General features: G+C 42.4%; 3 protein-coding genes across 3 annotated transcripts; all 3 read left to right on the top strand.

The window, feature by feature from the left end:
• Positions 1-14,250: 14,250 nt before the first annotated feature.
• On the top strand, positions 14,251-86,606 carry tspan7b (tetraspanin 7b). Its single transcript, XM_060911183.1, has 8 exons — positions 14,251-14,377; positions 67,581-67,769; positions 69,168-69,242; positions 69,420-69,515; positions 79,701-79,856; positions 79,992-80,075; positions 80,674-80,756; positions 81,844-86,606. The coding sequence occupies exons 1-7, from the start codon at positions 14,297-14,299 to the stop codon at positions 80,740-80,742; spliced, it is 750 nt and encodes a 249-aa protein (XP_060767166.1). The 5' UTR covers positions 14,251-14,296; the 3' UTR covers positions 80,743-80,756; positions 81,844-86,606.
• A 10,824-nt stretch (positions 86,607-97,430) lies between these two features.
• On the top strand, positions 97,431-108,746 carry LOC132875229 (uncharacterized). The gene is made up of 2 exons (XM_060911928.1): positions 97,431-97,575; positions 106,323-108,746. Exon 2 carries the CDS (start codon positions 106,609-106,611, stop codon positions 107,545-107,547), a length of 939 nt encoding a protein of 312 aa, XP_060767911.1. The 5' UTR covers positions 97,431-97,575; positions 106,323-106,608; the 3' UTR covers positions 107,548-108,746.
• A 4,672-nt stretch (positions 108,747-113,418) lies between these two features.
• On the top strand, positions 113,419-115,020 carry mid1ip1b (MID1 interacting protein 1b). Its single transcript, XM_060911326.1, has 2 exons — positions 113,419-113,573; positions 113,893-115,020. Exon 2 carries the CDS (start codon positions 114,102-114,104, stop codon positions 114,576-114,578), a length of 477 nt encoding a protein of 158 aa, XP_060767309.1. The 5' UTR covers positions 113,419-113,573; positions 113,893-114,101; the 3' UTR covers positions 114,579-115,020.
• Positions 115,021-144,179: the final 29,159 nt, after the last annotated feature.

Consider the following 144,179-nt stretch of genomic DNA (forward strand, 5'->3'; position numbering starts at 1 on the left):
GGCTGGGATGAGAATCAGCACCTCCAAGTCAGAGGCCATGGTTCTTGACCGGAAAAGGGTGGCTTGCCCTCTCCAGGTTGGTGGAGAAGTCCTGCCTCAAGTGGAGGAGTTTAAGTATCTCGGGATCTTGTTCATGAGTAAGGGAAGGATGGAGCGTGAGATCGACAGTCAGATCGGTGCAGCCTCCGCAGTGATGCGGTCGCTTTACTGGTCCGTCGTGGTGAAGAAGGAGCTGAGCCAAAAGGCGAAGCTCTCAATTTACCGGTCGATCTACGTTCCGACTCTCACCTATGGTCATGAGCTTTGGGTAATGACAGAAAGAACAAGATCGCGGATACAAGCGGCTGAAATGAGTTTCCTTCGCAGGGTGGCTGGGCGCTCCCTTAGAGAGAGGGTGAGAAGCACAGTCACTCGGGAGGAGCTCGGAGTAGAGCCGCTGCTCCTCCACATCGAGAGGAACCAGCTGAGGTGGCTCGGGCATCTTTTTCGGATGCCTCCTGGACGCCTCCCTGGGGAGGTGTTCCAGGCATGTCCCCCCGGGAGGAGGCCCCGGGGAAGACCCAGGACACGCTGGAGGGACTATGTCTCTCGGCTGGCCTGGGAACGCCTCGGTGTTCTTCCCGAGGAGCTGGCCGAGGTGTCTGGGGAAAGGGAAGTTTGGGCTTCCATGCTTAGACTGCTGCCTCCGCGACCCGGTCCCGGATAAGCGGAAGAAGACGAGACGAGACGAGAATTCATTGTTCCATCAATGATGGCAAGCCGTCCTGGCCCAGATGCAGCAAAACAGGCCCAAACCATGATACTACCACTACCATGTTTCACAGATGGGATATGGTTCTTATGCTGGAATGCAGTGTTTTCCTTTCTCCAAACATAACATTTCTCATTTAAACCAAAAAGTTCTATTTTGGTCTCATCCGTCCACAAAACATTTTTCCAATAGCCTTCTGGCTTGTCCATGTGATCTTTAGCAAACTGCAGACGAGCAGCAATGTTCTTTTTGGAGAGCAGTGGCTTTCTCCTTGCAACCCTGTCATGCACACCATTGTTGCTCAGTGTTCTCCTGATGGTGGACTCATGAACATTTAGCCAATGTGAGAGAGGCCTTCAGTTGCTTAGAAGTGACCCTGGGGTCCTTTGTGACCTCGCCGACTATTACATGCCTTGCTCTTGGAGTGATCTTTGTTGGTCGACCACTCCTGGGGAGGGTAACAATGGTCTTGAATTTCCTCTATTTGTACACAATCTGTCTGACTGTGGATTGGTGGAGTCCAAACTCTTCAGAGATGGTTTTGTAACCTTTTCCAGCCTGATGAGCATCAACAACGCTTTTTCTGAGGTTCTCAGAAATCTCCTTTGTTCTTGCCATGATCCACTTCCACAAACATGTGTTGTGAAGATCAGACTTTGATAGATCCCTGTTCTTTAAATAAAACAGGGTGCCCACTCACACCTGATTGTCATCCCATTGATTGGAAACACCTGACTCTAATTTCACCTTCAAATTAACTGCTAATCCTAGAGGTTCACATACTTTTGCCACTCACAGCTATGTAATATTGGATCATTTTCCTCAATAAATAAATGGCCAAGTATAATATTTTTGTCTCATTTGTTTAACTGGGTTCTCTTTATCTACTTTTAGGACTTGTGTGAAAATCTGATGATGTTTTAGGTCATATTTATGCAGAAATATAGAAAATTCTAAAGGGTTCACAAACTTTTTCAAGCACCACTGTAAACTGTTCTTAATTTTTGAAGACTTCATGAAAAAGCACTTGACTCTCACATGCGATTTCATGTGAGCAACCTGAGGACCGCTTTTAAAGAAGAACCGCGATGGGGTGTGTTTTAATCTCGCTGTAAGTTAGCTCACGAGTTCTCGTTTCATTCACAACTTTATCTAACTTCACCCATCTAACATCCGAAAGAGATTTTTTTTTTTTTTGCTCATGAAGTCGTTTGTAACTTTTCTGCGCTGGTTTGACTGGATGTTTTGATTGTGATGAAGGAGATGATGGTGTAAACATGGGTACGTTTTGTTCACCTGGTGGATCCGTGAGTGTTTTGTTCTAGAGGAAGACATCGCTGTGCCCACGTGTCCTGCTCAAGGGATAAAACACAGTTAAATCTACCACATGCACATTTCATCACAAGTTCACGCAGTCCTTCAGCTTCTACACATGCTGGACTATCACCTTCAGTTCCTCACATCACTGAAACTCCTCAACTTTTACATTCACTTTTTTTCAAACCTCCTGCTCTCATGAATTAATTTAAAGTGAGCTAAAACATGAGGCCATGGCAAATGTATAAATTTGTTTTGCACCACCTCCTGAAGCTGCACATCAACATCAAGACATCATGCTAGTTTCTGGATTTGCCTGTGTACTAGAGCGGCGGCTACAATTATCGACAGTCCATAATTATCGACACTAGGGCTGCGTACCGGTACTGTACTGTGAAAATCGATTTGGTACAGGTCCAAAATACCGGATCATGAAGTACCGGTACTGTACCGATATAAATTTACACCAAGTATCTGCTTATTTTGTGATTGAAGATGCGTAAATCCTACCATAAAGACGTAAAATGCCGCACTGAAACTTGAAATCAGAGCCATCTTTGATTTGAGATCCTCTCGCCACAGTCCCACGAGACATTGCGAGAGCTTGGCTGATCCAGCGTTCTGATTGGTCAAAAAGACTCAAAATCAGGTCAGCCATTTTTCCTTTGCTGGCATTGGGAGTCTTTGCTGCTTTGTGTAATTTTGACGCGCAAGTTAAAGGCCGCGGACAGTGTTGCCAGATATTGCTAACGTTTTCCACCCCAAAATATGTTCAAAACCAGCCAAAAAGCACCTAAACCCGCCCAATCTGGCAACACTGGCCGCGGACTACGCGTAGTCTGTAGTACTCTAGTGTAGTCACTTCTTGCTGTGAGACAACTTATGACTTTTTGTCCCAAGTTAACTAAGTGTGAGACTGAGAGGGTGACTGAGAAGTGAGGTAGGAAACCTATAGCCGAGGAGTAATAGGGTTATACCCGGAACAAATTAATAACAAGCTGAAAATTTCAGAATATGTTCAGAATACCTTTAGGAATAACATACTAAAAGTCCCCGGAAATCCCCCTTGTGCTCTCTGAGAAATTCAAGATGGCGTCCAAAATGGCCGCCAAATGGAGATCTGCCCATATCTCAGGCCCAAAACAAAATATTAATGCAATTAAAAGGTCAGAATATATGTTTTGTAGGGTAGGAGAGTAAATTCCAACATGTGTGTATTAATTACATTGTGTATTAACATTATATAATAACAATGTACACATTATTATAACAGTATATTTGTGTATAATGCGTTCGCTTGCCATGTCTGGTTAGATTGTCATATTTTTGGCACTTCACCAGTTCACATTTATGAATGTGCACAGTACTATGAATGTGTGTAGGTTTCATCCAGTCCGATCCTTGAATCAAGTATCAATCTTGAAACGCCCTGGCCCATAAATTCACATCCAAGAAGAAATAACAATGACTGTTCTGACAAAATAATCGTTATGGTATCATGAAGATATCTCATATGTTTTTGAAATGGCTTCAGTTCTTAATGTTTAGGACTAATAATTACAGACTTATAATTGTAAATCTATACATGCGCTATTTAATGTACACTACCGATTATAGAGTGTGGATCCATTGGTTACTCGTTCACTCCGTATCATCCTATTCTGTTCACAAAACAACAAACACAATTACTAGGGGTTGGAGCACTTATTTTCATTAATATTAATTAAAGTAAATTGGTGGTGTAAAATGAAAAATGGCATGTTAAAAGGTCATGCTGAGTTCAGTCATTTTTAAAAGGTCATGCTGAGTTTAGTCATTTTTTGTCCGAACACACTGGCGTTGCTAGTAGTAAAGACTGGCACTAGAAACTCAAAGATTAATTTTTTTCCACCCTTAAACAAGCTTGAATAAATTCCCTACTTCATTGATGGTACAACAAAGGTCCAAGCATTACAACTGAGGCACTGAGAAGTGTTTAAGTCTACTCATTGTTTATAAGCAAGAGCTTTTATTGAGGCAGACCTTTTTGTCATGAAAGTCGCCGGAATGTTGAAGAAGTGTACTGAAACAGCTTGCCATTGTAGTTTTAGAAGATAGAGTTCTCAAATTTTCATTTAATATTTAATATTTTTATTTAATATTTAATATTTAATATTTAATAAACTTTAATATTTTATCAAAGCTTAAAGATGCACTAAATATTAAGGAAATTTATGTCTAATTGTTGTCTAACATTATGTTCATGTATGTAGGTAGCCTACTAAGCTAATCTGTCAATCATGTCAACCATCAAATTCCATATAATTTCCACATTAATGACCTTGTAATCTTGGTTAATTTTAACAGTGTGACAATGGTGAATTTGCATTGCTTGTATGAGAGAACATATATAATTTAACATTTTAATTGCATTTATATTATGTTTTATCCCTGAGATATTGAAAAATCTCCAATCGGCGGCCATTTTGGATGCCATCTTGAATTTCTCAGAGAGCACAAGGTGGATTCCCGGGGACTTTTAGTATGTTATTCCTAAGGGTATTCTGAACATATTCTGAAAAATTCAGCTTGTTACTAATTTGTTCCGGGTTGGACTCGATTTTGAGCTAATGCTCTTGGGCTACTAGTTATGTTCGGTTTTCTTTGAATAAAGATACTGACAAGTTGTCAACAGTTTATTAATGTTTCTGTCATTATTAAAGAAGTTCAGAAGAATTTGTCAAATTGTTCAGGTACAGGTACAGGTCCGGACCTGGACCTAAACCTCTGTACCGGTACCTGTACCTGATGTTACATTTAGGTACGCAGCCCTAATCGACACCTTTTCAGATTTACCAATAAAAATTTTTACAAAGGTGAATTTCAGTTCCAGCAGTTATTATTGGTTAATTAATCAACCGGAAGACCCGCCTCACCCTTTGATCTTGTCGTCTGATGACGCAGCTCGTTACCTGAGATGGAATTTTTTCAGCACGATCAGCAATTTTTCGGAAAACCCGGACGTTATCGTCGCAGGTGAGCATGGTGGAAAGGTCATGGACATGTTTTTACTGATCAAATTCACCGATATTTCATGATCTCATCGTCGAAACCTACTTTGTTTCTGAGTCTTTCATTTGACAGTCGCCGGTTTGCATCTAAACGCACGTTTGAGAAGTCACGTGCGTGAGGTGTCGATAACAGTGATCACTTTCACCGGTGTCCACCATTATCGACACCCTGTGGGATTAAGGGACATTTACAACTGTTACGGATCGATCTTTGTGTAACATTGTTGAAATACTGTAGATGAAGTACTTTAAAAAAATTAAATAAAAGTGCTGTGATTTATAATAATTGGGTTTTTTTTCTGATTCATAACAGAATGGAATGTTTTATAGAGTATTTGGAATCCGATTGCAATAAATAGAATTAGAGCAGAATTAAATTCCTAGAATAGTAACAATTACATGCTTGAAATATTCAGATTTTTCAATTCCATTCAGAATTCTTTTTCTGCAGTTTGTTGTAAATCTCTACCACATATTACAATATCAGTAGACATTTTATATTTTGGTTCGAGGAATGACACGCGACCTTTGACCTGGATGTTCACGTGGTTACAATATCAATCGCCTGTTGACGTTTATTGGTAAACTACAAAACTAGAAATTAATACAAACAACAACGAATGATGAACAAAATGCGATCTACGAAAATATTTAGGAAGTGGAACAAACAGATTTTCTGACACAGGTTAAACATTATCAGTTCATTTGTTTGCAAACGTTAGAATTACTTCCTCATTGACGTAAACACCATCTATATATTTATATAAAAGATATTTTGGACTAAATATAAGTTTATGGAAAACACATTTTAAATAAAAACTATGTTTTGTTAACTTAATACCACGTAACGATTTTAAAAAAAAATAATCATCTGGATGTCGATAATTGTGGAACGGTGTCGCGTGATCTGATACGCCAAGTCATCGGGAATCAACTCAGTTTTTTTTCCAGTGGAAGTTTGAGTAATTATTCATGCACAATTTATGTATTGAAAGTCTTTTCTACTTTTGCAACGGCCAAAAGATCGTTAAGGTGTCGATAGTTGTAGCCGCCGCTCTAGTATGTTTTTTGTAATGCTAGCTTGTGTGCTAGTCAGTTTGCCCCACACACACACTGCTCTCCACCACTATAACAGCTATACTGAGCTAAACAAATATACAGTGCTGTGCAAAAGTCTTAGCCCCTCTATTTTTTCCATACAAACTTTGTTATAAACACACAATTGTGCCCTTTATTCCTGTTGTCTGGGAAAAAAACAACTGCTCTGCTGTACTACAGGAATAATTGTCGTAAACTTTAGGAGAATGTTGTTTGACATTGGAAAACTGATATCATCAGCTCACAGTGATACACGCGACCCAAACTAAAGCTAGCTATCCATTACGTTTTGGTCAATTTGGGAAAACTGCTAAAATTGGAAAACATTTGGATGGAAACGTATCCCATGAACATACTGCTGTTTCGACCGTCCTAAACAACAGCTAACTCAGGATCCCCTTCCTCACACCATTCATATTATTTTACATACAAGAATATACAGTTTAGTATAAATACGCAGGTGATTATAGGAAATCACGTGTGCTGATTGGTCGAGAGATTCGGATTATTTATTTCTCGATAATCACCTCAAGTGACTCGGCAAAATGGCGTCCGATCACTTCGTCACCGTAAGTGAGGAAGAATTACACATGCTGAAAGAAAATGCTGCTCCTAAAGGCACTAAAGATGCTCCGAAGTTTGGTCTAAAACTATTCAAAGGGAAGGTGGGGCTGGGGTTTATTTTATCGATTTCAAAACAAAGTATTTTATGTGACCATGATTTTCTCAGAGCTCTGGTGGGCTGGTTAACTTGCGAAATAATTAGCAGTGTAAAGCAAGTCAAGTCATTTTTATTGTTATTCCTGAAACCAGGGGAAAAAAACCCTTCCTCTTTATCTCATCATCTAAAACACAGCTTTTCTATTTTTGGTGCTAACAGAGATGGACAAAATACTCAACTTCAGTCAAAGTGCAGATCCCGCTGGTCAAATGTGACTCCGATACAAGCGAAAGTTGTCCAGTCAAATTTTTACTTAAGTTAAAGTACTTGCTTTTAAAAATACTTAAGTATTAAAAGTACCTTTTCTGTCAACGCATCGTTGTATTATTGCCACGACGCTTACAAAACCTAACGCCTCTGAAGCAACTGACTGGATTCATGAAATCAACACACGCCGTGACATCATGGTGGTTTAACGTTAAGCTAGCTAGTCAGTGAAGCTCCACCTGACATGCTCGCAAACTCTTTTCAAACTCGAAATCATATCGGGTAGCTAACGCTACTAGAAAAGAAAGATTTCTACATTCTGTTTATTTGGCAAGATTATGCTAAAACGCATTTCTGAAAGGACTTCAGATAAGTTAACGGTATTCATGTTAGCGTAACTCCGTTTTTACATGTTAACTAACGGTGTCCAAGTTAACTAGCTGTGTGTTAACGTTAGCCGTGGACAAGGCTACGGCAACTTGGTGGGCAAATCCATAGAAAGTCATTTGACTAACCAGACTGTATAGCTATTGCAATGTTATCGCTAGCTCTAAAAGCACCGACAACTTCATTGCAAGCTTTCTCTTGGAATAAAATGTTTATATCCCTCAATATGCTTCCGCAGGTCGGACGGCGAGTTTTTGTAGGCTGTGATGTGGTTCGTTTTAGGCAAACATTTAAAATGAAACAGATCTTTAATCCTTTCAGAAAACTGAAACATGGGTTCTAGCTATCGCCATGAGTGCGTGCGTTCCCCAGAAGAACTGCCTCCTTCCATTCTGCCATCAACTGATTGTGTTAAATAACGCTGCGGAGAACTCACTGAACTTGATTTTATCCAGTCTATAGATGTGACGTGACCCTAGTGATTACTGATTGGCCGTCTCGGTGTCACCTGCGAAAAACCAATCACGTTTTAGAAAAGAAAAGGAAAAAAACATCCACTTTCAAAGCTGCTTCATAGTAACGAGTAACGAGGACCTTGACAGAAATGTAGTGGAGTGAAAAGTACAATATTTGTCTTTCAAACGTAGTGAAGTTAAAGTCATAAGTTTCCAAACAACAACAAAAAAGACTCAAGTAAAGTACAGATACTCAAAAAGTGTACTTAAGTACAGAACTCAAGTAAATACACTTCATTACTGTCCACCTCTGGCTGTTAATGGCTCTTTTTTCTTTCTCATTAATTATTTTTTATTTTAAAAAATAATCACCTGTGTATTTATACTAAAACAATTATCCACCTCAGGCTCAGTGAATATCGGTGAATAATAACATCGACTTCAGCAAATAATGGTTCAGTAATCTTGAATTATCTTGGGCGAGAGAAAAAGAGTTTAATAAACAATCAAATAAAAACAACTGAACAAGATACAAGATGCTAGCTAACTCTAGATCAGGAGCGTCAAACTTAAATACTGTCATTCGAAGACCTGACAAACAACAACAACTATTAAAGTGTAAGCACTATAGGTATGAACATTTATTACACTTATTATAATAGACTCATAAACAGTTATAGACTTGCAGCTGAAGAAACCAGGAGAACGTTTCGTGATGGTGTCTCGTCATAGTTTGTCATTAGCCGATTAAATTTAACTTAAGCTCTGCCCTTGTTGACCCAGGAACACCTGTCCAGATGTGCTATGAGAGGTCACCACTAAAACTCAGCTTTGTCTTGACTTGAGTGTGGAATGTGTTGAGTTTGTGTTGAACCTGACGAGTGCGTCTTCTCTTCTGACTTTTAGTGTTGGTCGACCACAGATAACCTGCTGAGGTTCTTCCACAGAAAAGATGCTGAAATGTTCCCCAAGGGGGCCGGCACGGTGGTGTAGTGGTTAGCGCTGTCGCCTCACAGCAAGAAGGTCCTGGGTTCGAGCCCCGTGGCCGGCGAGGGCCTTTCTGTGTGGAGTTTGCATGTTCTCCCCGTGTCCGCGTGGGTTTCCTCCGGGTGCTCCGGTTTCCCCCACAGTCCAAAGACATGCAGGTTAGGTTAACTGGTGACTCTAAATTGAGCGTAGGTGTGAATGTGAGTGTGAATGGTTGTCTGTGTCTATGTGTCAGCCCTGTGATGACCTGGCGACTTGTCCAGGGTGAACCCCGCCTTTCGCCCGTAGTCAGCTGGGATAGGCTCCAGCTTGCCTGCGACCCTGTAGAAGGATAAAGCGGCTAGAGATAATGAGATGAGATGAGATGAGATGAGATGAGATGTTCCTCAGGGCAGGATACACACACGTCCATGAACACACACTGCTGTGATGTCACTGTGAACTACTGTAATGATATTTCACGTGGCTGTAATTCATCGATAGTCCACTAGGGGGCACAATATAGCTTGCTTAAAAACTGATATTAACCTTTAAAAAAAAATCAGAATAATAAAGGAAGAGAAAGAAAAAAAGAGACTTGCATTTGGTCATTAACAGCACCAAAAATAGAAAAGCTGCTTTTTAGATGATGAGATAAAAAGGAAAGTGTTTTTCTGGTTTAAGGAATAACAATAAAAATGACTTGACTTGAGTTACACTGCTAATTATTTCACAAGTTAATCAGCCCACCAGAGCTCTGAGCAAATCATGGTGATTAACCAGCAGCTTGTTTGATGTGTCCCATGAACACTTGTTGCTCCAATCATGGAAACAATGGGTTCTGGTTCTGACTTTATTTCCCAATTTCCTTACTGTTTCCTTTTTTCCTTCATTTTTGCACATGTTCTTCAGACAGAATCCCCCCCCAACGTATATACTGCTTTAAAATCTCTTGTTCTGTTCTCTGTGGTCTCTTCAGTGAGGCTGATGCACTCTGTAAATCAACGAATGAATAAAACCAGTTTTCTGGGTCAGTCACTAATTTTGTTAAAACTGAACACCAGTGTCTGGTGGTAGTGTAGCAAACAACACACAGTGTTCGGAGTCGAGTTCAGCTCTCAGTCAGGATTTAATACTGAACTCAGTATTCAGACCTCAGGTTTTATGTTTTGGCAGTAAATTCACTACTATTATGCATAATTATGACACAATCAATCAATCAATCAATCAATCAATCAGTCAATCAATCAATCAATCAATCAATCAATCATTCCATTCCTTAAAGTGCATGAAAAGTTTATCATCAGACAAGACGCATCTTAATCAAGAGACGCCGCTTATAGGAATGATTTGAAGTTTCATAGATAAGATTATTAATGAGTTTAAAGTGAGCTGATAAACTCACTGATAAACCCTGGGCTTGTTTTCTTTCCAAGAAGGCTTCTTACAGGAAGAAGAGGAGGAACAGGAAGAGGAGGAGGAGGAGGACCAGGCTGTACTAGGAGTAAGTGAGGGTGATTCCCAGATCAGATAACCTCTGTAACCCCTTTTATGTTTTATTTTTGAAAGCCTGTAAAAGTATCTAATCATAGCACACTCAGATTATGTGTAATTAATGTCTCATACGCTGGAGGATCCAATAATAATAATAATAAACTATTCAATAAAAAGAAACCATCTCTACAGGGCCGGTTTTTAGTCTTGAATCTTTTCTTTTACACCCACGAGTGCTGAGAGTCACACTAAAACATGACGCCATGTAAAATGTACAGATTTGTTTGGCGCCACCTCTTGAAGCTGCACATCCATCATGCTAGTTTCTGGATCTGGATGTTTTTTGTAATGCTAGCTTGTGTGCTAATCGGTTTACGACACACACTGAAATCCATGATATTTGGTTGGATGTTAATAATTTTGTAAATCAAACTCGCTGTTCTATCCACACTTGGTTATACAGCAATTTCAGTTGTGAGTTTTTCAAAGTTTGTAAAAGAGATCGCTGGACACTCGTCGACTTATCAGCTAGCCCTTAGCATTTTCGCTGAAGCTAATGAACGTTAGTAGTCTATTCGCTCTGGTTATGGTTAGCATTAGCAGAACCCACTGCGTTCGCGATAGGTTGCGAATTTTGGAAGCTGATCGTTCACACCGGTGTGATAATTCTTCAACAAAAGTGTGAACCTATTTCACGCCGTGCTGTTGATCATATGAGCAGATTGAAAAAGAGACAGAATCCATTTTCCTTCTGTTGTCGCATTTGGTCAGTCTGACACATTTGTACAAACTGCGCAATGTCAAGTGTCATGTTTTCATCTCATCTCATTATCTCTAGCCACTTTATCCTGTTCTACAGGGTCGCAGGCAAGCTGGAGCCTATCCCAGCTGACTACGGGCGAAAGGCGGGGTACACCCTGGACAAGTCGCCAGGTCATCACAGGGCTGACACATAGACACAGACAACCATTCACACTCACATTCACACCTACGCTCAATTTAGAGTCACCAGTTAACCTAACCTGCATGTCTTTGGACTGTGGGGGAAACCGGAGCACCCGGAGGAAACCCACGTGGACACGGGGAGAACATGTAAACTCCACACAGAAAGGCCCTCGCCGGCCCCGGGGCTCGAACCCGGACCTTCTTGCTGTGAGGCGACAGCGCTAACCACTACACCACCGTGCCACCCCGTGTCATGTTTTATTTACTATATTTCATATTCTTATACTTCATCAAAGCATATGCAAAAAATGAAAAATTAGCATCATGAACTCGGTTGCTAATTTCCTGTCACAGTTAGCCATGTTAGCATATATGCTGTAAAAAAGGATTTCTTGTTTTAACTTAAAAAAGTTAGTGTCCGGGCTGCCTTAAAATTTTGAGTTCATTGAAATTCATATAGTAAGTTAAATTGTTCGCCTTATTATGTTAACTTACTATATTAATTTCAATGAGCTCAAAATTTTAAGGCAACCCGGACACTAACTTTTTTAAGTTAAAACAAGAAATCATTTTTTGCAGTGTGTGTATATATATATCACAGGCGATTGCTCTAAGACAACGAGGGAGGCTCAGCCTCCTCTAAAAATGACGAACATCGTGTAGGATGAATTGCGCTAGGCTTATGTTATAGCCGACCTTATATCATTGCTATTTCAGATCCAGAATCATAGAAATATATGTGCTCAACCCAACTACAGTGCGAAATCATTCCGTTATAACTTTTCCCAGTTTGCCTAATGTGTGCGTGAGTTTTTCCCCCTCGTGACAGCGCGATGCAGCGCAGCCTCAGTGGACTTCAATGGCATTTGGGAGCTATGCGCTTTTCAATCTCAAAATGCAAGACGGTTATTGGACAAATACTGCGAAAACGCCCGCCCACCGGACTCCCAGCCTCACAGTGGGAGGGACATGGCAAAGCTTTCCGCGAGGAGACTGGTGATTGGTGAAAGCGGCCGGATATTTTCTTTGATTGACAGCTCGTTTCAAATATAGACAGGCAGCGGTGAATTTCAGTTCAGTCCCATGCGGATTCGCAAGTGCTGTGATGTATTGTATGAGATCAGCTCACATTTCGATTTCATTCATTACATATGGTTTCTACCAGCTTTGTATATATTTTCATTGTAAATAAAGTGTAAATATAGTGTTGTCAAGTTTGCTATCTTAGTTCCAGAAATTTTGTTTATTTGAGTGACTGAACTTGAACTTGAGGGGGCTAGTCAGCTAGCAAGAAAGCTGCGCACGGATGCCAAGCATTGCTGATTTAATTTTGGCGAAGCCATTTGCCAGTCTTCCTTTCGAGGAAAAAATTAAAATTAAAGAGCAGGGTAGACCAACACCTCAAATTGACTTGGTGAAAAAGGTAGGGAATAATACTCGTTCCTTTCAGCTCTCCTGGTACGAGAAAATGAATTGGCTAACGGCAAGTGACCCACATCAACAACAGTAAATAGGCTACTTTAGTAATATGTCATGGATGGACCAAAAATATAGAATCTATTTAAAATGTTTATGCTGAGTATATTATATTGGAATATATATTTTTCTGGATATGAATTAAACACAGCTACAATTTGGAAAACATTTTTAAACAAAAACACAGCCGAGAACATTTCACACTACAGACCTGGATTAAAAGTGAAGGGTTATCAAAATTGTCAATAAAACATTTCTCAGTCAAAATAAGTAAAATATAGGGAAAGTGTCATTGAATGAAATGTGTGGCACTCAGCTCTATGTTTGGCTCCCCAAGGTCAGTGCTTGTGCCTATTCCAGAACACTCTGCTGTTACTGCTGAGGTTCCTCACAAAGAGCTGCTTTCAATAATGATCAATTTTTAAACAACATGCCACAATTTTAAAATATAAAATGTTAAAATATACCCCCCCCCAACACCACCATCATGTATATTGGACAGTAGGCTAATGGGCCAAAAGAACCTGTTATTTCACAGTTTGTGACCCTGCCAACAATCAGCCAGATCAGAGGCAAGAGTATGGGCAAAACTGATGTGTTTTTTCTTTTAAAATCTGGAAATATCGTAACCGACCAGCCTCCCCTGTTTGAAAGACTACCAGCCGCCACTGGTATGCTAATGTAGCTAACTGTGACAGGAAATTAGCAACCGCCTAGCATGATCCCGTTTTCATGCTGCTAATTTTTCATTTCTGTTCGCATTAGCAAGTGGCTGTTTCTTTTATTTTCTTTAAAAAAAATCAACAAGTAAGAATATACAATGAAAATATATATATAAACTCGGAATTTGCTGGTCCTTTAATGAAAAGATGGTCCGTGCCGACGCTCAAAATGGCGCACTAGGCATACAGAAGAGCAGAGCAGAGCAGAGAAGAGAAGGGCAGTAGTGAAGTACGGATGTGTGCGGGAATAAAACCGGAGCTGTTTCACATACTAGCGAACTAAAGAGTGCGGAAAAATAGAACGGTTGCTCTGTGGGTTGCCGTGGCAACACCGCAGCACGTCTTCAATTGCATAATGCGAATCTTTTTTATATTATGAAGGTAGTATGGAGGGAGAGAGAGAGAGAATGAAAGAAGAGGAATGAAAGCGGACTGAAAGCGGAATGCGTCAGAGCCGTGTACTGTTCAGTAGAGTAATGTGCGCGTGCTGTGTGTCGCTGATGCTAATGCACCTGCCATCGCCCTTGGCGCACCGTCACGTGATTCCCAACAAGGGGAGGGCGCTGTCGAGCGTCACGGTATGGGCGGGACATGGTAAGGCAGCGCGCTCTCTGATTGGCTGATGCCTTGAGAGCGGCAGCACTGAGAGAGGCCGCGGCTCGCGCCGGGGAGCGAGAGCAGCGCGCGCACCGTCCCGTCACTGTAGTATGGCATCGAGGAGAATGGAGACCAAACCGGTGATAACGTGCCTGAAGAGCCTGCTCATCGTCTACTCCTTCGTGTTCTGGGTGAGTGACGCTGCACCCCGGCGCGGAAAAGAGAGAGATACCGGATCGCCATGTGCTCGCGCGCGTCTGTTTGTTCCGTGTCGATAAATAACCGGACCGTTAGTGGACCGAGATCAAAGGCGGGGCGAGACCCAGACCTTCAGAAAATGGGCTCGAGACCGGACTAATAACCGATGTGTCACGCGACTGCAAGTGCACGGCTCGTGAAACGGGCACGAGCGCGCTACTTAGACAACATTATTGCGTCAGTTTATAATTTAAATAAACAAACAAACAAATAAATAAGCAGTTTTGTGACTGGCTTAGATGCATACTCGATTTACTTATTATTATTATTATAACAATCACCTGCTATATATATCTCTCTCGTGCAATATGATATCAGGAACATGCAGTGCATTACATCCCACTTCTTATCATAAACAAATTATGGCTAATTTTATATATATATGTATATATGTATATTGCACTATAAAGGCCTACATCAAGTGCTGCTTCTACACCCTCTATAGTGAAATATATATATATATATATATATATATATATATATATATATGAAAATATATTGGTGGTGCGGTGTTCTACTCCTTATATGAGAATACACCTTAAGATAAGAAACCACTGCTCCGACACCTTTAGCTTATACCGGTACAGTACACCCTATCTACACTCGTCAGCCACTTTATTAGGAACACCCCTACATCCACCTGCTGTTCGATGCAGTTCTGTCATCACTGATTGAATCATCAAATCATGCAGATAAAAAAAAAAAAAAATCAAGAGCTTCAGAACGTTCAAACATCCGAACGGGGAAAAAATTGCGATCTCGAAGTCTGACTTTCTTTCAGTGTAGCATGGGTGTTGGTTTGAGCCAGATGGACTGCTGGTTTGAGTATTTCAGAACCTGCTGATCTCCTTCCTGGGGTTTGGATGGAAACTCAGACTAATCCATCCTGGTGCCCTGTGTCTGGTTGGAGTCTCATCGCATCGCTCCTGTGGAGGGCGGCCTCATGTGGACAGTTGGGGGTCGCGCCTGGAGGACGCTCTGGACTCTTGCAGTGGTGCTTTTGTGGCTGGGGACTGCAGTTGACTTGCTGACTTTGGGACTGCGGTTGTCGTGAACGGTTTTGCGCTCGGGTTTCCGTCGGCGGGGGGTTTATAGCATCAACGAAGCTGACTTTGTTAGGACTGTTAATGTTATAGTCATGTTGTCTGTTGTTGCCCGGATGGGGATGGGTTCCCTTTTGAGTCTGGTTCCTCTCGAGGTTTCTTCCTCATGTCGTCTGAGGGAGTTTTTCCTTGCCACCATCCCACAGGCTTGCTCACTGGGGATAGATTAGGGATAAAATTAGCTCATGTTTTAAGTCGTTCAAATTCTGTAAAGCTGCTTTGCGACAATGTTTATTGTTAAAAGCGCTGTACAAATAAACTTGACTTGACTTGGAAACAAATGCCTTGTTGATAAGAGAGCTCAGCGGCAAATGGCCACATTGGTTCAAATTTTTTTTATTTTTGCCAGGAAGGATATAGTAACTCATATAATCATTCTTTACAACCGTGGTGAGCAGAAAAGCATCTCAGCATGCAACAGCAGGCAAAAGAACACATTGGGTTCCATTCATACAGCCAAGAACAGGAATCTTAGAATCAACAAGGAGTTCTTATTAAAGTGGCCAGTGTGTGTACATCCCCTACATTAGTGCACTACATAGTGATTGCTCCTAGTCTCTACTCATATTGTATAAAATATATGATCTAGTGCACTATATGTCCAAAACGACTCTATAGGAGAGACCTAGGCGAAGGAACGATGGCTCCTACTCCATATACTGTAATGCACTATGTAGGGTGTAAAATGATAGATCCTATGCTTTGTGTCATGCATTCTTTATACAAACCTAGTGATTCAGCATTAGGCATAGGATCTAATACCCTTCTCTCTGTCCTTCTATCTGTAGGGCACTCCATCGAGTAACCCTATATTTGATCATTTTCTGTGCATATACTATATGTAGTAAGCTAGATTTCAACTGAGACTATTTAACGCTTATCCCGTCATATTCTGTGTCATTAAATGTGCATAGAAACGTTACAAATAAGAATAAAGCTTGGTGTGCAATAGCAGAGATCATTGGTGCTTTCTTCTGGTGAGCGGACGCAGTGAGGAGGACAGTTAGACCGCTTTGCTAACCTCGTCTAAAAATGAAGCTAGTGTCAAGCCAAGCACATAACATGTAAAACAAACGGGCAGTTTTCACAACTGGACAGGCCACGCCCACAAGTAACAAGATACAAATTACACCGAATTACTTGCCACTTGATAGTGTGAACGCAAGGCATGAAATAATGGCTCTGAAGAGTGCGCTAGGTGTCCTTCAGGATGTTAGCTTGGGTTAAGGTGGTGTGTTAAAAGCAGACAGGTGTGTGTGTGTGTGTGTGTGTGTGTGTGTGTGGTTACTGCAGTGACCTTGGAGTACTGAAACAGTGAGTGTACATTATCTGGACACACACACAATATCATAATAACAGTTGAACTGTACGCATTTCATAATCACTACATAAGAACAGCTTATGGCTTACGTAACAGCTCATTATGGTGTAATAACAACTGTATTAGAGGTAATCTAGTGCCCTTCCCGTGGTGCACTCTCTGTAGTGTACTGATATAGTGAGTATCAGGCTGTATCTCAAATGGCAAGATATATATTTTACAACATATAGTACACTACATACTGTAGGGTGTAGGAGCCATAAAACAATCCTTTCCTTTTACAAATGATAAATGTGTCTCAAACGACCTTTTCCCCCGAGTGTGCACTTCATTTTGCAATCATTACCATGAAATAAAAAAAAAAAAATATATATATATATATATATATATATATATTATTGCAAAAAATGTTTGAATACAGACATTTGTTTAACTCCTGAAGTTGAAATTTTATCACAGCTCCACGCTCACAAGTTGCGACGCAGTGTTTGTGTTAGCAGTCGATGCTAAGTGTAACTGTATCCATACGGAGTCTTTTCTTACAGATTTAACATCACATCTGAGGTAAATGTTGATATCCCTGATAAATCTGTCACATTTACATCATCGCTTTGTGTGTATTAATGGCTATGTTGTAGCTAGCTGCATCGTTAGCCTCACTCATTAGCTAGCTTATACTGTAAGAGTTCATCTTTCCCAGTTGCCGAGCAACCATTTATTTTTTATTTATTTATTTTGTTTGTGTTAGCAGTCGATGCTAAGCGTAACTGTATTCATGCAGAGTCTTTTCTTATAGATTTAACATCACATCTGAGGTAAATGTTGATATTTCTGACAAATCTGTGTCATTTACGTCATCACTTTGTGTGTATTAATATTAATGGCTATGTTGTAGCTAGCTGCATCGTTAGCCTCAGTCATTAGCTAGCTTATACTGTAAGAGTTCATCTTTCCCAGTTGCCGAGCAACCATTTATTTTTAATTAATTTATTTTGAGTTAGCAGTCGATGCTAAGCGTAACTGTATCCATGCAGAGTCTTTTCTTATAGATTTAACATCACATCTGAAGTAAATGTTTATATTTCTGATAAATCTCACATCGCTTTGTGTGTATTAATGGCTATGTTGTAGCTAGCTGCATCGTTAGCCTCACTCATTAGCTAGCTTATACTGTAAGAATTCATCTTTCCCAGTTGCCGAGCAACCATTTATTTTTTATTTATTTATTTATTTATTTATTTATTTTGTGTTAGCAGAGTCTTTTCTTATAGATTTAACATCACATCTGAGGTAAATGTTGATATTTCTGACAAATCTGTGTCATTTACGTCATCACTTTGTGTGTATTAATATTAATAGCTATGTTGTAGCTAGCTGCATCGTTAGCCTCAGTCATTAGCTAGCTTATACTGTAAGAGTTCATCTTTCCCAGTTGCCAAGCAACCTTTATTTATTTATTTATTTATTTATTTATTTGCGAGTGTATTGTGTGCTTAGCTTTCCAGTTCAGTTTGTATGTATCATTAAATCCAGTCAGGAATTGATCATGAGTGACGTTTACATCGTATTGTTGCTCAGCGTAGCGTTTCCTGTTTCTGGGTTAAAGATATAAACAGATTCACACCTTATTTATTTATTTATTTATTGGTGGTGATTTGTATTCATGAAGCGCTCTGAAAGCCGCCGCTGGATCGACTCAGGATGTTCAGCACGTACACAGTTCACTCCCTGGTGCTAAACTCACACACACACACATCTCTGTGTGTTAGCACTTAGCTTTTACACAGGTGAACAGGAGTAATGGATGATCTTGTCTCTCTTTTCTGATTTTCGTTGATGGAGTAACGGTGAGCACAGAGCAGATCACGTCCTCAGGCTGTGTGTTTTATATTAAACTACAGTTGGCACCACTTTCTCTGTTCTGTTAGTGATACGGATACGATATTTTTTTTCTCGTTTGGCTTTAAAGTGAGCTTTATTTCACTGAAGCACTTCGCTTGTGTTACAGCAACTGCCCACGGCAGACTGTAGTTCTGCTTTTCTCCTTCTGGACTGTGAAGTCTTTCCACACAGATGACATGATATCAACTTTGCTAAGTAGCTAGCTACTCGCGGTTGTTATGGTAACCGAGGTGGCTGCAGTTACTGTAACGTGATATACTGTACATTACGCCGCTTTATGTTACGTTGTACTGCAAGCGATGTCTGTCTGTCTGTTTATTCTTCTGTCAAACTGTCTGTCTATATATCTGTTCAATAATCTGTCTATCCTTCTTTCTGTTTATGACTGTCTTGTATACATCTATCTCATAGACATATTCCGACTACCTGTTTGTCTCTACCAAGTTTGTCTGTATCTCTAAATGTTTCTCACTACATCAGTTAATCTGTCTGTCTCTCTCTCTATACGTCTCTGTGCATTATACTGTATATCTGTCTATACACTCGTCAGTCTACCCATCATTCTAATGACAGGAATGGCTTGTTTATGACGCGGTTTAATATTATTGTATAATATTTATGTTCTCAGCTTGACCATAAACCAGCGCAGGACCTTTGTGGTGTCCGTGAGCTTCAGTGTGTATCAGTCAGTAACAACGCCCGTGAAATTAAACTCGTATGATGGCCCCTCTAACACTGGCGTTGATTATTATTCCATTCGACTGCCATGCGCTGGACGGCAGTAATATGTAAAACCCTGTGTGTGTGTGTGTGTGTGTGTGTACACTGTCCTACTTCTTCCTGTAATCTGATCTGCTTTGATAGGAATTTAGTGCCTGTGTGATACGTAGCACGCAACAGCTGATTTTAGACGCCTGAAATGTCCAGACGTGTGTGAGAACTGAGAGCTCTGTCTACCGCGCTCCTTATGTTCCTCATGCTCCTCAAGCCTCATCCACTGAACAGAATTACAGGATTCTCTTCCATATAGTTGTGTGCGCGCGCGAAAGTCTTAGGCACATGCAAAGAAATGCCTTCGAGTAACGATGCCTTCAAAACAGTGTTCCCGAAATATCGTCGGACACCGGTCATGACAGACAAAAAATTCAGTTGTCCTACGTAATTAACATAAACGTCAGTCAACTTGACCGATAGCTATTGTAATTACTAATATAAACATCCAAATCTAAAACATGCCTGAATTTAACGTGAGAAAAAAAAAACACTCACAAATATCGTATTTATCGCAACTTAATAAACAAAGTTCTAATACTCCATCGCATACCTTAAATCAGGGCTTTGAACCAGAATTTTTTTCCTATTGGTTCGTTCCGAACAGAAACGAAATTTCAACGTTTCCGGTTTTGGGTTCCACCATTAAATAGACGTTCCCGAACCGGTTAGAACAAAAAAATTTCGTTCCCGGAACGGTTAATTACGTTCCCTGTCAGCTGTTTAACAAATGGCTATAAAATTCTGTCTCTGTCTCATCCAGCTTAAGCCAAATGTAGGCTAATTCTATTACAACCTTCATTAAATAAGACAAGAAATAATTCAAAACAGTTATTATTTCAAATGTTGGCGATTTGGATTCTCAGTATGTCTTCCCATCTACACAAACAGAAAAAGTGCCAAAAATGAAAGATAATTCGTTTAGTGTGTTACCAAAGGCTAGTCAGGCCCTATAGAGGGCTACCGCATGACGTCACCGCGCCGCGAGATTTTGTTAGGCGCCATATTGGAAGACCAAGTACACATCTATGCAAGTACATACATACATAAAACAAACTACACCTGAAATGTAGCCAGGGCCGATTCTGCCCTAATCTGGACCCGGGTGCAACATCGTGCAACCCCCTCCAAAAAAAAACCAAAACACCAGTCTAAATCAGGACAACCATCACATAACTATAACCATAAACATTTTATATCAACTATTTTAACTAAATGGGCTATAACAGGGGTTTTCAAAGTGCGGGAGAGTCAGCCCCCCCTCGGAGAGCAAATAAACAACAGCGCCCCCCCCCCCTTACAATTTTTGTTGTTGCTCTACTTAATGTTCCATTCGTATTTTTAAAAAAATGGTTGTTGTACACATTATTTTTTTCTTTTTCACATTTTAAACATCTGTGCTTTTTAAAACATCTTGTTTTACACACTTTAAACATCCCATAGCATCGTTAGCTAGCATCTCTTGGCAGACAACACACTGTGGCAGTGGAGCATCTTCAGATCCAGTCCATGAAAATCCAAACTTTAAATAATCGTGGTCATACTTCCTTCTTTTTCCAGTCCCCCCAGGATTCCGCGGGCCTTTTTTGTGATTGTTGCGGGCTAAAATGTCTGATGTTGCGGGGGGTTTTCCAAAAAAGTTGCGATGAAAGTTGCGGTGTTTTTTAGGTTTTTGTTGCGATTACATTGCGGGAGGAAGTGAAAGTTGCGAGAAATTGTTGCAATTTTCTCTTTTTGTGATTAAAATTGAGTGATATGTTAAATATTAAGTTATTACTGAAAAACTATTGATTAAAAAAACAAAGAGAAATGGTCCTATAAACAACTTTACCAATATAAAAGATTACCAGGACTACAAAAATGCAGAAAAATAGGCTTTACTTATCCAAATGCACCTGTTGGTTCAAAAGTTAAAGTGCAGAGAACCTCACAGCACAACATGAAGTTACCTTAAATATGATATAAATGCCTCAGCTGTGTGCAGGCAGTCTCTCCTGAAGACTAAATTAAACAATAATTATAAACTAATAAAATAAATGGCTCAGGCTTCATAGAAGAAAAAAACAATTTGAACAGAATCTCACAGTATGATGCTGAAGCTACCTAAACAATGGAAAATAAAATACCATTTTGGCAAAAATGTTGGCATCCATTAACTTCTTGTATTAAGTAAAAAAAAATAAAGTGCACACAGTCCTTCACTGTAAACATAACACACTTTCAGTGTTGCCAGATACTGCTGACGTTTTCCAGTCCAAAATATGTTCAAAACCCGCCAAAATGCACTTGAAATCGTCCAATCTGGCAACAGGACGCGCATGCTGCTTCTCTTGAACACACGGAAGTAAGGCGGAAGGTAGTTTGTCTACGTCACCTCAAGACGACGCCAACGATTGGTCAAATTTGCGGGAAAGTTGCGGTGATTGGATATAATTGCAACACCGCCCTGAATTCGCGGGGATTGGTTGAATTTGCGCTGAAGTTGCAAATCGCAACATCCTGGAGGCTCTGTTTTTTTGCTTGGCCCAGACTTTGTCTCGTCACTCACTGTAGCTTTAGGTACTAAAATCGATCCATTTTGTCTCTCACGTTGGGCCCCCCCTGAAGAACTCTGGCGTGCCCCACACTTTGAAAAGCCCTGGGCTATAATAAATAAGCCTGCAGGCAGCCACGGCGGGCTGCCTCAGAAAAGTAACCATTCAATGACACAACTGAAAGCCTGCAGCCACGGCGGGCTGCCTCAGAAAAGTAACCATTTGTCCTACCTTAAAACTCGTTTTGCATTTTCTGCCTCCTTTTTTGTATTTTCGACCCTCCGTTTATTTTCTTTCCTTTTCTGAAAACCCGATTTGTGTCCAGACATTTTGTTCTGCTACCAACGAACTAACTCGTCAGGTCTCGTCTCTCGAGCCTGCGATGATTCCCGTGGGAAGGGCAACAATTGATACATTTTTACAAACAGCCAATAGGGAGGTTGCAACGTTCAGGCTCTTCTTTGCTCAGACACTCAGTAATGCACTTACTGAATAATGCACTTACTCATCACGTGGAGACGTGATAGTAGTCCACCTTCCCGCTCTCTCCATTCAGTCAGCGAACGTCACACAGGAAGTGAACCCCAGCGGGTCATAGAAACTTGCGCAGGAGAAGAATGGCTTTTTTATTTGTAGGCTACGGAAACTTTGAGGAACGAAATAAAAACCGGTATTAACCGGTTACCATTATTTTTAATAAGCGTTTCTGTTCCGGAACATAAAAAATAATAAAGTTTCTGGTTTCGTTTCTGTTCCATGTGAAATAGAAAAAGTTCCCGGTTTTCGTTTTCGTTCCTTGAACCGGTTCAAAGCCCTGCCTTAAATACACGTCAATGGTGCACAGAGTTTTCTTGCAGCGACCTACTTAGTTCATTGAGAAGATACGTTATCGATCGATATGCTGTCCGAATGCATTCGCGCCATATTTGTTTACCTTGTCACTGTATAGATGGCTCTGATTGGTCTGTCTATTGAGGCCTCTCCCTTTATCCAATCAAAAGTCGCCTTACTACCTCTTTTGGTTGCTCGCTGTCAAAATGTCCATGCTGAATGCGGCCGGTAAAAGCGTGCCTTGGTTTTTTGGAAAAAATGCAAAATCAGACACCGTCAAACAGCAAGTTGCTTTCAAAAGGAAAACATCTGTCAATTCTGAAGGGGGGAAGCAGCGATGTCGGTGTTTTCAAGAGGCATGGCGAGTTGGGAGGCCTTGGCTTCGTTACGATTACGGGAAAAATCAGGCCGTGCACTTATCCAATTAAGCTAAAATTGTCTGACAAGGTCTGAAAAGGTCTGACATAGATCTGCCCAATGTCAGACAATATGACTGATGTTAAGGAATGTTTTTCGGGAACACTGTCAAAAATAACTCCATTAAATGTTTTTGCATTTAAGAAAACATTTTAAAGAGCACTAAACAGTAATAAATGAAACAAAGTCGATGTTTGGTGTGACGACCCTTTGCCTTTAAAAATAAAAAAGCAGTCTAAGGTACATTGTGTTCAGTTTTATCAGGAAATGAGCTGATGAATCGATATTTTTGTATTCCAGTTAAATGTAAAAGTATCACTAGTGCCGCTTTTGCCATCCAAACTGGTCCTATTGCAAAAGGATAGTGACGACCACAGCAGTAGTTTTTATACTTCTCCTCGTTAAATAAGATTTGGTTCAGGGGATCACTTCATCAGTACCTCATTAAGTAAAAGGAGGTGTGCTTGTGCTGGAATTCCAGCACAGACACTGGAATAAAATGGCTGCCGTACAGAAATGGAAGTGGTCTCTTCATTTTTTCCAGAGCTGGATACATATATATGCAGTGTTTTCCCCAGAAAAAAATTCAAGCCCTAAATTCTGGCATGATAATACACAGAAAATTGAGCGCCAATTGTGAAACTGGGGGGTCCGGGGGGGGGGATTTTTTGAAAATCGATGCTCTCAGGTGCATTTTCAGGGTCTCCGAGAGGTTTTAGATCCATGATTATAGGATCGATTTTACCAGTGTTTCAATGATTTCTGACCTAAATAGTATTTGAAATTTCACCTTAAAGTTCAACATGCAAGTTAAACTGTTTTGTTATAGATTACTGAGGTCTAGGATCGATTGAAGATCTACAGGGATCCCTTAATTATCTATGATCAAGTCGTGTTGTAAGAAAAATGTGCATGAAAATATGAACAGTGGTTTGCTCCATCTTACGCAATCCAGTGAAGAGAATCGATCATCATGACCTCCTGTTGATCACAAAGGGATCTGAACCTAAGACCTGCCGCTTTAAAATAAGTTGCTGTATTACTATAACTGTAATGATTTAGAATGTTTCTGATGCAATTACCGTAATATATGTATAATTAAGATACACTGAAAAGAAAAGTAAGGCAACTGCGTATTATAAAGTTTAAATTTTGGCGCTTTATTAAATGGACTAGATTAAGATTAAAACATATTTAAAGGAAAAGAAAATTTAATTCATACATTTAAGTTTGCAGAAAGATTATGTACTTATAAACACATTCATGAAGAGAATTTGTTAATACAACCCTGATTCCAAAAAAGTTAGGACAAAGTACAGATTGTAAATAAAAACGGAATTCAATGATGTGGAAGTTTCAAAATTCCATATTTTATTCAGAATAGAACATAGATGACATATCAAATGTTTAAACTGAGAAAATGTATCATTTAAAGAGAAAAATTAGGTGATTTTTAAATTTCATGACAACAACACATCTCAAAAAAGTTGGGACAAGGCCATGTTTCCCACTGTGAGACATCCCCTTTTCTCTTTACAACAGTCTGTAAACGTCTGGGGACTGAGGAGACAAGTTGCTCAAGTTTAGGGATAGGAATGTTAACCCATTCTTGTCTAATGTAGGATTCTAGTTGCTCAACTGTCTTAGGTCTTTTTTGTCGTATCTTCCGTTTTATGATGCGCCAAATGTTTCCTATGGGTGAAAGATCTGGACTGCAGGCTGGCCAGTTCAGTACCCGGACCCTTCTTCTACGCAGCCATGATGCTGTAATTGATGCAGTATGTGGTTTGGCATTGTCATGTTGGAAAATGCAAGGTCTTCCCTGAAAGAGACGTCGTCTGGATGGGAGCATATGTTGCTCTAGAACCTGGATATACCTTTCAGCATTGACGGTGTCTTTCCAGATGTGTAAGCTGCCCATGCCACACGCACTAATGCAACCCCATACCATCAGAGATGCAGGCTTCTGAACTGAGTGCTGATAACAACTCGGGTGGTCCTTCTCCTCTTTAGTCCGAATGACACGGCGTCCCTGATTTCCATAAAGAACTTCAAATTTTGATTCGTCTGACCACAGAACAGTTTTCCACTTTGCCACAGTCCATTTTAAATGAGCCTTGGCCCAGAGAAGACGTCTGCGCTTCTGGATCATGTTTAGATACGGCTTCTTCTTTGAACTATAGAGTTTTAGCTGGCAACGGCGGATGGCACGGTGAATTGTGTTCACAGATAATGTTCTCTGGAAATATTCCTGAGCCCATTTTGTGATTTCCAATACAGAAGCATGCCTGTATGTGATGCAGTGCCGTCTAAGGGCCCGAAGATCACGGGCACCCAGTATGGTTTTCCGGCCTTGACCCTTACGCACAGAGATTCTTCCAGATTCTCTGAATCTTTTGATGATATTATGCACTGTAGATGATGATATGTTCAAACTCTTTGCAATTTTACACTGTCGAACTCCTTTCTGATATTGCTCCACTATTTGTCGGCGCAGAATTAGGGGGATTGGTGATCCTCTTCCCATCTTTACTTCTGAGAGCCGCTGCCACTCCAAGATGCTCTTTTTATACCCAGTCATGTTAATGACCTATTGCCAATTGACCTAATGAGTTGCAATTTGGTCCTCCAGCTGTTCCTTTTTTGTACCTTTAACTTTTCCAGCCTCTTATTGCCCCTGTCCCAACTTTTTTGAGATGTGTTGCTGTCATGAAATTTCAAATGAGCCAATATTTGGCATGAAATTTCAAAATGTCTCACTTTCGACATTTGATATGTTGTCTATGTTCTACTGTGAATACAATATCAGTTTTTGAGATTTGTAAATTATTGCATTCCGTTTTTATTTACAATTTGTACTTTGTCCCAACTTTTTTGGAATCGGGGTTGTATGTCAAATGCAGCATAATTTGGAATAATAATGATAAGCGTATTTGGCAGTGTGATGTCGCTGTGAGCCTTTAACAAAAGAATAATCCGGAGCCGCCTTTTGTTAAATGGATCCCAGTGACATCACACTGACAAAAATGCTTATGATGATTATTTGAAATGATGCTGTATTTGACACATTTGGACAATTTCACTTCGTGAGAGTGTTTATAAGTACGTAATCTTTCTGCAAACCCAAACCAATGAATTAAGTTTTCTGCTCCTTTAAAGCAGATTAATTCTCCTTGGCTTTTGCTTGGCCCGATGTTGGGCAGCGCTCTCATAGTCCATCTCGCCGTCATCCATGCTGATGTGGATCAGATTGTCCAGCGAGTCTCCTAGCTTATTAAAATCACTCGGCTTTGTCCGTCTGGTGCGGGACGACACCGGCAGCCAATGAGATCGCTTATAACGAATCGGAAACTTCCGGGACATCTGACGTTTTCTTTCGATATTTTTATTGGACGGTTTAAACACGTGATCTTGACACAGCCAACAGATTACAGTTTGTTTACATCATACCACGCGGACATATTACTTTGACAGACTCGACACAAACATTGGAAAAAAGAGCACTTGTTTAACACAAATATCAATCAGTATGTAGCTAAACGGATCTGTTATTTGCTCTCCTGTGTATCTAGTTACTTTTGGGTAGGAAGTTTAACGTATCGGTATAAATCTAAGCGTATCGGATTTTAACTAAAGCGACTGAGCGTATCAGCAGGCAGAGCCGATACGCTAAAACGCTTTGGGGAAAACCATGATATATACCGTACATGATCATGCTGTTTCTCTCGACCACTGTTTCCTGTGAAGATGTACCATGTTTTGGGCAGTGTTCGTAGTTTTCTGTCCCACTTGTATGGCAGTGTTAGGACGGCTGTCTTCGAAGTGACAGTCCTATCCACCATATGTATACTTTTTTTTTTTTAAACAATGTGCAGCTCTACTTTGGTGAGCACAACGATGTTACTGTCTTTTCCGTGATGTGAAGATTTCTTGTCCAAAATAGAAAATGTTGCCAAGTTTCCTACCTCATTAGAATAAACGCTGCCCAGCTCGAGACCCTTGTGCTGAATTGATTGCATCCTTATTAAAGAGAAAGGAAAAAAAAATGAGAACAGAGCAAAGAACACAACAAGATCAGCCAAAGTCCTTTTTGTTTTATATCAGTACGATATATTTTATTGAGATCTTGCTGAAGATTTTTGTTTTACATCACTGTATCATATTAATATTCTACAGACTGTATATCAGCTAGTAAGAACTCGACACCTCCAGGCATCAGTTTAGAGGACGTTTTTGGCATCTGTCAAAAAAAAAAAATGCACTCTGGTTTGTGACTGAGAACAATATCTTTCCCGTCTTGCAACTGTGGAACTCTTTCAGACTCATGAGTGACACGTTTACGTAAGAGTATTTTTCATTAAAATTCAACTGAGCTTTACACGTGACTATCCATCAACGCATCAACACCAGAGCGTGGCTGTGAACGCGGCTTCGTGGTTGTTTCAGCTTAGAAAAGTCTCGGACTAACCCATGCCCCCGTCCCGGTCTAATCCCGACCCCCGATGCATCTCTCCCATGTCTGCTGACCCAGATTCTGCTCTCTAGCGCTGTGTAATAATTTTTGCCGTATAATATGTAATAACTCTCGATTTCCAGTTCTCACGGGTGCTTAATAATACGGGACTTATCACTAAAAGTAGAGCATTGCGGAAAAATTGTTTTTTGAAATAATGCGCTGAGTTTGACTTCGTTAATAAATCGTTTATATTTGCACATGGCAGAGATGATCTCCAGAATGAAAGTCAGCATGAAACAGAAATGTAATTTTGGTCTCACCATCTCCCTCGTTAGCACATTTGGGTCAATGGGATGGAACGATGCTAATGATACATTGCGAGGCAGGACCTTTTGGCTTTATGGCGCTCTCCCTGGCTCTCCGAGTGTGTCTGTACGATAATAATTGTGTTTGCTTTGCTTTTCCGTAATGTTCCCCAGCAGGCACGGCCAGCACACAGAGCGGCTTTATCTGCACTGCCCGAGAGAGAGTGTGTTACTCTCGCAGTCACACTGTCTCTATCTCTCCAGTTCCAGCCCCAGGCTTGATGAGAAAATGACACGATTGATTGGTTCGGGTTGCAACCGCCTCCGTTTCCCCATCCTCACCCCCCACACGCTGTCTTCCTCAGCAGACAATAGACAGAGTGATGGGGGAACGTCAGGGCACGCGGCAAAGGAAATGCAGTTCTACCTTGTGGTTTGACTCCTCTAATTATTACATATGCTGTTCAGTACCACAGCTTGTTGATCCTTTTAGAAACATAGACTGAATGGTGGCATTACTGTGGTCTGATTGGTCGGGGTGTAACGATGCGTTCTCTTTTTGCATCTCGATACAAAAATGGGATAATGTGCGTCGTGGAAATCAGCATTCTGTTAATTATGCATCTAATGCAGTTGCATTGTTTGAACACCAGAGGGCCCAATCTGCTCGTCCCATAGAGTTAAAATACAGAATACAGAGAGAATTCAGGTCATGATCACATTCTTTTGTAGAGAGCCTGCCCCATTACCAGGTATCATCTGCCCTTGTGAAGTGACCTATAGCATTATCGGTTACGCAACCATGTTAAACCGTTATATAACTGTGTATAACCATTAAAATTGCCTTCAGTAGCTTTCAAACGACGCTAACCCTGCGTCTCTGTGACCTACAGCGCATGAGAAAGAGTTCGTGGAAGACGGTCATTTTAGCCGACTTTGGAGCTCTATTTCCATTAAAATGGCAACTCGGGCAGGAATCGTGGTTCCGGAACTGTGGTCCAGTTGGTTACAGTGACATTAGGGAGGAAACTGTGTTCTGACTGGTTGCAGTGGTATTGGGGCGGGAACTGTGGTCCGATTGGTTAAATAATTGCACACAATACTGAATGTTCTATAAATTATGCACACTCATCCTTCCTTATATTTAACCTCTCCAAACGCAAAAGTGAAAGCAGCGTGTGGCGTGTCGTCTTCTGAAATAAAGCGAGTGTTTTGATCCGTTACATGCGTGACATGACTTTGTATGATGTGATAAATATCAAAGTTATAACAAACAAACAAAAAATCCTTGAAGTTCACCTCTTCCTGCAGTTGTTTTGGGGATTCAAAATAATTTCATCAGCATTCTCATCGTGCGCTCTGACGACTTCAGTCACGTAAAGTGTGAAAAGTGCCGACTTTAGATCGAGGACTCAGTTCAAGTGAAGCTGTGAGAAGCGCCATGACAGACACACACACTGAGTGTGCCTCTTCTCAATGAGCAGAAGATTCCTGTGAGGTGTTTACAAGGCAGGCTGAATATTCCCACGTGGCGACGTAAGCAGATTTAATAATATCAGTCGGCGTGTAATCTGAGCCCAGGGACTGAGCTGGTGTCCCGGTGTTAATTTAGACCGGAGACTTCGCTGCTCCAGGTCACGTAAGGACGGGAAGTGAAACCGCTCACCTCCGCAAGGTTTCACAACAACAACGAAAGTACACGGTTATTATGGTGTTTGTGGTATGACCTGTTGTACTAAGATACCTCATGGGGTGGTTTTCGGTATATTATCATCATATTTCTACGTAGACGCTTTTCCATTCTTTATTAAACCGAAACAAGAGCAATTCCAGCGTTATGGACGTGACACTTGAACTCAAAATGGCAACAAATGACCCAGTGCATGTTTTATTGTCTCCCAGTATTTAAACAGGTGTTGCATATTTTAAGGCTGTACCATACTGGAGAAGTGATAGAACAAGAACAATTCCCATAGTACATCTAGGGCATGCCAGAAAATGCCAATAAAAGATGCGTTATGGATGTGACAGAAAAAGTATCACTTTTCTTGGGTGACTGTACATTTTTATCAAACTCTGTGAAATCGTAAACCTAATGTCGAAATGGAGATATCCGTTTGATAGAGGGGTCCAAGGTGAATATTAAAAAATCTTTGTTTAAAATATTTTGTATTTCATGCAGAGTTTCGGAAGGAAAAGTCAGCGTTCTGGATGTGACGCGTCTGAAATAGACATGGCATATGTTTAGAAAATCAGCAATTTAACCACCATAACCCTTTGAAAAACTCTCTAAATATCAGCTAAAACTATCAAAGTTCTTAAATAATATTTAGGATGGCTATTGTTTTGCTGTTTTGTGGATTTTAGCATACATTTCTGTGGCTTGCGGCAATAATATAGAATTGTACATGATCAAAGTTGATTTTAGCTTGGGGTTTACATTATAAGAAAGAAAGACTGACAGTGACACATTAGGTGATCAAAATATTTATTTATTTATGTATTTATTTATTTATTTGTTTATTTATTTAGTTTGTTTAGTTTGAAATTTGGGATCTCCTGTGAGGTTGACATTTACATGGAATTGCCCACAAACACAAAGTTAGCCAGGAAAAGCTGGAAGGTTTTGTGTGGAAACACAAACACACCATCAATAATCAGGAAGTTAGCTAAGAGGCAATAAAACAAACCAAGGGGTAGAAACTATGAACACTACGATAGGCAAAATGACAAATCCTGCGAATTCTTATGAATTTGCTCGTGTGCGTTCGTTTCACTTTTTATAAAAAATTTAATTGGATTGTTACAAAGCCCTAATTGGCCTCTTCTTCATTCGCCGCTCCAGAAGCCAGACGTGTTCATTAAACGTGGGATGATCAAAGTCCTGCACTTACTAATGGCGTTGGAATAAACGAGCAGAGGGAGGTAAGGCAGTGTTGTTGTTGTTTTTTTTTTAATATATTTGGGCGCGTGTGTGTGTGTGTGTGTGTGTGTGTTTAGCGAAAGCACTTTGTTGATCCTCATTAAGCTTGTTAAGCGCCAACTCATATCTTTGTGTTCATGTTCCCCTTCAGACGCTACAACCACTAAATAGCCATCAAAAGACAAACCGATGGAGCCTGAAAGCTTTGAAGAGAAGCATCAAGTTACGCTAGCATTTATTATTAGCGTGTGTGTGTGTGTGTGTGTGTGTGTGTGTGTGTGTGTGTTAAGCCGGACAAATATAGCCTTAATTCAAGTTTCATCATTCTCAAACCATTGTGAGTGAAAAATCAATGTCTGGGTAGCTATCAGAGCTGATGAAGCACCCAGACGAGTAGAGAACTTGTCATCAAGATGATGAGACAGATTCAATCTCCTTGACTGAGTACTTCTAGACATCGGTCGAAATGTTTATGGGAACTCAGCCACTTAAATGGGAGGGGCTACGTAGCCGAGCTAGCCTTAAAGGGATCCTCCAGCAGATTTACTCTTAAGCCTAGCGCTACGCTCACACTGCAAGGCTTAATGCTCAATTCCGATTTTTTTGTGAAATCGTTCACATTAACAAATATATGTGACTTGTATGTGATCCTCAGTATGAACGAAAAGCGACCTAAAAGTGTTCCGCATGCGCATTGCAGGATACGACGACGTCACACGCAGTGAGCATGGCCAGTGTTTACGGAAGTAAAACCGCCCGGTTGCGGTATGACCCACCCAGATACGTTTTTTGAACTGGGGGGGACAAAAAACTGGGGGGGGACAAAGCTGCCAGCAAACCAACCCCAACCCCGATATGCCTGTCAAACTTGTTGTGGGTTACCATAGCAACCAAGCTCGAGCTCGCAACCTGTGCAGTCTGCGCAGCTCAACCAACCGAATATCAGTCTTTGTTTTGTTTTATGTGAGTTGTTGCAACTATGTATACACTGCTGTGCACCTCAATAAACCGAATGGTAATTAGTCTTTTGATTTTTCCGTGAGGTTTGCCTTATGCAAAGAAAGACAGCATAGACGTTTTTTCCTCCATATAAGTGGGGGGGACCGAACGAAGTGAATTTAAATCTGGGTGGGACGAGTCCCACCCTCTATCTGCGCCCGTGATTATGCGCCATGTTGTTGTAACTTTTTTTGAGAGACCCGCCGCCTACTTCAGCGCAGAATAGTGACGTTTGTGGCTTGTTGATGACGTGTAAGTCGGATGAATGCGACCTGGCGGTTCAGACTGAAGTCGTATATGAAAAGAGCAGATAGGAATCGGAATTAGGACCACATATCCAAACGGCCTGGGTCGGATGTGAAAAAATCGGATCTGTGTCGTTCATATTGTCAATAAAAGATCGGATACAGGTCACATATGGGCGAAAAGATCGGATTTGAGTCACTTCAGCCTGCAGTGTGAACGTAGCCTAGGTCACAACCGGCCGTACGTGCTCCTACGGCCAGTCTACGTGCAAAAAAACGCGAGAAACGCACGGAGGGCGCGCGTGTGACGTGCTGATTTTCGAGCCGTAGACCGGCCGCAGAGGTTCTTTGTCATGTCAAACAAACTCTACGGGTGCTTACGTTTTTTCAGGTTGCAAGACAAACTTACGGCCAACGTGCGTCTTTCTCCACGAACAAAAAAAACGCAGCAATTTGGGAAACGCCAAAAATCGCACGGCCAAAAAAATCGTACGTCCGGTTGTGACCTAGGCTTTAAACGTATGTTAAGTATTAATAGATTTCAACAGTCAAACATTCATCTTCGGAGACTAAATAGTGTTCTAGAAAAATGCATTTTTATTAAAATACCAGACGGGCCTCCTGCGGAAGTGACGTCTGCGATGACGTTGCATAGCGGAAGCTTGGAGCAACTCAGCTCTTCATATCCTCTGCGTACATCGTGGTTTTGCTAGTCGAGTTTGAACGAATCGTCCAATGAGACGCTTTCATCTCCCAACAAAGAACACTGGATCATCTCGTCTTTGAAGACAATGGTCTCTGTCTGGATTTCAACACTGACTGGTTCATCTGTTTGCACAGCAATACCGCTCTTTCAGGTCAAGTCACGCTCCGAGCACATAAATGAAAATGAAACTACCGTGAAATAAAACTTCGGAAATTTCAAACGAGTGAGTTTCATGCAAAACGTTCTGAGGAATTCTCTTATCTGGAGTGGAGTCAACTGCACCTGAAGCTCAATCAAATGCTCCGTCTCTTGATCTGTTGGTGATTGTTCTTTAACACTGGTGCTTTCTTTGTTGCCCGTATTTTCTTCCAGTTTACGCTGAAGAGCCTCAACGCATCGGAATACCGATTACAATTCACCAGGTCAGACACCGATAATATACCAGGGATGGATCCGGACCGACGCGTGCGCAGAAATATATATGCACCACTTGGCATCGGTCATGGAGCGTTTGTTTACTCTACCGCTAGCCGGCTACATGGGCTATAGCCACGCTCAACCAACAGACCGGGCTGAGCCGTGGTTGTAGTGGGCCGTGGCTGCCTTCTTCAGTAGGGGCTCAGTGTGCTCTGCACATAGCGATCTAGTAAAATTAGTGAAAATATTTCTGCAAATGTGTGTCAGATTCTTGGGCTGGATCCATCCCTGTATACTACAAATAATCATGGTAGAACAAAGACGAAACTAACCTCCCGGTGGTGTTGTCTCTGTTGCCGCTCAGCACCACATCGGCGGACTTTTGGAGCTGAACGATGGGCAAATATTGTTGGCACGGCATCATCTTTTCTTTCTTTTTATTCAGATTCAAAATGTTCGGAGCATCAGTGGGGCGCCGCAGGCAGATTGTTTTGAGGTCTTCCGATGGCATGAATCCATTTCTTGCAAATGGATTCTTGATTCTGGCCAGATAAATGGCGAAAAGTTATCTTCTCATCCTTTTTTCGCATCATTTTGGCATTTATATGCTGCGCTACGAGCCGTACTTTACTTACTTAAAAACCTAGAAATTTGGTAAAAATACTTGTAAAACTAGCAAAACCACGCTGTACGCAGAGGATATAAAGAGCCGAGTTGCTCCAAGCTTCCACTGTAGAATAGAATAGATAGAATAGAATAGAATGCCTTTATTGTCACTATACACATGTACAATGAGATTAAAGCATCTCTAATAACAGTGCAAATAGCATGTAGAGAGAGAGAGAGAGAGAGGGAGGAAGGAAACAAAATGGGGGGGGGGGGGGGAGGGTATAAGGGGGGTAAGGTGCACAGTCCTGAGGTGAATGTGTTGCGTTTCACATTATGGAGTGTGGTATTGCACATTATAAAAGTATTGCACAGAGAGAGTCACCTTATAAAGTACTGCACATTATAAATTATTGCACGAAGGGAGTCACATAGTAAAATAAATAGACTATAAAGTCAGAGCATATCCGAGTTCAGGGCGGTTATGGCTTTTGGAAAGAAGCTGTTTTTGAATCGATTTGTCTTTGTCCTGATGCACCTGTAGCGCCTCCCTGAGGGCAACAGGTCGAACAGATCAAAGCCAGGGTGGGAGCTGTCCTTGATAATGTTCTTAGCTCTGCTAAGGCAGCGGGAGGTGTAAATGTCCATCAGGGAGGGGAGAGGGCAGCCGATGGTCTTCTGTGCTGCCTTAACTACCCTCTGGAGCCTCTCCCTGTCTACAGCAGTGCAGCTGCCGTACCATACTGTGATACAGTACGTCAGCAGGCTCTCGATGGATGAGCGGTAGAAGGTCAGCAGCAGGTTGGAGCTCAGGTTGTGCTTCCTGAGGACTCTCAGGAAGTGTAGCCACTGCTGAGCCTTCTTAATGACTGCTGTAATGTTTACTGACCAGGAGATGTCGGCGGAGATGAGGACGCCGAGAAACCGGAAGGTGTGGACCCTCTCCATATACTTGTTGTTGATTTAGAGGGGGGCTAGGTCGGTGCTGTGCTTCCTGAAGTCAACAATGAGCTCTTTGGTTTTTTTGGTGTTCAGAGCGAGGTTATTCTCTGAACACCAGGCTGCCAACTTCAGGACCTCCTCTCTGTAGGCTGTCTCGTCTCCCTTTGAGATGAGTCCGACCACTGTGGTGTCGTCAGCAAACTTGACGATAAGGTTGTTGTTGTTGTGGGTCGAACTACAGTCGTGGGTGTAGAGGCAGTACAGGAGGGGGCTCAGCACACAGCCCTGTGGAGAGCCGGTGCTCAACGTGCGGGTGGAGGAGAAGTGGGGGCCAAGTCTCACAGTCTGTGCCTGGTTGGTAAGAAAGTCCTTTATCCAGGCACATGTGAGAGGAGGGAGGCCGAGAGTGTCCAGTTTACTGATAAGGATGTCCGGGATTATTGTGTTGAAATCAGAACTGTAATCCACAAAGAGTATGTGGACGTAGCTCTGCTGCTGCTCCAGGTGGTTCAGTACAGAGTGTAGAGCTACGGCGATGGCGTCCTCTGTGGATCTGTTCACGCGATATGCAAACTGGTAGGGGTCGAAGCCTGGGGGGAGGTGGTCCTTGATGTGCTGAAGAACTAGTATCTCGAAGCACTTCATGATTACCAGAGTGAGGGCCACAGGACGGTAATCATTCAGGCTAGTGACGGGAGACTTCTTCGGCACCGGGATTATTGTAGCTGATTTTAGGCAGGGCGGGATGACTGCCTGAACCAGGGAGAGGTTAAAGATCCTGGTGAAGGTAGGGGCGAGCTGGTGGGTGCATGCTCTGAGCACCTTACCAGGTACACCATCTGGGCCGGCAGCTTTCTTGGGGTTCACTGCCAGGAGCACCCGTCTGACATCGTGCTCCTGTACAGTGAATGGGGTGATGTACGAACTGTGTGGTAGTGGGGGCAGGGCTGGAGCAGATGAGTGCTGCTGAGATGTTTCAAAGCGAGCAAAGAAGCAATTTAGCTCCTCTGCCAGCGGCGCACTCCAGTCTCCTGTTGACACATCACAGTCTCTGAAGTTCGTGATGTCTTGTATGCCCTGCCACACATCCTGTATGTTGTTGCTGGACAGGTGGGACTCTATATGCAGCCTATGGTCCGCCTTGGCTTTTTTAATTTCTCTTTTTAGATCAGCTCGAGCGGCACTGTACAGAGCTCTGTCACCTGACCTGAAGGCAGCGTCGCGAGCCCTGAGGAGTGAGCGGACCTGACTGGTCATCCAGGGTTTCTGGTTTGGGAAAACCAGGATGGTTTTTTATCCACCGTCACATTTCCGATACAGAACTTGATAAAGTCCAGTACCGTTCCTGTGAATGTCTCCAGCTCCTGGTGTTCAAATAAGTCCTACTACGCCACGTCATTGCATATGTCACTTCCGCAGGAGGCCCGTCTGGTATTTTAATAAAAATTTATTTTTCTAGAACATTATTTGGTCTCTGAAAATGAACGTTTGACTGTTGAAATCTACGAATACTTTTACTTCACATACGGTAAGTTTAAGAGTAAATCCGCTGGAGGATCGCTTTAACAAGACACCTGATCATTAACTATTCAGCTGGATTCTGGGATCCCAAACCCTTCTTGTCCTGCTTAGAAAATGGTCCTGTTCATGTTGACCTCAGCCATGGTTTTAGCATTTAAAGGCCCGGTCCCACTGCACTTACGGATGCAAAGAGGATGTAAAACGTAAAAAAATCTTTGCCATCCGTTGGAAAACGCTATGCATCCGTTGTGTACTCATTGCATACGTGCTTCATACGCCCTATCCATCGAGCATCCGTCCACTGTGATTTCATCCGCGCAAAAAGTTTTGAGCTGCACAAAACTTTTAGAACGGATGAACTTTCCGCCGTGCACGATGTAAATCCGCGACATATACGAGCAACAAACGTTCTATGTCCGTTATCATCCGTTAAACGTCTGCTGTATCCTCTCTGCATCCTCTGAGCATCCTCGCAACTCACATCCGCTGCAGCTGAAAACGGAAAGAGGGAGGAAAGATAAGGTACATGAAACGTCTATTCATCGTTAGCACGGAAATAGAAAGGATGTAAGCGTATGCATCTCGTATATAAAGTATTCAAAACGGACAAAGCGTTTATATCTGGGATGTATCTCGTATATTTAGGATGTCTGGAGTATGTAGAAGGACACCTAGCGGACAATCGATATTTTGTATAAAAAGGGGGAGAAAATCATCTGGATCTCTCGATGTAGCCGCCAGCACGTCTTTCCGCTTTATGCTGACGGCGTGCGTGCTGCATCCCTTTATATCCGCGGAGCAGACGCAATTCATACCCCCCGCATGCGCAGTGAACGGTCTGCATCCGATATACATCCGCGCAACATCCCCTTTGTTTCCGTTAGGCGTACGTGATGCATCCCCTTCATCCGCTATGCATCCGCTCTTTCTGCTATGCGTCCGCTTCTCAGTTATCACCGGTAACCCCTTCAGAGCTGTCATCCACTTCCATCCACTTCCATCCGCTTTCATCCGCTAGGCTTCCTATGAACATGCGTTTAACATCCCCGCTATATACTACCCACGTCCGTTCTTTTCCGTTCTATTTTCGCCAATTTTGTCCATTTCTGGAGCGGATGAAAACGGATAGAGCCACCCCCGAAATTTTGCTCGTCCGCTGTGTCCTTTTTGCATACGTTTTGTGTCCATCGGCCAGTGGGACCGGGCCTTTAGCAGGTTGGCTAGTGTTTCTAGCAGCATTCTGTCATAACATTAGCTGGCTAGCTTCATGCTAAGCAACGATGAACTTGTCCAAAGTTGTTCGCACTTTTTAGCTTGAATTTGAAACGATGTAATTCCGAGTCAAATCTAACGCAGCGTAGATTCCCAAATCCGATCTCTCAGTCGTCGCTGGTGACAGTTGGGTTTTCTCAGTGACTCCAGCCGACATTTTCCAGAGGCTTGACCTAGCACCTACGAAATCATTAGTCGAATGAATCGGCGTAATGTAATGTCCATGCTTACTTCTTCTAGTAAACATGTCACAAAGCTACAACATATCCATGTTTACACACACACACACACACAAAAAAAAAAGATTTGAGAATCTGTATCGTCTTGGTATTATCATGTTTATGCTGAAGTTCCACGTGTTGATATGCTGATGATTAGCTTGTAATAAAATTAGATGGACATGTTTATTAACCGAGTGATAGTTTAATCCAGTTTCTGGCCTCATGCCACGTTCAACATTCACCAAGGACACTTCTGAGTGCATTTCAAAATGGCCGCCTTCGAGACAGCAGGAACGTCTCATTAGAATTCCTGTTCCACTTTCCGAGAGTGAAAAGGTGAGCGAGGTCCTGAGGTGACATTCCTGACCCTGTAATTAGTCTGCGATTGTGGAATTTGAAGATGACTGGAATTCCCATCTGCCTCCATCGGAGGACGAGAACCGCTACGCTATCAGTAATGCTAAAGCTGGGGCTGTGACTAGTTTTACGTCTGACTGCTAATTAAAGACAGGTTATTATTAGCCTTTAGCTCGCACTGAGGCGCTAAATGCTCGTGTACAACTTGTCATGGCTTTGGGTTGAATGTGAAACGTGATTCTGGAGCTTTGGTTCCATTTATTTTCCTGTCGGGAAAACAGCACACCACAGCTGTTTATCCCTCACACCTTCATGCATCACTAAATCGTGTGACTGTTTTAGCAAGTGCTGATAATCCCAGCTGATTCTCACTTGGCGCCAGGGATGGTCAGATCAGCAGGGAACAGTGAACGATCCCCAGTGTAAGGCGTATTTTCATGAAATTGAAATTGTTATAATTATAAAGATCACGGTCAGTCGTGATCGAGATACTTACCCTGAGTAAGTTTATTAACCGTTTTAATATATATAAATGTTATTTACCAGCTGGGAGGTCCATATGGTGAAATACCGTGACCGAGGTCTTGAAAGTACTGACCAAGGCCTCTGGGCCGAGGTCACGGTATTTCACCATACGGCCTGACCTTAAGCTGGGAAATCTCATCTCATTATCTCTAGCCGCTTTATCCTTCTACAGGGTCGCAGGCAAGCTGGAGCCTATCCCAGCTGACTACGGGCGAAAGGCGGGGTTCACCCTGGACAAGTCGCCAGGTCATCACAGGGCTGACACATAGACACAGACAACCATTCACACTCACATTCACACCTACGCTCAATTTAGAGTCACCAGTTAACCTAACCTGCATGTCTTTGGACTGTGGGGGAAACCGGAGCACCCGGAGGAAACCCACGCGGACACGGGGAGAACATGCAAACTCCGCACAGAAGGGCCCTCGCCAGCCACGGGGCTCGAACCCAGGACCTTCTTGCTTAAGCTGGGAAATAATATATATATTTTTTCTTTACCAAATTCTAACAGAAAACGAGAGAGCCCGAAAGGGAAAACCGAGCCGAGCCGCCATTTTGAATCCTCATTCACGGCTGTAATGCAAATGGCTTCCTCCTCGGTATACAAGTGCACTTCCATGGCAGGAAAAAAAAAACTACATTTTGCCTACTATGTAGTCCCCTGTTTATACAAAACTGAGTCATTCAGGATTCAGCCATGTTTTTGCTCGGTGTTAGCGACAGTTACAGGTTTTTAGCTTTCTCCTGAAATGTTTCCTTTTATTTCTTCTTCCTCAGGGTAGTAAAACTCGCTTTCGCTGTGAACACTGTCGTTATCGCTATCCATGCTGTAAAATTAATGCTATTCTCCTGAGAAATGCTGGGAAAAATTTATAAGATTTTTGATAATCTTATAAATAAATCTGATAAAAAAAGATAAATGTTGACAAAAATGCTACTATGTTTGTTGTTGTTGTGAACGAGCGAGTCGCCAGAGGTCCGTAACCAGGGTCCGTATCATAGGACACGGACCCGCTCGGCAGCCAATCAGAGTGCAGGATTTGATGGAAACTGGACTGCAAAAAAATAAACGTTTTATTGGATCCAAAATGTAATTAACGGTATAGCTCAGGTCCACTCATACAGGAAGTTATAAAGGTTTAAGATAAAAATGTGTTCACCCATTTGTCCATTCATCCATCCATCATTCATTTACTCATTCAACCAAGCATTATCTATCAATACATCCATTGTGCTGGCCACCCATCCATCCGTTCATTAATCCATCTATCCATTCATGCATCCTCTATCCATGAATGGACGGATGGATGAATGGTGAATGGAAAGACGGATGAACAGGCAAACGGAGGGAGGATGCATGTATCCATCCTTCCATATAACCATCATCCATCACACCATCCATTCATCTATGTCAGCCGTTCATCCATCCAACCATTATTCATCTAATCATCAATTCAGCAACCCATTTCTGCATCATCTATTCATTCATCTATCTAACCTTTATACATCTAGCCATCTACTCATCCATCTGTGCACCATCCATCCATCCATCCATCCATCCATCCATCCATCCATCCATCCATCCATCACACCATCTATTCATCTAAACCATATCCCTGTATCCATTCTGCCATCCATTCATCTACGTCACCTATTCGTCCATCCATCTAACATCATCTATCTAATAATTAATTCATCCAACCATCTCTGCATCATCTATTCATTCATGCATCCATCCATCTAACCATTATACATCTAGCCATCTATTCATCCATCCATCTGTGCATCATCCATCTATTTATCCTCTAATCCACCATCCATCAATCCAACTACAACTATTATTCATCCATCTAAACATTATGTCGCTCTCCATGGATTCCTTCTGTCATCCACCTATCTACTGGTCCATCAGTCCATCTAACTATTATCGCATCCATCCATCCATCCATCCATCCATCCATCCATCCATCCATCCATCCATCCATCTGTCAACTCCCAGCATGTTTTATTTCTACTTTTGGACGCTCTGACTTTCAGGCTCTCTCTCTCTCTCTCTCTCTCTTCCTTGGACTGTTCTCAGCCTGTTGACTTGTTGAATAATGAGACGCAGCCGGGCGTTCCCCCTTCACTGGCTTTCCACTGCTGCTGTGTTATAAAGACTGATGTTTCCTCCAGCGTGGCTCAGCTCAGAGAGCAGGAACAGGAGCAGCTGCTCACACACTCCACATCTTTTTCTGTCTCTATCACTTTAGCTCTACATCCCTCTTCTTTCTGCTTGTTTTGCTTTTTTCTTGTCACCTTTTCTTCCGGAGCTCTTCATACTCTCTCTTTCTGCCTTTTATTTTTATTCTGTGCTCTCCCTCTTTTCCTTTTACCCATCTTCATTTCTCATTCCTGTTCTTCTCTCTTTTTTTTTCCGGATTTCACCCTTTTGATCTTTTTTCCTCCTTCCTTTCTGATCTGCTTTTTAATCTCCATTTCCTTTGGGAGCCTCTAATGCTTCCTTTTCTCCGAGAAAAGTCTGTTGTCGTACGAATAAGTCTGGACGTGAGGACCACGGGGACGTCGGACAGGTGCAGATAGCCATTAAGGACGAGGTCAAATCAGTGCACGGGGCAAATTGCATTTTCTCCACGAAGCCGCACTTGAGTTCACTCTTTAGCAGAGATGTTAAAAGCTTTAGCGTATGGGAGGGAAATATTCACTCGTCCAAGAAATGGAGGCTAATTACTTGCTGTCCATCTGTCCACTGCTTCAGAAGAGGAGTGTGTGATGTAGGCTTAGTGCGATACAGAAAATATGAAGAGGTTCCAATATAATGTTGGCTTCAGTCTGTGGGCTCCATTCGGTCCAAAAGTTACATCAGCATTGGTTAATTTAACCAACTGGCTTCCACGCTCCTTATAAAACAGCACTTGATCCAGCGCTTGGCATCTTGTTATCTTGCGCTGTGTACGTTTCTTTACATTGTGCTCTGACAGTTAATTGTGCACACAACAACAACGTAGTGAGTTAAAGTGTGACGAAACAGTGAGCACAGTGAGTATTAGGGCTGGATATCACCAGATACCTCACGATACGATACTATGGCGATATTTTGCCCACGATAACGATAATATCACGGTACAGCGATTCTGCGATAATCGATATATTGCAAGAAATTTCAACCACATCACGATATCTGGGTCACTGAAGAAAATCAGAATTTATTGGCCACTGTAAAATAACATTTCACATACATAACTACACACTCTTGCCAGACATATATTTGTCTCTATTCCACTGCTGGCAAAACCAAGAGTTGCTTCACTACAACATACAGAAAATTCCCATTTCTGTGCTAGTATTCTCAACTTTTCTGTAAGCATGGACACATCAGTGCTGCTTAACAAGCAGAATCAAATTGTTTTATGAAAACTTAAAACTTGCACTGCAGACTGCACATACATTTCAGTGCTAACACTAATATCAATTTGTTCTTTGTAAACTTGAGAACATATACCGGAGAACATTTAACTTGTGCTTATTTTGCAGGAACAACACACTGTCTGAAACACATTGAAAAGTGCAGTGTGCATCTTAATTGGAGCATCTTAATTTAATTGGAGCGAAGCAGGTTTTGCAGAGTGCATACTCTTTGTCCGGCTCACTGTTTTTTTTTCTCTTTTCCTTTGGAATCCAAAGTGCCTCCAAACATCTGCCTTAAAGTTCGGCGTCGTCTCTAGGTTTACGTTAACAGCCATGCTTGCCTGTTTTTTTTCCTCACTGCAACTGCCGGGGAAAAAAGAGAAGACGAAGAGTGCCTTGCAGTGAAGGAGCGGCACAGCGACACCTCGCGGAGCGGAGGTGCGGAAGTCGTACTGGATTTACAACCCGTCTGAAACATGATTTTATTATTTGAAAAAATATCGATATTCAAATTTTGAGTATCGATATTGAATCGGAAGACAAAGTATCGCGATATATCGCCGTATCGATATTTTTGCACACCCCTAGTGAGTATCACTAACTACCGTACAGTCACTACACACCAGTTACACACTCGTGTAGATTATCAGTGAAATAAATGTTTCTTGGGCAGTTCAGCATCCAGGCGGACATTGTGACGGGGTTCGGTGTAAATTTCAAACGGAAAATGCAAACGTAATTGCTGTGCGAGTCACGTGATTCTAAAAAGCTCTCGGTGTGAATTGGTTTCGAGGTAGCTGCACTTGAGCGCTTGAGAGCCTGTAGCATTTTAATAGTGCATGATCTTCAGAAGGGGCGGCACGGTGGTGTAGTGGTTAGCGCTGTCGCCTCACAGCAAGAATGTCCAGGCTCGAGCCCCGTGGCCGGCGAGGGCCCTTCTGTGCGGAGTTTGCATGTTCTCCCCGTGTCCGTGTGGGTTTCCTCCGGGTGCTCCGGTTTCCCCCACAGTCCAAAGACATGCAGGTTAGGTTAACTGGTGACTCTAAATTGAGCGTAGGTGTGAATGTGAGTGTGAATGGTTGTCTGTGTCTATGTGTCAGCCCTGTGATGACCTGGCGACTTGTCCAGGGTGAACCCCGCCTTTCGCCCGTAGTCAGCTGGGATAGGCTCCAGCTCGCCTGCGACCCTGTAGAACAGGATAAAGCGGCTAGAGATAATGAGATGAGATGATCTTCAGAAAAGGTGTTCTGTACACTCCGTACGGATTTTCACACTCACAGATGACACTGAAATGTTCCCAGAGCTGTGACCGTATGAGTCAGACCGATTTTGGCTTTATTGATGAAGTCTGAGTCAGAAACTAAGTGCCATCCAGTAATAAATAGTGAGTTCAGGGGTCAGGAACACAAACACAACAGCTGGTTATGATTCAGTGATACAGTGAACTTCAACAAAATAGACTTTGTGTTGAAACTATAATGAATTTCCTGGTTACACAATTGCACTATTTAACCATATAGGGGACACACACACACACACACACACACACACGTACAGTATATATATAGAAGTGAGTTATTTATAATCACGTTATCACCCAGATGAGGTTTCCTTTTGAATCCGTTTCCTCTCAAGGTTTCCTCCTCATGTCTTCTGAGGGAGTTTTTCCTTGCCACTATCATGCATAATTTGCTCATTAGGTTAAACTTACGGTATAAATACATTTATGTAAGATTTAGATCTGGAACTTCTCGTCTCTGTCTTGGACATAGAGGACTCGAGATTTTATTTCAAGACCGGTCAAGACCACAGCTGTGAGCTGGCCTAGTGGTTAGCGTGTCCGCGTCTTGACTGAGAGCTCGCGAGTTCTTCTCGCGGTCGGATCATACCGAAGACCATCATAAAAATGGTACCTACTACCATCTGCCGAGGCATGCGGCAATACAGGTGCGAGTAGGGAGTCAAACTCTTGCGGTTACCAGAGGACCAGCCCCCCCACTGCAACCCTAGCTGTATAATACGCAAGCGGCTGAAGGCTATAGAAGCAGAGATTGGCGCCACCCAGTGCGCCTTAAGGGCCTGGTTAGTACTGGGACGGGAGACTGCGTGGGAAGACCAGGTCCTGGCACTGGAAGGGACTTTGCCTGTGCATTGTCCGATTTATTTGTTCACATTGTTACTGTGATTGGATGTAAAATTTTCTGCTTCAAGTGTGACCAATAACGTGACTCATTTCTAATTTAAAATTTTTCTTCCTGTTAACCGCTGTCACCCCTCCCCCACTCCTTCACACACACTGGTCTGGTCCTGGTCTTGACTCGGTCTCGCCCTGCTTTGGTCTTGGTCTTGACTTGGTCTCAACCCCTCAAAGTCTTGGTCTTGTCTTGGTCTCGATACACTCTGGTCTCGTTCATGACCTGGTCTCGGTTTAGGTGGTCTTAACTACAATGCTACTTATTACTCTCTGCATGTGACTACAATCTCTTGTATTCTTCACATGTCTGGGTGATGGGGTACAGCAGCTAGATGGAAGACTTTTCTCACAAAATAAAGTCCATGCCCAATTAAATCACCCAATCCATGTGGCAGAATGTGTTATATCTGATGAGAACAATTCCAAAAGGTATAATAATTCCATAATTTCAAAAGATACGTTTGGTGGAAAAAAAAAGCACATCACCAGAAGTGAAGCATGGTGGTGGCAGCATCATGCTTTAGGCCTGTTTTTCTTCAGCCAGAACTGGGGCTTTTCTTATCCTGTAATGCTCCACTACTGCGGATTGATGATAGTATCACCCATGACTTGGGAAAGGTGTAGGATGCAGCTATGCCTTAGAGAAAGGGGCGTAGCGAAACATAGGTCATGTGTCTTGTGTACATCTTACATCATTACAGCAGGGGAAAAAAAAACCTGGTTCAGAAAAGTTGGTTACAAGTCAGCTGTAGATGCTAATTGCTAACGTTAGCATTTAGTCAGTTTTTTCCTCCAGATGTGTTATTTTCCTATAACACCATGCAGAGTCCCTTATATATTAATTATATAATATTTATTATTATTTAAGTCATGCATTTCATGGGATAATTATCAACTTACCATGAACACAGACGATCTCTGTCATGGGCCGCTTTGTTGACTCTGCTTGGGTCAGCTGATTGTTGTGATTTGGGGTGTTCTAAACCCAAGTGTTGCCACCCTCTGGTGGACAAACTATGCAATGACAACAATCATAACATGGTGGAAGGATCCATCTTTCGTCTCTGTTTCTTTTTATAATTGTCATTTATTGATGATACCGATTTATCCGCAATTAGCTCATATCAGTCGGGAATATCAGCACAACGATTTATCGGTCGGGTTCTAGTGCAAACAGTAGAGCCAATGATTTTCCGTTTCAAAATCTGGCTTTTTCCGTTTCGGACAATGAAAAATTCCGTTTCACAGTTTCAGTTCAAAATTGTTCTGTTTGGCTCCAATTTAGTAATTCTGGCTGGCATAATTTTACTTGGGTTTCAAAGTATTGCATCTCTAGACACAAATGGTCCTTTGCATGATAAAGTCATTCATTAAAAAAAAAAATATATATATATGAGTGATTCCACGCTTATGGGTACTGAAATGGGGACATGAACTTATTCACCTAAAACCATTTCTTTTTTTACCATCAGGTCACAAAACATGTAATCTTTAATGAATGATATGTTAAAAGATAACTTTAATTTTCTGAGATGTAATAAAACATATTTATATGCCAAAGTCAAGCCTATGAGTTCCAAAATGATGTCTGTTACATTACTTCTGTTACGATTGTCCATCTCGCGTCTGTTACAAATTAATTACAATCTAGCTATATACCATGTTAATCTTATTGAAAGAATGTGTATGTTTATTCTACTACACATGTTTATTAATTATATTTGCTAAAACATCACCTTCCTATGTTTCAAAAAGTAATTCTACATTGTTAAAATTGAGAATATATATGTCCACAACACTTCTGTTACGTTCTGACTTTGGCATATAAATATGTTTTTATTACATCTCAGAAAATTAAAGTTATCTTTTAACATATCATTCATTAAAGATTACATGTTTTGTGACCTGATGGTAAAAAAAAGAAATGGGTTTAGGTGAATTTTTAAAAATAAGTTCATGTCCCCATTTCAGTACCCATAAGCGTGGAATCACTCATATATATATAATAAAACAATTACACTGACAGTAGGCTGATAAATTACGTTAATAAAAAAAATTAAAGTGGGATCACAGATTGAGAACCCTCTAAATACTTTACTTGACCTACTGATAACAGATAAATCAAGAAACTAGGATCACAGTTAACTAAAAACCCATCTCATATATAATATATGCAATATAATAACATATATAATCTCTCAATATAATATTGAGAGTACTGATAAATTAATAGGGATAAATTAATATTCAGTAATACTTACTGAGCCTGTACTGACAATACTCATAAGGGCAATTCCATGTAAATGTCAACCTCACCATGCAAAAATAAAGCAACATGTAATACATCAAAACCACTCCGGGAGATATCACCTAGGCCTGTATTTTACAGATGTGAATAAGTTGAACCAATTTGTCACAAGAATTGTTCCCTTCGCCTTAATATGTCAGTCTTTCTTTCTTATAATGTAAACCCCAAGCTAAAATCAACTTTGATCATGTACAATTCTATATTATTGCCGCAAGCCACAGAAATGTATGCTAAAATCCACGAAACAGCAAAACAATAGCCATCCTAAATATTATTTAAGAACTTTGATAGTTTTAGCTGATATTTAGAGAGTTTTTCAAAGGGTTATGGTGGTTAAATTGCTGATTTTCTAAACATATGCCATGTCTATTTCAGACGCGTCACATCCATAACGGAATTTCGTCACATCCATAACGCTGACTTTTCCTTCCGAAACTCTGCATGAAATACAAAATATTTTAAACAAAGATTTTTGAATATTCACCTTGGACCCCTCTATCAAACGGATATCTCCATTTCGACATTAGGTTTACAATTTCACAGAGTTTGATAAAAATGTACAGTCACCCAAGAAAAGTGATACTTTTTCTGTCACATCCATAACGCATCTTTTATTGGCGTTTTCTGGCATGCCCTAGATGTACTGTGGGAATTGTTCTTGTTCTATCACTTCTCCAGTATGGTACAGCCTTAAAATATGCAACACCTGTTTAAATACTGGGAGACAATAAAACATGCACTGGGTCATTTGTTGCCATTTTGAGTTCAAGTGTCACGTCCATAACGCTGGAATTGCTCATAACTGACTGTTTAAAAATATTACTCTAGTCTATATCCATCTTTTCTAGTCCACCACAAACTCATGAAACAGTGTTTCCTAACAGAACACAGAACGCACTCTCAAACAGACGAGAATAGTTTAACTTTGATTGTAATGACAGTCCTGAATATTCCTTGCAGATCAATCATTGCGCGCTCTCAGAGTACCGAGAAACGCTGCTCGAGATCGCCATTATGATCGAGCATCATAAGTTGTTTAGTGTTGGTCTCTGTGAGACTGAATCTTCTGTCATTTGGAAGATGTTTATGAAGCGCGTGTTTTTTGGATTTCAGGTGGTCCTTGCACGTGTCAACCCTGACGAAATCAATGCTGTGGTCACAAAACTTACAAAATAAAATGTCACTGTCAGAGTAGAAATCGTCTGGAAATTGCTTCGCACGCTCAGAAGCCGTAACTCTACTGATAGGATGCGTTCGTTTCTTTCTCGCGGTCGCCATTCTGGTTGCGACGCGGGGAGCGAATCTGTAAACGAGCAGCTCATTGGCTGGCTAGATGTGCCACAAGCCAATCACAATCGCCGACAAAGCTGCCTTCTGCGGCAGTTACACTTTGACACGCGAGCAATGTTGAAAAAATGAATACAAGCGCAGATGTACTAAAAAAACATTATTTCCAAAAATTCCGTTTGGCAGTCAAAAATCCGTTTCACTATAAAAATTCCGTAATTTCTGTCCGTTTTCCGCGATCGCGGAAAATCATTGGCCCTAAAACAGCAACTATGTCCTATCTCTCTTTGTCCCAAAAACTCACTGGGTCCCATGAGATCCCAATCCCAATGTTCAACTCTAAAATATACCAAGATATTGAACACACATGGTATTGTCATCAGGCACACTTTGGTTTATTATCCATCCCTTATTAGGCAACATTCTTGTGAAGTGTATCCTATTCAGTATGATAACTATCTTAAAGTATCCTTATTTTGGACAAATTTGAAGTAGCAGGATATGCGTTTTTCCGCATAGAAGGCGATCTCATAATGAGAACTTAGACGTGTTTGAAAAGCATGGTGTTAGGGTACAAGTTTCCTTTCTGCAAGTTGTAATCGAATGCGTCACTGTGAGAGTATAATATCCCAAGAAGAAAGCAATTACCAAGATCTGATATTTGTAGCTTTGGTGGTTCTCTGTGCTTTGGCTTTGATTTTGCTAAATATGAACATCAATCCTTTGTGGCGAGAGACAGAAACACAGAGATGTGAAGAAAAACAATTCTCCAAAAACGAGAGGAAGTGTTAGATCCTCACTTTGATGTGTGTACATGTGATGTGTGGTGGTTTGCTTTTATTTCCATGTGGTGTGTGTGCGTGTGTGTGTTAAAACACCAAATCATATATCAGTCATACAGAGAGAGAGAAGAGAGATTCTGAAGAGAGAAAAACCGAGGAACGTGGACAGTCGGTGTAATAATGACTCATGATGACTCGAGCCAGAAGATCAGAAATCATCTCCAGAATATTCTGTCCAACCAGAGAGAGATGAGTGTTGTTTTGCCGGATGGTGTTTACCTGATTACCAGGACAGAGCGAGAGAGCGAGAGAGAGAGAAAGAGAGGGAGATGTTCAAATAAAAAAGCTAGGCTGGAAAGAGATATGGGCGTGTGTGTGTGTGTGTGCATCCATGTAATGTGCTTGCTACAGGGATGGAGGTTATACCAGGGTGTGGGGATTACTGTTGCCATGGATACAGGCTTCCTTCCTTGATAGGGTGATGTGTTTTGCCTCAGTATTCCAGCTCACTGTATTTTAAAATGAAGCAACGTCAAGCATATTTATAACCATATCGAGTGAGCCATAGATGAAACATGGACTTCTTTCGAGGTATATGCAGGGAATTTGTGATATAGCTTGTATCTTGTTATTCAGCAAGTTCACGCTTGTTCTCATTGGCAGGTCAAAGTACCGTCAGTCTTGCTATGTTGCACTTGTGCTCCATGGAAAAGTCTGTCCCGTTCTAAATGCATTGATGGTCCAGTTTGGAGAATATCAAGAGTCCCCTTGAGAAGGTATCTCAGGTCTTTTGTCCTTTTTTGAAGACCATTTGTCTTCTGTCCAGTTTAGAGAGTATTAGAGATCTCCGACCAATTCAGAAGGCATCAGTGAAGGCATCAGATGTCTTCTATCCCACCTGGAAGACATCAGGTTGCCCAGTTCTATTTACAGTGGTGCTTCAAAGTTTGTGAAACCTTTAGAATTTTCTATATTTCTGCATAAATATGACCTAAAACATCACACAAGTCCTAAAAGTAGATAAAGAGAACCCAGTTAAACAAATGAGACAAAAATATTATACTTGGTCATTTATTTATTGAGGAAAATGATGCAATATTACATATCTGTGAGTGGCAAAAGTATGTGAACCTCTAGGATTAGCAGTTAATTTGAAGGTGAAATTAGAGTCAGGTGTTTTCAATCAATGGGATGACAATCAGGTGTGAGTGGGCACCCTGTTTTATTTAAAGAACAGGGATCTATCAAAGTCTGATCTGATCTTCACAACACGTTTGTGGAAGTGTATCATGGCACGAACAAAGGAGATTTCTGAGGACCTCAGAAAAAGCGTTGTTGATGCTCATCAGGCTGGAAAAGGTTACAAAACCATCTCGAAAGAGTTTGGGACTCCACCAATCCACAGTCAGACAGATTGTGTACAAATGGAGGAAATTCAAGACCATTGTTACCCTCCCCAGGGGTGGTCGACCAACAAAGATCACTCCAAGAGCAAGGCGCGTAATAGTCGGCGAGGTCACAAAGGACCCCAGGGTAACTTCTAAGCAACTGAAGGCCTCTCTCACATTGGCTAATGTTAATGTTCATGAGTCCACCATCAGGAGAACACTGAACAACAATGGTGTGCATGACAGGGTTGCAAGGAGAAAGCCACTGCTCTCCAAAAAGAACATTGCTGCTCGTCTGCAGTTTGCTAAAGATCACGTGGACAAGCCAGAAGGCTATTGGAAAAATGTTTTGTAGACGGATGAGACCAAAATAGAACTTTTTGGTTTAAATGAGAAGCGTTATGTTTGGAGAAAGGAAAACACTGCATTCCAGCATAAGAACCGTATCCCATCTGTGAAACATGGTGGTGGTAGTATCATGGTTTGGGCCTGTTTTGCTGCATCTGGGCCAGGACGGCTTGCCATCATTGATGGAACAATTAATTCTGAATTATACCAGGGAATTCTAAAGGAAAATGTCAGGACATCTGTCCATGAACTGAATCTCAAGAGAAAGTGGGTCATGCAGCAAGACAACGACCCTAAGCACACAAGTCGTTCTACCAAAGAATAGTTAAAGAAGAATAAAGTTAATGTTTTGGAATGGCCAAGTCAAAGTCCTGACCTAAAATGTTGTGGAAGGACCTGAAGCGAGCAGTTCATGTGAGGAAACCCACCAACATCCCAGAGTTGAAGCTGTTCTGTATGGAGGAATGGGCTAAAATTCCTCCAAGCCGGTGTGCAGGACTGATCAACAGTTACCGCAGATGTTTAGTTGCAGTTATTGCTGCATAAGGGGGTCACACCAGATACTGAAAGCAAAGGATTACATACTTTTGCCACTCACAGATATGTAATATTGGCTCATTTTCCTCAATAAATAAATGACCAAGTAAAATATTTTTGTCTCATTTGTTTAACTGGGTTCTCTTTACCTACTTTTAGGACTTGTGTGAAAATCTGATGTTTTAGGTCCTATTTATGCAGAAATATAGAAAATTCTAAAGGGTTCACAAGCTTTCAAGCACCACTGTAGAAGGCATCAAGGGTCTTTCTTCTCATTCAGATGGTATCAAGGATCTTTAAACTTATTTGGACAGCATTAAAGTCTTCAAGCCTGTTCAGCTCCTTGCTCCATTTGAACAGGATCATGGGTCTGCTGTCCCACTTGAAAAGCATCCAGGATCTCCATGACCATTCAGAGTGCATCAAGATACTTTGGTCCCATTTGGACAGTATCAAGAGGTCCCTCTCCCGTTTGGACAGCATCAAGAGACCCTGCTCCCGTTTGAACAGCATCAAGAGATCCCTCTCCCGTTTGGACAGCATCAAGAGACCCCTCTCCCGTTTGGACAGCATCAAGAGATCCCGCTCCCGTTTGGACAGCATCAAGAGATCCCGCTCCCGTTTGGACAGCATCAAGAGACCCCGCTCCCGTTTGGACAGCATCAAGAGACCCCTCTCCCGTTTGGACAGCATCAAGAGACCCCGCTCCCGTTTGGGCAGCATCAAGAGACCCCGCTCCCGTTTGGGCAGCATCAAGAGACCCCGCTCCCGTTTGGACAGCATCAAGAGACCCCTCTCCCGTTTGGACAGCATCAAGAGACCCCTCTCCCGTTTGGGCAGCATCAAGAGACCCCTCTCCCGTTTGGGCAGCATCAAGAGACCCCGCTCCCGTTTGGACAGCATCAAGAGATCCCGCTCCCGTTTGGACAGCATCAAGAGACCCCGCTCCCGTTTGGAGAGCATCAAGAGACCCCGCTCCCGTTTGGAGAGCATCAAGAGACCCCGCTCCCGTTTGGACAGCATCAAGAGACCCCTCTCCCGTTTGGACAGCATCAAGAGACCCCGCTCCCGTTTGAACAGCATCAAGAGATCCCTCTCCCGTTTGGACAGCATCAAGAGACCCCGCTCCCGTTTGGACAGCATCAAGAGACCCCGCTCCCGTTTGGACAGCATCAAGAGACCCCGCTCCCGTTTGGACAGCATCAAGAGACCCCGCTCCCGTTTGGACAGCATCAAGAGACCCCTCTCCCGTTTGGACAGCATCAAGAGACCCCGCTCCCGTTTGGACAGCATCAAGAGACCCCTCTCCCGTTTGGACAGCATCAAGAGACCCCTCTCCCGTTTGGACAGCATCAAGAGACCCCTCTCTCGTTTGGACAGCATCAAGAGACCCCTCTCCCGTTTGGGCAGCATCAAGAGACCCCGCTCCCGTTTGGGCAGCATCAAGAGACCCCGCTCCCGTTTGGGCAGCATCAAGAGACCCCTCTCCCGTTTGGGCAGCATCAAGAGACCCCTCTCCCGTTTGGGCAGCATCAAGAGACCCCTCTCCCGTTTGGGAAGCATCAAGAGACCCCTCTCCCGTTTGGACAGCATCAAGAGACCCCTCTCCCGTTTGGACAGCATCAAGAGACCCCTCTCCCGTTTGGACAGCATCAAGAGACCCCTCTCCCGTTTGGACAGCATCAAGAGACCCCTCTCCCGTTTGGACAGCATCAAGAGACCCCTCTCCCGTTTGGAAAGCATCAAGAGACCCCTCTCCCGTTTGGACAGCATCAAGAGACCCCTCTCCCGTTTGGACAGCATCAAGAGACCCCTCTCCCGTTTGGACAGCATCAAGAGACCCCTCTCCCGTTTGGGCAGCATCAAGAGACCCCGCTCCCGTTTGGGCAGCATCAAGAGACCCCTCTCCCGTTTGGACAGCATCAAGAGACCCCTCTCCCGTTTGGGCAGCATCAAGAGACCCCGCTCCCGTTTGGGCAGCATCAAGAGACCCCGCTCCCGTTTGGACAGCATCAAGAGACCCCTCTCCCGTTTGGGCAGCATCAAGAGATCCCGCTCCCGTTTGGACAGCATCAAGAGACCCCGCTCCCGTTTGGACAGCATCAAGAGACCCCGCTCCCGTTTGGGCAGCATCAAGAGACCCCTCTCCCGTTTGGACAGCATCAAGAGACCCCTCTCCCGTTTGGGCAGCATCAAGAGATCCCGCTCCCGTTTGGACAGCATCAAGAGACCCCGCTCCCGTTTGGACAGCATCAAGAGACCCCGCTCCCGTTTGGACAGCATCAAGAGACCCCTCTCCCGTTTGGACAGCATCAAGAGACCCCTCTCCCGTTTGGACAGCATCAAGAGACCCCGCTCCCGTTTGGGCAGCATCAAGAGACCCCGCTCCCGTTTGGACAGCATCAAGAGACCCCTCTCCCGTTTGGGCAGCATCAAGAGACCCCTCTCCCGTTTGGACAGCATCAAGAGACCCCGCTCCCGTTTGGGCAGCATCAAGAGACCCCGCTCCCGTTTGGACAGCATCAAGAGACCCCGCTCCCGTTTGGGCAGCATCAAGAGACCCCGCTCCCGTTTGGACAGCATCAAGAGACCCCGCTCCCGTTTGGACAGCATCAAGAGATCCCGCTCCCGTTTGGACAGCATCAAGAGCCGGATAACGCATAATAGCCGGAATGCACATGACTTCACCGTAAGTGGAAAAAAACAGCTCTAATGCCACAAAAATACACAAAAAATCAGATCTAAAATGGGAAAGAACTGTTGTGCAAATCGGCACTCTCTTTTTGTAGACTGCTGAAAGTTCAGGAAAAGAGAAGAAAAATGAATATCAGTTAAATGTGGGTAAATAATCATTTTTGGGTATTAAGAAAATAAAACAAAGGAGTTTTTTTTATTTAACAAAAAGAATGTTTAAGTTGATAAAGAATAGGAAAATAAATGTTGCATTTTTTGGAAATAATATTTTCTACGTTTAATATTTTTTCAAAAATATCGTGGGAAAAATTAATTGTTGAACCCAATATCGTGAATTGAATCAAGTCGTGAATTGGGTGAATTTTTCCATGCTAAGTGTTTTATGATCCTGTTTGGATTGCATCAGGAGTCTTCAGTGCCATTCAAACAGCATCAGATGTACTTGGTGTTATTCGGAGGGCAGGAAGGGTCTTTGATCACATCTGAATGGCATCAAGCTATCAGTTTGTGGTAGTGTCATGGTTAAACATGGGAAGAGCAGGCTGAATTATGATGAACAGAACCAGTTTTCCTGGTTAGATTTAATCAAGGAAACAGTTTCCAGAGAAATTACGGAGCTCTTTGGCACTCACTGTTTTGAATATGTAAACCGCGTGGTCATTTGGACTGTGACTTTGACCTGATATACGCGGAAGGTTTCCTCTGTGGAACACACATCTTGCCATCACAGCTGTGCATACTAAACAGGAATGTTCACACGCTGGTTTTCTAAGAGGCGCACAACTTGTAAAAACATAACAGAATCTCACAGTGGTGAACTTTCTTTCAGATCACTGTACATCCTGCACACGCATTTGCGAAGTTCTGTCGATCAGTCCGTGCTGTGTAACGAACAGTGTGACTGTTGCTCGCAGTGTCACTCACAGTGTAAGTGCTTGCTGTAAGATCTTGCTATAGATCATTACTTCTGCAATTATGATCATAGAGAGCCTGTGTAGAACCTCTACATATTTAATGGGTCTTTGTTAATGGCATGCAGATATAAAATCTGTTTCTGTATCCATAGTGTCATGAGAAAATGCTGAGCAATTTAGAAGAGGATGGCTCAAACTGAATACACATCGTGTACACCATTCAGGAGGTTGATATTGTTTAAAGGTGTGGTCCAATGCTGCTCAGTTCCTGGCTGATTGACCTTGCTCTTTAAGAGCGAACACTCAGATTTTGGTAATTTGATGTCGAGAATCAAGGTCAGATTAAACAGGGATCCCAGACGTCCGCTATTTAGCGGAATTCCGCTATTTTCTAGCGAAAGTGTTTTTTTTTTTTAAATCTCTTGTATATCCATTAAAAATATGTTTAAGTAAAATGACCAGCAGAATACGTTCTGATTTGGTTTGCTTGTTTAGTGATGTTTTCGTCGGCTTCGTTTGTTCTCGTTGACATTCGGGAACACTCGGAAGTTAAATTGACGTGAATACCGTGAGCAGTGCTGCCAGATTGCGCGGTTCTCCGCCCAGTTGGGGGGTTTCAAGTGCATTTTGGCGGGTTTTGAACATATTTTGGGCTGGAAAACGTCAGGAGTATCTGGCAACACTGACCGCGGGACTGTACGCGATAGAACAAGAAAACAATATGGCTGCGCCCATTTGCTAGAAAACATGTTTTAACTCCGTTCGTGCTTTTGTTTCTAATGCGTTGAACTTAATTCAGAGCACTGCAGGAACATCAGAAAAGCAGAAAGGAAAGATCAGAGAAACAAAAGCAGAGAAAACTGGAGGAAAGACAGAATGCACCCCAGAAAAGAGCATTACATTCCTTTGCAGTGAAACCTTTCAAAGAGAGAGGTTTAAATCAAATATCTCCAGTATTTGGGATGATACAGTATCCAGTACAGTATCCAGTATGAATCATTGATTTCTGCTCATATTCATGATTTTTGAAAAATGAATGTGGCTTATATTAGACTAGTTTTGACATTAACTTGAAACAAAAAAAATAAACAAATGAGATGAACTATGGATGCTATTGTTATAACAATCAGTGGAATATTTAGGCAAGTATATTCTTCAAAGCTACATTTTCGTCTAATTTTTATAAATTTTTTTTTTGCCACTTATGTCATTGATTACAAAATATGGCATCAAATAGATACACATTGTTAAATTCTGTTGCTTTTCTATGTTTAATCTCATCTCATCTCATCTCATTATCTCTAGCCGCTTTATCCTTCTACAGGGTCGCAGGCAAGCTGGAGCCTATCCCAGCTGACTACGGGCGAAAGGCGGGGTACACCCTGGACAAGTCGCCAGGTCATCACAGGGCTGACACATAGACACAGACAACCATTCACACTCACATTCACACCTACGCTCAATTTAGAGTCACCAGTTAACCTAACCTGCATGTCTTTGGACTGTGGGGGAAACCGGAGCACCCGGAGGAAACCCACGCGGACACGGGGAGAACATGCAAACTCCGCACAGAAAGGCCCTCGCCGGCCACGGGGCTCGAACCCGGACCTTCTTGCTGTGAGGCGACAGCGCTAACCACTACACCACCGTGCCGCCCGGTGATAGTTTCTTACATTCCTCTATTTTTTTCAATTACTGCTGGGATCCCTGGATTAAAAAAAAACAACAACAAGGGGGATAAACTCTTCAGGTTGGTAACTCTGTAGGAATACTAGAAGGACACTCGGTAGAGTTCATACCTCCGCCAAGCCAAATATTATCAACATCACAATCAAATCATTTGAACCTAAAGCTGTACACCGAATTTCATCAAAATCTGTTGACTACTTTTTAAGTTACGTTGGGAAGAGACAATCAACCAACCAAACAGAGGTGAAAACATAACCTCCTCCAACAAAGTTGGCGGAGGTAATAATGGGGTCAGTGTTGGGTTTTATCCCTCAAATGATTAGCTGTGTTTACCCCTCAGCAGGCCAATGGTTTTCCTCCAATGATTTCCCTGGAGCACTTGAGGATGAAAAGCCATGCGCAAATGGCTCAAGCAATCGTAGTTATAGTTTTGAACAGCTGTAACCCCGATAGTGGGGATTTGGTAGTTGTATGGATTGAACATAAAACCTTACAGTCACTAGTACAGACCCTTAACCAATGATCTTTAACCAGTGTTCATACCTAGTGCCAACGTCCCTTGCACGTGACATCACGCATCACGTGATAATTCCTCCTGGAGCGCAACCAGACACCGTCTTTCCTGTAAGCAAGGCTTAATCTGTCTTAAATATGGCTCATTTTTGCGCTGTTTTTGGTCGTTCCAATTGTTCAAATAGAGAAAAAGATAAAAGGTATTACCATCTCCCTGGAACTTTGTCTTGAACTTCTGATTGTGGCTGAGGAACTTGACGGGCATTTCTTTAGAAAGGAAATATCTCTGATCTGGGAGGAGGAGTTGTTTTTTTTTTTCACAGCAGTAGGAAGAACCCAGTACACCTTTTTATCTGTAGCTGTCAGTGAATCCCTTTGTTTCACTCCAGCTTCAAGCCCACGATGCTCTGTGAGAGCAGCTCTCTCCAAGGCCTGCCATACAGTCACAGTGTGCGCCCACCATCTCGCCTTTTCTTCACCGACAGTCCACGGAGTTAAAGGTTTTTTGGTCATTCTTTGTGAGTGGTTAACATGGAATAGAATATAGGTTGTATTCAGTCACATGACTTTTGCTTGCGAGTTTACTTCTGGTGAATGAAGTGGTGGTCAGGCAAACTGATTTGGCTGCCGTTATGTAAAGAGCTAGTGAAACCGTCCCGGGTTATTCTTGCAATTTTGAGGCCAATGCACAATCAAGATACCTTCAGAAAGTTGCGCTTTACGATGGGATAGATCCTTACTTGTTAAAAAAGAAGGATTTTTCTCATGATTTGAAAAACTATCCGTTGAGTTCCCTGACATCTCAAACTACCTGGTGCTGCAGACATCGTTCTACACGGACAAACAGATGAAAACTTGGAAGAGCATGGAGAAAATGCAGTGAGACGATACATTCCAACATCTATGTAGGTAATGCTAAGCCATAAATCTACATCGTCACTCCAGTCGTTTCGAGGAATTTTGTATGGATCATAACCATTAATAAACTCTAATTCCTCTAAATATCTTTCCTTTGCTTCTTTCTGACTTACATTATCCAAGTAATCTGGTAGTAAAGGTTTTTTAGCTGTAGTTTTCTTCGAACTACAGGTGTCTGAGATCTTCAATATCGCTTGTCTTCAGTACGCAAACAAAGTTTGCTTGTCCCCCAGGACGAGGGTAGCAACGGTTGCTAATATAAGTGTGACTTCAGTGGTAGGGATCTATAGATCGAAAGTAGTCCTTAGGGAACGGGTCATCAGTACAGTACAGATTCTTGTGTTAGAATGTATCAGGGGTCTTTGGTCCCATTTGGACAGTATCAAGGGTCCTCTATCCAATTCGACTGTTGCTCTAACCTGGTTGTTTTCCTGGACTGAATGCACTAACTAAATTAAGGCTTTCTTGAGTCAACATGGGCGTTCGATCAGGGAGAACACTAGAGCCCATCGGGACTCTCATTTAAAGGTCATAGGCAGTGGTCCGAGGTGAAACGTAGAATATCAGCTTTGTCTAGAATGACCCAAAAAGCGAATTCAATCTTCCTGGTGTCTAATTTGCACCCTAAAATTGAATAAAACGGTTAAAATATACTGTTTTGCCCAATTTCCGAAGGTTTGTTTACATCTCACTTATGCGCACTTTCACCGCCAGGGGGCGTCGCCATGACGTCATTTAAGGCAAACGGATCAGGAGCAGTTCTGTGTTTACTTGCGAACCGAGCACACGTGTACGGACTCTGGTCGTGAGAGGTTGTGTAAAATGTCTGATAGCGATTTTGAAGTAGGAACTCTCCAAATTGAATATCGAGAGGTGAAACCATGTATGAACCTCTGGCCGTTGCGAAGCAATCGGTGAATGTGGCTCACTGGTTTGACCGTGCAGCCTTGGAATCGGACAGCGACTCGGCCGACTCTGATCGCGGTGAGCCCGGACCTCAACAAGACTTGCGCCCAAACGATTTATCCTGGTAGTTATGATAAATTCCTACTTTTGTCGTAATACTAAATAAGAGCCCCTTTGAAGAATAATTAAACCGCCCTCCCTAGTGGATATAGGGAACGATTACTGGACAGTGCGCCGGTAGGCCACATTAGCCTGCCATCCGCGGCATTATACTATTTATAGCCGACTCTAAGCGAGGAAATCTCCCTTTGTCTCATTTCCACAGTGATTGTACAGGATCCCTCAGGATTCTTGACTTGTCAATCGCAAGCAAAAGTAAAAATGTTTCCCTCCAATCTTCTCCTCTTTGCTTGAGCGTTGCTGCTCTGTTTCTTCTCTGACTGCTTGATTTTGTTTCACGCGCACAACCCACTTGCTCCGCCTCTTCTCCTTTTTCGGAGAAAGCTAACCCTCTCGCTCCGCCTCTTCTCCTTTTTCGGAAAAAGCCAATCCTCTCGCTCCGCCTCTTCTCCTCTCTCGGTAAAAGGTAAAAACTTCTTCCTGAACCGGTCCCGTTGTTACAGTAGTTTACTGCACAACAATATGGCATGGGGGTTTCTTTGGAAATTCCTGAACGCACTTCTGCGCTCAAGCCGAGCGGCAATGTAAGTAACCGGAAGTGGACTCAACTCAAGCGGTTTGTTTGTCTTGAATGACGTCATGCGTCGAGTGGTCACGAAAATAGCCGAACAGAAATTCACCGCGATCCGCGCTAGCTTATTTTAATTATTACTTATTAACAATACGTCTTGGGACCAGATGAAAATTACAGAGGGTTTTTTAACATATAAAGTTTCAAATGTGCATAAAATTAAAACCGTTGCCTATGAGCTTTAAGGAGCATGTGGACACTCTTATTTCGTGTCTCATGGGAAAGTCGAGTATGATTAGCAGAATCAGGCATCTTCTTGATCATTCCACCTTATTCGCCGTAATCAGTTCACTCGTATTTTCCAAGCTGTTTTACTGTTCCTCTGTATGGGCTGGTACCAGTCAGCATAATATCTCCAAACTTCAGTTAGTCCAGAACTTTGCTGCCCGCATTCTTTCAGGAAAGCGGAAATTTGACCACGTTCAGCCAACACTCAAACAGTTGAAACTTCTTCCTGTAGTGGATTGTCTTCGTCTCAGAGATGGTGTGCAAATGTACAAGTGCCTTAATGGATTAGCGCCCAGCTATTTGTGCAACACGTTCAACAAGAGATCGCAAATTCACGACTACAACACCTGAAAAAGGGACTCGTTGCACCTCCCTAAGTGCAGGACTGCTCTAGCTCAGAACTCGTTTTCTTACAGAGGTGTAAACATCTGGAACTCGTTGCCCGATGAGATAAAGAGCTGCTCTACAGTAGCCTCTTTTAAGCGCCGGCTGAGACTACACTTGCTGAGTGATTGGCTCACGAGTTAATATTTGCATATTGGAACTTACAGCAGTATTTTCACCAATAATCATAGTTACCTTTAGGTTTATTATTATTGATTTATGAGTTGCTTTAGGATTTCTTGAATTGCAACTAGGATTTATATATAGGCATACAGTATTGAGAGTGTAGTGAAGATGCAAGGAGTAGACGTAAAGAAAGTTGGTGAATTCAAGTCCCTGGGGTCACCTGTGCAGGAAAATTGGGGCTGCGATAGTGAGGTGAGAAAGAGAGTGCAGGCAGGGTGGAGCAGTTGGAGAAGGATTTCGGGAGTCATTTGTGATCGGAAAGTCCCAGCAAAAGTGAAAGGTCAGATGTATAAGACAGTAGTGAGACCAGCTGTGATGTATGGATTGGAGACCGTACCCTTAACAAGAGGCAAAGTTGGAGGTGGCGGAGTTGAGGACGTTAAGGTTTGGACAGGATAAGGAACGAGCACATCAGAGGGACAGCACTTGGGAATGAAGCTAAGAGAGATGGGACTGAGATGGTATGGGCACATCCTGAGAAGAGATGCAGAGCATGTGGGAAGGAGAATGTTGAGGATGGAGCTGCCAGGCAAACGAAAACGAGGAAGGCCAAAGAGGAGATACATGGATGTGGTGAGAGAGGACATGAAAGTGGCAGGTGTGGTAGAGAAGGACGCGGAAGACAGGGAGCAATGGAGACGACTCTTAATAAATCCAGGGCTGGGGAGTAACTGCTCTAACACATGGGTCAGGTAAATTACCAGGTCACGAGTAAGGCGCATCAGTAATTTAAGATAAAGGAAATGGCAAAAATACTGTAGGTACTGCAGTGGCTTCTCAAAATGGCCATTCAGATCAACTCTCATTGTACCGTGCATCTCATAATTGGCAAAAATACTAAACATAATGCGAGTCTGCTCTCCCACGTCAGGGCTTTTATACTTCTCAAAGGACTTACCAACCTTCATTTCGCCTTCGAACGAAAAGTTCTGGCCAACTGCTGAGTTACCATGACTCCCATGCATGCTGCTATAACGTACCGTCGTCCCTGCCAACGGGTGCCATAATTGATTTTTTTTCCCCCTTAACTAAAGCTCCAAATTGCATAACACTGGAGGCGTAGCTGACTTGTCAAAGATGAATGTGGTGGTTTCTTCCAAGTGAAATTGCTATTTATTTTGAGAAGTAAATGATTCATGCCAGCATGCACATAGCAGCTCATAAGAGTGCTCGCGAAAAATGAGAGCGAGGGAAGGAAAGAGATTTAGTGACAGATACCCAGCTGACGTCAAAGGTTAATCACTGGTCAGGTCGAGTCCGTCATTGGTCAACCTTCACCTCCTACCTGCTGTGATGGATTAGAGTTGCAGCAACACATTTTTTGTTTTCTAAACCTGATTTCTAGTCAACTGGCTGTTGGTTTCAGTCCTTTAAAGTTAGCATCAGCTGCAGGGTTAGTGATTGTGGCATTTGCTCAGGATGAGCTATAATGCTTTTGGAGATCAGCGGGGTATACTGATGTTAAATCATCCATAGGAACTTCATAGACAGCCAATAATACCAGGGCAACATGCTCTCATTTTTTATTTCCCCTGGTGAGAAAGCAGACTGCTGCATTGTTTAAAAAATATAAGCTAGTAACATGTTACAGTCGTTCAATCTAAAAGGTATAAAAGTGTTCACCTGTTTCTTAGTGTCAGATAGGGTTAGCATAATTCCTATTTTGTTTATGTTTCTCAGATGCTAATAAGCAGATTCAGAGATGTTCGCTCCATTCAAATTATCAAATGATAAACCAGCATCTAGTGTTACACCAAGAACAGCCGTCAAGCTGTAGGGTGAAATCGGTGACCTTATTGTAGGCAGACAGTTCAGTTGGCTCCTTCGATCTCAAAAGATCATGGTGATCTGCGCCAGGGGTCATCATCAGTTGTCAAGTTGCAGCGCCTAGTATGACTGTATAGGCTGATGCATGAGCCGCACGGTCTGCTTAGCCATTCCAAGGTGACTTCCGTGACGAAAGCTACTCAAATTTGGTTGAAGTCAATCTATGGCCCATAAATTCCAGAACAAATTTAAAATGTTATGCATTTATTTCATGGACATTATACAGCTCCTTAGTATAGCCAACATTTTTTTCATTTCTAACTACATTTTCATACAAAAAAAACAGGAGGAAAATGTGACTTCCGTGACAGCTACATCCTCAAAAATATTGACTGAAGAAATGTTTTATCCAGTTCGTAGCCTTCTGGGAGAGATGTACCATTTGTCTCACACAGTATACCAGGGGGAAGTCTAGAGATTCCTAAATTAAGCAAGCCATTATAAATTAGTAAATTGCTGACCTTGGAGAGCACTAGAAGTCTGTGACTTCCGTGACCGAAAAAAATGTGACTTCCGTGACAAGTACCTCCACCAGTATGAAACAAAGTGCAAAAGTTGTATCTATTTATTATTATTTATTTTTAAACTCCCACATAACAATGCACAGAATAAAGTGGTCCTTAGTTCAACTTGGTGAACAAAGTTTTCCAAAATGTTATCAGCTGCAGATCCTTCGGTTTGTATGCAAGATAAAATGTCATTTTGTATGCAAGATAAAATGCATTGGCATCTTTGGAGGGTGCTCCAAGGGGTGTGTCTTCCATCGTCATGGTAACAGTACTGGAGTGACCTATCCCTGTGATTTTTCATATATATTAACTTCAGATATATATCTTTGTAATGAGCTGCAGTTTGTAACACCTGGTGAGATTTGAAAAAATGACTATGATGTGTAGGTTAGCTTGGAATGAGCATGCTGCAGGTGAAGTTGCTTGGTCGGGTGTTTGTTAATGCCGTCTGCAGGCAGTGGCGCCACCAGGGGGTGGCCGGGGGGGGGGGCTGTGGCCACCCCTACAAATTTACTGGCCACCCCACTGGCCAGTATAGATTGTAGTAGCCTCAGTTATGCAGTTCATCCCAAATGCACAGCCAGCCAGGCAAGACACTCTTGATCTTCGGTGAGTGAGGGAAGATCATCTTCCCTCACTCACAGCAGCCCCTCCCCTCCCCCCCGCCGCTTTTGCGCACTCCTACAGCAACGGCTCAGCGTGTGCGCGTGACCGCCGCTTGTACCTACACAGGTAAATAATGACCTCAAAAGGAGTTAAGGGAGAAGATGGAGAAGACTACCAGTAAGTAAATAAGTCAAAATATTCTTTAGTAAAAGAAGAGGGGGAAGTATGCGTCGTAACGTGTGCTTTTTAATAGAGCTCGCTGCATTTCTGGAGTCATATAAGGAGGTCTTCCATCAGATGTTTAAACTGTGCAAAATTGCTCTCGCGTTACCTGTGAGCACTGCATCCTGTGAGCCCAGTTTTTCTATGCTAAAGTTAATCAAAACTGCCTTGAGAAGTACAATGACCAATGAGCGTTTAAGCAATTTGGGGGTGCTTAGTGTAGAATCAAGAAGGGCTAAGGCCATAAACCTTGATGACTTTGTGAATGTATTTGCCAAAAAACACAGCAACAGGCGAATAAAACTGTTCTGAAGCATACTGTATTGCCTAATCAGAATCAGAGACTATTGATCCCTGTTGGGAAATTCCTGTTAAATAAAGCAAATATATGATTGTTTCTGTCTCCAGTAGTTGTTTTGTTTACAATAAATGTACACCTTATGCCTTATATATTCATTACACAATGAAACATAATTATTGTGGAACTCAAAATGTTAACTGTACTGTTATTAGTCTGTGCACATTAGATCATTAGTAACATTAAATATAACACAATAAACCAAAGTATATCAGTAGGCATTTCCTTAAGTCTTTCTGATAGTTTTCTACTGGCCGGTTTACTACAACAGTATAATGATATCCTGAAATTATGGCTTTTAGTTTTGGTGTGCCACCCCAAGATTTTAAGTGTCCCCATCTGGCCACCCCTATGAAATATTTCTGGAGGCGCCACTGTCTGCAGGCTCCGCTGGCGTCGGAGCCTCCTCTCCCCCCATCGGGTCTCTCTCCTTTCCTCGGCTTCCCCAACGACGGCCTTGGTGGTGGACGGTCTGAGGCCGCCGTCTCCAGGTCTACAGGGTTGAAGCCTTCTGCCCTCAGGTCGCGCTTGTACATGTCCTTATAGTGTAATACGGGTCGTCCTGTGGGTCTGGAGCCTGTGGCCAGCTCACCATACAGCGCGTCCTTTAGGATACGGCCGTCGTCCATGCGGCTGACGTGGCCTAGCCGGCGCAGACAGTAAGAAGACAGAGAACGCAGCTTTCCTTTTTGTGTAATTGTGCTGCTGAATTTGCTCAAACAAGTATGACTGCATTTCATCAGCATAGAAATAAAAGTTAAACATGTTTATAAATTGCACATCCGAAAGGTTGGATACAAAGCAACATTAGTAGGCGGCCTAGAACAGACCGTTAAGGGATGCTGTGTTATCATTTTTAGGCTCTGAAAAATCTCTATGCGAAACTATTGAGTAAGATCTAAACCAGGCAAGCACTTGTCGAACCCATTATGTCCATTAAAACAAAATGATCCACAGGCTCAAATGTTAAACTCAAGTCGAAGAGAACCAAAACCGAAACGTATCCACAATCCAAGGCAAGCAGTAGGTCATTTACGACTTTAGCCAGCGCTGATTCTATACTATTATGTTTCCAGAAACCAAATGAAATGCATTATTCCTAGTGGTGGTTGGTCTAGAGGACAGCATTAAGGGAGAGATGTTTTTGAATTCGAACACCTACTGGATTGTAACCATTAGAGAACAGCGTAGCACGCAATGGATTTAGTTCCTGCTACAGCGTTTAACAGTTTCCACAACGATACAGATAGGAGCACTGATTTTTCCGCCACTGCTGCCACCGCATTTCCGCTTCCATTTTAGAAGAGTCCATGTTGAGAAGCAGAGGAGCACGGAGACGGGGCGTAGAACAGACGAGGCACTGAATGATTTATGTCCGATCAATAATGCATGTTTATTATAGCGGACCACGAAACACTCCGCAAACACACACGTGCGCACGCACGCATGCTCGCCGACACACATTCATCCGTCTAATGGCGTTTTGTGAACTTGCCATCCTTTTCACATCCCGTCCTGCTTTTTTTTTCCCCTTATCATGATCATCCGTCTTCTCTCTTCCGAAATCTGAACGCAACATTTAGAGTAATGTAGGTGTTTAAGCTGAGCTTTATTTAGATGTTATCCATCAATATCCTTAATTTCATCATTCCGGTTCTCTCAGGCTTGTTCCTGGAAGTCATGGTGTGCTCTCGCTCGCTCGCTCTCTCTCTCGTTTTCTCTGTACTCCAGTGCACACATACCGTACGCCTTTTTTCACACCTTATTTAGCACTTTCACGGTGAAGGCGAGACTCTCTGTGAGTGTGTAATAGACAGCACACCACCACAAAGAGAGAGCGAGAGAGAGCGAGAGAGAGAGATGGGTTAAATGCACATTGTTACACTTGAATCACAAATAATACTTTCATGGTAAATGAAGAAGGAAGGAAGGAGAGGAGGGAAATGTGTGTGTTGGTGTGAGATGCTGAATCATTATCCCGAGTGGGGTGTTGAGTTGGAGATCACACTGATACAGCTGTATTTATGGCGCAATGCTGCGAGCAGGACTGATGTGTTCGTGCACACACACACACACACACACACACACACACACACACACACACACACACACAATCATGATGCAAAGGTCACTCACAGACCCATGATGCAAAGGCCCTAGTCAGATGAAAACCCTGATTTTTTTTTTTCCGGACGGCCAGAAAGGTGGATGGGGCGGAGCATGGCACTTCAAAAAGACACAAACTGCCCACCCCAGCATCTGTTCTGTGATTGGCCAGTGCACTCACTCCCCACCCCCTTGTTTGATGGGTAGCTAACACCGTCATACCCTTCTGAAAGTCCTGGAGGGCTTTCATTTTCATTTCTCTCAATGAAGTATAAACCAGACCGAATGTTTTGTTCCACTTTAATTCAGGAAAGTCGGAATTCCCGGTTTGAAGCTTATATACAACGTCAGGACCATGCGTTCAATCCACACCATGTATACTGGACACAGCATCCAACTAAGAGTCAAATTGTTGTTGATTAAGCATTTTAAATAGAGTTAAATCAAAACAGTTTCTCTCTCTCGCTTTCTTTGTCTCTCCCTCGTTCTTTGTCTCTCTTGCTGGGCTGACAGGGTGGTGCAGGTTTTCCACTTAGCATGCGTATCACAGCGTCTGTGTTGAGTGTGTGTGAGAGAGAGAGAGAGAGAGAGAGAGAGATCTTTAAGCTCCCTCTGCTGCTCAATCACCAAAACTACAGCTAACAGAAGCCAACGTCGATCAGACTGCATCAGAATCAGAGTCAGACGCAGTGTATAAACTGATTCTGAGGTTAGCGTTGATTTTGCGAACACGGTACTCTGAATACACGTCTATATCAGCGCCACGTTCCAGTCTACAGTGGGCGGGGCTAATCTTGGGTAAGATCTTGCATTAGATCCTGTCTTCCTAATCACAAACCTCTCGCCTCATCCATGTGTTTATCCCAGGGCTTTTCAAAGTGTGGGGCGCGCCTCCCCTAGGGGGCGCCAGAGTTCTTCGGTGGGGGCGCAACGTGAGGAAAAATAAACCAGAATAAGTTACTATTGCGGACATTTAGCGAACTTCAGCTAGCCTTTACCAGAGGCAAAATGGATGGATTTTTAGTACCTAAAGCTACAGTGAATGACGAGACAGAGTCTGGGCCAAGCAGAAAAAGAAGGAAGTATAACCACGATTATTTAAAGTTTGGATTTTCATGGACTGGATCTGAAGATGCTCCACTGCCACAGTGTGTTGTCTGCCAAGAGGTGCCAGCTAACGATGCTATGAGATGTTTAAAATGTGCAAAACAAGATTAAAAAAAAAAAAAAAAGCACAGATGTTTAAAATGTGTAAAAAAAAATGTTTCAAATGTGTAAAAAGATGTTTTCAAAAAGCACAGATGTTTAAAATCTGTGTTTTAAAAGATGTTTTTTATTTCTCTTTGCTATTTGGGCTTATTAGAACCTGATTAGAATAAAAACTAAGCATCATCTTTTGATAAGATGTACTTTTAGAGGAAAAAGTATGTCCACATATGTGGATTCTTGTTCCGAATTTCCATAAAGTGCTGTCCACGCATGTGACCGCTAAGCCCTAGGAGGTTAAGTATAGCAACAACAAAAATTGTGGGGGGGAGGCGCTGTTGTTTATTTGCTCTCTGAGGGGGGGGCGGACTCTCCCACACTTTGAAAACCCCTGGTTTATCCGATGTATAGTTAAATCCTTATATTATTTTTTATTTCTCATGCTCTGGCCCAGATGTGTGATTTATAAACGCTCGTGTTTGTTGTGCAGATCACGGGGGCCATCCTCCTCGCTGTGGGACTATGGGGGAAGTTCATGCTCGGGCCCTACATCTCTCTGATCGCCGAGAACTCCACCAACGCACCGTACGTCCTCATCGGCACCGGGACCACCATCATCATCTTCGGGCTGTTCGGCTGCTTCGCCACCTGCAGGGGGAGCCCATGGATGCTCAAACTGGTGAGAACATCAAGCACGTCGTCAAAACTCAGCTCCGCAGTAGATCCCCAGCTTGTTTATTAGCTGCTTGATGACTTGAGATGTCGTTGCGACACTGCTGTGTTGAAACAGTGCCTTGAGGCACAAAGTGGCCAAGTGACGTCATTACAGCAAACAAAGCTGCGTTGAGTCAGACGGAGTGATTCACTGTAACCCACGGCAACCATACTTTCCCAGAAGCATCGACCATGGAATGATTATCACGTGGGAAGCGCAGCCTTGATCTCCAATCTGGAATATTTTTGTCAAACAAATCTCACTGAAGGACAAATTCCCGTCCGCAATTATTTATCGCATACACAAGCGAACGTTTTTAACAGATAACCTGAGTACGAGTGTAAAATAAAAACAAACGATTCATTATAATCCTGTGTGCCTAAAACCAGCTTTGTTTGTGAAGGATTCTGTTTTGCAGAGTAACACGTCTTCTCCGTTTTGTGTTGGCCTTCATGAATATGCGGTGTAGGGGCGGAGCCAATGCAAATCGAGGTGTTTATCACATGCAGTGTGATTTACTGCAGCCTTACAGTCACTTTCGGAGCAGAGTCTGTGTTTAACTGAACACTAAATACAGCCGATGGCCAGGTCATAAATTAGCACGAGCGTTAGATGTACTGTATAAATGCGATTTATCCAACTTTAATGGATTTCTGTACGTTTCACGTTTGAACAGACTCCCTCTCATTTCTGAACGCTTTCACTGTTTGTCAGCTCGTCTCACCGCCTTTAACAGAGGTGCTAACGTTTACTGTTTAGCCGCAGTATTTACAGTTTACGACTCGTTGCTACACCAGAAAACTGCGAAAGCAGCGATGAAACCGAACGCAAATAAAACGAAACCGGTGGGAAAACTGATTCACTGAAGGGGAAAGGACGAGGGGCGTGATTTGCTTCCGATGGTTTACTTTCACTTTGCGCCAGTTTTGTCTACGTGACTTGACGAACCTCGCTCTTGCGATCCAATAGAAAGCAAGTGGGCGGGGCTACAGGCTCTGTAACATAAGTGAAGACTTTATTTATTATCTCGCAGCTTCACATCGAACTCTTACTGTTTCTTCATGCAGATCTGAATAAAAATCAACATTTTATTCCGCGCCTTTTTTTTTTTTTTTTGGTAAAACCTTAGATTTGAAACATGATCACACAGGTGATGAGTTTTAGTTTGACGTTTCCAGAAATCTTCGAAATATTTACAGCGATCAAGAAAAAGATTGGATTTAAATCTTATTCTCTGCACCTAATTTCTAAAATGATTCTATGTAAATTATCTGCACCCCTCTCTCACACACACACACACACATTCCTTTCTTTCTCTCCTTTTGTCTCATTTTTTTCTTCATGTTTTTTTTCTCTCTTTAGTATGCGATGTTCCTCTCACTTGTGTTCCTGGCTGAGCTGGTGGCTGGCATCTCTGGGTTTGTTTTCCGTCATGAGGTGAAGAACACACACACACACACACACACACACACACACACACACACACACACACACAGTCATATAAAGCCACCACTCATGGTGTATCAAATGGAGACTCCATCTGTTATGGCCTGGAAGAGTTGAGTCACGTGTGTGTGTGTGTGTGTGTGTGTGTGTGTGTGTGTGTGTGTTTAGATTAAAGGCACGTTCCTGAGGACCTATAACGAAGCTGTGCTGAACTACAATGCGCAGGATGAGAGGAGTCTGGCTGTGGATAATGTACAGAGGAGTGTAAGTTCACACACACACACACACACACACACACACACACACACACACACACACACACACGTTCAGGAGAAACAGCAGAAACTGTATATCACATTTGGGATTTTATCGCTTCTTCGTTTTAGCCTTGATGCCATTCCATAATTTTTTAACATATTTACAGCTAACACACACACACACACACACACACACACACACACACACAGAGTTCCATCGATTTTGGCTCCGCTGTCCAGCGAATATCACACTGTTTTATGTTTTGGTCACTTTATTTATCTCCAGTGAAACACTGAATCGTGTCTGACGCGCAGGTTTAGTGGTGTTCACACGGCACATATCTGCATCGATGCTGCACTGATGTATTTTGTTGTGATATATCTTACACCGGTGTAAATTTTGTGGAGCGTTCACACGTCACAAACTATGGAATCAATTTTGTGCCAAAATGTTCAGACAGTACTTTTGAAATATCAAACAAAAACGACAAATCAAAATACAAAAAAAGAAAAAAAAAGTCAATTTTTTTAGACTGGCAAACAAATTATTCGTGTAATCGTGCAAAATATCAGTCTATTACTCTTCAGAAACCTTTTATTTTTGTTCCGCGTCTTTCTCAGTTTTGTTTGACGTCATTTATTTTGGTTGCGATTCCAGCTTTCTCGTTTGCACTCCCTGACTTTTTGCTCGCAGTTTTGGCACAAACTTCCCGTGTGGGCGGGCTGTCCAGGAATGCATTCCCATTGGCTAACTTGTGTTTGACTGACAGCTACGCTCAGCCATTCCCTACTCGGATTCTGGCAGACTGTTTGACGAGTGACCGATCCATTGACGGTAAACAAGGATGGAGTGGACTTCAGTGGCGACTATGATATTAAATTTACTATCACAGTCGCCACTGAAGTCCACTCCATCCTTGTTTACCGTCAATGGATCGGTCACTCGTCAAACAGTCTGCCAGAATCCGAGTAGGGAATGGCTGAGCGTAGCTGTCAGTCAAACACAAGTTAGCCAATGGGAATGGGTTCCTGGACAGCCCGCCCACACGGGAAGTTTGTGCCAAAACTGCAAGCAAAAAGTCAGGGAGCGCAAACGAGAAAGCTGGAATCGCAACCAAAATAAATTACGTCAAACAAAACCGAGAAAGACGCGGAACAAAAATAAAAGGTTTCTGAAGAGTAATAGACTGATATTTTGCATGATTACACGAATAATTTCTTTGCCAGTCTAAAAAAATTGACTTTTTTTTCTTTTTTTGTATTTTGATTTGTCGTTTTTGTTTGATATTTAAAAGTATTGCATGAACATTTTGGCACAAAATTGATTCCATAACAAACCTGCTTACTAGAGAGAAGCGTGTTAGCACCGGTGCAGCCCCACTTGCGTTCACACGGCAGTTTTTGCGACCGTGCTATACGATAGTAATAATGCGGAAATGAAATATGCGCACGCGTGAAAATGTACTTCCTTTTCCCGGTTGTCATGGCATCACCAAGCGCCGGGAAAACAACGTGGATGAAGACACCAGTGTTGCCAGATACTGCTGACGTTTTCCAGCCCAAAATATGTTCAAATCCGCCAAAATGCACTTAAAACCGCCCAATCTGGCAACACTGGAAGACACGCAGTTCTGTTGTTGTTGATATTCGCCGTTTTGGAAGCGCAAAATACCAGGATGCAAATGATGCAATGCTTGTATGTAATCAACTCTCCTCACGCGTAGTGAGTCTACCCCTGTAGCGTTCAGACGTCCCATTTTATATCGCCGCTGCCCCGCAAACTAGCATTTACTCCGGAGTAAATTTCTTAAACCGCCTCCCGAGCAGGGTTAGATTTGCACCGGTTTAAGCAGCTTTCAGGGGCGACACCGCTATAACTTTGTACCGTGTGAACGCTCTACCGGGGCGGCCCCGGTGCTACACCGGAGTAAAAGTTGCCGTGTGAACACCCCTTTTCACATGATTCCTGCTATTTTTGTTAGTTTCGGCAACACGAACATAAAACACGTTTTCTTACACACCCATGTGTCACTTTGTAAACATGTTACAGATCAAAAAATTTCAACCTAGGTGACTTTTTTTTTTTTACCTGGGCTAAACATTTTTAACCCAGTTCATAATTTCCAACCGAGATAAAATTTTAATTATCTAAGATTTTAGAGAAGGGATTTCCCATCACTTCTTTTCTCTCTTTCTTCCATCCACTTCCTCTCTGTCTACACCGACTGAGTATTTCCTCTCGTCTCTCTCTTCACCTCCTGAGCATTTTTAAAGTATCTTTTTTCATACTTAACTTGGATTCAAACTCAGACCCTTCTGATTCTTAACCCCACGAGACCGGTGACGATTGCGATGGAAGGCGTGATGTATATTTTATATTTATTCAGGAGTCCGGTCTCATTATGCCATCAAGCAGTTCAAAATACAAACTCTACCCAAATCTGAACCCTAGATGGAGTAAATCTCCCTAATACACGAAGCAAATTCCCAACTGGGTTAGAAATTCTAACCCTCGGTTAAAAAATTCCACCTGACCTACAGTTCTGACCTGTTCGATACACAGTACGCACATGCATCAGTTAAACCTGGATCTAAAACCGGTCGTACACACAACAGCCTCGTCGTGGATGAGTGGGGATCACATGACAGTCACACGGCACTGGATCTGAGGGTGTATTCAGACCAGGATAGTTCGATAGTTCACTTGCTTTGGTCCGAACCAAATGTTTTTTTTATTTTTTCATTTTAGTGCGGTTCGCTTTCACACTGTACATTTTAGTAAGCGGACCAAAATCTGTCAACAAAGCCACGCCTCAATTATATTTCGACCCCAGAATAGTATCCAGGTCATCGTAATAGATGAATTTCTTTTTTGCGTCGCTAGTACCGCCACTTTTTGAATGTCCCTGATTTTAATGTAGGTCTGACGGAGTTTCTTCACTTTTAGCCGACATTGTTCTGGGGAGCGCGTGAACCCCTTCTCCTTCATTTTCTCACTGAATACAGCAAACACGTCGGCATTTTTGTGCGTTCTCTCCAAAAGCTCAGATATGTGGACATCTGCCCATATATCCACAAGGGTACGTGTTTCTTCCTCGGCCCACGTTTGCCCCCGACTCATTTTTTGTACTCGCCTACCACTGGTGACTGAACGACTGTTGTAAGGTTCCCTTGACAACCGAAACAGTGTTTGCACTTTGCGGTAGAGTGTCAAGACTCTGTTTCCCATAATGCTCGACAAACGACGGAAGCTCCCGAGGTACAAAAAAGCAAAACTGTCGGATTAGGTCCGGTCTGCTTTCACACCTCCAAAAGATCCGCACCAGGGTTCCTTTGGTCCGGACCGAGTCCGACCTTGCAGCTCGGTCTCGGTCCGCTTGTTTGGTCCGGACCAGAGTTCGGTGGTTTGTATTCAGACCAACCCAAAAGGTCCGGACCAAGGGAAATTTGGTTCATTTGGTCGTTTGGTCCGGACCAAACAACGTAGGTGTGAATACGCCCTGAGAAGGTGCTTTCTCTCGTCCCCACAAACACCAGTGACGTGCGGTGAGGTTTGTGGCTAGTGAGGCACTGACTTTTTCAAAATCAGATTTTCAAATATGCACCAAAATATTTGCCAAATACCGATTAGTTTCATCTCTCATAGCAGCATTCTTTACATAAACTACATTTGAAGGTACATATTTGGCCAAGGAAGAATGAAAAATGAATGGCAGTTCAGTAGCCTACCTCCAAAAAACACCACGGCGGACCACACAGCGGGTACCATACACAGAACAAACCACACAGCACCACGGCCGGTGCCACATCCATCCATCGCAAGGCACAGCATCACGGCGGATGCTCTCTCTCACACACACACACACACACAGGATTCGAACACTGGTCTTACCTTTACTTGTAAATGAAGTCCATGCGCCGCTCCTTCTGGACGAAAATCTCTGTGACTTTGGCGTAGAAATCCTCCTTGTCTTTTTTTAGTTTTAAAAGTCTCTCAGTCTCAATGGCGATGATTGCCAGGGATGGAAGACGTCCTTGGCCGGTGCGATTACGACTGTACGTTTTGAGTCTTTTCAGAGCAGAGAATGACATTTCCACGGACACTGTTGTAGTCGGTATAGTGAGGGCCAGTTGAAGTAACTTGGTCGCTTCAGGGACCAAGTCCAACTTTGAGAAACCTTTCAGTCGAGCTATTACCTCCAGCGCCATCACAAGAGGAGGGCGGGGCCCTGAGCAAACTTGACAGATGCGAGGCCCTTTTCAGGATAACCTATTTTACACGTACTGTCGGAATTAAGTAGTAGTAGTAGTAGTAGTAGCATTAATAATAATAATAATAATAATATGCCTTTAAGAGGGGAGGTAATATACAACATTTAGCAGACACATACATCGTTGGCCATAAGCCGTTTATTATCCGTCACAACAACAGGTGAACATTACATAAAGACAAGTATGAATTGCTGCTTGTCGAAATCGGGCATAAATGACATTAAAACTGAACTTTTGACATGTGCATAAAACTTTTGAAAAATTGCACAAATAAAGTTAATTAGATTGCCTCGCCATATAGACCCCTTCGCATGTTTGTAAACAAACCGACCGTTGCCAGGATGCGCGCGCAGCCTGGACCCAGAGACAATGGCGCTGCCCATAGACCGGCATTATGAGCTGTCAGATTATGCAAAACAATTGTCGTTACAAGATCGAGAATGCTACATAAATAAGTTAACTCTAACAAGTGGACATCGCCTACCGGATCCGCATTTAATTAAAGAGTGGACGGACGATGTTAGTAAGTTCCCTGGTATACAATGGCCAGATATATACTCGTACCTTATTGACCAGACTTCAGTGTACACCCACGAAAAACTTCGTGCCTACAAGTCTTTAGACGCATATGATTATGTTATGTGCGGGCATGTACAACTTGATTAACAATGGGACATTCATATTCATTTTGTTTTAATCAAATTATGCCAGTGGTGTGATGGCACTGTGGCTTTAGCTACAACAGCAAATACCAACACTAAACAGCAATTTGCAGGAGGTGATGGCATGAAAGGAATGATAGTGTAAAGAGTGCAGCTAAGAGAAATCAGAGCTGCGTAAAAAGCGAGAGGCAGAGAGCAGAAATGAAACTGAACGGGGCGGGAGCTAGGTTAGAGCAGTCAGCGTAAGTTGGCATTTAGAGTGAGGGCACACAATTTTACCTTTCCATCCTTGCTTTAAAATTGTGATTTTCGGCATACACAAATAATGATGGCACAAAATCTGGACTGCTTGAGTCAAGCGAGACCTCTCCTACGAACAAAATTGCATGCAAAGCTAAGCTAACATGCTAACAATATTCATTACATTGTGTAACTATGACCCAGCTAATCAGACAAACGTTACCAAAGTATTTTGCTACATCAATAAACGAAGACTAGAAAGAATAAAAAAGAAAGATTTAATAAATAGCCTGATCTTACCTGCGATGAAGTGGGCGCTGCAAACCCGCGCATTTTTGATGGTGCTTTCATCCCAGTCTACACGTTTGATGGCTTGTAGCAGGGGCTTCAAAGTTTGGGAGAATAGCAGGGTACAAATAATTTACAGCAGGGTGCAAAATGGTAAAATGTCTGCCAGCGGCAGACATAATGCACGCAAGCGTGCAGGGATGGATGGATGGATGGATGGATGGATGGATGGATGGATAGATGCAAGTACGAATTGTTCATGGGGCGGGATGGTTTGGAACAGGCCATCTAAAATTGGGATAACATTTACCCGGGACGGGTATTTGAGGCGGGTCGTCTAGCTTAAGCTTGATTAGCGTTGTTACGCACGCCAGTGTTTCCCACAGAAATTTTGGAGACTATGGGGGCAAGCCATGGGGGAGGCGCGGGGGTTGTTTAAAATTGAGTGATATGTTAAATATTAAGTTATTACTGAAAAACTATTGATTAAAAAAACAGACACTGAGAAATGGTCCTATAAACAACTTTACCAATATAAAAGATTACCAGGACTACAAAAATGCAGAAAAATAGGCTTTACTTATCCAAATGCTCCTGTTGGTTCAAAAGTTAAAGTGCAGAGAACCTCACAGCACAACATGAAGTTACCTTAAAATATAATATAAATGCCTCAGCTTTCATGGAAGAAAAAACCTATTAATACTAGTGCTGTGTGCAGGCAGTCTCTCCTGAAGACTAAATTAAACAATAATTATAAACTAATAAAATAAATGGCTCAGGCTTCATAGAAGAAAAAAAACAATTTGAACAGAATCTCACAGTATGATGCTGAAGCTGCCTAAACAATGGAAAATAAAATACCGTTTTGGCAAAAACGTTGCCATCCATTAATTTCTTGTATTAAGTAAAAAAAATATGTTGCCAGATACTGCTGACGTTTTACAGCCCAAAATATGTTCAAAACCCGCCAAAATGCACTTAAAACCGCCCAAATTGGGCGGGAAACCACCCAATCTGGCAACACAGGTGGCAGTAATGGCTGCACTCATGTCGAGGATGTAAACACAATCTGGCAACACAGGGCAGTAATGGCTGCACTCATGTCGAGGATGTAAACACAGTTGACGCGGCAACGGACATACATGACATAGTGGATGTAATTTACGTTCACAACTTTTTTTGCTGTCAGAAATATTTAATATTAAATTTTGTGACTCGACTGACAATAGCCGGCGGCATAACAAGCCACAGACGGCGATTTGCCGCCGGTGACCGGCTACTTTTGAGACCGCTGTTGTAGTCATAGACGTCGGCGATTTTTTTGGAATGGGTGAGATCCTGCTGGAATTCTGAACATTTTAACCCCATCACTGCTACGATTCTGACACCCGACAACACAACAGCTAGGCATTGCGGAGTCTTTTTTGGGTCCAGGCTGCGCGCGCAATTTCTGCTTACGTATGAATGACGTTTACTGCAAAGGGGTCTATAGCTTAGAAAAAAGCGACCTTTCTCGCTTTCTTTGCCGCAAACTCCGCGATTAAATCCTTATAATCCAACTTGCAGGCAACGTCATTTTCAATTGACAGAAGAGCGAGCCCACATAGTCTGTCCTGCGACATTGAGGTGCGCAAATAGTTTTTAATAAGTTTTAGTTTTGAGAAGCTCCGTTCCCCTGATGCCACAGTTACTGGAATTGTCAGTAGGAGCCTGAGCGCAATTTCGCAGTTTGGGAATGTTCCTTCGACGTCATGAAGCAAGATTTAAGGAATATTTTATTTACTTTATTTTCTAATCTAAGAAACAATATTTATGCATACTGAAATGAAATGCAGTCGTTTTATTTTAGAGACATGTTATAGCCTACAAAGGACCGCATTAAATAACTATAGATAATCAAAATCTGCAATCTCATTGGTCAGGTGCGAGGCCCATCAGAGCGTGAGGCCATGGGCGACCGCTCATTTCGCCCACCCCTTACGACGGCCCTGATTACATCCTCCATTAATTTGTTGCAGTCAATCGGAACAAGCCAACAACAGTCCAAATTAAACTTTACGTGACGACGTAGAGAAGAAGCAACCACCAAACAAGAATAACTGAGCTCACGTACGCCCTCTGCACTGCGGCAGAGCTACTGCCTGCCTCACCTCATGTCTTTTCAGTGCGGCTTTATGTCAAATTGTTAACACTAAATAAGTGATACACATACGTAGAAAACATTAAATATTATAAGGAAAGTGAGGACATATTATACACATGTCTACAATGTATAAAAGACATTTTAATACAGCATTACGTTGGTAGCATACACGGAGTAAGCAAAAGGCACGCGCTCAACCCAGTTAACAAGGGATTGCGCAATCTGACGTGAGGCACGGCTTGGTGCTGCCTCACGTCGCTGCATACAGTGGGGCAAAAAAGTATTTAGTCAGCCACCAATTGTGCAAGTTCTCCCACTTTAAAAGATGAGAGAGGCCTGTAATTTTCATCATAGGTACACTTCAACTATGAGAGACAGAATGGGGGGAAAGAATCCAGGAAATCACATTGTAGGATTTTTAATGAATTAATTGGTAAATTCCTCGGTAAAATAAGCATTTGGTCACCTACAAACAAGCAAGATTTCTGGTTCTCACAGACCTGTAACAACTTCTTTAAGAGGCTCCTCTGTCCTCCACTCGTTACCTGTATTAATGGCACCTGTTTGAACTCGTTATCAGTATAAAAGACACCTGTCCACAACCTCAAACAGTCACACTCCAAACTCCACTATGGCCAAGACCAAAGAGCTGTCAAAGGACACCAGAAACAAAATTGTAGACCTGCACCAGGCTGGGAAGACTGAATCTGCAATAGGTAAGCAGCTTGGTGTGAAGAAATCAACTGTGGGAGCAATTATTAGAAAATGGAAGACATACAAGACCACTGATAATCTCCCTCGATCTGGGGCTCCACGCAAGATCTCACTCCGTGGGGTCAAAATAATCACAACAACGGTGAGCAAAAATCCCAGAACCACACGGGGGGACCTAGTGAATGACCTGCAGAGAGCTGGGACCAAAGTAACAAAGGCTACCATCAGTAACACACTACGCCACCAGGGACTCAAATCCTGCAATGCCAGACGTGTCCCCCTGCTTAAGCCAGTACATGTCCAGGCCCGTCTGAAGTTTGCTAGAGAGCATTTGGATGATCCAGAAGAGGACTGGGAGAATGTCATATGGTCAGATGAAACCAAAATAGAACTTTTTGGTAAAAACTCAACTTGTCGTGTTTGGAGGAGAAAGAATGCTGAGTTGCATCCAAAGAACACCATACCTACTGTGAAGCATGGGGGTGGAAACATGTTTTGGGGCTGTTTTTCTGCAAAGGGACCAGGACGACTGATCCGTGTAAAGGAAAGAATGAATGGGGCCATGTATCGTGAGATTTTGAGTGAAAACCTCCTTCCATCAGCAAGGGCATTGAAGATGAAACGTGGCTGGGTCTTTCAGCATGACAGTGATCCCAAACACACCGCCCGGGCAACGAAGGAAGCATTTCAAGGTCCTGGAGTGGCCTAGCCAGTCTCCAGATCTCAACCCCATAGAAAATCTTTGGAGGGAGTTGAAAGTCCGTGTTGCCCAGCGACAGCCCCAAAACATCACTGCTCTAGAGGAGATCTGCATGGAGGAATGGGCCAAAATACCAGCAACAGTGTGTGAAAACCTTGTGAAGACTTACAGAAAACGTTTGACCTCTGTCATTGCCAACAAAGGGTATATAACAAAGTACTGAGATGAACTTTTGTTATTGACCAAATACTTATTTTCCACCATAATTTGCAAATAAATTCTTTAAAAATCAGACAAGGTGATTTTCTGGATTTTTTTTTCTCATTCTGTCTCTCATAGTTGAAGTGTAGCTATGGTGAAAATTACAGGCCTCTCTCATCTTTTTAAGTGGGAGAACTTGCACAATTGGTGACTGACTAAATACTTTTTTGCCCCACTGTATTCACTGCAATTGAATAGGAAATAGGCAAATACGGCGATTTTGATCGCAAAAATGATTGAAATTATTTGAATCATACAGAAATGGCATATATAGCACAGATGATTGGACAAATCTTTATTAACCCCGCCGACAGTAGTCGGAGGGGTTATTATTTTCACCTGCGTCAGTCTGTGTGTGTGTGTGTGTGTGTGTGTGTGTGTGTCTGTCTGTCTGTGTGTCTGCAAGATATCTCAAGAACCAATGGATCGATTTGGACCAAATTTTGTACATGTGTTGCCAATCACCCAGGAAGGAAACCATTACATTTTGGAGGTCAAAGGTCAAGGTCATGGCAGAACTTCGAAATTTTCGCCCAATGTATTTTAATAGGGAAAAGGCGGGGTTTGCACTCGTTAGAGTGTCCCTGTCTAGTTGTTATCATTATTTACATTCATTACATCTCATGATGGCTGGATGATGACCGGTGAGGCCCTGCCTCACCCGCCGCCCCTGACCGCACGTCACTGACAAACACAGCACTATTGAACGCCCATCCGTCTGGAAAGGTTTTAGAGCGCTGTGGAAAAAGAAAGCAGACAAACAGAAAGATGAGCGTGAGGTCGGAATAACGCTGTTGGTTTGTAAAGTTTGTAAAATGACCCCAATTCTTGACACTGACTTGACATGAAATACGTACATATGTGATACTGAAACTTGCGATAACATCTCTGTGTGTGTGTGTGTGTGTGTAGCTGCGTTGCTGTGGTGTGTTGAACTACACGAGCTGGTTCAACAGTGTTTATTTCCCCACTAACGGAATTCCCCCCAGCTGCTGCGCCAACATTTCCGACTGCAACTCCTCAGACCTGCGGAACACCACCATAGCAGCGAGCAAAGTGCACCAGCAGGTAACACACACACAACACGACTGTAGCGCCAGGAGATAGCAATTAATTAACAACAAACACACAAAGATCCCTGTTTAATTCTACCAAGCTAGAAGTAACACACACACACACACAGTATCTGTTCTTTTGTTACAGGGCTGTTATGAGCTGGTGACTTCCTTCATTGAGACTAACATGGGCATCATCGCCGGAGTGACATTCGGCATCGCATTCTCACAGGTAAGACTGTGTGTGTGTGTGTGTGTGTGTGTGTACCTGACTTCCAAATAGGACAAACTTTATGCCTTCACTATTTTACATATCCGGCCATTTTGATGCCATCGTAATTATGCATGCGCGTATAATTACCATATATTTAAATATGCCAGTAGCAGAGAGCACGTTGCAATAGCACGTAGTAAAACACAGCATTATGAGAAGCGCTCACATCCCTCCCCTTTTGCAAATGAAGCACTGCTAAGAGCCAATCAGCACAGACAGCTTTTTGTGGGCGGGGCATCATGAAGGCTTAGTTTGTTTAGGCTTAGTATAAGAGTGTGTGTGTCTCAGAGAGAGAGAGAGAATAATGCGTTCCCATGACAGCATGGTCCTGTAATGAAATCCCTGACTGTGGGTTGTTGGGTTTTTTTTTTTCTCCAGCCTTTGCTTCGTAAACACACACACACACACACACACACAGGTGTTAGATGACCTGTAAGTGCCATGTGGCAGGAAAGGGCTGACCAAGATCAATAAAAGCTCTTAGATAAGTAGGCACCCTAATATATATGTGTGTGTGTGTGTGTGTGTGTGTGTGTGTGTGTGTTTCTCTCTACAGCTCATCGGGATGCTGCTGGCATGTTGTCTGTCCCGGTTTATCACGGCTAATCAGTATGAGATGGTGTAGCAGAGTGGCCGTGGGTCAGTAACACACACACACACACACACACACACACACACATACACACACACACTATGGAATCAATTTTGTGCCAAAATGTTCATACAATACTTTTGAAATATCAAACAAAAACGATAAATCAAAAAAAGTCAATTTTTTTAGACTGGCAAACAAATTATTCGCGTAATCGTGCAAAATATCAGTCTATTACTCTTCAGAAACCTTTTATTTTTGTTCCGCGGCTTTCTCGGTTTTGTTTGACGTAATTTATTTTGGTTGCGATTCCAGCGTTCTCGTTTGCGCTCCCTGACTTTTTGCTTGCAGTTTTGGCACAAACTTCACGTGTGGGCGGGCTGTCCAGTAACGCATTCCCATTGGCTAACTTGCGTTTGACTGACAGCTCCGCTCAGCCATTCCCTACTCGGATTCTGGCGGACTGTTTGACGAGTGACCGATCCATTGACGGTAAACAAGGATCGAGTGGACTTCAGTGGCGACTATGATACTGAATTAATTCAGCAAAGTGTAAGTACGGGACAAATGTGTTGTACATGTTGCAGTAGTGCACATTATGCAGGTGTGTTTAACGTTAGCAAGACAGCTATTATATTGGGTAGTGGAGCTAAGGCTAACATTTGACTTGCCACGAAACACCTGCATAATGTGCACTACTGCAACACATTTGTCCCGCACTTACACTTTGCTGAATTAATTCAATATCATAGTCGCCACTGAAGTCCACTCGATCCTTGTTTACCGTCAATGGATCGGTCACTCGTCAAACAGTCCGCCAGAATCCGAGTAGGGAATGGCTGAGCGTAGCTGTCAGTCAAACACAAGTTAGCCAATGGGAATGTGTTACTGGACAGCCCGCCCACACGGGAAGTTTGTGCCAAAACTGCAAGCAAAAAGTCAGGGAGCGCAAACGAGAAAGCTGGAATCGCAACCAAAATAAATGACGTCAAACAAAACTGAGAAAGACGCGGAACAAAAATAAAAGGTTTCTGAAGAGTAATAGACTGATATTTTGCACGATTACACGAATAATTTGTTTGCCAGTCTAAAAAAATTGACTTTTTGTTCTTTTTTTGTATTTTGATTTTTCAGGAAGTTGTAAAGAGGGCATAACGTCGTAATGTTCGGAGACCTGGGAAGGAAACTCAAGATACTAGCACACTCCATTCTTCTCTTCTCTTCTTTCCTTCTCCCTTTCTTTTGTCCTTCCTTTTTCCTCTGCCCCGCTCCGTCCTGGTAGTATATCATTCCTAATTGTGCATTTTGTGTGCCAGCTTCTCTTTCAGAAATCCTTAACTTTACACCACACACACTTCGCTCTGTACAAAGCCATGCATGCTGAAGCAGTTCCACTGAAAACCAACCTGCATTTTTATTAATTAACTGAACTCTGACTGGCGTCGGTGCGTCGTAGCTATAGTTCTTTGTCTGATACGGTTTTCAGGAAAAATAAACATAAATAAATATGATGAAAGTAATACTAGTTTGTTTGGGTTTTTTCGTTGTCGTCCGTTGCTGTACGTACGCTGTAGTGACGTTTTCGGAGGAGAAAGTTTACGTTTCGTTTGTGCTTTTTTTTTTTCCTCGATCTTGCCACCATTTTCCGAGTGCCATTTTTTAAAATCCTGCCAGAGCTGTACAGAGTTTTCGTGCTCGTGCTGCCTTTTAGAAGCTCGTCCTGTCTGTCTGATGCGGCTGTAGCTAGTTTGTACTTGCGGGATGAAGACGTACGAAGGTATAACCTGATAAGGAAATACGTATGAAATGGCTACGTCGTTAACGTTATGCTATAACAATACAGATGATGAAGTTTGTTCCTTCAGTCCGAGATCACTGCAGAAAATACTGGAAACTGCTGAAATCTGAACTGTGATTAGAAACAAAACAAAAAACCTTGATGCGAAAGTCTTGCACTAACATCTGAGAGGAAATTCAGACATAACGTCACCACAGATCTTATAATATTGTGATCTCGGATTGTAGATGCACTGAATACAGTGAATTCACCCACAGTTTGAACCCTACATTTGGAATATTTTGTACGAGATGTTTTAAAACCAAGAACGTTTTTCGATGCTAAAGAAATCATTTGCGTAACTCAGCTAGCCTGCAAAAGACATATGACCTCGATTCTGGAAGTAAATTTGGCGTGGTGTAAAAGAAAATGTGACATCGAGACATACTCCAAATATCCACGGATACAGTAACGTCTCCAACCGATTGCTGGGTTTCGCGTTGGAATCCTGCGTAATGTGGTACAAGCGCAGTACTTCGGCAATTAAACGCTATTTTGCAAAATAAAGTTGAAATCTGACTGACGTACAGCTTCCACAGGAGCGTGCACTGTCGTTCTAACAGTCTGGGAGCTGGTGGTACGTCGACAATCAGAGTTCACAATGATTGCAGATTCTGTGTGGGGAAAATGAACTTTTTTTTTACTTCCAGAAACCGACATCCGAGTTTGAAAGAGTTCAAGCTGCCGAGTAGCTGATGAATCTTTATCCAAGTGGAAACGTAGCAGTTAAACATTTCCACATTACACAACATGACATTGTTTGTTCTTCGGGTATCGATTTATTTAAGCTGTGCATCTATTAAAATGCTCTGATCAACTTCTGAGAGAAAACAGAATCCAAATTCGAATCGGATTAGGTGCGAGAATTTTATTTCGAGCGTACGTTAATCGATTTTAGCCCGTGCGCTACACGTTATACGGAATGTTTATATCGTACTGTAGAACTGTAGATTGTAGCTTAACGAGAGAAATTAGAGCTTAGTAAGAAAAGTTAATTCATTAAGGATTAAAATTACATTAGCAAAGAGGTGCTAAAGATTACGAGCAGCTCAGCATTTACTTGTGGAAAAGGGTCAACTTTTTTTCTGAGGAAATTTGCAATGTTGAATTCATCATGAGAATGGAATCATGTGACTTTAACCCTCTGGGGTCTGAGGGTATTTTCTGGTACTTTAAAGATTTTGGTATACCATACATGCTCTGATTTTGTTGTCGATTTCAACAAATCTAAGCAGTATTTTCAGTCATATGACCTTTTTGTGAGCGGAACAGTGGTGTAGTAGTTAGCGCTGTCGCCTCACAGCAAGAAGGTCCGGGTTCGAGCCCCGTGGCCAACGAGGGCCTTTCTGTGTGGAGTTTGCATGTTCTCCCCGTGTCCGCGTGGGTTTCCTCCGGGTGCTCCGGTTTCCCCCACAGTCCAAAGACATGCAGGTTAGGTTAACTGGTGACTCTAAATTGAGCGTAGGTGTGAATGTGAATGGTTGTCTGTGTCTATGTGTCAGCCCTGTGATGACCTGGCGACTTGTCCAGGGTGAACCCCACCTTTCGCCCGTAGTCAGCTGGGATAGGCTCCAGCTTGCCTGCGACCCTGTAGAACAGGATAAAGTGGCTACAGATAATGAGATGGATGACTTTTTTTGTGTTCAGCTACAATAATATCTTTGTAGTCTGTAGGTCATGATTGTACTTTTTTAAAAAAATACCAATTAATTGAAGCTGTTGTAAAAAGCAGTTTTAGAACTTTGCTAGAATGTGTGAAAAAAACATGACCTTACCCATTGTGTCGAACTGTTTTGATCACTTGAGGTGAATGGATCAAGCACAAAAACTTAAATCTGCTCCATTGATTTGGACAATTAACTGGCCATCAAAAAAATGTATGTTGCTTGGCAGTGGGAGGAGTATTCAATGAGAAGGGTAAAAATTTCCATTCCATTCAATGAGAAGAGTGAAAACCCCTCCCACTGCCAACTCTTGATCCCATCAGATTAACTCTTAATCCCAACAGGTGAAGTCCCAGTGGGTAAGGTCATGTCGTTCACACATTCCAACACAGTTCTAAAACTGATTTTTACACCATCTTCATTTATCTGGTATTTGACTCGATTCAGTGTGTCTTGAAATTAACTCTCGTACTATTTTACTCCGTTCAGAGCCAGAATCAACTCTGTTACACAATTACGCTGTCATTTTGCTCCCAGTCCAAATTTTACTCTTTTAAACTCAAAATTAAGCAAAATTAACTATTTTTGAGGAAAATACTTTTAATTCTGGAAAAAAAATTGCTCAGTCATTTTTCCTGTGCGCGCACTACAGCACACGCGTATCAACCGACCTACTCATCAGAAATAGAAGAAATATTTACACTTGCTCGAGCTGGATCGAGTCGAAGTAAAAAAAAAAAAAAAGCACTGCTCATCAGTGTCACAGTTCTCTGAGATTGAACCAAATCGCTGTCCTGAATCATGAAAGGAATCATGAATTGATTCGCTGTCCTGAATCATCAAAAGCGCATAAAATCCGTGTGCCATCTCGCAACAAGTTTTACCTCCAAATAGCCTGAACTATGGCTGACAAATTTTTTCCTGTTTACGGTGGGCGTTCCCACCGTGAAAGAGAAACCAATGGAAACCAAAAGAGTGAAAGTGATCATCATGCCGTTACCATGGGAACAGTCTTTTATGAATGTATAAGTGGGCGCTCCGACTCCGGTGTGACTGATTAAGGTGACAAGTTTTATGTTTCATCTAATTTAAAAACTATAATATTTTTTATATTATCACCGTGGGCGGCACGGTGGTGCAGTGGTTAGCGCTGTCGCCTCACAGCAAGAAGGTCTGGGTTCGAGCCCCGTGGAGTTTGCATGTTCTCCCCGTGTCCGCGTGGGTTTCCTCCGGGTGCTCCGGTTTCTCCCACAGTCCAAAGACATGCAGGTTAGGTTAACTGGTGACTCTAAATTGAGCGTAGGTGTGAATGTGAGTGTGAATGGTTGTCTGTGTCTATGTGTCAGCCCTGTGATGACCTGGCGACTTGTCCAGGGTGTACCCCGCCTTTCGCCCGTAGTCAGCTGGGATAGGCTCCAGCTCGCCTGCGACCCTGTAGAACAGGATAAAGCGGCTACAGATAATGAGATGAGAATATTATTTGGCAGTGGGCACATAGGAAAGTGTAAAGTTTATCATGCTTGGATGATGAAAAGCCTTTGAAGATATTTATCTAAATACTGTACATGACCTACTCATTCTAAACCTGCCAAGCTTTGCCGAAGAAGCTCTCAAGTCCCAAAGAGTTAAAGTCATGTGCGTAAAAAAAAAAAAGTGAGTTTTACCGTATTGCACAGACGACAGGAAAACTGCTAAGGTTTTCTTCTGAAGTCTTATTCTGAGGAAAAAAAAAACCAACTAGAAATTAGTCACTTGCTAGTACACAAATATGCTAGTTAGGTAGTTTTGGCTAGTTTGCAAGTTAGTAAAGCTAGCTAGCCTGCTAGGTCAGTTTGGAATTTTCATTCTGACAAAAACTAGAAACGAAATTTCGTCACATTGTAGTACACAAATACGCTCGTGAGCAATTCTGGCTAGCTAGCTTGGCTAATTGTTGTGTCTTTAGAACGTTTGCTAAACTTACCCAAAATGTTGTTCCTTTAAGAAACAAACGTGAAAGGTGTTTTTATGGGACTGGAGAGCGGCTGTGATCTTGGACTGAGGTGCGGCGCGTGATGGAGTTCAGACCGCGAGCTCCGTCTGTTTAAATCTGTGACATTTTGGGTTTTGTTTTGAGATTCTTTATTGTTTTATTAAGATTAATATGACGATGTTATGTATTGACTTGTGTTCTTATGCTTTTACAGCTTCCCTTAGTTTCGGCGAATCATTCAGTATTAATCAGTGGAGAAAAGCGATAAACGTTCTGTGAATACGCAGAAAACCGGATCAAACCGCGTGATCCCGAGCCGGACGAGCGTACGGATACACTGACAACTTTGTATAATAAAAATGTAACTTTTTAAAAACGCATCACCAGCTAGCATGTGAGCAAAAATGTCTGTTGATATTGTAAACGACTGTGATATCTGTTAATAAAATGGTTATTTCATCGTTAACAGCTACGTCTTGGGTTTTATTTATGAAGAGCTCATGACTTTAACAATAAACTCTTTGTGCCACCAGAAACTGTGACATGATTCCAGGATGAAGAAGTTCCGCTTGTACAGTTTTCAGTACTTGCTCAAGACCAACAGGAACCAAGAGTACTCAGGGGATGGGTACTCAGTGTTAGTTTTTTTGCTTGTCATTTTACTTCACTAAAGGAACAAAGCCCCAGTCAGTGTTGTGCTGTTACAGTAAAATAATCAACGACGGCACGGTGCGATGAAGCGGAGGTACTGTTAGCACTCGTACGTCGATTATTTTCCGATAACAGTTCATCCTGAAGTGTTTTATTCCTCTTACACCACAGCAGTTTGCCAACTATGACACCTCAGAGTGGCGTTAATGTTCGAGAAACAAGTCACTTCCTGTCTTCATTACATTACGGCCCCTAAGCAGTCGTTCCCTCACCAGACTCACAGGTCAAGAATGTCAGTTAACGTTCACATCAGACATCAGAAAGGAGAAAAAAACGTGATCTCTGTGACCCATGGTGTGGATGTTGGGACCAAACGGGTTGGTTTGAGTTTTTGAGAAACGACGGTTTTTAAAGAAAAAGTCGACGACTGAAGGGATTATGGTACTTGGAATTTTACTGCTGTTTTGTTTTGCCTTATGAAATAATTATTCAGCTGGAAAAATCCGTCAAACAAGGCAACTTGGTGTAGGTTATTTCCTCATCTACGTCTTCAGACAAAAAGAGAGTGCACCCTGTTCTCATATCGATGTATAACGTGCTTGACCCACAAGACCCGAGACGGGAAGAAGACACAGGAAGCCATGAGTGTCACGGCATCATCTCAAGAAAACACAGCGAGCATTTTATTTTCAAATTCTCCCGAACGGTACGATGCACACTGTTTAGTTCGCCGGCAAACCAAACGCTCTCCGCTTCAGAAAAACTTCTCACTTGAAGAATCACCTTGAAGTAAATTCCTTTTCAGTGTTGACGCCGAAGCTAGCAGTTCTACACTCCTCGTGCAACACATCGCCCTGTTAAGCTAATTATTTCTCACACGGTTTATCTCGTTTGCAAGTGGTTTGACACGCTAATATTAGCTAGCTAGCTAGCTCGCTTGCTCTAACGTGATCTACACATACAAATACACATTCTGTGCCTTGGTTAAACATTGAAAACTCAAAGTTGTAGGTCTGTATACGCATATCTAAAGGTTTTACTCCTCATCGTCGCGCTCATATCTCAAGACCTGCGTGATCTCGCTTTAAAAGGTTTCATGCGTTTCAGATATCCAGACATGTTAAAATCCAAAGGCGTTAAAGTATTTAGAAGACCTTATTTACTTTGAGTCATGTTACAAATGACATTTTTAGAGCTTTCTGTAATCTGTACTGAGACAGTGACTACGTTTACATGCACGTCCAAATCGAGCTGCTGTCGGTAATCGAGCAAAGGGTCCCAGCAGGGGTGCCAGAGAAATCCAATCCTACATGCACAAGTAAATCGGGCTATTGTGCAAGGTACATTGTGCACCCGAGCCACACGTGGCGCTACACGCCCCATCGTGTTGGTACACTTCCGGTTGTCGTCATGAAGAAGAGCTATAGTGTTGCCAGATACTGCTGACGTATTCCAGCCCAAAACATGTTCAAATCCACTAAAATGCACTTAAAACCCCCAATCTGGCAACACTAGCAGTTCCGTGTTCAAGCTGTTTTTTTTTTTTTAAAGATATTTTTTGGGCTTTTTTCACCTTTATTGGATAGGACAGTGTAGAGACAGGAAATGAGCGGGAGAGAGAGACAGGGAGGGATCAGGAAATGACCTCGGGTAGGAATCGAACCCGGGTCGGAATCGAACCCGGGTCCCCGGATTTATGGTGTGGTGCCTTATCGACCTGAGCCATGACGCCCCCCCGTGTTCAAGCTGTTAGGCTTGCTCTAACAGACTATGGCTACAAACTGTCCGGCGCAGACCACTGTTTTGTAAGACAACTTATTTTGCACAATAATATTTTTCTAAAGTCCATTTTTTGCTTACAAAAAAATATATTTTTTTTTGCTTACAATTTAACTTATGTCTTAATAAACACACAAAAAGTTCAATTGTTTTGTTTTTATTGACATTCTTCAGATGTTGGACATATATATATATATACACACACACACAAATACAATGACTTGTTTATGTACACAATTCACAGCTATGCAACAGCTGTACAGATGTATTTGGTGATACAGTAAGTGAGCTAAATTTTAACAGTGCAAACAATGCCACAAAAAGAAAAGATTCATGCCGTTGTCATGATTCGTTGTCATGCCGACCGAGGCTGTTGTGTTTCCCGCTTGTGGTCTCGTCACTCGTCACTTCCGGAAGTAGCTCGACAACTAGCTCGATAGGGTTTACATGCACAAAGTAGCTCGGCAGAAATCGCATAAACTAGGTCGTGTAACTCGATTCCGAGAAATCAAGTTCGGTTCAATTTCAGCCGAATTAAGGTGTACACATGGCATTTTGAACTTCGATTTCAGTCGAGCAACGGCAGAAATTCGATTCTTTCTATGTGCATGTAAACGTAGTGACTGAAGGAAAACTAACCCTCTCAACCCTGGAGCTGTTTCCGAGTTAGTGGTGGCGGTGTTGTTGTTCCGAGTTTAACCACCAGGTGGCGATATAATGCTGCTGAAAAACGGAACTCACTGAGAAGGTCTTTGGTGGAGTAATTAAGCTGAATTTGTAAATAAATAAATAAATAAATAAATGGAAAAACTAAATGAAAGAACGCTGAATGAAGAATGGATAATTGCCTTCATAAATTAATAAATAAATAAAGATTACACTCATTAACTTAAATGAGTAAATGGACAAAAGTAAAGAAATACAAAACAAATAATACACATTTTGTTGTGGTTTTTTTTTATATCAATAACTGAATACTTATTGCGTGTGATGATTAAGTCAGTGAGCGCGCTGACGATAACGCGGCCGCCGCCTCAGTGATGGAGATCGTTGGACAGGAGGGGTGACATGGAACGCTGTCTTTAATGAACGGATTATCAACACGTCAGATGATTAACAATCCTGTCAAAAAAAAAAAAAGCTGAACTAGGTGTGGTAAAGTGTGTGTTGAGAAAGAGGGTGTTGGTGTGTGTGATGGCGATGTTACCCAATCTTACTTGTGCCTTGCAGTGAAAATAGCTGATGTCAGAAGTTGATGAAAGATTTCAAGTTTCGTTGATTGATGTGTGAACGTTAAAGCCAGTATCTCACTGGGCTGCGACAGCCTGCGACTAGTTGGAGACGCAACAATTGCGATAAAATATGCAAATTCAGTTCTCGCACTTCAGCCAGTGTCTCACTTCACGGAAACTGACTTGAGAAGGGTTCGTGACGGCTTTGCGACACAAAATTGTCGCACGAATTTTTTGAACATGTTCAAAATTTCAGCGACGAAGGAGTGACACTTTGCGACCCATGTGAGGAAATTGAGAAGCCCAGTGAATGTTTCAAGACACTTTTGAAACTCTCTCGCGAATGACGTTCACAATTTGTCGCAAGCTGTTGCAGCCCAGTGAGATACTGGCTTAACAACCTCAGCCTGGCCCAGCGTCTGTTCTGGTTGTTCTGTTCTACTGGGTTGGGCCAATGTTGGCAAAGGAGCACTGTTTAGAACAACGTGGCCGTTGTTGGCGTAATGTTGGGACTTCCATCCACCTTTAAAGCCACCTTGTCAACTTTGCGTCAGTGTCTTTAAACTACAGAGCATGTTTAATTAACTACGTTTGATGAGCTAGATAATAGCAAGAACACTGATATTTTAATTATTTTACTTCATTTGCACCTGATTTCCCCCTAATTTGGTGATTTGCCAATTGGCACCCAGCTCTCACTATAGCCTCTTCTTCTTCTTCTTCTTCTTCTTCTAGCGTCACTATGCAACAACTTTAGATTAAACTGTCCCTATCTGGCGTTGGACGCATTGTTTCGCACAGGAGGACAACGCTTCCAGGTCTTCTTGGGTGCAGGGATCTGGTAGATGTGGGCAAACTAGTAGATGTTGCATAGTCTGCTCCTCTCCACACAGGCAGCTGGTGTCGTCATTTTCTCTATACCCCTACTTCACTAGATTGGTTTTGCAGCGGCCTACAGCAGTTCTCATACGGTTAGGACATGACCAGAAGCTTCGCTGGAGCCAGGGAGAAGGGTTTCCTGAGGGCTAATGGACACCCTGTGTGGTACTTGGACAGGATATTTGGTCCACAGGGACAGTCGCTGGTTGCGAGGGCTGTTGTTCAGTGGCTCAACAGAATGTATGAAGCTGTGCCTTGACTTCAGCCCATTGACTTCCCATTGGCACATGGTTGAAAAGAGGGTGGCGAGGGTCACTTTCCTGTTTCAATTTCTCTTTCTGGGATGCAACAGTCCTTCTAATGCTAGGGGGTGCGATGCCACACAGCAAGTAAAGGTCATCTATCTTCGTGGGTTTCATGCAGCCAGTGACAAAATGCTGGGTCAATTTGGTAGCATGAGCTGATCTACTCCGGACACAATAGCTACGACCCAGGGACAGTGTAGATCAACACATTTCCCAGCCAACTGCATCAAAGAAAAGTGCTATCTACCCTCTTCCACAAACATGTGCTCACAGACCATCATGATTGGCTAGTGTTTCGGTGATTGAGACAGATTATGCTCCTCCTACCTCTTGGCACGCATCCATAGATGACTGCAACATTGATATGATTCAAACTAGCGATTGTACAATAACAGGACAATACTGCATGACTCTGAAGGTCGTTGCACCACCAACACTTTAACACCAGGGTTAATTTAGCACGGGTTATTTATTTATCTACATCACCGTGTCCTGTCTGTCAGGCGATGCAGATCAGCGACTCCAGGAGGTCACGGTTAATTGTTTCCGAGAACGATGCAAATACTTGCGTCAAATGTAGGTGTGTCATCGAGTCCATATATGGCAGTGGGCGGGAGTTGAAGGCTGAGAACATGGCGATGCATTTTTACATTATATTCCATTTGTCGTCCAGCTAGCTAACGAAATCAGACTTCACATATCTCATTGGGGGGAAAACCCAAATAAAGAAAATGACTTTTGTTTTGTGAAAAGTCTTAAATTCCAGAAAACTCACATGTAAATAATCTCACATAGTGCATGCTTTATTATTATTATTATTATATACATGATTCATTTTTATTGATTTTCCAGGTGTTTTTATTCTCACGTGATCTCTTTCACACGTGAGCGCATATTGTTCATATGATGTCACACATTTTTGTTTTTGTTTTCTCTCTCACGTCATCACGTTCGCATAATGTGGAAACTGTGTGGTCACGTGCATTCTGACGCTTCAGCACGCACGAGCCGGTTTTCCTCCATCCCGGATGCTGTGAATGAGCTGTGAGGAGCTGATGGGTGTCAGTCAGGAGGAGCACCGGAGGAGGAGGAGGAAACCCCGCTCTTGGCTGTGGCCGGGTAACTGCGTGCGAGGCGGCGGCGGCGGACGCGCTCTAATCTCGTTGAAAAGCAAATTAACCGAGGCGCTCGCGCGAGACGGATTCGGGACGCTCGCGCTCTTTTAATACGCGGCGACAAATTACATCTGCGATCATTCGTGACGCCGAAACCGAAGAGGCTTTTAGTGGCGCGCGCGAGGGGAGAAAAGAGCGGGGCTGCTTTTTTCCTCCCGTCTTTCTCTCTTTCTTTTTTGTCTTGGCGGCGAGCGCGCATTCATCATCCCACCTCCCCTGATTATTTGCAAATATTTGCAATTTTAATAAGGCTCATTTGCATAATTCCTAGGATCAACATAACTCTTCGGAGCTGGCACGCGCGGCACCCTCTACATTTGCCTTTTGTATGTAAAGAAGCCGATTTTTTTTAAGCTTTTTTTTTTCTCTCTCCACAGCTCGCAATTACGGAATAGAGTTTTCAGGCTTCAGGCACAGTGCAATAACAAACACACACACACTGATGTAAGGCCGGTTCTTGCACAGGCTGATGAAATCCTGTTTTTAGAAATCTGCAAAGCTACTCTGGTTTCTGAACACCATCACACATGCCTGAAGATATGATACTCAAATTTAAAAAAAAATTTTATATATATATATATATATATATATATATATATATATATATATATATATAAAATTACACTACCGTTCAAAAGTTTAGGGTCACCCAGACAATTTTGTGTTTGCCATGAAAAGTCACACTTTTATTTCCCACCATAAGTTGTAAAATGAATAGAAAATATAGTCGAGACATTTTTCTGGCCATTTTGAGCATTTAATCGACCCCACAAATGTGATGCTCCAGAAACTCAATCTGCTCAAAGGAAGGTCAGTTTTATAGCTTCTCTAAAGAGCTCAACTGTTTTCAGCTGTGCTAACATGATTGTACAAGGGTTTTCTAATCATCCATTAGCCTTCTGAGGCAATGAGCAAACACATTGTACCATTAGAACACTGGAGTGAGAGTTGCTGGAAATGGGCCTCTATACACCTATGGAGATATTGCACCAAAAACCAGACATTTGCAGCTAGAATAGTCATTTACCACATTAGCAATGTATAGAGTGGATTTCTGATTAGTTTAAAGTGATCTTCATTGAAAAGAACAGTGCTTTTCTTTCAAAAATAAGGACATTTCAAAGTGACCCCAAACTTTTGAACGGTAGTATATATATATATATATATAGGCGTCATGTACAATGTACACTCATTGTACATCATCTAAGCCTTACGCTGTCTGATTTTTACCGGATTTTGCTGTCATAGACCAAGATCGCAAAACTGTACAAAATGTTTCAATCGTAAGTTGATATTGATGGCCTTAGAACACATACTGCGACATTTCCGCGGCCCATTTTGTCCCACTGTAACCAAAGACAACTGAAGAAAAAGTTCTGTCAGTGTCAGCAGTGCTCACGCTATGATATTTCTATGACAAGCCACCTAAAACCCACCACCAGGGCGGCAGCAAAAAATGGGGGCAATCTAACCAAACAGCGTAAAACACAAACAGGAAAAAATCTCATCTCATCTCATTATCTCTAGCCGCTTTATCCTTCTACAGGGTCGCAGGCAAGCTGGAGCCTATCCCAGCTGACTATGGGCGAAAGGCGGGGTACACCCTGGACAAGTCGCCAGGTCACCACAGGGCTGACACATAGACACAGACAACCATTCACACTCACATTCACACCTACGCTCAATTTAGAGTCACCAGTTAACCTAACCTGCATGTCTTTGGACTGTGGGGGAAACCGGAGCACCCGGAGGAAACCCACGCGGACACGGGGAGAACATGCAAACTCCACACAGAAAGGCCCTCACCGGCCCCGGGGCTCGAACCCAGGACCTTCTTGCTGTGAGGCGACAGCGCTAACCACTACACCACCGTGCCGCCCAGGAAAAAATCTTATTACTTCAAACTCACTTTGAAGAACTGCATTTTCGTACATGAGCTGATGGATGACATAAGCAGAATGTAGTAATTTTCTTTAATCCCATCTCTATTGTTAGAGAATCTTCACTGTATATCCAGCTTAAACCAGGTGCCCAACAGGTGATGTGACAAGAAATTGGGCTCGGGATTATGGTCGAGCACAGTCTGATGATTCATTAGCTCATGAATAGGTTATGTAAGTGTGCATGTGAGTAAGAGAGTCACAACACTGTGACGGACTCTGGATATATGTGATAATGAGTTGAGCTAACCAGATTAACATAACTGTTAGCCTTTACCAGCAGTGGTGGGAGGTGGAGATGATTCCATAAGCCCTGAGTAGACCATAGTGAACAAATATTGTCCAGGAGAATGAAATGTGTCTGGAGTAGAAGGACATTACCCTGTCAGGGAGCCCTAAATATATATAATGGCACTGCTGACTTTCACCCTCAACAACAACAACGTTTTATTTATATCGTGCCTTTCGCCAACTCAAGGACATTACAGAGCACTACCAAAAGACAAAACAGAGAGACAAACAAATCAAGCAAAAAAAGAAATAACAGATAAGTGACACTGAAAAGGAAAACAAGGGTTGGTAACTGTTGTGTGATCAAGGAAATCTGCTCAAGGATCAATGTTGGCTAGGTGGATTTATAATGCCAGCTGAAATTCTTTTGACCCTAGCACCCAATGTTGGGTGGTAATGTTGGCTTATTGTATTTTATTCACTGGGCAACCTTCACACTCACCGTGCCAACATTGGGCCAACAATTTGATAACAAGACCAGCAGACTTTCAGCAAAATTCACTTTCCCAGTGTTGGGCCAACATCAGCCAGAAACAATCTAGATAGCAAACCAGTGTTGACTCAATGTTGGCACACCATTGTATTGGGAGAGCAAACATAGCCATTCAAAACAAGACTTTTAGCCAGTGTCAGTTTGCTATACTGGTCACTAGTGGGTGCCCAGGTATCAAAATGACATTGGTCTAACACCTATTTTTGGTGGCTATATTGGTCATCCCTATGCAACATTGTGTCAGCATAAGGCCAAAGTAGATTTAAAGGTGGTTGAAAGTGATAGCCATTGTAATTAGTGGCCCAACGAACAAATCTGACCAAATGGTGGCCATCAACATTGGGTGATGTTAGCACAATGTTGGAATTATGATGGGCACCAATTTTAGCCAGACTGAAATCCACCTTGGCCCGATGATGGCACAGTGTTGTATAGGGTGGTCCAATATAACCACCTAAAACAGATGTTAGGCCAATGTCAGGATGATATCTGGGCACCTATTGGAAACTGATGTAGCAAACTGACACTGATGAAAAGTCTTATTTTGAGTGGCTATGCAGGGGCGTAGCTAGGATTTTTCAAGGGGGGGGGGGGGGGGGGGGGTCACACACTGACTGGCAGCCTGAGTACATTATGTAATAAAAAATAATTCCCATTGCTAGTTTTAGGCATCTTAGAAACCGGCTCTTCCATTATTGCTGTTTCTTCCACCTTTTCTTGATGTTGTATTCTAGAAACAGCACACTAAAACTTCGTTTCGAAGCCACAAAATGCAACTTTGATGGAAAAAAATATAATAAATTGCTTACCTCTCTTCACGTCGAAAGAAGGAGGAAAGTTCCGCTTGTTTTGACATGGCGAATTATTAACACAAGGAAATATCGTAATTCGCAACTAAAAAGACTGCAGCTACACTGGCAGCTTGACCGTGCTTTCTAGTGCGATCATATTGCGGTTGCACAGAACTGTGTCAGTCCTGCGCCCCTTGGCTCGTGCACCTGAAGGTGCACCTCGGGCTGCGTGCGCGTGCCTAACGAGCTCCGGCATGCACACCGTTAACAAAGAACACCTGTCTTTAATCAATGAACTATGTTTGGACTATTTAAGGACTGCGCCCATGCAAGGACGATGCGAAGTATTACGCTGCGTCTAGTGTGCCTTACTGAGCCTTGTTTCCTGTTCTTGTTGACCTCCTGGTTTTTCGACTCCAGTTTCTCGTCCTTTGATCTTGTATAGTTTTGCCGCTGATATTCTGTCTGCGCTATGACTTTGCCTGCTGTTTTGGACTGTTTACCTGTTGTGTGCGTTTCACGCACTTTATGCTCATATTGCACTGTGTATTATTTAACATATCTGCACTTAGGGGGCGGCACGGTGGTCTAGTGGTTAGTGCTGTCGCCTCACAGCAAGATGGTCCGGGTTCGGGCCCCGTGGCCGGCGAGGGCCTTTCTGTGCGGGGTTTGCATGTTGTCCACGTGGGTTTCCTTCGGGTGCTCCGGTTTCCCCCACAGTCCAAAGACATGCAGGTTAGGTTAACTGGTGACTCTAAATTGAGCGTAGGTGTGAATGTGAGTGTGAATGGTTGTCTGTGTCTATGTGTCAGCCCTGTGATGACCTGGCGACTTGTCCAGGGTGTACCCTGCCTTTCGCCCGTAGTCAGCTGGGATAGGATCCAGGTTGCCTGCGACCCTGTAGAACAGGATAAAGCAGCGAGAGATAATGAGATGAGACTGAATGAGATGTTAGAAAAATTACAGTGGGCGCTTTTCTAATATTCTTATGCGGCTATTGAAAAAAGGTATGGTCTGACGGGGGGGGTCACGGGCACCCCTGGACCCCCCAGTGACGCCCCTGCTATGTGTGCTCTCTCAAAACAATGTTGTGCCAGTGTTGCATCAACAAACTATATTGATTGGCTCTTCCTATTGTGTTAGCATAGTGCCAAGGTGGATTTAAAGGTGTCTGAAAGTTGTGGCCATTATAATTCGTGGCCCAGTAGACAAATGGTGGCCATCAACATTGGGTGATGCTGGCACAATGGACAGAATTATGGGCCACCATTTGGAATGGCCAGCCTTGGTCCAATGAAAATGGATGAAATGTACAAGATTTGTGTATTTTCCTCAATGTAAATATTTATAACCCAAACACTCACCAGGCTCAACATCTGACTGGAAATCATTGAGCTACCAATCAGAGCTCACCTCCGAGACTCTTTCCATTCTCTCAGTCATAATTACTCGGCGTTTCATCGAGGTTGCGCTGGGTCTGCGCAGAATGACACACGTATCCAAATAGGAAAAGCAGAAATTAACTAAAGTTAAACTGATACATATGCAACTCGGAACAGGCGCAGAAACGTGTCCGCTGTTTCACGTAAACAGACGTGTGAATCACAAAACCAGCGAGTTTAAATTTTAGCGAATTTTCTTCTTCTTCTCCTTCAGTAATGGTTACAGTCTGCGCATCACGAACGCAGCCTTGATGTCCACGCAGGCCTCCGGACAGATTGGAGCTGGTTATCATTTTGGCGCTAGCGCACAGGCTGGATTAGCAAGGCTTATTGTTCGGTTTTGGTGCTGCCGGTTTCACCAGAATTTACCAGAAACCAAGTACCAGAACCTGAAGCTGAGGTTTTAAAGCTGAAGGTAAGATTTTGTTAAGATAATTCCGGAAGTAAACACTGGGTTATGAAACGCTAATTAGCAACATAGCAAAGTTAGCTCGCTGTTTGTGTGGCCGTGCAGTGTGGTTAGTGTTTTACCTCAGGAAATTAAAACTACACTTAATCAGTTGAGAAGGGTTTTTATATATCTATATATACACAGATAGAGAGAGTGAAGGTGATAAACATGCACCATTGTTGCATTTTTTTCCCCTTCAGGAACTCTACGTTATCCAAGATGGCCGAGTTGTTAGGGTTTTTTTTTTTCTTCTTCTCCAGAACATCTGATTGAGATGAAGCAGCGTTTGGTATTGAGATGATGAGCTGAATCAGGTGTTTCACAGACAGAACACTCTTTCACCTTTAACCTTCCATGATAAGAATAATTAAGAGTGAAATGTAGAGTAGGCAGAAAGGCAGTTTATAGCAGTGTGCTGAGGCTGTAATGAGGGTCATGAAGCCTGAGATTTATGGGTGCAGAAATGATTTAATTACAGTCATTCAGTGTTTTTTTTTTTTTCATCACATCACACATCTGTCTGGACTTCTAGACTGTAGGTCATGTTACATAAGCATTAAATCTGCCTTAACACACTCACCGGCCACTTTAATACTGTAGGACCTTGCTGTTGATTGTAAGATCCTGGTTCTTGGCTGCAGGACTGGAACCCAATGTGTTCTTCGGCTGTTGCATGCTGAGATGCTTTTCTCATCATCATGGTTGTAAAGAGTGATTTATATGAGTTAATATATCCTTCCTGGCCAAAAACGCTCAAACCATTCTGTCCATTTTCCTCTGACCCGCTCTTATCAACAAGGCGTGTGTTTCTACCCTCAGAACTGTCGCACATGCCCCTTTTCCACCAAAGCAGTTCCAGGGCTGGTTCGGGCCCAGTGCTTAGTTTGGAATCAGGTTTTCTGTTTCCACTGACAAAGAACTGGCTCTGGGGCCAGAAAAACCGGTTCCAGGCTAGCACCAACTCTCTGCTGGGCCAAAGGAAAGAACCGCTTGCGTCAGCGGGGGGGGGGGGGGGGGGGGGGGCGGCGGAGTTGTTAAGACCAACAATAATCGCAAGACTGCGAAAGGTCGCCATTTTTAAGCGACGAGAAGCAGCAGCTGTACAAACGCGAAGTCATCCATTATTGTTGTTGTTGCTTCGATGTTCGTGCCAAGGTTTATGCAAACGCAGCGACGTAACTGATGTATACAGCGATGTAATGACGTGGCTCCCCTTAGCACCGAGAGCTATGGAAAAGCAAACTGGTTCTCAGCGGGCTCGCAAGTTGAACGAGTTGTGAACCAGCACCAGCACTGGCCCCGAACCAGCCCTGGAACTGATTTGATGGAAAAGGGGTATCACTCATGCAGTGTGTTTTTTTTTTTTTTTTTTTTTTTTTTTTGCACCATTCTGTGTAACCTCTACAGTGTGTGAAAAACCCCAGGAGAAGATCAGCAGTTTCTGAAATACTCAAACCAGTCCATCTGGGTCAAACCAACACCCATACCACATTGTGCTGCTGTCAAGCAGGGGTGGACAGTAACGAAGAACATTTACTTGAGTTCTGTACTTAAGTACACTTTGAGTATCTGTACTTTACTTGAGTTTTTTTTTTTTTTTTGGAAACTTATGACTTCACTACATTTGAAAGACAAATATCATACTCTTTACTCAACTACATTTCTGTCAAGGTCCTCGTTTACTATGAAGCAGCTTTGAAAGTGGATGTTTTTTTTCTTTTCTAAAACATGATTGGTTTTTCGCAGCTGACACTGAGACAGCCGATCAGTAATCACTAGGGTCACGTCGCGTCCATAGACTGGATAAAATCAAGTTCAATGATTTCTCCGCAGCATTATTTAACACGATCAGTTGACGGCAGAATGGAAGGAGGCGGTTCTTCTGGGGAACGCATGCACCCATGGCTTTACTTAGAACCCATGTTTCAGTTTTCTGAAAGGATTAAAGATTAGTTTCGTTTTAAATGTTTGCTTTGTTTGTCAAACAAACCACATCGCAGCCTACAAAAATTTGCCGTTCGACCTGCGGAAGCATATTGAGGGATGTAAATGTTTTATTCCAAGAGAAAGCTTGCAATGAAGTTGTCGGTGCTTTTAGAACTAGTGATAACATTGCAATAGCTGTGCAGTCTGGTTAGTCAAATGACTTTCTATGGATTTGCCCACCAAATTGCTGTAGCCTTGTCCACGGCTAACTTTTACACACAGCTAGTTAACTTGCACACTGTTAGCCCATGTTTACATTAGACCTTATCAGCGGATCATCAGATTAACGTTTTTAAAACGATTAGTGTGCACCCAGCAACAACACACGATTTGCGTGCACACAGCAACACCAATACACGGATACGCTCGGCTCCGCAGGCATCCTGCGCTCCAAATCACTCCGCCCTGAACAGCGAGTGCCCTCTGGAGGGTGCGCACTCCGGCTCTGCGCAGCTCACAGAGCGCGCGAGTGAAGTGCACAAGCAGTGATTCGGGACTGAGCCGCTGTGTGTGTGATCCCAGCGCACATCACTTACCACTTGCAAGTGGAAGGATGGCAAGCCTAAAGACAATCATAACTACACAATGGGCAGTATTTGCATCAGTATTTGCAGTATTTTCATACTTTTATACTCTTTAATGAAAGGTGATACAAGGCGGAAGTCCGCGCCGTTTTTCAGCAGTCGCGTCACATGACCAACGCCAGCGAATCAGGAAGGTGGATGTCACAGTGACGTTGTCCAATGAGACGCCAGCTAGAGCTCAGCACAGCGTATCCGCGTATTCTCAATGTTTACACAGCACCGGATCAGACACGATCTGGATTGAATACGTGGACGCTGGCGGATTCCCGTTTCCCGGCGTTTCCAGGCGGTTTAATGTAAACGGACAGTGCATCCGCGAAGAAAACGAGACAGATACGGTCTAATGTAAACGTAGCCTTAGTTAGCATGTAAAAACGGAGTTACGCTAACATGAATACTATTAACTTATCTGAAGTCCTTTCAGAAATGCGTTTTAGCATAATCTTGCCAAATAAACAATGTAGAAATCTTTCTTTTCTAGTAGCGTTAGCTACCCCATATGATTTTGAGTTTGAAAAGAGTTTGTTAGCATGTCAGGTGGAGTTTCACTGGCTAGGTAGCTTATTGTTAAACCACCATGATGTCACAGCGTGTGTTCATTTTGTGAATTCACATTTCTGTCTTTGGTAATGACATTAAGTTTTGTAAGCATTGTGGCAATAATACAACAATGCGTTGACAGAAAATGTACTTTTAATACTTAAGTATTTTTAAAAGCAAGTACTTTGACTTAAGTAAAAATTTGACTGGACAACTTTCGCTTGTCTCGGAGTAACATTTGACCAGTGGGATCTGCACTTTGACTTAAGTAATGAAGTTGGGTTCTTTGTCCACCTCTGCTGTCAGGTGATTAGCTGATTAAAGAATTGCGTCAAACAAAACAGGAGGTGTATGGGTGTTTCTAATAAAGTGGCCAGTGAGTGTATAATGTAATCTCACTGTTGGGCCTCAAAATGTAGAATCAGAGCAAAGACTCCTTTCCAATCATGGTTGGTTTTTTGTTTGTTTGTTTGTTTGTTTGTTTTTTTAATAGAATGTTTATTCACAAAATGGACAAACATGATCAAAGTGTACTCATATTTTTTTGAATATTTTCATAAAAGCTCAACTCTGACTACTGAGGAACCAATATCCAATCAGTCGCCTTTTCTTAAATCTCTTTAATGCATTTGAATGGATTATAATAACAAGGGTTTAAAAAAATCTCAAATTACATATACCGTATAACCTCTAATGAACGCCCCCGGGAGCGTTACATTTTTCAAAAGGGGGGCATTTATTAGAGGTAAAAAATCACAGTTGATCGAATTTTTCAAACCCTAACATAACTGCTCTACTAATTTTCCCTAACTTTCATACGTTTTCTAGGTGAAAAGTCGTCGAATTAAGTGTTTTTAAAAATTTATTATTTGGGGCGCTTACTGGAGTGTATACGGTAATGCAGGTGTTCATTCGGCGAGGAAACAGCCCAGATATAGCTCGCGTATCAGCTGGCTTGACACCTTTTGATCTTTTCGCTGACCACTGTTACGTCACTCACTTTGCATAAAGCTCCCTTTTTGCAGAAGTCACGCGCCTCCCAGATAATTTGACCTGATCATTCTCTTTCTAATCGTAAAGATGGACACACGTGTTGAAAAACACAAATCCTACACTGCGAGTTTTAAGCTAAAAGTCGTAAAAACAGTATTTTGATTTGGATACTGGACTTGGATAGAAAACCTGGGGTATGTAAAACTGTTTAGACTGTTAGTTTTTTTTTAATTTCGAATTATTTTTTTCCAAAATATGGGTGGGGCGTTAATTAGGGAGGGGGCATTCATTAGAGGTTATACGGTATAAAACGAGAGCTTCTTTCTCACTCACCATTTTCCAGTAATGTCACAGTCGTGAAAAAATAATTGCTGGACTCGGCATCCCAGAATGCATTGCAACTACACAGCGCTGAGGGACAGCAGAGACTTGGCTCGTCCACTTAGGAATCTATGAGATGGGTCAGTCCATGAAATGATGTTACTTTTCATTGGTCCGGGTTTACATAATCATTTCATCTTTAATTTCCATGATTTAAAGAAATATTTAGCAGATTATCCATAAATATTGTTTGAAGAAATAAAATAAATAAAAAAATGAAGTTTTCTTTTGAAATAAAGAAATGTGAACCATTTTCTTCCCCTGTGACTGGACACGGATGACACGTTTTTTGTGACATGGAATATTTGCTGACTTTGAGCTTAAATAAACCTTCATTACTTTCTGAGAATTTCAACAAAATTAGTTTCATGGTACTTGCAATTTAGTTTTACACTCACATAATAAAGTTAAGAAGGTTCTATAAACTATTTAGCTTCGAAATCATCCACTAAAAATAGGTTGTGATCGTAACATTGTGGTGTCCTACCGTGTTACGTTAGAAACCAGGCTTATAAAAAATGATAAAACGAGTTGAAATCATGATTGTTTTTAATATAAAGAAGAACATACTATAAAACGATGTACGTAGAAAGAAATTTAAACAAACGGCAATAAAAGAAATTATCGATGTTTTTTCTCACATCCTAACTTAGCGTCCACTCACTTCCTGGTTCGTTCACAACCTGCGAGACCTATTTACTCAATCTAGGTCAGCTGACCTGACGCGAGATAACTTCTCGCGGGATCTCACGCACCACAACACGTGCTCTAGAGAAGTGCGGATATAAGTGTGACTAAGTAAAGTAATTAATTCAGTAATCTCATTTACCCCATATAGGATGAAACTGTTTCCTGTTAATGACTGTTGTTATTGTTCAAATCTTAAAGAGATTTTATAAAGTTTGTGAAATACTGGTATTTCATATTTTCAGTGTTTATGATGTTGAACTAATATTTCTAATGAATTCTTATTCAGTGTTAATGTTTAAAGTAAGCAAATAAAAGCAAAAAATTGATTTTATCAATATTTTTCCTTTATTTTTAAAAGCTTGTTCGTGTCCTTGTTACATTAGCAACCGGGTAAATATTTATGGATTTTATCATACATTGTAGAGCAGGAGTTATCTTAACAACTATGTTATATTTTCTTATATGGTCAATGCTTCATGGAAATAAAAGTTGTTTTCAGTTGTAAATTGTTTTAAGTGACTCCCTCTATGTCACATTTTGGTAACCCCATTTCATGGACTGACCCAGATGACAAATATGACGGAGTTTAGTGTTAAAGTTCAAGCTGAGCTGTTTGAAAGCTGGACAGAGGAAAGGACTAAAGTGCCACCACATTGCGCTCCAGGTAGAGATGAAGCAAGGTCTAAATCCCACTGCATCATTATGAGCAGGTACTCAGAGTGGCATTGGGGGTAATGTAAGAAACCTTTCACCAAAGTGAAACCAGCTGAGGAAAGAAGTTTGAGCCTAAAACCTCAGTTCTGAATTTGTTGATTAAAAGAATTGATGAACATCACGACTCATTGGCTAGATCTTAAAAAGAAGTTTCAAGTCTTTCTTGGTGGATTCCCCCCAATTTAGATTCTGAAAGGAAGACATGGGCACTGGGTTTGTAGTTAATTAAAGCAGATGTTGGAAATACAAATCATGGCAAATAAAACGAGTGCTCTGAGAGCGCAATATCCCCTGCTGGCAACTGTGCCATAATTCTGGTAAAATGCGACTGAATTGAACGAAATTGCAATATGCATATTAGCAACATAGAACAAAGAATACTGCCAAGTTTCGTGAAATTCCTCCAAAAATTGTGAGAGGAGTTGATTTCAGAAGGTGAGTACCGTTCCCGGGACGGACAGACAGATGGACATCGTGACAACATAATCCCCCTTCGGGCCTTTTGGCCAGCGGGGGATAAAAACTTTTTGCCAAATTACATGAAATTCCTCCAAAAATTGTGAGGGAAGTTGATTTCAGAAAGCAAGCACACCTTGATGAAATTGCCAAAGTACAAGTTTGTTAATAATCAAGGGCATAACTCTGGAAAATTTGCCCAAATTAAACAAAATTTCAATATGTGTATAACTGTCCTATGGCAGATTTTACCATAACAGAGGCCAGTTAAGTCCCATCTCCCTTAAATTGCTGAATTGATTATTTTGATCATTCTATTAAGTTTTTCTAGTAGCATTTGGGGTCTTGGACATTCACAGTAAATTTTAGGACAGTAGTCCTGGTAACTAATTAATAAAAGCCTGACATGACAGACATGCTAAATGACAATAGAAACACATCGGTTTCTGTCATCAAAATCTGACCGACAAACTAACGTCTACCATCATATTCTGACAGACGCTCTAGATGACAATAGCAACAAAACTGTTTCTTACATTATTAATCTGACAAATTTAGTAATAATATTAAATACCTCATCACTAGAACCAAATAATAAAATAAAATATTGAAATAAAGAATTTATTTTCAAAATTGAAATATCAACAATACTTGTCAGAACAGTGACGATAGACACGACTGTGTCACTTTTGCGGGGAAATAACACATTGAAATGGCCTGTCGGCTGAAAGGGTCGCAAGTGGCTCTGATTTATCTCAACTTACGATAGTTTTCCTCCAGAAAAATTTAAATATGAATACACAAATATATTCTCAATGTTTCTATCGTCAAAAATTTCTATGGTCAGGATAGCTGACAGAAAATCTTACCTTGATTTATTTGATGAAATCTAGCTGTCAGAACTCCAAGTCTTGCCCGGAAGTAAATGTCTGCCGTCACAAAAATCATGCGCAGTAGAATTTCCTCTTTGCGTCAGTCAACATGTGCGTGGTGAGGGCTTGAATTTTGCTATCGTCAGGTGCATTTGACTGACAGACTGACGATAGCATTTTTTTAAAATAACTGTGGGCTTCTCTCGTGAACGAAATAGTTTTTTCGCTGTTAATCTATTTCAACTCTATCTGACACCCAAAAATTATAAAGTCTGCTTCCACACGATAACTACCAAAGATCCATAATGGCTGAGTCTATCGTCAGGTCATCTGACAGAAATTCACTGACGATAGCAACAGGGATAATGAAAGTGATTTTTAAAATGGGAGTTATGTCTGTCAGATATGTCAAAGAAATGGAACTTTATTCTTTAAAAGTCTTTTATTGATATACTCGGTGTATTTTTAAATGACGTGCTGTTTTAGAAGACCAAATACCACATTTTCAATCTTGAAAATATTACCTCACTGAAAAAAGGACAAGAAAAATTTATTTTGTGGGCAATTGATTAATGGATCCAGTTACGGTAGAATCTGCCTTATAACAAAGCCTTCTGCCAAGTTTGGTGAAATTCCTCCACAAATTGTGAGAGGAGTTGATTTCAGAAGAACATTCACCTTCATTAAATTGTCAAAGTACAAGTTATTTAATCAAGGGTCAAAACTCGTAAAATTTTCACAAACGAAATTAAATCGCAGTACGCGTATTACCATCATAGAACAAGGCCTTTTTCCAAGCTTCGAGAAATTCGTCCAAAAATTGTGAGAGGAGTTGATGTCAGAAGGCAAACATGCCTTTATGAAATTGTCAAAGTACAAGATGGTTAATTAAGGGCTGTAACTCTGGTAAAATGCGACCGAATTGAACAAAATAACAATATGTACTATCAACATATAACAAAGCCTTGAAATTCCTCCAAAAATTGTGAGTTGATGAAATTGTCAATTATAATTTTGTTAATTAAGGGCTGTAACTTTGGTAAAATGTGACTGAAATTGCAATATGCGTATTACTGACATGTAACAAAGAATCCTATCAAGTTTTGTGAAAGTCCTCCAAAAATTGCGAGAGGAGTTGATTTCAGAAGGTGAACACCCTTCCCGGGACGGACAGACGTCACCATGACATAATCCCCCTTCAGGCCTTTCAGCCAGCGGGGGATAACAAAGTACTTGGTGGGGGTGGGGAACTTCATTAATTAATTCATTTGTTTGCTTGTTTGTTGGAGACTTGCTGTCGGGTTTTCCAATATGAAAGAAAGTTCTGGACTAAATGTTCATCAGCAGATATTACTGGAAATTATAGCTCAATACCAATGTAGTTACATAACCACTGTTAACTAAATAAGATTGTCTTGTGTTTTTGATCATCATCTTCTGAAAGAAGAACTTTCAACTCAACTAAGTTTCCTGTTTTGTCTAATTTATTTTTCAGGACAGTACTGTTTCCTTAAAAGCCTCAAAGTCAGTTGGAGACGAAGCCTGAATTTTGTATTCCTTCACACTACCGGACACGATCCAGCTCGAGTGAACAGCTCATGGCTGTTCCAAAAGGCCGATTCTGCCACCTCAGTGTTTGAAGAGTCATTGGGTGCCGTAAAAGTAGCCCAATTGCCTGCTTTATCTTTAAGGACAGTATAGATCAAGAGGTGGAAATTCATTGGTCTGGTCTGAACCATTTGAGAAAGTTTGGAAACAGAAACGTATCGCATCGACACGCAATGCCACGCTCCAAAGAAATTTCCGAAGACATCCGCAGAAAAGTGGTTGAGGCTCATGAGTCTGGAAAAGGCTACAAACTGATTTCCAAAGCGATAGGACTCCCCAAGACAACCATCAGAGCCATACTGCGGAAATGGAAAAGGTTCGGGACGGTCGTGACCTTACCCAGGAGCGGCCGGCCTTCCAAAATCTCTCCCAGAGCAAGGCGGGAAATAATCCGTGAGGTCATGAAGAACCCCTGCACGACTTCAAAGGACCTTCAGGCCACGCTCGCCTCCTCGAACATCTGTGTCCACCAGTCCACCATCAGGAGGATACTGGGAATACATGGAAGGCCAACTCTGAGTTCCTTTGAAGGTAGCATGGCGCTGCAAGCTTCCAGTCAGGAGGAGGAAGGCGCGCTCGATGCTTCAGTTGGATTGAGTCAGGATGTAAAGAACGAAGACAAGCGACAGGTGTTAAAAAACTCAAACACTAATTCTGATAACACTAGCAAGGATAACGCTAAATGCCCTGAGAAGAATAAGGAAGTTTCTGGACATGACAAGAATTGTGGTGATGGGGAGAAAACGTTGACAAACAATAACGGAGATGACAAGAACGAGAACCGTGATGAAGAGACGCCATCGACGGCTGTTAACGGTGCTGGTGGTGCGGACGTGCAAACGGCTTCAGCCAACCATAATGGTGCCGAGGCAGCATCATCAAACCCTAATAGTGGCGCTGGAGCTGGTGAGGAGAGGAAGCGTGATGTCGAGACGGCGGTTGTCGATAACGATCAAAGTGGTGGTGGTGGTGGTGATGATGATGATGATGGGAATCGACGTGGCGCTGGTTACGCCACTGGCCATGACGTCAACAGTGCCTACAGTACTAACAATAACGGTGGGAACTGGAGCGAGGAAATGGATTACATTAGTACATTAACATTTTCTTGAACGAGCACCTCGGCTAGCTGGCAGGCCTCATTCGAAGTGCATGTAACCTTCATGGTGAGGAGAACCACCAACAATTAGAAATGCCCAAGAGACAGGAGGCGAGGGGTCACCTACAGTAGGGTCCAAAATCAAAACTTGTTTATTATTATTATTATTGTTATAGAATACATTGTGTAAAACTGAGTCATCCGTTTTTAGTTCATTTTGCATTTTCTTTTTAATTTTTTTTTTTTTGTACACATGAATGATAGTCTTGTTTCACAATTATATGACGTTGTTAATTATCTTTTTTTTTTTTTTAAACACAAGTTGCTGGAAGCAGACTCAGATTTTTGGACCCTACTGTATTCCATCCCGGCATTTCAGACAATCCTGGGATGAAAGTAAATATCTAATATGATTTTATTGATGTTACCTGAGTTTATTCATACTGACACTATTATTGTTATTATTATGACAAACAAAAAATTTGTGCGCTATACCATGCACTAAGGCCTGTTCTTTGTGTTTGGCTAATCCAGTTAGCCAGCTAATTTTGAACCAGCCTTGGCCTGACTAAGTTAAGGGGAGAAAAATTCATAAGTAAACACAGCCAGTTCGTTTGCAAGGCGTGGCTTAGTAACGCAAAACAATGCTGAATGGATTTAGCCGTTATTCCTTCAAGAGTAAAAACCTTCGTTCATTAGAAGCCACTTCTTTATTCTCAGACCAACAAGTCGAGAATCTCCTGGCTGGTCCTTAAAACCCCCAATGAAGAAAAAAAAAAAAAGTTTGAACAAGTCACTAAGAGAGATGACTTGCTAGCTGAATAGTTAACTCCTGACAAACCTCAAACGCCACACTGAGATGTTTTGTGTTTGGATCTTCGTCTGTCTCACTGAAAAGGACCAAAAAAAAAAAACAAAAAAACAACAAATGTCTTGTCAGGTTTGCGAGTGATTGTTATATTTTTTTTGCTTTGTGCTTATGCTCATGTAGCCTTTCAGTGTTTTTCTTCGTTTGTAGCTATTATTATTTGTTATAAATGCATGTTTATCCTTGAGACAAGGACATCACGATTCACGGAGATGAAGCAGCCACCTTCTTCTTTTCTCATTTTAGAGATTGATTATTTCCTCTTTTAGTTCATCAAAAGGTGAAACGTTCTCATCGATCAATTAAACGATTAAAAAAAGTATTAAAGTATACTTGTTTATGTTGATGAATCTCTGATAGATTATTTTTAAATGATTTATTTCTTTCCTGGTTTATCAGCCTGTATGTGTGGGGTATGCTGTTCTCTTGGGAAAACTTCGGGCAGTTTTTGTCAGAAAGTAAATATTGTGCACTCGCTGCCCTTGAAAGTGTTGACCTCCGAGTGGAAGTAACACTGATTAACTTCTCTTTGCATAAAAGCACTTGAGCATGGCTTGTGTTCATGTTTCAGACAGGGTATAATTGCTACGAGTAGAACGCAGAGTCGTGTTTCTTTATATAACGACAGCTGACGCTTTGGCTCGGCGTGTAGGACCGACTGTAGTCTATAGGTTTTGCTGCTTGGATGTTTTTGATGATGCAGTCTTCTTGCCCCACTTCAGACTTATTTCCCTGAACAGGAGCTGATGGAAACCTGATTTAAATTTTCTTTGGAAATGAAGTGCAGCGATCAATCAAATTGCATTTCTGTTCGAGCCGATAATCGTCGCGTTTATCTTCCAACAGTTCATGTTGGAACCCATTTTTCAGGTAATTTAATGTCAGATTGTAGTGTTTTTAAAATCAGTGTTTAGACTTTTCAGATGGAAAACTTCTCGAGAAATTATTACAATGACACCTGTGACGTGTACAGCAGTAACACCTCCTGTGTTCTAACGTTTCCTCAAACCTGCTCTCACTGGTGTGTGTGTGTGTGTGTGTGTATAAAATATAAAAAACCACTGATGTTGACCCCTTGATCTCTCAGAGATAAGAGTTGGCCCTATTAATCAAACGAAGAGGAAGTGGATGAGGGTGTGTATAACGGTATCACTGTCGGTTCCATTCAACCATCTATCTGTGAACTTTTTGAAAGATTAGATACTGTTTACAAAGTATTCTACAACATCCATGTTCAAACAAGTGAACAAACCAGTTCAGGCCAGATCTACCACGGTAGATATTTTTTATTTTTTCCCCCAAATGCTAGCTTGATGAGGGGGAGGAGCTAAAACTTTCAAGAAAGAACTGTAAAATATGAAGCATCTTAGACTTTTATAAAATTGCACCACAGTCATGCATTTCTGAATTGATTGACTTGGTGAAGGACCTCGCTGCTAAAACACCTTGTGTAATGGGACAACTTCTAAAGTAAATATTAATTCATTTCCAGTGGGTGACGTATACTGGTCAGATTGCAGTGGGTGTGAAGTTTATCCCCTGAACACTGGACGCAACGTGGGAATACTCACTCGATGGGACTAGAAATGGAAATAAACTTCTTAAACAAATTATTAACCTTCTACCTCCAGGAGGGGAGTCTGCCGTCCCATCCCCCCCCCGTTAGAAGATAACGATGCACTTTGTGACATGGTCAGCGTTTTTGATGAAAAATACATTTTAATCGACTTGCAAATTATGATCTAATTGAGTACTGTGCAGATTGGACAGTTTGATGCGAGTAAAAAGGAGTGTTGGCTACAATGGGTGGGAGACCACACCTCCTTTACTGGGACTGATAGGCACAGAGGCCACGCCTCCACGTCCTCCAAGCGGCTGTTTTTACCATTTGCATGTTCCTTTTTTAATATAACAATCTTGTCCTCCTTGTGCCCTCCAGGATGCATTTTGGACAGTGTGATATTTCGAACTGTCATAAAGCTACATTTATAGTCGCTGGGTTTCTACTACAATTTTGCGTAAAATACAGTACAAGCGATTTTTAAATTTTTGCCAAAACAGAATTGTGAATGGTTTGTTTTTCCACTGTGATGTTACGATAAAAGCTGAGTTTTCTCCTCTTGCGACAGTTCTTACAGAGCGTTAGTTTTTCAGAAAGGTAACATAATGCAAAAAAATGTTTATCCATTTCGATTTTGCGAAATATTGCTTCATCGGATTGTCTGAACAACCGCCTTGTACGAGCATAAAAACTTTTTTTTTTTGTGACACTTTTTTTTTTCGAAATTCATCAGTTTCCATTACTACGGAGTTTGTTCGTTCAAATTGTGCATTAAGCAGGTTAATGGAAACACAACGACTGACTCAATCTGTGAGGGTTTAGGTCAATCTAACAGATGAGCGTGACTCATTGTGCCCGCTTCTCAAAAACAGGGACACGTGTTATTACAACACGTTGTGAGAGACGTGCAGCTTGGGGTGGAAAATGGAGCGGTCAGTTATGGCAGTGTTGTAACTCCCCTTTCTACAACATCAGGTTGTGTGTTACAGGAGGAAATGTTAACACAGATCATGGTTCTTTCCCAAATGCTAGAGGTTACACCTACAGTAATCTACAAGCTTGTCAATAGCTGTAAGAAAATGTCCTACACCATAGAACACCCACAATCCATTCTAATAACACTTCTTTATCGTTGCTATTAAGTCGGATTAGAAATGTAACATTAACTTGAATGTGTGATGAAATGAAGAACAAAGCTACCACGTTATCTGGAACATGTATCGATGGCTGTACCTAGCTAGTCATGTGCAGCTTCCCTGTGCTTTCTTAACGGCCAGCTTGTTGATTCGATTTGTTGATGTATAAAAGAAAAAGCTGTTTTTCTAAGAAGTAGATTTTGATCAAAGTGAAAGGTTTTAATATGTCTTTTGGGAATGTCATATATATATATATTTTTTTTATACTTGAAAGCCTGCGCTGATGGAAGAAGCGCTTTGGGGAGAACAGGGTTGGTGTTTGCAAGTTTCTATTATGACAACTTTTTAATAGAAAAATCCCAAATTCTAGCAATAACGTATTAGCATGGGGATGGATACTACAGCGAGACTAGCTGAAGTTGGGTATGGATTTTATCCTGAAACATGATAATGGACAGAAAATTATCCTTATTACTGACTTGGAGACATGATCGTATGATACATTATGGAATCTGACAGAGAGTTTATGTGGCTCTCGTGATCTTTTCATTTTCATTGATTTATTTTAAAGGACATTGCACATTAATCAACAAAAACTGTAAATGTGCCAGTGTTAGCCAGCAGGCTAATTTTCAACTGCGGTCCTTAGGCATGATGTTTGTAGACTCATGTGACCAACTTTTGTAAAAGTCAGGTTGTTCAAAACAAACAAAACCGTAACAGAACAAAAAAGTGTTTACACATCAGACAAGCCATCAAGACATTCACATCACTGCAAACTGAATCAGTCTTACAACTACAGCCATTAAAACTGTAGACAACACCATAGACAGAGCGGGAGACATCATAATACCGCAAATAATGCCAGAGAGAACATTGTGCTACAAACAATGCCAGAGAGAACATCGTGCCACGAACAGTGCCAGAGAGAACATCGTACCACGAACAGTGCCAGAGAGAACATCGTACCACGAACAGTGCCAGAGAGAACATTGTACCACAAACAATGCCAGAGAGAACACCTTATAGACAGGACAAAAGATGTCACTCACTATCATACACTCTGGCAACAGACAACATTTGATTGGAAACTGGGGAACGCCAGTGTCTATGGTAGAAGTGTCTCATCTCATCTCGTTATCTCTAGCTGCTTTATCCTTCTACAGGGTCGCAGGCAAGCTGGAGCCTATCCCAGCTGACTACAGGCGAAAGGCGGGGTTCACCCTGGACAAGTCGCCAGGTCATCACAGGGCTGACACATAGACACACAACCATTCACATTCACACCTACGCTCAATTTAGAGTCACCAGTTAACCTAACCTGCATGTCTTTGGACTGTGGGGGAAACCGGAGCACCCGGAGGAAACCCACATGGACACGGGGAGAACATGCAAACTCCGCACAGAAAGGCCCTCGCCGGCCCCGGGGCTCGAACCCGGACCTTCTTGCCGTGAGGCGACAGCGCTAACCACTACACCACCGTGCCGCCTTGGTAGAAGTGTCATGTAGTTAATGATGTTCACATATTTGATTGTTCAGAAGCCATTCCTTCAGAACAGAACAGAAAATAGCAGGAAGTTGAGCAGACATTCATACAATCTGCAGCACTGCTTTCATGGGTGTCAGATTGCTTTTCCACTTGAGTTCATTTACCCTGAACTGGGTTTCTGTGCCAGGTTTGGTCTGCAGCCGAGTTCGTGTTCTTCCGCTGACTTTGGATGAATGAACTAAACTATGAAAGCAAACACTAGGATTTGAGAGAAGCAAATACTGTGGGTGTGAAAACGGTTTAATTACACAACCAAGGTTTTAACTACAGTCCAAGGAGGAGCTCATGAGGGGAAGCAGCTTGTGTAACACACACACACAAGCTGCAGATGATAGTCAAACCACACCTCTCCGATTCATATCCATAAACAACAACTTATAATCCCACACAAACACACACTTCCCTCCTTATTGTACATCCCTAACACACACACACACCTGTCTCACATTTCTCTCACACCAGTGTCCTCGAGTAACCCCAACCACTACTGAAGACTTCTCTGCTAGAACGGCTTTTCTCTCATATTAGTCTTTTCATGTTGGAATTATTTTATAGTAACCATACCAAAGCAGCGTGAACAATATTATTATTATTATTATTATTTTGAAATAAACCGTTTTGGAAGATTTTTTATTCAACTTTGTGCGTTTTCTCACCGGCTGCCTGCCAGCGCTCACGTGATTGGTTGCTGAGCGGAGCTGCAACAAAAGACTTGCATTCTGATTGGTCCAAAGTTGTGGACTGATGCCGTTTTCTTATAAATATTCATGAAGCCTTTTGTCGCCCTCTGAGGTAAAGCCCGGATTTCAGCGCGGCGCTCACCGGGCTACTGGGAGTCGAGTCCGGTTCGGTCTGGTCTGGTCTCGGAGGAGTGTTTAATGCTGAAAAGATTCCCAGACACGGGGCTCGGAAAAACATCTGAAGGTTGGTTTTTTGTGGTGGAAAAACAACCGGCTAGCTTTTTTTTTTTTAGTTTTAAGGATGCTAACGCTGCAGTACAGTTGTTAGCATTGTGTACAGTCTAATTAGCATTTTTGTTTCATGTTGACTGAGTTTGCAGCTTCGTGTCTTAGTGAGAATAATGATTTTTTTAAAATGTAATAGTTATTTAAGCTAACGTTAATCCTGCTTTCGTTTAGAGATGCTAGTTGTCCCTACCCAACCCGGACTGCGCATGCGCAGCCACCGGATTTGAGGAAAAGAAGGCAAGCCTGTGTTCATTCTCTTCCTTGTGTTATTTCAGGTCAGTGTTATGCGCGTGCACACCGGACACCGGGGATACCGTGACTGTGCTCGGGAGCATCACCCAGCATCACGAGCTTAAAGGGGAAAAACACCGAATTTGTGGACGTTAATGGCACAGAAGTAGCTTCCTTCCGCTTCTTAAATCGCAGTATTTCTGGGACGGTGTTTAAAGTTCAGGTGGTCTGCTTTCAGCGTCTCGCGCGCACGATGATGCAAATCTACGACTCGTGCAACCAAAAGCACTCGCTGTTCAGCGCGATGACGCGCTTCATCGGCGCCGTGAACAACATGGACCAGACGGTGATGGTGCCCAGTCTGCTCCGGGACGTGCCCCTGGACAACGACGACGCGGCAGGAGGAGGAGGAGGAGAGGTGAAGAGTCCTGCACGCGCTGCCGGAAACGCTGTGCACCCGGTACCGGCTGCGTACTTCCGCACCGGAGACATGTACGGCTACTACGTGCTGCTCAAATCCATCCGCAACGACATCGAGTGGGGCGTGTTACAGGGCGACGAGCGGCGCAAAGACCCCGCGCGCATCGAACCGGACGGCGAGGACCTCGAGCAGCTCTTCCGCTTCCACCTGAACGGCCTGCACGCCGTGCTCGGGGAGCTCACGCGCAAGGCCAACACGCTCACGAACCGGTACAAGCAGGAGATCGGTATCGGCGGCTGCGGGCTTTGAACTCCCTCCCACTCGCTCACAAAGTACTTGCGCTCTTATTTCTAGCTCAAAGGCGAAAAATCCTATTTACTTTTTTTTTAAATCTCTCTCTCGCACCTCCTTTTATTTTGACGGACTGCGTTCTTTGGCTCGGGATGACGCACGTGCTTAGTATATGCAAGTGTATTTAATATGCAAATAGGGATGAGTATCCCAGGGGACATGACGGAGAGGCCCTGAGTGCAAAGCGCTACTAATCCCCTCCACACCCAGGCCTTCAGTCAGTGAAGTGGAGTCCAATGATCATCCTGTTTAATCGGGTGTTGAGTGATTCCTGGAGATGAATTAGCTGCAGCATGTTTAAAAAAAAAACAAACCTTGTGTGTAAAGCTGTCTTGTGGGTTTTTTTTTTTTTTAAATCTCAAAGCTTAAAAAAAGAATAAACATTTTTTTTGTAAAGGTTCTCAATTTGAGTAGTCTCTTCATTAATCATTAATCTATCTACTACAACCCCCCCCCCCCCCCCATTTATTTTTTTTTTATCATTATTATAATGAAACAGTCCTGGGTTTCTGTTCAAGCCAAAAATAACTGACCTACAGATATAGCCAATCAGCCAGCCAAAACCTGGAAGTTTTGCTTCTTTAGATTTGGATTAGAGCTACCAGGTTGGTGTGGTGGGTTTTCTTTGTCGTCTCTCTCCGTTTAACCACACTAAATTTGAAAATGCTCCCCTCGGAGAACAATTTGCTCCAATTCACAAGTGTTGCTGAAACCTCCATGTGTTGCTCTAGCTTTAAAATCAAGGCTACGTACACAGCACTGTGCAAAAGTCTTAGGCCCTTTTTGTTTCATGCAAACTTTTAGTTTTATTTTCTGACCTCTACGCTCAATGTTACAAAAAACATTTTAGAGCTTCAACTCCCCCCAGAACAAAATTAAATGTTACAGAAGGGGGGAAAAAGTTTGTGCAGCAGATTCCATAAGAGCACTTTTCAGATTTAAAAAAGAAACCATAATGAAGGCTGCTGGGTTTTGGTGCAAAATGAAGTGAGTGTGACAGTGTCCAGAAGAACTGTGGCTGGTTCTGTAACATGCTCGGTAAAACCTACAGCTCATTTCCGCATAAAACCGTACTCTGCATCTGAAAGAATTTTTTTTTTTTTTTAAAAGCAAAGGGTTGTCTCACACCAAATACTGACTTTTTTTTTTTAAATTTAATGTTAACACTTTATTTTTAATCCATTTTTGGTTGACAGCATTTCTTTACACGTGCTTAGACTTTTGCACAGGACTGCATTTCTGCTCATATAAGATGAAATAAGGAATAATGCACTCCATGTGCTGTTAGAGGAAAATAATCGACAATAGTGTGCTGTGATATAAGGAAGTGAAGTACTGTTACAAGTCAGAACTGTTCCTCAATTTACCAGCTACAGTTAATAAGTTAACAGAGGAGACATGATGCTTTTTATTCATTTATAGTTACATTTCCATACTCTGTAGGAACAGCACTGCATTTGACTGAGCATATTGGTACGGTATAAATCTGTCGTGAATTAGTCAGGACGACTGTCCATGCTGCTGTTGGACAAATTTAGTTGATATCTTCTGACCAGTCTGTGGTACAAGTCCATACAAATAAAGCAAAATTAAGACACGGGACACGGCTGAGCCTTGTCTTTGATTACATAATCGATGGCTGGTGTTGAGTGTTTCACTGTTTTGTTTGTGGTTTCAGTTTATTCAAATCCGTCACCATGGACGTTTACCTGCCAATCGCTCACACACAGGTGCCAGGATGTTTCTGGACAGAACACGGCGTGTCTCGTCATGTTCAGCTCACACAATAGCACGTGCAAAAGAAGGAATGAAAAGACTTTTTGTGTGTTAATATGATCTCTATTCCTCCCCCTGAATACATATCAGACACCAAGATAAGTGAATAAACTGCACCATCAACACGCAGAGGTCATCACGTAAAGCCTGCTGTAAAATAATCAGCTGATTAGCAGTGAGTCGTAAACTACTTCTGCAACACCCAATTTAACGCAAATGCCAAACGTCGAGACGAGACGGATGTGAGTGGTTAAAAGTTCTCGGAGTCATTGCAGGTATTCCCAAGAGAAGTGCTTTGCTAAGAGCGAGGTTGGCTAGCAAAACATTCTCCGAAAGCATTGTGACAAAAGTTAGCGTTATCAATCCTGAGTGTCTAGTGTGTTGTTTTATTAAGCAGGTTATGTGCAAAACGTTTTTGGGAGGTTGTCTTCCAGGGCCATGGTCTCAGCAGAGCAGCACTCTAACGTGGATAGCTACAGTTTCTCCCTTAGAGATTTCTGTTTGCTGTTAAGTAAACACTCAAGTCCTCACTTCTAAGTGCGCTATAAATAGATGTCTTACAGTAAGGTAGGAGTAACGGCTCAGATTCCTATTAGAGCCAAGATGCTACAAGAAGTTCAGACTATTACTAATATAGCAATTTGAATTAATATGTTTTATTTTCAGTATCTGATTAAAACTTCCCATTGGAGCAATGCTAACTAAACCAAAAACCGTTCAGGAAGAATTGATCCACGTGTGATGCCATCTACATTACTAGACACATACTTGAAAAAGAAAAAGGACCTCTGTTCATATGCTTCATTGATCTTAAGCCAGCATATAATTGGGTTCCATGTGAAGCATTGTTCCGAGTGCTAGAGATTCGTCTGCGATGCCCGAGACTCATCCAGATATTGAGGACGCTATACACTGACACCAAAGCCTGTATAAAGGCAACCCGACAGTACTTTGAGACCTTTGTTGGCTGCCGACAAGGTGCCTTCAAGAGTCCATCAATTATCAACATCTATATGGACTTCGTAATGCGATGTGCAAGGCAGGAGATACTTAAACAGTTCCCCAGCACCCCTGGTGTTTTGGTAGAATTCCAAATACTGAATGAAGTCTTGCCACGTGAGCTGTGAAGAAGAGCAGTAGCTGCTGGCCAAATGAGAGTTACAGAGCTACTCTACGCAATGTTGTAATATTCTCGAAAAGTAAAGAAGAGCTAAGCCAGATTCTAACCATATTTAACAACACCTTTACTAGATTCAGACTACAGATGTCTTACACCAAGACCAAAACGATGGCATTTAATATGGATGAAACAACCAAAGCTCAGAAATCAATAATCTCTGTCAACAACGTAGATATCAAGAAGGTCAGGGAGTTTTGGTACCCGGGGCACATGATAACCAACACAACAAAGTCTTCAGCAGTGCACTGGAGAATTGCGTCTGCCTTTAAAAAGTGAGACGAACTCAATGTTTGACCTACAGGGAAATCTACCCGAGTACACGTATGAAGATCCTAACAGCATGCGTGAGATCCCATTTATTATATGGGATCCAGGTGTGCAATCTGTTAGCTGCAGATCTCCAAAAGATCGAAACTGTTTGGGATGATTTCTTGCGGAAGATGGTGTCAGGTGGTTATGCCAAAAAGAATGCTCCCTCCTGCAACGAGCAAAAAAAAAAAAGGGTGTGGACACAGCAGGTCAAGTTGAAGAACAGTTAGACTGGGCTTACAAGATATCAAACCAAAGACTACATGAGATTACAAAATTTAGCTCGATAAGGGAATTTTGCCATGCGCAGGTCCTTAAAGGAACAGTCCACCGTATTTCCATAATGAAATATGCTCTTATCTGAATTGAGACGAGCGGCTCCGTACCTCTCCGAGCTTTGCGCGACCTCCCAGTCAGTCAGATGCAGTCAGACACGCTGTCACTCCTGTTAGCAATGTAGCTAGGCTCAGTATGGCCAACGGTATTTTTTGGGGCTGTAGTTAGATGCGACCAAACTCTTCCGCGTTTTTCCTGTTTATATAGGTTTATATGACCAATGACATGAAACAAGTTCAATTACACAAATTGAAATGTAGTGATTTTCTATGCTATGGAAAGTCCGCACTATAATGACAGGCGTACTAACACCTTCTGCGCGCTTCGGCAGCGCATTGATACGGAGCTCAGATATCAATGCGCTGTCGAAGCGCGCAGAAGGTGTTAGTACGCCTGTCATTATAGTGCGGACTTTCCATAGCATAGAAAATCGCTACGTTTCAATTTGTGTAACTGAACTTGTTTCATATCACTGGTCATATAAACCTATGTAAACAGGAAAAACGCGGAAGAGTTTGGTCGCATCTAACTACAGCCCCCAAAAATACCGTTGGCCATACTGAGCCTAGCTACATTGCTAACAGGAGTGACAGCGCGTCGGACTGCGTCTGACTGACTGGGAGGTCGCGCAAAGCTCGGATAGGTACGGAGCAGCTCGTATCAATTCAGATAAGAGCATATTTCATTATGGAAATACGGTGGACTGTTCCTTTAAGTACATGGGCCATGTCTGCCGCATGGAACATGATGCACTGCAGAAACAAGTCCTGTTTGACAAAAGAACACCAGAGAGGACCTGGTCTAAGGTTGAGGAGTTATTGGGGGTGGATCGGCAGCAGGCTAGGAAAGCAATTATGAAGAAAACAGAATTTAGGCAGGGCGGCACGGTGGTGTAGTGGTTAGCGCTGTCGCCTCACAGCAAGAAGGTCCTGGGTTTGAGCTCCGTGGTCGGCGAGGGCCTTTCTGTGCAGAGTTTGCATGTTCTCCCCGTGTCCGCGTGGGTTTCCTCCGGGTGCTCCGGTTTCCCCCACAGTCCAAAGACATGCAGGTTAGGTTAACTGGTGACTCTAAATTGAGCGTAGGTGTGAATGTGAGTGTGAATGGTTGTCTGTGTCTATGTGTCAGCCCTGTGATGACCTGGTGACTTGTCCAGGGTGTACCCCGCCTTTCGCCCGTAGTCAGCTGGGATAGGATCCAGCTTGCCTGCGACCCTGTAGAACAGGATAAAGCGGCTACAGATAATGAGATGAGATGAGAATTTAGGCATTTGCTTGAGCAGCGGTTTTCAGAGCAGATGCGCCCCAAGGCCGAGCACGGGCCAAAAGGGAAACGATGATGATGATGTTGATCACTGATCATCACTAAGGTCAGTGTGATGGTGGTAGGAAAACACTGAATACACCCTGGATGGGATGCCAGTCCATCTTGGAGCATGGTTCAGACCTATAGGACAGTTTGACTCAGCAGTCCACCTATTGACACATTTTTGGAAGATGTGTGGAAATTGGAGAACCTGGAGGTACTCGGAAGAACGTGACAGTAACCCGAGCTCACGATCACACCTGGAACTCTAGAACTGTGACCTGTGACACCAAACAGACACAGAATAATATCTGCATTGTGAAAAAGCCACTTCACTTCAACAGGAACATACACCAGAATAGGAAATGGATTCATTTTTGTCTGCAGGTAATTTAGCTTTCATTGCTAAGTTACTCTTGGTGAACTTGGACCATAAGTGTATCTGTTCTGTAACGTCCTGAAGACAGGAATGATTAAAAAAGCTTGTGTGATCTAAACACAAGTGCGTTATCAAAAACGTATCATAGAAAAGATGCATCATGGCTTAAATCCAGACCAGCATTTTAAACAATCGCTGAATGGTGGATGCTTAAGGAGCCTTTTGTAATTTGGTTGCTTTGGTTTACATCGGCTACATCCTGTCTCATTGAGTCCATTGGAAGGAAAACTAAAAATCCAAGCTCAAATCTCTTCCCAGAGCAGGTGTGTGTGAGCTTCAGAATGATAACCAAACATGCTACATTATAAGAATTGTGGTCTTCCCTGAATTAATAGAACATAGACAACATATCAAACGTTGAAAGTGAGACATTTTGAAATTTCATGCCAAATATTGGCTCATTTGAAATTTCATGACAGCAACACATCTCAAAAAAGTTAGGACAGGGGCAATAAGAGGCTGGAAAAGTTAAAGGTACAAAAAAGGAACAGCTGGAGGACCAAATTGCAACTCATTAGGTCAATTGGCAATAGGTCATTAACATGACTGGGTATAAAAAGAGCATCTTGGAGTGGCAGCGGCTCTCAGAAGTAAAGATGGGAAGAGGATCACCAATCCCCCTAATTCTGCGCCGACAAATAGTGGAGCAATATCAGAAAGGAGTTCGACAGTGTAAAATTGCAAAGAGTTTGAACAGATCATCATCTACAGTGCATAATATCATCAAAAGATTCAGAGAATCTGGAAGAATCTCTGTGCGTAAGGGTCAAGGCCGGAAAACCATACTGGGTGCCCGTGATATTCGGGCCCTTAGACGGCACTGCATCACATACAGGCATGCTTCTGTATTGGAAATCACAAAATGGGCTCAGGAATATTTCCAGAGAACATTATCTGTGAACACAATTCACCGTGCCATCCGCCGTTGCCAGCTAAAACTCTATAGTTCAAAGAAGAAGCCGTATCTAAACACGATCCAGAAGCGCAGACGTCTTCTCTGGGCCAAGGCTCATTTAAAATGGACTGTGGCAAAGTGGAAAACTGTTCTGTGGTCAGACGAATCAAAATTTGAAGTTCTTTATGAGAATCAGGGACGCCGTGTCATTCGGACTAAAGAGGAGAAGGACGACCCAAGTTGTTATCAGCGCTCAGTTCAGAAGCCTGCTTCTCTGATGGTATGGGGTTGCATTAGTGCGTGTGGCATGGGCAGCTTACACATCTGGAAAGACACCATCAATGCTGAAAGGTATATCCAGGTTCTAGAGCAACATATGCTCCCATCCAGACGACGTCTCTTTCAGGGAAGACCTTGCATTTTCCAACATGACAATGCCAAACCACATACTGCATCAATTACAGCATCATGGCTGCGTAGAAGAAGGGTCCGGGTACTGAACTGGCCAGCCTGCAGTCCAGATCTTTCACCCATAGAAAACATTTGGCGCATCATAAAACGGAAGATACGACAAAAAAGACCTAAGACAGTTGAGCAACTAGAATCCTACATTAGACAAGAATGGGTTAACATTCCTATCCCTAAACTTGAGCAACTTGTCTCCTCAGTCCCCAGACGTTTACAGACTGTTGTAAAGAGAAAAGGGGATGTCTCACAGTGGTAAACATGGCCTTGTCCCAACTTTTTTTGAGATGTGTTGTTGTCATGAAATTTAAAATCACCTAATTTTTCTCTTTAAATGATACATTTTCTCAGTTTAAACATTTGATATGTCATCTATGTTCTATTCTGAATAAAATATGGAATTTTGAAACTTCCACATCATTGCATTCCATTTTTATTTACAATTTGTACTTTGTCCCAACTTTTTTGGAATCGGGGTTGTACTCATGGAGCAATGTGTGATGCAAACATCGAGGTTCCCAGCAAAGTGCGACTCTCTGATTGGACTCTTTTAGGTGAACTGGTAGCACGGTGGTGTAGTGAAGAAGAGAAGAGAAGAAACCTTTATTTGTCACATGCACACTTCAAGCACAGTGAAATTCATTCTCTGCATTTAACCCATCTGAAGCAGTGAACACACACACACACAGAGCAGTGGGCAGCCACACCAAAGCACCCGGGGAGCAGTCAGGGGTTCGGTACCTTGCTCAAGGGCACTTCAGCCCAAGGCCGCCCCACGTTAACCTAACCGCACGTCTTTGGACTGTGGGGGAAATTGGAGCAAACCCACGCAGACACGAGGAGAACATGCAAACTCCATGTTCCAATGCTGGGTTCGAACTCGGAACCTTCTTGCTGTGAGGCGACCGTGCTAACCACTACACCACCATGCCGCCTAACCCTAACCCTAGTGGTCATCACTGTCGCCTCATAGCAAGAAGGTTCCGGGTTCAAACCTCATGGCTGACAGGGGTCTTTCTGTGTAGAGTTTGCATGTTCTCCCTGTGTCTGTGTGGGTTTCCTCAGGGTACTCTGATTTCCCCCACAGTCCAAAGACATGCAGTTAGGCTAATCGGCTACTCTAAATTGTCCGTTGATCAAGCTTGGAGAGGCATGGGCTCCAGCAAATTTAAGTGGCCAAGACACACCAATGATGGACTGTTAAAATGTAATCAGTGGTGCCCTTGCTGGCTATAGGGAAAAGAAGAAAAAGACGTGAACTTTCAGAGTCAACTCTCATATATGAGCTGTTATTTGTTTAAAATTAGCAATTTTACGTATCAGAATTTGTATAATTGGAAAATGAACCTTCTTCACGAAGCACTGAGACAATAACACTAATGCTGGGCTGTGTGTTTTGCCTTACTGCTTATTTTTTTCATCATTCGATGATCTTCATGGAATAATTTCAGCCATAACTAGGCAAAGAGTCGAATCAGAGTCGCACAATGCTGGGAACCTGGATGTTTGCATCACACGTTGCTCCATGAAGGAATCTTAGTCAAAACATGACAAAACATTTAGGTAAGGGAATCGAAATTGGGAGTCCAGGGAGTCGAGTCTTGTTGGTGAGTTGAGCCTATTATTCAACTCCATGAAAAGAGGTTGAATTCTGAACAGGGCCTTCACTTTATATCTGCAACAGTATCACACGAGCACCAAACCCTGTGAGGATCAACCTGCACACCTGAGTCACTTCTCCAGGAAGTGTGTAGGAGAAGAATACACAACATACAGGATTGGGAAACACCAACCTGCATGGGGCTTCCCTACAGCGTGATGCAACCCTGAGCATCTGGTTCATCTGCTGGTGAAAAGTGAACAAGTGTGGAAATCAAATGAAACATCAGGACTAAAAAAAAAACCCTGAACTGTTCGCTTCAGGCTAGCACACTGGGTTAGCACATTTTAGTAGCATTTTTTAAACTTGTGCTGGTAGAAAACTAATGAAAGCCTTATCATTGGAATTACACCTGGTATCTTCTTTTCTTTCTGCTTTCCGAAGTGAATTGTGTAATAAATTGAACCTAATGATAAATATTCCAGGTGGCACGGTGGTGTAGTGGTTAGCGCTGTCGCCTCACAGCAAGAAGGTCCTGGGTTCGAGCCCCGTGCCCGGCGAGGGCCTTTCTGTGCGGAGTTTGCATGTTCTCCCCGTGTCCGCGTGGGTTTTCTCCGGGTGCTCCGGTTTCTCCCACAGTCCAAAGACATGCAGGTTAGGTTAACTGGTGACCCTAAATTGACCGTAGGTGTGAATGTGAGTGTGAATGGTTGTCTGTGTCTATGTGTCAGCCCTGTGATGACCTGGCGACTTGTCCAGGGTGTACCCCGCCTCTCACCCGTAGTCAGCTGGGATAGGCTCCAGCTTGCCTGCAACCCTGTAGAAGGATAAAGCGGCTAGAGATAATGAGATGAGATAAATATTCCAAAGTAAAATCAAACACTACCAAAATGTCGAATCATTACACTACGAGTTCACAGCTAGTGTACTGGAATTAGCATATTCTCCAAAACTAGTGAAACTGAATGTTAGCATACATTTAAAGCTAATCATAAGTTCACGCCATTAGTGTGTTGAATGAGTGAAGCATTTGGTGCTGTTAAATAACTCGCTTATGCTAGCACAAGCGCTAGGAACGTCCGAAAGAGAACTTGAGCTCAGCAGCTTCAGCCGGCGGATTTGCTAACAAGGCGTTTCCTCCTGGAGTCGAATGTCTTGATAGCGGCAAAACTCCGAACACAAAGCCAGGTTTAGTGTCTTTAAAAAGAATATCACGTTTGTTAAATTGAAGATGCTTTTCAACTCAGAATTCGAGTGAATGTGTTGAAGAAGTGACTCTATAACGCCATGTAACGTGATGTAACCAAATCCCAGTAGGAACTTTTTGGTTTTATAGCTTCAATACATAGAATCTGAATCTCAAAATGCCTGATATCAATAATGTAACTCCAAGTTGAAATGTAACCTACTGTGAAGTGAGAACATGAAAAAATTTGCTTCAACAAATTCACAAGGGGGCGGCACGGTGGTGTAGTGGTTAGCGCTGTCGCCTCACAGCAAGAAGGTCCTGGGTTCGAGCCCCGGGGCCGGCGAGGGCCCTTCCTTGTGGAGTTTGCATGTTCTCCCCGTGTCCGCGTGGGTTTCCTCCGGGTGCTCCGGTTTCCCCCACAGTCCAAAGACATGCAGGTTAGGTTAACTGGTGACTCTAAATTGACCGTAGGTGTGAATGTGAGTGTGAATGGTTGTCTGTGTCTATGTGTCAGCCCTGTGATGACCTGGCGACTTGTCCAGGGTGAACCCCGCCTTTCGCCCGTAGTCAGCTGGGATAGGCTCCAGCTCGCCTGCGACCCTGTAGAACAGGATAAAGCGGCTAGAGATAATGAGATGAGATGAGATGAAATTCACAAGGTGCTAACTAGCTGCTACGCTAATTCGTTAGCTCAGTTTAGTAAAGTAACTAAATTGGTTTCACCAATATTTGAAATTTATAATGTCGTTTTCAGAATTTCAAATGTTCTACTGTGAAAATTAGCGAGGTGATTAAAACTCGATCAGCTTCCATGTTTCGTTTGATTATTCCCTTCAATTTGGCAAACGAAAAGGAAAAAAACAGTCAGTATTTCCTTTACAAAATAATTTTTAACAAACTGTACATAATCATTTTGATTTTCGAATTAATTACCATGCTAATGATCTAGCTAGCTGGAAAAAAGTAACAGCTAAATGACTTTATTAACAATTTCCAAATGATGTGCGTGATCATATCAATTTTCTAATTAGCTCGCTGAATGAAGCGAAGTTGATTTGACTTAAATGTATGATCATACGCAGGACATTAGCAACATTTCACATTTCTACCTTGCTAGTTTTATTAGCTCGCTGGAAAAAAGTGACATACAGACTCCACGCAGAAAGCCGAGGTCAGTCGCGAAGGCCATCCATCATGGACATGTGAAGGAGTTAAAGTAATAAAACACGTTTGATGGAGCAAACATTCAGGATGTTGCATTTTACACTTCTGTCAGCGTTGAGCGCCATTCTGAGAAAAGCAGCTGCATCAGACCATGATGTCTTTTTGAGAAGTTTAGCTCATGAAATATGGTGTCGTGTCAAGGTTAATCTTACAGTTGGCTAATAAACTTCATTCGTCATGGCCGTACGTTACGTTACGAGATCGCCCCGAGGTGGAAGCGGAGAGGGCGAGTCAACGAGGGCGCGTTTAAAAACAGCTATGTGTTTGTCAGCCTGCTCGGCTGATGTAATAACAGCCTGCAGCGTGAAAGATTTTCCTCACACATCGAGAGAGAGAGAGAGAGAGAGAGAGATTCGATGGATCTGCTAAATAATTCAGAATTTTTAAGCCGTTCTGATTTCCACATGCAGCCCGTCTCATTTTTTTCCACATTTTACCTTCCTAAATATTCGATTTTATGGCTAGTTAATGTGAACTCTCGCTAGAATCCATTTTAAAGAAATAAACCCTGACCAAAGCTTTGTGTCTTTGATCAGCTTGAGCAAGATTCCTCCGTACAGGGCAACGTCCAACACATTACATTTAATTAAAATTAAATTAAATATTTATTACAGTGAAAACCGTCTCTCTTTTTTTTTGGTTCAAACTCTTCACCTTTTATTTTCAAAGCTGATTTTCAGTGAACACACACACACACACACGCACACAAATCCCTGTTATTTTGATGCTAATCATGTATTATGTTTCGACTGCACTGGGGTCAGGGGTCAAACTGCTAAACGTCAGCTTTTCAGTTGCTTTTCAAGTCAGGATTTGTTTTGTTTTTATCGGTTCAATGCCGCTCACTCCCACGTTCCTGCCGAAGTGTTTCGTGATGGTCCTTCAGACGCTTCAGAGAGGCCTTTAATTTCCAGGCGGCTTGTGAACAATCCACTGAGAAAGTGTTTCACAACCTTGAGGTCTTCAATGAGCCGTTGGACAAATGTTATAAATAAAGAACCATGTGATGAGAAATAACTCGTGAAATATAGGATAGTAGATTTATAGAGCGCTAGCATGAGTTATGCTAAGTCCAAGTATAAATTATCAGCAGTGCAGAGAGTTGTGGGATAATTCAATGCTACAGTGATCAATAAATAAATAAATAAATAAATAAATAGAGAATTTAAAAAAATATTTGACTTCAATTGACCTCATTAACCCTGTCAGCTAATTTAATAATTTAATTCAATTCAATCAAATTCATGCTATAATGCTAGCTTCATGCTAGAGTTAGCGTGTTTACCTGGATTACTCATGAAATGTATAATAATAATGAATAATAATGAATTATAATAATAACAGGCGATGATTGGGTCTGATGGTGGCCATTCTGTTCCCCACTGTCTCTCACAATATATATTAGGACACATACAAGGCATATGTTAAATGTGTGTGTGTGTGTGTGTGTGTCAGACAGGATACTGCTTAATTGAGCTTGACAAACGGCGCGCTAATCGAACTGTAATTAAAATGTGTAAACAGAGCCGGCTGTATTTCTGTCACGTCCTCTTAATAAACCTGTGAGAGGAACGTTAATGACGCTAATTAAGCTGTGGATCTATTCAGAGCTCTACATTTGACCGCTGGAACTGTGTTTAATACTCGGGGGCGAGTTCACGTGTGACTCGCCTGGATCCACTCCTGTACCCAGTGTTTGCGTGTGAAAGCAGCGGAACTCGGGTCACGTTTTATTACTAAATCCTGCTGAAAGGGTTAAACTGGAGAGATGCGGAGCTGATCCCAGATCTGTGTGTTAGAGTGTTTACTATAACAATAGGCTGGTCCTTTTGTTGGCCTTGCTTTCGCTGCCTGTCTCAGTGAAGGAGGCGTGATCTATGTGTCAGTCTCAGAGAAAGAGGGTGTGGCCTGTGTGTGTGTCAGTCCCAGTGAAAAAGGTGTGGCCTGTGTATGATTGTCTCAGAGAAGGGGCGTGGCCTATGTGTCAGTCTCACTGAAAGGGGTGTGGCCTGTGTGTCAGTCCCAGTGAAAAAGGTGTGGCCTGTGTGTGACAGTCTCAGATTAGGGGTGTGGCCTGTGTGTCAGTCCCAGTGAAGAGGTGTGGCCTGTGTGTCAGTCCCAGTGAAAAAGGTGTGGCCTGTGTGTGTCAGTCTCAGAGAAGGGGCATGGCCTGTGTGTCAGTCCCAGTGAAGGGGGTGTGGCCTGTGTGTGACAGTCTCAGAGAAGGGGCATGGCCTGTGTGTCAGTCTCAGTGAAGGGGGTGTGGCCTGTGTGTGACAGTCTCAGAGAAGGGGCACGGCCTGTGTCAGTCCCAGTGAAAAAGGTGTGGCCTCTGTGTGTCAGTCCCAGTGTTGCCAGATTGGGCGGTTTCCCGCCCAAGTTGGGCGGTTTCAAGTGCATTTTGGCAGGTTTTGAACATATTTTGGGCTGGAAAACGTCAGCAGTATCTGGCAACACTGGTCAGTCCCAGTGAAGGGGGTGTGGCCTGTGTCAGTCCCAGTGAAGGGGCGTGGCCTGTGTGTCAGTCCCAGTGAAAAAGGTGTGGTCTGTGTGTGTCAGTCTCAGAGAAGGGGTGTGGCCAGTGTGTCAGTCCCAGTGAAGGGGGTGTGGCCTATGTGTCAGTCCCAGGAAACTGCGTACATTTGATTTGTCAGGTTGCTGAAGGTGATGGAGTGGTCAAGGGCCTGATCAGGGGCTCCGCCCAACAGCGATGTAAGAGTGTCATTATTTACCTCCTCTTTCTCTCTCTCTCTCTCTCTCTCTCTCTCTTTTTCCTGTGAGCTTTCACTTTTTTAAGGCATGTGTGTGGCTGATGTGCATGATTTAGACCAGAGAGAGAGAGAAGGGGGGGCAGAGCGGAAAGGGTAATGAGGGAAAGAGCATGATGAAAAGAAGAGGCGAGCAGGGAACCGGAGGGAAGGGAGGCAAAAGGGAGCTGTAATTGCTGGCTGCCCGGAGACCAGAAGGAAATGTGTGTGTGTGTGTGTGTGTTTACATGCATGGTTTTTACATACTACTGAGGGACAAATGTCCCCACAAGGACAGTAAAATCTGACCGTTTTGACCTTGTGGGGACATATGGATGGTCTTCACAGGGAAATAATTGTTGTTGTTGTTTAACAGCAATTAAAAAACGAAAGAGCCAAAGAGTTTTCTTCTCATTCCTGAGGTTAAGGTTAGGTTTCGGTTCAGGCAGAGCATTAATTAAGTGCATTAATAATTTTGTCAGTGGAAGGTCCTCACAAGGACAGGAAGACAAACGTGTGTGTGTGTGTGTGTGTGTAAAGGGGGTGGAAAGAGAGAGAAAGTTCACGTGTGTGTGCATGCTGTGAAATTTTATCCGCTGCATGGTACATGGTGCTTAGGATTTTGTGCAAATCCCTCTGCTCTCACACTCCGTGTGTGTGTGTGTGTGTGTGTGTGAGATCACAAAAAAACAAGCTAGCCCGTACTTTCCCACACGTCACACCAGGATCGATAATCGCCTGGTTTTGTTCATCCGGCCAGTAAGTGATGTAATCCCCTGTGACTCCAGCTTTAAAGTTCATGGTGATGACTCAGAGGAAGTGGATGTGAAGAACTTCAACCTTCTTCATGCACTGTATTCTCTTCCAGTCCAGAAAGCTTTCTCGTTCTCCAGGCGGGTTTTGCTCGCATCCGGTGTGTGACCGCTGCTTAAGGGCACAAGGCCGCTCGTCGTTAGCCAATCAGCAGTCAGTCACGCGCAGCGAGATCATGGCTCATTTTCAGCCCAATTAAATTTTGATTAATGCCGGAGCTCAGAGAGAGCGCGGGTTTCGACAGGTCAGGAGCTCTCAGAGAGCAAGAGGGAGACTGAAAACTACCTCTATGTGTGTGTAAAAAGGAAAGTAATCAGTTTTTCACAGTTTTATCCCAAATGTAGTCAGTCAGCTAAGAAAGATTTGATTCTGTTTTGTCCTGGAACCAAACTGTTGTTGTGTGAGATGCTTTTCTGCTCATCGCGGCTGTAAAGAGTGATTATTTTAGTTACTGTCGCCTTCCTGCAGCATTTAACCTCTATCTTCATGACTTGATGCATTGCACTGCTGCCACATGATTGGCTGATTGGATAATTCCATGAATGAGTATGGTATACAGTGGTGTGTGTGTGTGTGTCCCCTCTGGGGCTGTCGCAGGTTGTGAAGATGATGAATTGCAGTGATAAAAACACACACTGCCCTTGATCTCTGCTCATGGTTACCTGCTAACTGCTGCATGTCTAATTGCCCGATGTGTGACTGAACCTCCGCCCCCTCTGTGCGACTATTGATTGGCTAAAACATGCTCATCAGTGAGACCGATTGAAGCCACACCCACTTTCCTTCCTCAGCCATTAATCAGGCGTGTGATTAGCTCTCAAGGGAGGCGTTGGAGTGTCAGTCAAAATTGAATTCCGTTCCAGAAGAGCAAACGAGTGTGTGAGAGCTTCAGGTGGGGGGAGGGGTGATTGAAGGAGTGTGTAATAGTGCATTCAAGTCTCTCTTACACACACACACACACACACCATGTGGTTGAAGTGGTTAAATATGTAAGAACCCTGTTGCCAAGCGCCTGAGAAACATGGACGTTGAATATAAGCTAGCTAGCTAGCACATTCCCGTTAACTTGTTTTGGAGAATTTAAAGGCTCAGTGACGGTGAAAACTCGCAAACAATAATCAAGACTATCAACATTTTCAAATTCCACAACAGTGAAAAATGCTGAAATCTGGAATCTTCTTTTAAACACGATGACACGAGACCCATCTCAACACCGCAATAACTCAGCGGTCAATGCTAACTGTGTCAGGAGTTATTTTACCCATAGTTTTTACATTTTTATCATGTTTCTACCAGGGGCGATTCTAGCATCTGATCTTTGGGGGTGCTTAGCCCCCAGAGCTGACAGAGGCACCTGGCTTGAACGACAGTGTTTCCACGTTTATTCCGCATTTAGTCTAGACTTAACTAGACAAGAAGACTAGACTAGACTAGACAAGACTAGACTTATGCAATGTTTTAACAGAAGCTGACCCAATAAACTATGATATCTACACATTTACAATATTTACGTTATATTTTTAACTAAACAAGACCTACTACTGCATTTGTAATGTTGGAGCTATTCATTTTGAACAGTGGTAATTGTTAATTACTTAACCTTCACATCTCGCTATGCCAGTAATACTCAGGTGCTACTTCGAGTTCCTCATCGGCGTGGAATCCAGTTAAAAAAAACACCATGTCGTAGCAAGCACTCGCGCAGACAGGCAACCCAATGGGGACAGAAGGAGGAGAGGTATTTTACTGGTCATAGAACTATCACGTAACAGGTGAATTCAAGAACACACACACGCCCGCGCACACATTCATTGCGCAGTGCGCAAGGGCACTTATTTCTGAAAATTACGTCCAAAAGCAGTGTTTTTGAGGGTGCTGAGCTAGGGAGTGCTGAGCTCGTTTTTGGGGGTGCTTGAGCACCCCCAAAAATAGGCTAAACACGCCCCTGGTTTCTACCATCATTCTGTCTTTATATTATCCTTATTAAAAGTTACTAGCTGTATGCTAGCTAGCATACGTCCAGCCGAGAGGTAAAAATAATAATAATAATAATAATAATAATAATTTCCAAACTCATCTGAAGGAAATGTTAATCATTCTGCCTTTTTTTTTTTTGCCATGTTTGCACAGCCATATTGTCCTTAAAGAATTACTGGCTAACATGCTAGCTAGCATATAGTCAGCAAATTACCAAGTAATTTATCCATATATGTATATATATAATAATTTTTATAATAATTTACCAACTTGCCTGAGGGAAATGTTAACAGTCTGACCCTGTTGGCATGTTTCCTCTGTCACTGTGCATTTATTTTGTCTGTTTGTTTGTTTGTTTGTTTTTAAAGTTATTGACTAGCGTGCTAGCTAGCTTAGTCAACAAATTAGTCATTTTATCCATACAGAGTCATTTTTCTTTTCTTTTTTTTATAGTAATGTACCCAATCATCTGAGGGAAATATCTTGAGCTTTTTGTTCACTTTTCTACTGTCACTGTGCCTTTACATATATTGTCTATTATGAGCTATTAGCAACATGCTATCTAGCTTATTCTTAGCAGTTTTATCCATAGAAACGTTTTACTTTTTAGTGATTTAACAACACACCTGAGGGAAATGTTGACATTCCTGACCATTCTGTCTCCTTTCTACCATCACTCTGCTTTTACTTAGCTGGTATAAAAGATTTATCAGTTGTGTAGCTAGCGAAAAACTTTTACCTCAGTGCTTGGCGCATCGCAGTTGCCTAGCAACATCGTTCTCGCAGGCATTTTAACAGTGATCTTGTTGTGTGTTTTCCTTTCTGTAAAAGCACATATCTATGAGTTGTGTACAAACACACCACACGAGAGTGTTTTTACACCCAAAGACATTAAAGTGGAATGTTCATGATGTTCATGTGGAATGTTCTGGAGAACACAAACCCGAATCTGAATGTAGCGTAATGAGGTAAAAGGAGAGGTTGAGGCACACGAGGGATGAAAGAAAGAGTGAGCGTGATAATTAACAGAGGTGCGTAATTGTGTGTGTGTGTGTGTGTGTGTGTGTGTGCGCGCACATTTTTGGAGCTTCCTCTCCCCGGTCACGCTGTTGATTAGATCGATCTTGCTGTCTAATCTTTCATTTCCTGTTCTGCTTACTCTCTCTCTCTCTCTCTCTCTCTCTCTGTCTCTCTCAGCAGAGCACTTATATCTCCTGATCATGGCTGTACTTCCTGATGTCGGCATTTCCTGAGTCAAAAAGATCAGCGTTTAATTCAAACGTGTTCAGCCAATCACAAACCTGATTGATGACATCACGAGTTAGCTAGCTTGCTAGTCAACCTGGCTACTGGTTTTAATTGCATAATACACTTGTTTAACGCACATGTGCTAGCTGGAGAACAGAGTAACAGAGAACTATGTAACACTAGTTCAGCAAACTTCATTAATTTCGCTAGCTGGCGATTTTTTTTTCGACTGTGCGAAACATGACACTGTGTAATTAAATCCAGTAATACAATACAATGCTAAGCATCAGGTTGAATAAATAAATAAACAGAAAGACTTTTTAGAAATATTTTGGAATTAGCTGATTTACCTTCTCAATCCACAGTTGAACTTCAGGAAATGATGTACCATTGTTTACAGAGGTCATGTGATTATTTATTCACTCGTTACAGAGAGTGTGTGCTGGGCAAACATTTTGCTAGCTATGGCAACAATAATGAATTTAAAACCAGAACACTTTACAGTGGTGCTTGAAGGTTTGTGAACCCTTTAGAATTGTCTATATTTCCGCATAAATAGGACCTAAAACATCATCAGATTTTCACACAAGTCCTAAAAGTAGATAAAGAGAACCCAGTTAAACAAATGAGACAAAAATATTATACTTGGTCATTTATTTATTGAGGAAAATGATCCAATATTATATATCTGTGAGTGGCAAAAGTATGTGAACCTTTGCTTTCAGTATCTGGTGTGACCCCCTTGTGCAGCAATAACTGCAACTAAACGTTTGCGGTAACTGTTGATCAGTCCTGCACACCGGCTTGGTGGAATTTTAGCCCGTTCCTCCATACAGAACAGCTTCAACTCTGGGATGTTGGTGGGTTTCCTCACATGAACTGCTCGCTTCAGGTCCTTCCACAACATTTTAGGTCAGGACTTTGACTTGGCCATTCCAAAACATTAACTTTATTCTTCTTTAACCATTCTTTGGTAGAACGACTTGTGTGCTTAGGGTCGTTGTCTTGCTGCATGACCCACCTTCTCTTGAGATTCAGTTCATGGACAGATGTCCTGACATTTTCCTTTAGAATTCGCTGGTATAATTCAGAATTCATTGTTCCATCAATGATGGCAAGCCGTCCTGGCCCAGATGCAGCAAAACAGGCCCAAACCATGATACTACCACCACCATGTTTCACAGATGAGATAAGGTTCTTATACTGGAATGCAGTGTTTTCCTTTCTCCAAACATAACGCTTCTCATTTAAACCAAAAAGTTCTATTTTGGTCTCATCTGTCCACAAAACATTTTTCCAATAGCCTTCTGGCTTGTCCGCGTGATCTTTAGCAAACTGCAGATGAGCAGCAATGTTCTTTTTGGAGAGCAGTGGCTTTCTCCTTGCAACCCTGCCATGCACACCATTGTTGTTCAGTGTTCTCCTGATGGTGGACTCATGAACATTAACATTTAGCCAATGTGAGAGAGGCCTTCAGTTGCTTAGAAGTTACCCTGGGGTCCTTTGTGACCTCGCCGACTATTACACGCCTTGCTCTTGGAGTGATCTTTGTTGGTCGACCACTCCTGGGGAGGGTAACAATGGTCTTGAATTTCCTCCATTTGTACACAATCTGTCTGACTGTGGATTGGTGGAGTCCAAACTCTTTCGAGATGGTTTTGTAACCTTTTCCAGCCTGATGAGCATCAACAACGCTTTTTCTGAGGTCCTCAGAAATCTCCTTTGTTCGTGCCATGATACACTTCCACAAACATGTGTTGTGAAGATCAGACTTTGATAGATCCCTGTTCTTTAAATAAAACAGGGTGCCCACTCACACCTGATTGTCATCCCATTGATTGAAAACACCTGACTCTAATTTCACCTTCAAATTAACTGCTAATCCTAGAGGTTCACATAATTTTGCCACTCATAGATATGTAATATTGGATCATTTTCCTCAATAAATAAATGACCAAGTATAATATTTTTGTCTCATTTGTCTAACTGGGTTCTCTTTATCTACTTTTAGGACTTGTGTGAAAATCTGATGATGTTTTAGGTCATATTTATGCAGAAATATAGAAAATTCTAAAGGGTTCACAAACTTTCAAGAACCACTGTATATATGAATTTAGAGAATACCGAAATGGTGAGCCAGCTAAGTCACAACTTTGCTATAAAGTCTATCTCAGGTTTAGTAACACACACTGGACTTTCACCTCACAACTTTGTTTATTTATTTATTTTATTTTATTTTTTGCCAATGTGGCGCAAAATTCAGGTGAGTATTCCCAGTCATGGTGCAGTTGTGGAGGAAAGTTCACTGAACAGCTAACGTTAGCTAGCTAGCTAGTATTAAGAAAATAGTGAAAGAATGTTCCAGTTTATGCACTTCCTACATTTTGTTTGTTTTCAGAAATGAGCCGTAGCTCATCATGATTCCACGCTTTGCAAACTTAGCTGAAAGATTTAAGCGAGCAGGTGGGGTTTTTTTGGTTTTTACTGTTGTTATTTTTCGTGTTAGTTCATGTTCCTTAAATGACAAGTGTCATATGCAAACATTACTAAAATATCCAGAGAAGGTTTCTCTGAAATTTAGTCACGTTTAAAACTGCGGGCTTTAATAGCCTATGTGATATTGTTTCAATATACAGACACACCCACATGACACGCCCACATTTCCATATATGTCTGTAAAACACACTTCAGCCATTAACCAGATTTCTGGATTGTACTAGAACAGGAAGTAAGTTGTAACTTTGACTGCTAGATCAGTTTTTTTTATTAAAACAAAACAGGGTTTACTGGTTAGCTAGTTAACTTTAACTATAAGCTGGGTTTAAACAGTGTTCACACACAGATGGAACTCTTAAAGGTAAACTGGTACGGGGGGAAGTAGAGCGAGAGATGGATGGATTGAGAGGTTGAGCTGGTGACATATGCTAACGGCTAATTCTCCCCCACGCTGTATGCTAATCCTTAAACGAACTTAAGCTCTGACTCACCTTACTAAATCCCTGACAATGAGTCATGAGGCATGATGAAGAACAGACTATCAGACTGTGTGTGTGTGAGAGTGTGTGTGAGAGAGTGTGTTTTCTTCCCAGAAGCCATCAGTTGCTATCTGTGATAAATGACGTACTGTGTGTGGGTCTCAATCAGAAACTTGCCGCATTCCATCATGAACAACCAGGAAATGCGAGTCATCGTTTTAAACATTCAACTACAGTCTTCTTAATGTAGACAGAGAGAGAGACAAACAGACAGACAGACACAGAGAGAGACATGGGGAGAGAGACAGAGACACGGAGAGAGACACAGAGAGAAAGAGAGCGAGAGACACACAGAGAAAGACACAGAGAGAGAGAGAGAGACAGACAGACAGAAAGACACAAAGAGAGAGACACAGAGAGAAAGACACAGAGAGAAAGAGAGACAGAGAGGGAGACACACACAGAGACACAGAGAGAGAGACACACACAGACACAAAGAAAGAGAGAGAGAGAGACACACACACAGAGAAAGACACAAAGAGAGAGACAGAGAAAAACAGAGACAGAGAGGGAAAAACACACACAGAAAGACACAAAAAGAGACACAGAGAGAGACACACACAGAGAAAGACAGAGAGAGTCACAGAGAGAGACAGAGAGAGACACACACAGAGAAAGAGAGAGAGATACACACACACAGAGAAAGACACAAAGAGAGAGAAAGACAGAGAGACACACACAGAGAAAGACAAAGAGAGAGACACACACACACACACACACACACACACACACACACACACACACACACACACACACACACAGTGAGTCACAGAGAGAGTCACAGAGAGAGAGAGAGACACACACAGAGAAAGACACAAAGAGAGAGAGAGAGACAGACACACACACACAGAGTCACAGAGAGAGAGAGACAGAGAGAGAGACACACACAGAGAAAGACACACAGAGAAAGACACAAAGAGAGAGAGACACAAACAGAGAGAGACACAAAGAGAGTCACAGAGAGAGAGAGAGACAGAGAGAGACACACACAGAGAAAGACACAAAGAGAGAGAGACAGAGAGAGAGACACACACACAGAGAAAGACACAAAGAGAGAGAGAGAGAGAGAGACAGAGATAGAGACACACACAGACAGAGAGAGAGAGATACAGAGAAAGAGAGAGAGACACACAAACACACAGAGACAGACACTGAGAGAGAGAGAGAGAGAGAGAGAGAGAGAGCACATCCTGATTTTATATCTCTGGGTCAAAATGGACGGGGCTTAAATTAAACTTTATCATCCAATCACAAACTCAATCATGAGATCCTCACAGTAGTTCTTAGTGGCTAGCAACTGATGTAGAGATAATGCTAATATCAGCTAACTGGCACATTAGCCGATTAGCTAATGTTCCTAAATGAGTATATTGTGTGAGTGAAGCTAGCACTTTATACTAAACAGAATGAAGAAATTAAAAAAATTAAGGTCGCTGTAATGACACATGATAATTCAGTGATTAGCCTAATGTAAATCTGTGTAAAGCTGTGTGTGTGTGTGTGTGTGTGTGTGTGTGTGTGTGTGTTAAATACAGACTATATACTGCCAATCTGAGCATAGCACAGCACAGCTGATCCTTTAATCGTGTGTGTCGTAACTAGGTCAGTGTGTATTGGCCTCACTTCCTTTCATCCCCTGAGTGTCCAGCAAATGAACCGTGAAACAAACACACACACACACACACACACACACACACACACACAGACATTATCTATGACTCCAGGGTGACCCTGGGAAATGCACACATGTGGCTAATCAGTGAGAAAGAAAACCACACAAAACAGACATTCAGTGAAGGACAAGAAAGGGGAGGGGTCTGGGTCAACAAGGGCGGAACTTAAAGTACCTCAGGACATGTTATTTTAATGTCTAAGAAAATCTACGTTCACATTAACAATTGAAGAGTTGCTCGTGTTTCTTCTAGTTTGTCTCTTGTGGGCGTATGGTTGATGTTTGTGGGTGTGGCCTTGCATGCATTTTTTTTTTTTAGCTCTGATCAAAAATAGTTGCTATATGTAGCTTCAAAATCTAGCTCATTAAACACAAATCACGCACTAATCAGTGTGAATATCTGTTGTTTGATTTGTGTGTTACGTCCTCGGGTTTGTTCTAGTGTCGTTCTCGGATTAGATTAGCGAAGTGAGCTAACTCTACTTGCTACGTACACTAACTACACCCACTAACGATCTCTGTTCCTTCCTTTCCAAGCTTTATTTTTCTTCATAACTTCTCTGTACACATTTAACGAGAGGTTGTGTATGAGAGGAGAAGATAAAACCATAATAAAGTTTTTGTCGCACCACAGGATCAGTCCACGGAATCATTCGAAACAGTCATGTGGATTTATCGCTTCACCGCATCATACCTCTTTTACAGAGAGCTGAGAAAATGACCCGACACCGGTCACTCTGCCGCCTGCTCATGAGAACGTTAAGGGAAGAAACGACTAAAACCTCCTTATTTTTCTTTTCTTTTTTCATTCTTTCCTTTTTCTTTTTTTGTTCTTTCTTTCTTTCTTTCTTTCTTTCTTTCTTTCTTTCTTTCTTTCTTTCTTTCTTTCTTTATTTCCTCAGTGTATGTGTTTTTATTCTATCCACATTCACTGGATATGAGCAATCGTGCACTCTGGCTACTCTACTACTAGGATATCAGCTCATATACTGTGAGTAGAGAAAAACAAAATGGTGGCGCGTGTTGCTGAACCAACTGAGGACGAAATAAAAACTCTACTCGAAAACAATCAATCAATCAAATCAAAGTCCTTCTCACGCCATATGGTGCATAAACAACCCCCCCCCCCCCCCCCCCCCCAAAAAAAAATTGTTATCAAGTTGTGGCAGCGGGGGTGTGGCCAAGCGTCGGATTGTGAATGGAGGGCGGGGCCAGGGAAGGTGAGTGGCAAAGTCAGTACACCTGGTGTCATTAATGTTGTGTCTGTGTGTTTTTCAGTGAGGATCTCTCCCGACCAGAACACGTCTGTGTGTGTGTGGTGTGTGAGAGAGAAACGTGAATGAGCAAATTAGCGCTGAAAAGCTACAAAGGAAGTAAAATTTAAAGTCTGTGTTAACATCATTCCCTGCATGCCACACTTCAGTATTCCACCCACCTCAGGGACATACTACACAAGTATTTAAAAGAATCAGAAATAACTGAAAGAATAGATCCCCCCCCCCCAATCTCCTGTTCTACACTCCAGCCCTGTCGGTGGCAGTAATGCACCTTTAAGTTGGTTTGCCAACCGCCAAAAAATAAAAAAAAGCAACAAAATATGGAATGAAAGTATTTGATGGTAAGAACGTATCTTTTTTTATTTTTCAAGAATTTTTATTATTATTATTATTGCATTTTTTCACAAATTGCTCTTGTCACTTCACCGGTTTGTTTACATTCTGAGCAGAAATGATTTTGTCAGATGCTTTGTATAAAGTTTTTATTTATCGAATTTGCAAAAAATAAAAAAGCTCTGTTTTTCCAAATCCAGTGAATGTGGATAGAATAAAACAGTTATTCCACTCAATCTCGTCGTACATGGATTATAGGGAACTCGGTGCTACGCGCCTCGTCGCCTATCAGCTCATGTACGACTCGATTTTGGGGAATAACCGTTAATTGTACGCCAGCGCTGCACACTAAGACTCTGCTGCTCAACTCATCCGTTTATTAACAGTGAAGCAACCAGTAAAAGGACATGGGGGTGTTTCTCATTAACATATTAACATAACCATGCATATTCATTAACAATGTAAAGTGTAGAGGATTTTTTTGGGGTGTAACCTCGTGAACAGTTATTCTGATGTAGATTTTAACATTTAATCATCACTAGTTTATACGAGTACACACACACACACACACACACACACACATCATCCACTGCTAGATTTAGCCAGTAAGATGAGAAACAGACATGCTGTTTACTGGCAGTGACACACACACACACACACACACACACACACACACACACACACACACACACACACACACTTCTGTGAAACCTGGATGATGCAAAGAGGGCTGCTATTGCTCCTGTCACTCACACACTCCGCCTCCAGCAGCACGACTGTTTACACACCGTTATTACACCGACCCATCCACTAAACACACACACACACACACACACACACACACACACACACACACAGAGTGTGGTTTAAAGTGACTGATGAATGTCATTAATGAGGCATAATGCAGAGAAATCACTATCAGTGTTTGTTGTACTGCTGTAGGTCAGACTGCAGTCACCACGTCCTCACATACTGTGATAAGGTGTGTGTGTGTGTGTGTGTGTGTGTGTGTGTGTGTGTGTGAGTGAGAGAGACTCGGGTCACCTCAGGTGGAAGGATCTCTAAACCCTCATCATCTCTGTAATGGCTTACTCCCCCAGGGTGTGTGTGTGTGTGTGGTTCAGAACATCTTTATTTTCAGTTGCTGGAATACAATCAGGTTTTACTGAAAAAAGAAAAATATTGAAAACATTATCAACTATAACTCTATAAGTGATGAAATAACCATTCAGTTTATATTTTATTTATATTCTTTAACGTTTCATATATTTTTTTTAAATTAATGTGTAAAATATACAAAAATATTCTGTAATATTTATTTACTCAAAATTTAAACCAACATTATTTAAATAGTTATGTAATATTTTGTTAGTTGATGTTACACGACGTCTAATTAATTACTACATTTAATAACTAAACACTTTCTTTAAACTGATCTGATGAATAATTAATTACATTTGTTAATTATTATTATCTCATCTCATTATCTGTAGCCGCTTTATCCTGTTCTACAGGGTCGCAGGCGAGCTGGAGCCTATCCCAGCTGACTACGGGCGAAAGGCGGGGTACACCCTGGACAAGTCGCCAGGTCATCACAGGGCTGACACATAGACACAGACAACCATTCACACTCACATTCACACCTACGCTCAATTTAGAGTCACCAGTTAACCTAACCTGCATGTCTTTGGACTGTGGGGGAAACCGGAGCACCCGGAGGAAACCCACGCGGACACGGGGAGAACATGCAAACTCCACACAGAAAGGCCCTTGCCGGGCACGGGGCTCGAACCCGGACCTTCTTGCTGTGAGGCGACAGCGCTAACCACTACACCACCGTGCCGCCATTATTATTATTAAAAAAGAAAGTTTTGGTTTGTAAATTTGAGTAACACCAGAGAAGCACATTTATATCTGGAGTGTTGCTTAATGTCTAACTGTATGTGTGTGTGTGTGTGTGTGTATTCTTGGCTGTGAGGACATGAATAGCTGGTGAGAGACATTGACTCTGCCTCTGAAGGACAGTGTGTGTGTGTGTTTTCACTGATAGCAGATAAAGATGGTTTTATCAAGACTTTCCTAACACAACAACAACAATAATACAACTAAAACAATTATAGCAATAATAATACTGTGTGTGTGTGTGTGAGAGATGGAGGAGGTGTGACGGTATGTCAGGACTCATCAGCTCTCCTCATGTCTCCGGTTCCTCCACCTGCTCCTCTGTGACGTTGATGTTCTGTTGGACTGAACAACAAGAAACAGGAAGTTTACCCAGGATTCCAGGAGCAACACTTCGTTTTGAGAACGTTTTTGCGTAACAGGAAGTGTGTCGGCGGAGCGTCCTGCACTAGCTGTCACTGATTGGTTAAATGTGAGAACCTACAGCATTTTCCTGAGCTTTTTACTTCTAGAACCTTGATACCATAGCCCCACCCCTTTTGGTTTTTATTGGCTGAGATAAATTCACAAATTCTTGAGCTCAAAAATTCAGCTGAATGAATAATGAACGGCGATAAAAGGCCAGAAGAGACACCACAGCCCCGCCCTCTTATTTTCTATTGGCTCTCATGTCACAGGTTTGCTGAATAAAAATAGAGCCATTCGCTGAAGATCTGAAGTTCCTGAACTGTTTACTACCTTGAGAAGTTTTGGGAACTCAATGTTCAGGACTGTTTGTTTTTCCAGAAAGGACACACCATACCCCCACCCATTTGTTTCTTATTAATTCTTATTCATGAACCATGTGTGTGTGTGGGCTGGTTGTGGTTGGACACTTTGTGCTGATGTAGCTGCTCTTACTGATCTATTTTGGAAGCGTCAGATGGAGTCGCTGACATCAGCACAGGGGTTTGTTGTGGTTTTAGCAGCATGAGGCGTGATCATGACAGACGAGTGGACCAGAGCATGCCTTCATCAGACATCTGATAAAAGAGACACACAGTGTGTGCGTGGAGAACAACATGCCTGCACCTGTACTCTCTCACTCTCAAAATAAAAAAGGTAGCACGCTGTACTTTTCCTTGTTTCTGGAGTGGAACCATCAAGGGAACATGTTTCGTATCGTTAGTGTGTTTATCTTTCACATGGAAATCTACAATAAATCGTTATACGCTAATCCAGAGCTATGTGTAGCATAAATGGTACATTTCCGAAGGTGGTTCTTAGCAAAATAATTTCTAATGTAATTTGATGTTGAAAGACGTAGTAAATTCCCTGTTACGAACAAAAAAAACACAGACATGCTCGCTGGCTAAATACTCGTCATGAGTCAGAGTTAGCGAGCTAAACTGTTTTTCTCTTGTTCTCATGACTTCAGGACAACAACACGCAGGCTCGTTTATGAGTGTTTCTGTGAATACTGAGAAATTTGTGTCCCGGAGCCGTCTCTAGTCTTGTGTAATCTTGTGGAGAGATCTAAAACCTGTACATACAGCTAGAGCTCCCTGGGGCCTAGTGTGAAAAAATTCAGCAGACCTCTCTGACATTTGTTCGTTGTTGGAAAAAATCGAAATGTGTGTGAAAATGGTCAACTTGTCTCGTTCCACCTGCAACCTTGGTTTGAACTAACGGTGTTATTTCTCTACTGAAAGCCAGCGGACAGGATTACCGTCTGTGTATGTCATGGGTACGAGGGTGTTTAAAGAAAATACAACTCAACTCGATGCATCTTTTCATCATTTCGATTGCAGCTCAACCAAAGCAGGTGTCCCACAAACTTGTGGTCAACTCTGTGACGGTGCTGAACCCAGCCCTAGTGTTGCCACGGTTACTCAGATACAAGGTTCACCTGCTTCGTATTATCTGGCAGGGCAGCAGAACAACATCTCGTATGCACGATCGTGTGTACTGCTTTTGTTAAGTTTTTTTGCGTGGATATGAGTGTGTAAAAATTGAAGCGTACCTTTTTTATGTGTCAACTCTGCGACGGTGATTACACCTGTGCGATTAAAGTCAAAATCAAACGGCTTGTTGTCTAGAATTTGGCTTCATCAGCAGACACTGTTGGTGGAATCGTAGCCTGCACTGCAGGATCCAGCAGCACTGGCAACGCGATATCTACCTTCAATTAGACGTCACAGAGTTGACAAATTTTGGGCTTTTTGTCCATTGGTATCAACTTATTATCGCCCAGGGTCATGTGCGTGAAGGGATCGGCCTGCCACTTTCTTCATCATACTGATTACTTACTGCACTTAAGGGAAGGGGTGCACAAAAAGAACAGGCCTAGCTTAGTTATTATTAGCGTATTGTTACCTTGACTACATTTAGTCCCAAATTAAGATAAAAAGTTACAAGTTAGGGCGGCACGGTGGTGTAGTGGTTAGCGCTGTCGCCTCACAGCAAGAAGGTCCGGGTTCGAGCCCCGGGGCCGGCGAGGGCCTTTCTGTGTGGAGTTTGCATGTTCTCCCCGTGTCCGCATGGGTTTCCTCCGGGTGCTCCGGTTTCCCCCACAGTCCAAAGACATGCAGGTTAGGTTAACTGGTGACTCTAAATTGACCGTAGGTGTGAGTGTGAATGGTTGTCTGTGTCTATGTGTCAGCCCTGTGATGACCTGGCGACTTGTCCAGGGTGTACCCCGCCTTTCGCCCGTAGTCAGCTGGGATAGGCTCCAGCTTGCCTGCGACCCTGTAGAAGGATAAAGCGGCTACAGATAATGAGATGAGATGAGTTACAAGTTAGTATTTTCTGTCGTTTGTACAAAATACGTAAAGATCACAGCCACCAGGATTGTATTACAGGAATAGATAGTGGCTGGTCTATCTGTCACAGAGTTGACATCTCATAAAATGATGTATGTGATTAGTGTTGTATCCTGAAAAATGTAAACGCATTTAAGCGCAGCTCTGCTGTGGACCTTTCATTCGGGATCAGGCTTGTAGTGCTCGAGTCCGACTCGTGCCCTAATTTTAAGGACTTGTGACTCAACTTGGACTTGGGCACTGATGACTCGGACTCGTGCATTAAGTGCATTTGGACTCGTAAATTGGAGACGAGGACTCTGATTTTTTCTTTATTTTTTTAACGTCATAATAATTTGGCACAAGATATTTATATCTACATTAATTTTTGTACTAATTTCATGCAAGAGTGTCACACCTGCGTGCATCGGTGCGTGCGTCAGATAGACTCTCGGGCGCTCCGGACAGCGCGTGCACCAAGCGGACTCTCGCATGCGCCGTAAACAACTTGCACCTGCACAGGATTAAGGTGCAATCAGTGCGCTGATATAAAAACTGTGAAAACACACTTGATTTGCGAAGTATTGAGTTGCGTTGCTGACACATTACCGAGCCTTATTTCCTTATTTAGTTTCCTGATCCCTGATTTCCTGTTTCTCATCTTTGATTCTGCCAAGTCTACGCTAGCCTGTTCGTGCCTCGCTCGACCAGTTTCACTGTTTTAGGATTTTTCCTGCCGTTCTGGATTGTTTACCATCTTCACTCAGATTAATAAACACACCTTCTGCACTTACATCTGTCTCCCAACCAACTCTGACAGAATACTTCACACTCCCTGATAAAGAGAAGCACGTTCGCATGTTCATACGCCATGTTCAGGAACAAACTAATGTTAATGGAGCTGAAACAGACACCGTCAAATGGTGAGGTTGGAGTCATGGACTCGGACTCAACTCGAAATTTTCTTTAATGACTATGACTTGAATACTGGGGACTCGAGACTGGACTCGGACTTGAGGTTTAGTGACTCAACGACAACACTACTTGGGATGTGAGACTA

Source organism: Neoarius graeffei, chromosome 27 (assembly GCF_027579695.1).
Source record: "Neoarius graeffei isolate fNeoGra1 chromosome 27, fNeoGra1.pri, whole genome shotgun sequence".
Classification (NCBI taxonomy): Eukaryota; Metazoa; Chordata; class Actinopteri; order Siluriformes; family Ariidae; genus Neoarius; species Neoarius graeffei.

Coding starts and splice junctions, on each gene's coding strand:
- LOC132875229 (XM_060911928.1), top strand. CDS start 106,609: ATGCCACGCTCCAAAGAAATTTCCGAAGACATCCGCAGAAAAGTGGTT.
- mid1ip1b (XM_060911326.1), top strand. CDS start 114,102: ATGATGCAAATCTACGACTCGTGCAACCAAAAGCACTCGCTGTTCAGC.
- tspan7b (XM_060911183.1), top strand. CDS start 14,297: ATGGCATCGAGGAGAATGGAGACCAAACCGGTGATAACGTGCCTGAAG. Junction 69,243..69,419: donor GGTTTGTTTTCCGTCATGAG/GTGAAGAACACA, acceptor GTGTGTGTTTAG/ATTAAAGGCACGTTCCTGAG. Junction 80,076..80,673: donor TCGGCATCGCATTCTCACAG/GTAAGACTGTGT, acceptor TTCTCTCTACAG/CTCATCGGGATGCTGCTGGC.